We start from the raw sequence: 144179 nt of genomic DNA on the forward strand, positions 1-144179 counted from the left end.
CTCTCTCTGGGCATTGTGCCTTTTACTACTGAGGCCCATGGAGGAAATAACTGCCCCACACCTCTCTTAGCCTAGGATTTGCCAGGGTAGGATTTGTCAGCTGTTCTTCACTGCTGAAGTTCGCTTCCAGCTCATGCTACACAAAACACAGCTGGTGCTCTCCCTGAGTGGACAAGTTCTAGCTGGGCATGGTCTTGGACACCCCTGAGGAGTCTCACCCTAAATCCAGCTAAGACCAGCTGGCAGTGCCAAGCTGTTCATCCCTGTGGATAGAGAAGGCACTGGCAGCACTCAGGGCAGGGCTGGGGACTGCAGGTGCTGCTGGATCTCGGTTGCACAAAGAGCTGCTTCCCTGTGCCAGGCCAGGGGCTGGGGGTAGCTGTGCCCATTGGGAGGAGGTATGGGTGCTGGATGCCACTTCCCATCTGTGCCTGGCCAAGGAGGATGCTCAGTGCTGTTGCCTCAAAGAAGTCATTATTCCCAAGGAGGCTCAGCTAGAGGCTTGGAAAACACACTCCCATTTTGGCATGACTTGTCTCTATGCTGGGACTTCTCAGCATTATGGGGAAATGAAATGAACACAAACAACACAAACTCTGAACCTTGGCCACTGCTATCCAGTGCTATCTAAAATAAACAGAACGTGGGCATAGTGATCCCACTTGGCTTTTTTCTGCATCCTCCACTCATGGCTGGAGGGATGAATTAACCCCACTCCTGCTAAGCTGCCCTGCCGACCCTTCCAGGCAGGAGATGGGTGCATTGCTGCTGGCACTGCTGCTGGTGTCCCTGCCAGCCATGGGCACAAGGAAGGGAGCTGTCCCCTGGGGTTGGGTTCTCATGCTGCCATCACGCTGTGCAAGGTCCTACTGGCACTGACTGCACCCTGTGGGGCTGAGCTCTCTGTGCTGTCTCTGAAGAGTGGTGAAGCTGCACACTAAATCCTGCTCTGATCCTAACAGAGCTGTGCAGGATCCTCTTCTCCCTCTGTTTTTTGCTACCTGCAGGTGCTATGGCTCCTGCATGCCCCATCTCTCCTTTCAGCCCTCCCCTGTGTCACTGGCATTGTTGTTTTGTGATAAGAAGGTGGTAACAGAGCCCAACAGTCTTTTCAGGTAGGTGTGTAACTCTCACCGTGTGTCTTTGCTGCAGTCATCCCAAGGCGTGACATCTGTCTTTGCTCTGAGTGAGTTGGGTGGCAGATCCAAGCTGTCACCCTAAAACACTTCACATCTGCAGTCTTCTGAAACAAGGACAGGGCATATTGCTGTTGGATCTCCAAAACGATCTAAGTTTGTGTGCATCTGCTGTTGAGTTTCCTGATCTCTGACAGTGCAGCAAAGGGAGGAGTTGCAGCTGCTCTGCCAGAGCCTCTGGTTGTCCCAAAAATCCCAGAGGTGTGCACCCGGCGTGCACAGAGTCCCTTGGACTGAGATGTCCAGGCTGACCAGAACTATTGCTGATGCTCTCCCACAGCTGAGATCTCCCAGGCAGAAATAACACTGTGTTCTGTATCCCCCCCTTTTTTTTTGGTTTTGCCAAGGTAGCTTACTATTCTAAACAAAATGGGTTTAGGAGCTTCATCATCTATTTTTCTAATCCATTTGAGTTATTGTATTCCCACAAGTCCCGAAAATGAAAAGCTGCTGATGGCAACAGCTCTGTGCATTGACAAGAAAGAGAAATGTGTTTAGGAGCCTAGAAGATTACATAAAAAGACATGTAACCCTCACCTCAGTACCCCAAATAACAAAGTTATAATTTAGGAAAGTGTTTATTGAAGACAGCCTGGAGGGCAAAGTCCTGGAGGAAGAGGTCCATTTTGTCAGGATTTTCACAAAAGACTGGACAAATGACTAGAGAAGGTATTAAGAGTGCCAGTCTGGCATTATGTGTTGATTGATTGATTCTCACTGAATCCTTTTTAAGAAATTAATAAATAAAAAGTGTAAATAAATAATAAATACAACAGCTGTTAGATGGGCCATGCTGTCCTTCTCTGAGCTGGCTTCCAGGACAGTGAACAAGATGACCCAAGAGGGAGTTTCTATTTCTGTGCTTTTAGTGGCTGTATCAGTATTTGAGCTGAACTGAAGAAATCCATATGGAAGAAAAACTAGAGCCCTTAGCTTTTTGCCAGCTACCTCTCTGGCTGTCTGCTTCTCTGTTCCCAGAACTTCCCTGAATTTAAGGGTTTCAGGCCCAGGCTGTCTGAGGGGAGATGTGCCAGGAGCCTGGTGGTGAGGAGCTGATGAGGGGACTGAGACCTGCCCACCCAGCACATGGGGCATGGCATGGCTGTCTGGCAGTGGCCAGGGAGCCCTTGGCTGCCACACCACCAGTGAGTCACACTGCTGACAGCAAAGGGCCAGTGTGGGCAGATGTCCTGCTTCGGCAAACTGCGTGGCTGAGGTTTTAAAAAAGTGAATAGACCGTCTGTGACAAGGAGTACAGGAAAATGCTTGTGCACAATAGCTTCTTCCAATGAATATTGGAGCTTTTTAGTATTGGGCAAGCATGAGCGCTCTGTAGCACCAAACCTAAGATCAGAGTGGATTTAGCTGTCCTGTCTTAGGGCTTACGCTTCTACACATATACTGATTAACACAAATTTTCATGCTGGCTGACTGACAGCTCCTAAGCAATCATGTTGTAGGCTTGCTATTTTTTCCAATATTCCTTTGCCCATGCTGAGGATGTCCAACCAGTAGTATGGGAGCACATCTGGACTCTGACTGTGATTGCTTTCTTGCAATTGGCCAATTCTTATGGGCTAGAAAAACAAACTCTGTAATGATTTAGGCCTTGGTGTTTGTCAGGTTTTTTTACAATGAGGGTTGTGAGGAACTGGAACAGGTTGTCCTGAGAAGGGGTGGATGCCCCACCCCTGGAAACATTCCAGGGCTCTGAAAAATCTGTCCAGTGGATGGTGTCCCTGCTTATTGCAGGGGCAGTGGATGAGATGACAAGGTGTCTTCCAAACCAAACTCTTCAGTGATTCTACATCCACTTTCTCATTCATGTCTATGTTTAGCTCTGAACTTTATCAGTGGTGTGTATCCCACAATGCTTCCATAACCCAGTATTTCTAACACCAACACACACACAAATTAGCAGCTGAGTTTCTAAAACTGATCTGAACATACATGTTTTTACAAACTCAGGTTTCATTTACCTTTGGTTTTGATTCTTAAAAGATACCTTCTTGGAAGCACTTCTGAGTTCTGGGAACTTAATTTTGTTTTAATAAGAGTCCAGATTGTCTTAACTGCATGATACTTGGCACTGCTAAGAAAAACAGTAACAATCATAAGACCTTTGCCAGAGGTGTACCAGAACCTGTGGGTTATTTTTAATGTGTCTTATTCTCCAGCCCAGTTTTCAGGAGTGGCTGACTATTACTGCTTTCCAGTTAGTGGACATGAACTTCAGTCACGAGTAACTTTGTTTTCTACATCTGATATGACACACAGTACCTGGAAATTCTGTTTATTTTTTAAAGATAAGAAAAAAACTGCTTTGTCATAGCTGACTCATAGCCTCAGTATTTATCATCATGGTGCTAAGCCCCATCAGTTCATTTAATGTGCGTGAACACGTGTGTTTCTGGGTACACATCACTGCTAGCAGATTTCTCCTTCCCAACCCATGCTAATTACTCTGTCCATTAGTTTAAAGTTTGAGATGGGGAAGGCAGATACGATAATTAATCATGGACTGGAAAGCTTGTGCTGTTTGAATTATAATAGTATAATTTTATCAAGAAACAGGCTAATTTTTGGTTATACTCCATTGGAGCTGGATTCAGTGCCCACTGGAGTCAATGGATTGGTGTTGTTGACTACAGCAGCACTGAATACAGATTGTGGAGCCTGGCCCACCTCCAGCTCAGACAAAATGGCCCCATCTTTACTGCCATGAGATTTTTCTGCAGGGCTGAATCTTTCCAGGCTCTCTTTCCCACTATTTCAGCGTAATTCCCCTTTGCTGGTAAGTCACCAGCACTTCTTTAAAGGAACTGGGATGAATGACATCAAGTGGCCCACCTGGGCTTCATTGGGAGGGAGAGGGAGCAGTAGGGCTGAGGAAATAGGAAGAGGCTGAGGATTGTTACATCAATGTGTTGCAGAAGGGAGAATCACCTTTGAAGGAGAGTTAAGGTGGCTTTAAGGTCCTCTTTTGGGTTATAAAAGGCCTGGAAATGCATTATCACATTTTTATTTTCTCATCTAGAGGGATGGAATAGAGGCAGAAAGATTTGATGGGACCTGCCCCCTATGGCTGTGGCCAAGAGAGTGCTTGTATCATTCTCTTATTGATTAAGAGAGCAGGTGGTGACAGAAACCTAACCCAAAAGGTATAATTTTTCCTTATTTCTGTGTGTGTTCTCCAGGCAGCAAGTACCTTTTCTTTTGCTGATGCTATGCAAAATTTTAGTGATGCTTTATTTGTTTTTTCCTGATTTTTTGTGACTCATTTGACTCAGCTGCAGACTCTTTAATGCCCTTGTTTTTTTTATAATCCATCAATGAAGAGGTAAATAATTTATATCAGTGTGACTTTTAAAGGAATATTTCTTAATTAATTCAAGCTACCTCTATTATTTGCCTGTACCCATTGAACTGGTAGTAGCTATGGACAGACATAATGGTCCTCTCTGAGCAATTATAGTTTTATTTTCTTCTGACAAAAAACAGCCCAGTTTAATAAGTGTTTGAGCTTGGGCCTTGGTTTTGTTACAAAGAGAGGTACTCTTAATATGCCTTAGTTAGCATTTGGTGGGAGCCTAGTGAAGACAAAGCATTTTTGTAGCTGTGACTCTGGATAGTGAGCTGGGCTAGTCAGCCTGTTAATTATGGACAGTAGCATGAATGGGACTGACCCTCAAAACCACTTTGATTTTGCAGATTTGTTAGGTCCACAGATCTGCAAATAAATCTTTCAGGTCTAGACACCACATACAGGTGTGAAATAACTTTTTGTGTGCTGCTTGGCTGCAGTTACAAGGAAGTTCTGTCCAAGTGTGAGCAGAATGGAATTGATTTGGCTTTCCATTGCCCTGTGTCTTATTAAATGCATGTAGTCCTGGCATGTGGGACTTGCCATACATAGCTTAAGAGAACATTTTTTTCAGTGCCTGTGCTTACAAAGGTGTCCATTCCTTCTCGTTTCCCAAGTGCTCTTCCTCCCTTCTTCAGTGTAATCTCTCCTGCTGCTGCCTAAGGCTTTCATTATCCTAGGAATATGATCTCAGCCTGAAATCCAAACCAAGATGTAAACAAAAGAGCAAGTGGCAGAGCTGTTGGTTTGGGGTTGTTTCTGTTTTGTTTTTCTTTAGCCTGTGTTGTCTGTTTCTGGAGAAGTCACCCGTGTTTAGCATCCCGTGTTTAGCATTTCAATTGCTGAGGCGTTCCATGCCTTTGAAGGGTTATCCTGCACTTGCTTGTGGTATGCTGTTCCTAATCACCCCCGTTTGTTGCTGACACATACTTGGCTCGCGCTCTCTGTCTGTGATCTGGAGATGGGGGCAGGAGGAGGAACCATGGTGCGTTCTTAGCTGCCATGGCAGGTAGCAGCGCGGAGCCAGCGCACGACCTTGCAGGGTGAGCCAAGGCTCTGAAAGAGGGGGAGAGCGTGTTCGCCAACTGCAGCTCTCCTTTAAAGCCACTCCGGCGAATGACACCGCCGTGGGGAGGAGAGTCTGGCTGCACTTGTATGTCGCTGGCCAGCCGTGGGCACAGGGTGCCTCCTCCCAGCTCTGGAAGGGAGGTGTTCCCCTTGTGCCACGGGGACATTGCTGCCAGCATGGGCGCGGTGTCTGGGAGCCCCTGATTCCCTCTTGTTCCTCTTCTCCCGCCTATCCGTGGAGCCCAGCCTGGAAGCTGGTTGCACCAGCCCTGCCTGATACTGGAGTCGCTGCGGTGTGCTCGGGAGCTGTTTGGGAGCGAGGCAAGCCCGGGGCACTGAAATGCTTGTTGTTGCAACACCTCCTGCGTGCTGCGCCGGTTCCAGCTCTTGCACTCCCCCTCGCCTCGCTAACAAACACTACAGGAATGCGCCAAGCCAAAGGCGCTGGGTTTCTGTTTAAATTTTCACATTTATTTTGACTTGAATAAAAGAAGCTGAAGAGATGCACAATTTTCTGGGCTTCTAAATAAGACAGTGCTGGTGTATCTTCAAAAATTAGCCACAGAATTTTAGGTCTTCCTATTACTCCAGTTAGAGAGAGCTCCCTTCTCAGAGAGCAGGCACTCAGTTCCTACAACTTGTGTCTTGCTAAGACACATTAAGAAGAGCAGCAAAATCATTAGCTGCTCCCAAAAGCTTGGTCTGAGAATTTAAAATACAGTGTCCAAGAGGATATGAAGGTTTGAAAGACAACTTGTGGCTCCTAGTGTGGTTTTCTAGGCAGCACAGAAATGCAAACAATGTATGTTATGAAGCTCTCTTGAAAAAGCAAGTGCAATTCATGTTTCTGGTGAGGTTTTCCATAATTATTTCAACGTTAGCCTGATCAGTTTCATGAATTGCTACTGGGGGGTTTCTTTCTGCCTTACAACTGGCTGATCAGTGATTCAAAGTCAAGTGAAGGCTGGGATTTCAAAGTCTGAAAGACATTTTGCACTTGGCAATTTTTCAGCCATCGCCTCTAACTTGCATACTTGTCTTCTGTAACCTGGATTAATGTTTTCTTTCTTCAGTCAAATCATCATTGAAGTAATGATGTTAAATTAGTCATGATCCAGTAACTTACAGCATGGGATGCTTTGTCAGCACAAAACATTGTATGTTTTAGATTGTAGGGTAGAAGTCCACTCACTCTGTTTTTAATTTTAAAAAATAAATAGCACAAGTTGGGATGCTTTCTAAAACTAACAAAAATAGAGAAAGCAAATATGATTATTTTCAGGGTTCTAGCTCAAGGGGGGGCAAAGGTCAAAGGCCTGCAATGGATTGAAGTTATTAATTAACGACTGCTTACTGGATTTTTCCTAATTTATGGCTTCATGTATTTATAACTCTTTCAGTAAAACATCATAAACATGCCAAGTGAGTAATCATACAGTATGAATTGACAAAAAAAGGCTTGGAACACAGCAGCTGCAAATTAGCAGAGCCTCTTCTTGACTGGAGCAGGTCAGAATTTACTCAACAAATCCCTTTGTTGAAAGAATGACTTCTCAGTTTTAATAAAATAGAGGAATCCCCCTGGCTGCTGGACAGGAGTTGGCTCAGCCAGGGTGTGCTGCCCATTCCTGGAGCAGGGCACAGCTGTAGTGCTGGGCACTGAAGGGCAGCCCCACAACTGGGCCAGAAATCAGCTGCATCCTTATTAGGGACACTTTGTGTGGCTCCCTCTGTGACTGTACTCCAGGTGTGGGTGAGAGCGCCGGTGCCATGGCTATGCTGAACTGACTAGGACACACTCTAGAGGGCCAAGGAATTGCTGGGCAAGGTGGAGACTCCCAAGAGGCTTGTGATGATGGACATTTGTCTGAGCTTTTATTTAAACAGAGCTGTGCAATTTGAACAGAATATTAAACCTCAAAATTACTTTGAGAGCATCTGCTTCTCCACTAGTCAGCAGAATTTAATATTTACTCACCCTTTATAACCAGGGCATCATGAGTGTTTGCATCCCCTCTAGCAGGAGGAAATGGAGAGGAAGAGAGGCAAGTCTGAAAAGTGAGCGTGGAGTTGGGAATGTGAAGACCAAAGGACTCATTGAGGCTTTTTCTCTCCCTGGCAGCTGGTGAACTTTTTTTGTGTAGGGGGGGTACCCACAGTCCCTCTTATTCTGATTCAGCCATATTTCAATAATAAATGCAATTTCAGTGTGAGAGGCTGAAATATACCTAGAAATCAATGTTAATTAGACAGTGGCCATTTTACTTGTGGGAGGTTTGATCTTGGACCAAATCCCCAAGGGATCAGGATCCTGCAGGAGGTGGATTTCCCTATCTGTCTGATTGCCTCTCTGCCTCCCATCATCATGGCTATTTGGAGTTACTAATAACCTCATAACTTGCCTGTAAGGCATTGTCTTTGCCTTATGGATTAGAAGCTGAAGTGCTGTACAGACGAATGACTTGCCCAAGGTCACGCAGGAAATCTCTGTGTGAGCCAAGAACTTCAAAACCAGCATTTCTGAATCATGGCTTTAACATATCTGTACCAGCTTTAGCTTGGTTAAGGCTGGGTCCCTGTGCAGAAGGAAAGAGCAGAAAAAACCCCAAAACACAGAACACACCAAACCCCATGTTCACACTCTTTAGTGAGAAACAGTGCCTGTAACTCAAGTTTTCTTTTATGCTCTGACCCTTCGTATTTCCCCCGCTGTCAGTTACTCTGAAGAGCCTTTCCCACTGTGTTTACTTGGTCAATGAGTGAGCCTTCAGGGTCACAAAGCCTTGTTGCCTGCTGCCTTTTGGATTTTTCTTTGTTTTCTTTTCCTTTTGGTGGTGTTGGAGGGCAGGCAAGGGAGGGCCCTCAGAGGCAGGCAGCCAAGGGTGTGAGCAGTGCCAGGTTACATAATGGCTTTGCTGACATGGATTCTCGTAACTGCTGCCTATTCCTGCCCTGCCAGGAACAGCCCGTCAGGTGGCAAGTTTTGAAAGTCTAATCAGTCCAGACCAATAACCTGTTCACCCATACAGGGCTGCAGGAGAAACCCTGCTCATATGTGTGTCTTTTCTGAGGGAACTTATTAATTAAATATAATAATATTTAATTATCTTGGTAATAGGTGGCTGGGAGCTACAGGAGTCTGATGAAGCTCATGTGAGAGGCTAGGGAGGTTGGTGTGATGACAGTGCAGGAGGGAGGGCACAGGTTGAGCTCAGGGGGGATGCAGGGGAGCTGCTCCCAGGAGTGCCTGACCCCAGGGGCAGGATGCTGGTGATGCAGGTAAGCAGTGCCTCACTCTGCTCACATCTGCTCAGCAAAAGGGTATGATTCCCTTTCACTTTTTTGTCTATTTTTTGTCTACCTCCTCTTTTGTTTATTCCAGGTCTGTTGGAGATGGTCTGCAGGGGTGGAGTTGCAGGCATTTTGAAATGCCCAAGCAAATCCTCTGTATTGGTTCAAGCTTTAAAGCCATCTGAACAGGTTGGATGCACCACTTTCTGATGTCCACAGGGTTGGAAACTGTCTTATTTTCAGTAATTGCTTTAAACAGGATACTATCCTAAATTTTCTTCATTAAGCAGTCTAGCTCTTTAACTAACTGATGAAGCAAACCCTGATATCTCACTTCTGCATTTTTCCTGCCCACTTTGAGTTCATTAATTTATCCATGCCTCCTCCTTGTCACAATGTCAGAGAAGCAGCTCAAAGCCTAGTGCTCTGAAGGTGACTGTTCAAAGGAACAGCTTGATGGACACTGAAGTTTGGATATATTTTGAAGTCTTCTACCAAAAAAAGACATGAGGTTCTGAAAGCCAAAATATCATTATGAAAATATTTTGGAGAAAGCAAAGTTTGTTCATGGAATTTTTAAAAAATTATCATAGTTGTTGTGATTTCTAGTGGTCTATATCTGTGATAGAGTTGCAAATTATTTCTCTGACTGGGATTCTTTCACAGGCTTTAGCACTGAGCATGTCTGTGCACTTTTTCACATCATTCATTGGTTTTAAGAAATTTATGCTTTCATCATTTTGGCTATTAAATGTGGCCACTTCCATCAGGGTGATGTGAAGAGCAGGTGAATTGTTTGGAAATGCTCTTGACTCAAGCTTTGCTGGGGCACAGGCCTTTGCACAGAATCCGAAGGTGGGCTGGAAGGAACCAGAGGACAGAGGTGGAGGTGGGACTCAGAGCCCCTTCCTCTGCTGGGGCAGACCTCAGCTGCTGTGTCACTGAGGAAGAAAGAGGAGGATTCATCTGGGCCTTTTGTGTTGACTCAAAGGAGCTTTGCATTGCTTAACTGCCTTATTTGAGGCAATACTTCACCTAGTGGGGAATGTCTCTGACATGACACCATGATTTGGAACATCTGTTTTGCCTTTGTGGGCTGCATGGGGGGAGGGGAATTCTTTCCCCAGACTTGCCCTGAACCAGGACAAATACATATTAGTTTAGAGAAAGTGTATTTATGGATGTGAAGGGAGTAGGACTGGAAGGTCTTTGGAAGAATTTGCTGTTTGGCTCACTACATGTATGGCTGATGCACATAGCACACTTTGGTTTCACTATGACTTAAAAAAATTTCCATCTTTGACCAAGAAGTGACCAACATCAGTTTTGTTTTTTTTTCCTGACCAAGTCAGCACTTCCACTTCCTCCTTTGGTTTCCTCAAGGAGCAAATGCCATAGAATCATAAAATGTCTTGGGTTAAAAAGGGCCTTAAAGATCATCTCGTTCCAACCCCCTCTGCTATATGCAGGGACACCTTCCACTAGACAGGTTGCTCAAAGCCTCACCCAGCCTGGCCCTGAACACTTCCAGGGTTGGGGCATCCATAATTTCTCTGGACAACCAGTTTCAGGCATCCATAATTTCTCTGGGCAAATCAGTTCTCAGCACCCTCACAGTAAAGAATTTATCGAAACTCTGTCTTTCAATTTAAAATTGTTACTCTCCATCCTATCACTACACTACCTGATAAAGAGTCCTTTCCAGTCTTTTCTTTAGGCCCCCTTTGGGTCCTGGAAGGTTGCTATAAAGTCTTCCTGGAACATTCTCTTCCCTATAAGCTAAATAACCCCAATTCTCTCATATGGGAGATATTCCAGCCCTTGCATCCTCTCTGTGACTCTCCTCTGGGCCTGTCTTATGTTGGAAACCCCAGAGCTGGATGCAGCACTGCGGGGGGGGGGGGGGGGGGGTGGGGAGGGGGTGGGTCTCATGAGAGTGGAATAGAGGGGCAGAGCCACCTACTTCATCCTGTTGACCACACTTTTCATGAAGCCCAGGACATGGTTGACTTTCTAGGTTGCAAGGCTGCATTTGCAGGTCATGCCTGAAATTATGTTCACCTGGTGCTGTGCAGCTGGCTGTGTGCTGGTGGGGCTCTGGGGAATTTGCTGTCCCAACAGGCACCAACTGCCTCCTTAACAAAAAGTTCACCATTGATGGTCTGGAGACACTCCAAATTAAATATTGTAGGCTTACCTGTGACCATCCCCTTTGGAAAGAGGTCATAATTAATGAATTACTGTGTCATATATCTAACGCAGGACAGAGCCTGCCTAGTTACAGGTCTGATGATGCTGTGTGTGCAGAGATGCCTTGGTTGGCTTTGCAGGAGCTGGTGGTGGCCCTGGAGGCTCTGCTGTTTCAGCAAGGCACTGTGGGGGCTGGTTCTACACTCTGGATGGCTTTCAGATCCCAGCCAGGCAGGAGCCACATGGATGCCTGAGACTCTCTTGGCTCAGGGGTCTCTTTTGGCTGCTCCAAACCAAGTAGAGACAGAGCTGTTTCTAGAAACAAGAAATGCTTTGTACCCACATAAAATGTTTACAGTGTCATCCTTCTTTCTTCACCTGGACTACTCTACTTCTGCTGACTGTGAACAAGTCCTTCTGGCTGCTTCAGTCTGAGACTGTCCAGCTTGTCTGCTGCATGGCTGGTGGATAGGAGGGTGTACGAGCAAGTGGTGTGCCTGTATGATGCTGTAGTAGTATCTGGCCCCAGGGTGTCTTGTTCTTCTTGGGGGCTCCTGGGCCAGCAACTCTGGCTACATGGCCATACCAGCAAGCACATGGTGGACATATAAATTATAGAAACAAATTCTATCTGAGCTTGAAATAACTATGTCATGCTTCAGGGTACCCAAGTCATAATTTGAATCTGATTGGATTTGCTGCCAGTCACGAGAATTGATTCTGGCAGGAATAATCAATACTGCCTCTTAATTCTCTTGAACGGTGTCAACACATTCGTGCCTAAGAGACACATTCCTTGTGTTAACACATGGCAATCAAAATAGTTCAGTGCTGGATGAACATACTGAGGGACTAAATACACAAATCTGTGTGCTTGCTTAACCATGAAGAGAATATGATCTGATTTTAGTTCTGGAGTGAAAACATACCCTTCTCAGTGGCAGATGATCTTGTCAGTCCAGGTAGCTCTAGACAGAGCAGATGTATGGTGTGTGTGCTTGTGTTACCTAGCACATGGTGGCAGGGAGGAACTGTGCTGGTACCATGTGGCCTGGATATATCTGGGAGAGATGGAGCCCTTTTAAACATGGAGCCTCATGTAGCCATACTGTTTAAACCTGCCTTGTCCATGTGTTGTGTGCATGTTGGTCATAAGGAGCTCACTTGAAGATCAGGATTGGAGACTCTTCTGGGCAAGTATGTCCAGCAGTGCCATGGTGAGCACACCTGAAGAGCTGCACCAGTTTGTCTGGACGCTGTCCTCTCTCCAGGAGTGGCCAGGTAAACAGGTACTGTGGTGAAAGGAAGAGCAAGGCAGGTGTGCTCCCTTCGTGAGGGGGTGTTCACAGTAACTTCCTGAAAGTCACCCAAGAATTTCTGTCATGCACTTGGTCAGGGTTTTCACAGTATTATGTGATCATGTGGTTTTACAGTCTTCTCTGCCTTCATGGGGAATTCCCCATGAATCAAGGTCTTAAACAGCAAATAACCTCTATGAACAATACAGTGTTTCCCACTTCTCCCTCACTTTGTGTCCCCGACCCTCAGAGCTGGGTGGGCAGTGACAGGAGCCTTAGCTCCTGGCTCTGATGCAGGCTGGCCAGGGGCTGCACAAGTGGTTCAGTCAAGCCGAACATTGCAGATGATGCAGTGCCTTCAGGTGGTCTTTGGGACAGACAAAGAGGAAACCTCTGCTCTTAGATGTTGCTGCTGCTCTGCACCATAGATCTGGGACCGCTCTGTGCTAAGTGATGCACAAACAAATGTCCCCTCTCCTGGCATGCTGTAAGCTAAAGGAATTCTGCCATGAACTCAGGTAGGAATCCAAACAGACACATCTACATTCTCTGGCTGTGCTAGCAAAGATTTCCCAAGTCACTTAAGAAAGCAAAGTAGTTTCCAGAGACTCTGCAAAGCTGCTCTGGCAGATATTTTATTAGGCATCTTTGCCAGGAAACTGAAGCAATGCCATGATATGGTAAGGACACTTAACTCTCTTCCAGTACCAACATAGTGTGAACAAATAGCCAACTGACACAGAACTGTATGAAAAGATACACATCAAATACATACTTATGTGTAACGGATGACAGATACTTGTCATAACCTTAAGCATGGCATATATGTTGCTATCTGGACCAGAATAATTGTTAGAAAAACTCTTCAACTGCATTCTGCATATTCTCCATTTCAATGCTGTTGAAAGCCATATTGTAACCAAGACATGAATATTTTAAATTATGTAGCTTTACAGATAAGAAAAATATCTCAGTAGTAAAATGAAATTCTTATTTTCCCCGTCTTCTTGAAGTAAGAGTGGACCCCTTAGTACTGATCAGCATTTTGTCAGCTTATAAGTTTTAGATAGCATTCAATGAAGACTTGAAATTCTACTAGAAATTCCTTTTTTAAAGGAACAGATTGGTAAATTAAAAGAAAAACAGAGGCGTAGAGCTTTATCTGCTTCAACAATTGATGTTAATAAGTGGGAACAAAAAGTCACCTGAAATTTCTTATGCTACTTAATTTGCATTTCTGTGATTTTTAGAATAACCAAATATGCATCCTGTAAGGTGTAACTGAATTCAGTTCATGCAAAGAACGTATTACAATTTTTTTGTTTTGCGACTTTCAAATTTACTGTCTTTCTGACAGAAGCATATAACTTTTCACATTAAGATAGGCTCTCTTCATTGTCTGAATAAAAGGCAGATGCTGACACTGGTGTATTATGATATTTATACTGATGCATCTTTTGATGCAAAACCATTTTCTTTCCCTGCTTAACAGGCAGCTTCCTTTATGTGGTACTGAGAGCTAGACAATGAACCCCAAGTGATTGTAATACTCTCCAGACACTTCAATTATGTCACTTTTTTAGATTTCTGATGTGGAACAGGATCATCCAGCCTGCTTAAGCAGCCATCCTCCTCCCTTTCACATTTAAAAAGTTTTCTTGAAAGGTGAAGTTGTTTCAAATGCTCTAAATGTTGAACCAAAAATGTCTGGGTAAACCAAATAGCAGAGAAGCCTTATTTATCAGGAAGTGAATGAAGTTGTGATGGATTCTTGTGCCATGAACAAACTGGTTGTCTTCCCATCATCCTGGAAAGTGCCCCAGTTTCATAGCATATACCTCTGGGGCAGAAAAAATTCAGCATGTGAAAGCTGAATGTGTTGAAAGTTCATTTGTGTTTTTAACTTTAAAAAAAATGTTTGTGGAAGAGCTGTTGTGCATACTCTGATATAAAGGAATGACGAGCAGTGGCCAAGAATACAAAGGTCCTTTGGCTTTATTGCCTGGCGCTGGCATAATTGTGTACTGAGGCTCTCCAGGACAGCTGGGATCTGCCTCCAGGGCAGATGCCACTCATTTATTGGAAAGTACACCTGCCTGTTTCAGAACTGTGGAAATTAGACATGCTAGCTTGTTTTTTTTTGAGAAATGGTGGGGCTGCAGGGAAATGAGGAGGCTTTTCAAAACATTGTGTAAAGTTGAAATCAATGGGTAGTCTGGCACTGTGGCACCCAGAGCCTCCAAACACTGTGATTCAGTCCCAGCTGCAAGCTGGCACCTATGGGGTGGTGGTCAGGACATGGACATCACTCTTGTTCTCATCAGTCTGGCTGGAAGAGATGGGAGCAGCTGTGCTGGTATGCCTCACCAGTACTGCTGGGATATCTAGGGGTGGGTCCTGACACTAAGCAGTACCCAGGCTTGGCTCTCTCCTGCCTCATGTCACTTAACCCAGCTCTTCCACCTCATTGTATTCTCAACTTGTGGAGTAGACTCTGCACAAAGAGCTTTATCTGAATTCATATTGATCATCTTCTAATATGGGCTTATCCCACCGTGTAGAAAGAATAGGGGTTTTTAATTGAAGAAGTAGAAAAGAATGTGGTGGTTGCATTTTCAAAGCTATCGGAAATGTAGATGTGGTACTGGACAAAGTGTGTTGCAACTGGTCATTGTTGGTGGCAACACTGAATAAGATCCAGGTGGGTTAAAGCTCTGTTTTTTCCATCAAAGCAGGTGTTTTTTGCCCTTGTATGGTGGGCTAACAGTCTGGGAGTGCTGGAGGTTGCTGCTGGCCAGCTCTCTTTAGCAGCTTCCTTCTTGAAAGCATCGCTTTTGTTAAGGCACTGGGGAATATAATGAGGAAATGAAACAGGTAAATATATCTTTACTCATCCTCCTGTTGCTGTGAAGGGAATTTGAATGCAGCTTTGAAATCTGCATTGACACAATTCCACAGAGTCTGAAGGGATCTAACAGGGATCAACTTCTGTTGTGCTAGGATGTGAGTCTTGAGATCAGCGTGGCTGTGAGCCATTGGAAATATTTTACTTGGTACGAGGAGAGATGAATACCAGGGTTGTATGGCAGGTCTAGCTGAAAAACTACTCCAGTTAATTTCTGCTGAGGATTTTCAAAGGGAAATATTTATCCTTGTGCCAAATGTCTGTACCTGATATGTCTGACCTTGGGTGTTGTGTATTTCTCCTCTAAAATGTGAGCTTTGAAATGGTGCTGTTCTAATTTGCTAGGTTTTTTTTTTCTTTTTCCTGAGAAGAGCAGGTGTGGGTGTACTTCTGCTCTGTTTCAGTGCACCACAGTGAGACGTGAAGGCAAGCAAAGCAAGGCCCTGTTGAGGAGTGTGAGAGGGGAGACAAGTGTGGTTCTGCCTGGAGCTCAAGTTATAGCTTCCAAGCCCGGAGTGGCTTTATTTAGGTAGGTCAAGGTGTGTGAATTTGGCCTGCCAATCAGCGCATCTCAAATGCATTAAAAAATTTAAGATAGACCTCCTCCACCTAGAAATTGTTCTTATAAAAGTGTGGACATATACACAGAGGAATAAAAAGCTTTGTGGGGAAAGTCTGTCTCTGCTGGATATCACTGTAAAAACAGAAGTGCCCAGTCTCTTTAATTTTTATTAAAAAAAAAGAAGCCTCTATTTAACAGTGTAACAATGTTTTCAGAATTCTTTAGGTTGTGGTCTCAGAGCAGAGGGACCAAATTATTGAAACATTTAGCTTTGCTAGAAAGAAGAGAGTGTGGCCAATGGGCTACTGCAGACCTTATCTCTCACTACAGCAACCTGAAAGGAGGCTGTAGTGAGGTGGAGGTTTGCCTCTTCTCCCAAGTCACCAATGATAGGATGACAGAGAATGGCCTAAATTTGCACCAGGGGATGTTTACATTGGATATTAGGAAACATTTCTTGATGAAGAGGGTTGTCAACCACTGGAACAGGCTGCCCAGGGAAGTGGTTGAGTCATCATTCCTGGAGGTATTTAAAAAATGTGTAGATGGGGCATTTAGGGACATGGTTTAGTGGTGGACTTGGCAGTGCTGGGCTAATGGTTGGACTTGATGATGTTTAAAGGTCTTTTCCAGCCGAAATTATTCTAGTTCTGTGCTCTTTCTGAAGGTCTTCAACATTTAAAGAAACATGATGAAAATGTGTGTACGTTACAAAGCTGAAAGCAAGATCTCACAGAAGGGAGCAAGGATATACTTTGGATGTTCCCTCAAGACAATTTTGAATTGAGAAGCAGTGGTGGGAAGGAGGATTGGATGGAAGATGTTTTGGGGGAAAAAAACCATCCTCATTTTTTTTTTCCTGTAATCCAGATCAAAATTTGTAATGACCTGAATGCTCAATCAGACTTATGCTAAAAGCAAACTCAAGTAGTGAGGTGGAAATGCATCATTCTGCAGGGTTTCCTTGTACGTAAAAGCAGAAAGTTTGAGATGGTGCTTGGCATGCAAAGCAGAAAGCAGAAACAAGCTGTGAAGGGGGTGAGAGTCATGAGATGGCTGAGCATAGGTTTGCTGAAACTCTGTAGTACTGAAAGAATAAAAAGTGGAGGGCTTCACGCTCTACATGGGGTGATCCAAACAGGATGTAAAGAGTCTTGATGAAAAGGTTGCAGCAAAATGAGACATGAAAGGGTGGATGTGTGTACACTAAAGAAAACTTAAAAAAATATGGTTAGAATGAAAAAGAAATGAATCCACATACTTTGATTAGGAATGGGATTTTCTGCCATTTCCCAAACAATGCTAGCATCATGTGGCCACTTTACTTAGCTTGCCTTGTACTAAAATATTTCTGAAAAATCGTTTCTTTCTGATTGGGATTCCTAAAAAATAAAGCTCATGAATAGACACAATTAAATGCTCATGGACTCCTGGGGATGTGTGGTCCTTAGTCCTGTGCAGGGCTAAGAGCTGGACTCGATGATCCTTCCAACTCAGAATATTCTGTGATTCTGTGACTGCTAAACTCAGCTGCTTGCCTTGCCTGGATGTCCTGCGACACTATCTCCATTTTCTAGAAGACATGAGGAGTCTTCAATTGGTCATTTGGGGTCTTTTAGTTTCTAACCACTGATCATGTTTTTAAAGTGATCAGTCAGCCTCTTTTAACACACAGAGCAGTTTTTATTTGTGCTTGACTTTTGAATCTAAATGAGAGGAAGATTTCCCAAGCCTGTGCATGGCAGGCTGTGGTGGGAGTGTTTTCCCACTGTGGGGAGGTTGTAAGGAGAGGGATCAATGTTAAAGGACAGTAGGTTTGCAGGGAGGGAAAGAAACTGAAACAGCAATACTTCTCAAACAGGAAGAATGTGGGGTATAAGACGAGAAGTGAAGCTCGTTTTTGAAAGACCAGGAGCAGGAGAGATGATGCAGGGTCCAGGGCATATCCACACAAGAAAAAAGGAGTGAGAACAAGGAGGAAAGAGAGCTGCAGTGATGCTTTTCATGTATTCTCTGCAAAACAGCAACATCCTGTTTAAGGAACTTAGAGGAGTCTTCTCTGACTGCTGGGAGAGAAAAACTGTGTATGTAATTCCAAGTTGAGCTGATTAGTTTAAAAAATCAGGCTATATGGGAGTATTTTGAAGAACGGAAACCTGAGTAGAATAGTGTCTAATACTACTTGAAGTGGAATCTTCTTACACTGCCCAGGTTCAAAAAACTTTGCAGAAGTGCTCCTGGAACTCAAGTAAACAATGCTTGGGTAGAGTAGCTTTAATCAATGATACTAGCAGCTTATTAACAGGCATCTCAAGTAACCTGGCAGGAACAGAATCTGTTTGGAGGAGTTCCTCTTTGAAGTTCTGTACATTCAGATAAAATGGAAAACTTGGCAAAAAACATAAACAGTTGGAAAAGTATTTCTCCCAATTGTGTTTCAGATTGTGTAAGAGATGATGCATCAATAGTAAATTTATTATAACACAGAGCAAATGAATAATTGCACACAAGTACAAATGTACGGGGTAGTGGTGCATGCTTGTATATATTTCTGTATTTATAAACACTTGTGCACAGAGACATTCTTATGAAGTTTTTTTTAAAAAACCTCATGCAGGTAAAAAAAGAAATGGAAGTATAAAATGTAAAATGAATGATAGAGCTGTTCAACCTTTTAAAACGAAACAAATCTCGGTCATAAATAAGTGCATTGTGTCTGGATGCCCGATAACAGCAAGTGGAAAGTCAGTTACTAGGAAACATGTGCCTCACTCCAAAGTACGCAGTGCTTGCTCTGTAAATGCAGACATTTGTTTAAGTAAATTGACTATAATTATGGTGCTGTCTTAGTGGCTTTTGTGAACTTTTTACTATGTGTTTAGGTGACATGAACCCTTTAATCTGAATTGATTGAGATTTAATGTTTAATTTTCTTCAGATTTGTTGCTGGTTGTTAAGATATCTAGCTTGGATTCTGACAAAACTTCAGCTGGGAGTAGGATACAAAATTCCATAATTCATGATAATAGAGTTACTTGGACATCTGCCTTGCATAGTATAAAACAGATAGTTAAATGTTTTTGCATCTAGGTGGCAATTCAAAGCAGATCACTACATTTCTTCTCCTTTATGACTTGGAATATAACTGCAGTTTCCTGGGAAAGCTTTCTTTATCTAGGGTAGACCCAGGAAAATCAGACTGATTGAATTCAGTACTGCAGATCCATGAATGCAGGCTCTGCCTTTCTATGGTAGATACTTTTCTGCAGCTTCTATCCAAAAGGGAAGACACTTTTATTTCTTTGGCTATATATGTGGTTAAATATAAGAAGTAATATATGCACATACCTATTCTGTGTGAGGTTTGCTAGACCATTTGTTCATAAAGACTGCTCTTTCAGCTCTTATTCTTAGAAGTTTTGATAAAAAGACAGTAAAGATGTGTGCTGTTTTATGTGCTCTTTCAGTGCAATTTTAATCAGGAGACTGCATTGTTAAAAGTTGTTGGGCTGGATACAAATTGAACTCACCAGTATGTAGACGTTTTACTGTCAGGAGTATGACTTACTGGAAGCTATTAAATACATTTTCCTGAGTGTTTTGAAAGGGTGTAAATGGCTGAAAAAGGAAAATTAGAAAATAAGTGTGGCTGGGGAGAAGAGAACAGGCTCTTCTGCTTAAATGTGGAGCTAGGGAAAAGGTGAGCTTTTTGGTAGATTATGCTTTCTCTAACTGTAGCTTTGCCTTCTCAGTTCTCCTGGTTTGAGGAATTAGAAATTAATTCCTTAATGTTTTAGAGGCTTTTGCATAGCTCTATGGGTGAAAGTGGGATGTGTCATTTACAATGACCTTAATAATTTTGGGCCACAGTATTCCTGATGTCTGTGTAGCTTTACCAGAGCCATAGAGAGCAACCCCTGGCATATGGAAGTGAGGTGCATCTTTGCAAGGCAAACAGGCTTACACCTCTTTCTGACACAGAATGAAACTTCCTTTGCTTTTGAAAGAAAAATAATGAGCTGGTTGAAGGTTTTTCTAAACTATTACTTCCCTATTTCACTCTGGTTCCTCAGTGGGGGTAGAGCAAGTAACAGCTTAAGATACCATCAAACATGCTAGCAAGGCATACTTTATCTCCAGAATATTGTCTACGAGTACGCCTTCCAGGAAGGATGACATATCACATGCACTGTAAAAGCATGTGCCAGAAATGGACAGTATTAAAATGTTTGTTGTTGTTGATATCAAATCTAAATCTATTTTCTGGGAAAGAAGAAAACATGCTATATATTTTAAATTTTTTTTTCCTTTTCAAGGGGAGGAAGGAGGATACCTTCTTAACTAATTCAGATCATGGTTTCCTAACTAGTTTGTTAAAGATTTAAAGCCTCAGGGGGTATGCCTCCAAGTGTCTTTGGTGACAGAACTCAATAGGGAGGTTTCAGCCTTAATTTTTGAATGAGAAACATCACAAAAAGTAGAGTACAGACTGAGTAATGAGCTCAAATGCCCCACAGAAAATTTGACTGAACTGGAAATGATGTCAGATTCCCCCATGAACGAAACTACTCTCTCCTTAAACTTCTAATGAGGTCAGCACCCTAGCAATGGTAGGGAAAAAAAAGCAAACCAAAAAATCCCCAAGCCCCAGAGAAATCAGGATTTGTAAGACTGCATTGCTGCAGGAATTGTGGGTTTTACTTTTTGGGGAAGAGTGGATGGAAGTGGTAGAAATTCAAGATCAAAAATTCTTTAAGGATAACTTTGTGTCTACATTCAGGCTGAATGTAGACTTTCCTGGGTTGTATCTGTGGCTCAGTGACTCAGTGAGAGTGCAGGGAGGAAAGTGGTGCTTAGTTAAGTTCATGAGAATTTAACAGCCCTAATTCAATACGTGTGAGGATCAGCAGGAAAGAGAACTGCACTTGACTCAGGTTGGCACTATGCTGGCAGAATGCTGCCTGCTCAGAAGGAGACAATGAATGATACTCCCTCAGCTCTGGAATGTGGGAAAGAAAGGAGTGTTGAGGGAACTGTGGGACCTTAAGCAGCCATTTAGACAGGCTCAAGGTTTTAGATCTCATATGGAATGTAGAGACTGGCAGAAACATGATGCCTGTCTATTTGTTGCACTGTTCTGGAGCAGAAGAGCAAACAGGTGTTAGGGCTTGGGCCAGCTGCTTTCTGGTAGCCCTTCTGGTTGCCTTGCTACAGGTGAGACCTTGCCTGGCCTCACCAGGTGGATTTGGTCTGTGGGACTGGAGGCTGATGGAAAAGCTTGCAGGGCTGCTCTGTAAAAGGCAAAATATGTACCAACCTGAGGGAAAGAGTGTGGGAACTATGCCTCAGTGGTGAGGCTTGGGAATAAAAACAGGTAATTCCACAAAGGGTAGCAGGTGTCTTATGGATCCTGGCTGTGGACTGAGTTAGTGCTGTTGGAAAGTAATTGGAGGGAGAGTTTAGTATCAAAAAAAAAAAAAAAACCCACCCTGGGTTTTCTGGTAGAGGCACATAGGATTTTTTCTGCTGAATACATCCTTTCTCTTTTCCCTTCTCTAGCTGTGGTTCTACCTCATTCCCACCTTGCAATATATTTAATATTTTTAAGCTCTTCTTTTGTGTCCTTGCTATGGCATGTGCTCTTTTGAACAAGTCACTGTGAGCTTTGTAGGCAGTGTTGCTTGTTCCCCATACAATTGCTCTGCTGCAGTGAGGTTTGTGAAACTGAATTTGTTTGCTGTTGCTGTTCTCTTTCCCCAAATATTTATCATAAAATATATCAAGGCTGTAATCAGATTTTTAAATTTAAGAGGTGGAGTGGGTAATGGAACATGTGAAACATGGAGCTCTTTTAACATTCCTGAATGAAATCTGGATATTTTGTGTCTCTAATGATTTTCCTTGGTATGCTTGAGCTGTCTGTAATTTACAATCAATTCAACCCTTCCAACATTTTTAATGAGAAAAATACCCCTAATCTATAGCAATAGCTTCAATATAGTGTATCTTACCCTGGTAATAAAAACATTCTACAATATTTTAATCTAGTATTATGGAATACTCTCGGGTATTTTTTTAAATGAACATAAAGGCTGAATGCTGGAAGATGCTCCATGAAAACAAATTGTATTGTTAATCAAACCAAAACACAGAATTCCTCACATAGTGATTTTAAAATGCCCAAGACAGTCTTTAATTGAAATGTTACAGAAAATAACGGACTGAGAAACTGTGTACTTGGTGTTTAATTAACTTTACAGTGTATGTTCAGAAGCTTGTTAGATGGATCAAAATGTAACTATAGGGTGTAAGAGTGTATTGGCAACATAAGTTCATTTATGTGTCATCCAATAATAAATTTCAACTTAGATTAATAAGCACCTTCTTGATTAAACAGTCTTCCCTTGTTGCATGCTGAAATGGCTGATGCTAAGTGCCATTTCCATTCATTGTCTCCCATTAACTCCAGCACTTGCTCTTCCTTATAAGCATTATCTGTCACACAAAGAAACCAGTTTTTAACAATGATTTTTCTCTCTCAGCACCTGTCATGGAGTTGATTTTTTTTTTTTTTTTTTTTTGCATTCTCTTATCTAAATCCAGGCTGTATTTTAGCCTTCTGTGGCTGTGAAATGGGTGCAGGAGATTTAAAGAACTCGCTGGAGATAGGCACCAGAATGGCCTTGTCCACTTTGTGGTTTTGCTCTACATCCATTTCAAAAAAGTTACAGGAGGACATCCAGACTTTGTCAAAAGGTCCAGCTTGTGGTCTTGCAGTAGTGATGGATAGTGGATGACTGGAGAGGAATACAAGGACAGGAAAAACCTATGATGATGCACTCCTGTTGTGTCCAAATCACATTGCTGTGACTTTGTTCAAGCTGTCAATCCCCACACTACTGAAAGCTACTTCCATAATTGTCCTCTTGGGTTAGCAGATGTGCTCTCCCCTTCTGACGTCACAGCAGCTCCAACTCCGCAGAGGCTCAGCTCTGCCCTGACACTGCTGTTTTGGTGTTGTCCTCACCACTTTAGCACTGGCTATGTCTAGTGTGGTGGGGGCACAGGCTAAGTCAAATATAAGTAGTTTCTTTGCACCTGACAAAAGACTCTTCCCTCTTTTTTAACTTTATAGCAAGTTGCGTGGGATGGATTGTAGTACAGTTCTGGCACCCCTCTAACACCAAAGTAATATAGCATGGCCTGGCTTAGACGGGACCTTAAAGTTCATCTCATTCCAACCTCCCTGCCATGGGCAGGGAAACCTTCCACTGCACCAGGTTTTCAAACCTCCATCCAACCTGCCATTGAACATTTCTAGGGATGGAGGGTCCACAGCTTCTCTGAGTAACCCGTTCCAGTGCCTCAGCACCCTCATTGAAAAGAATTTCTTCCTCAACTCTAATCTAAACCTACTGCGTTTCAGTTTAAAGCCACTGTCCTGTCACTGCATGCCCTTGCAAGAAGTTCCTCTCCAGGTGTCTTGTGGGTCCCCTCAGGTACTGAAAGGCTATGATTAGGTCACCTGAGAGCACATGCTGGGCTTTAGCATAGGACTAGGGGTGGCAGTTTTCAACAAAAGAGGATTGATTTGGAATAGATGTAAGGAAGAAGTTTTTAAAATGAGGGTGATAAACCACTGGAATGGGTTGCTCAGAGAGGTGGTAGATGGCATTCCTGGAAACATCAAAGGTCAGGTTGGACAGGGCTCTGAGCACCCTCATCTAGTTGAAAAAGTCCCTGTTTCTTACTTCAGGTGGGTTGGATTAGATAGTCTTTAAAGACCATTTTCAACTCAAACTATTCTATGATACACCCAAAAAAGCAAGGGAGGATGGTGAGCAGTAATCTTACTCCTATTCAAGTACCATTTAATATCTGAAGCAAATGTTTAGGACCACTTCCCTGATGCTTAATTCTAGCAGGGCCCCTCTCTAAAAGAAAGTGTATTACCTACACTCACCTACAGAATTCAGGTCAGGGCTGTTCCCAGAATCCTTGCTATGGGCAGTGGGCTGCCGCGGGGGATAACAAACCTGTGGGGTTTGCTGGGCTAGGGGAAGGGAGGTGCCCTCAGGACACAGAGTAGGTCAGCACCTGGGGTGGGATGATAACAGTGAGGGCAAGCAAAGGTTTTCCTCTTGCTCAGATCTCAGCCACCTGACCCAGGTACATATCAGTGTTATCTTGCAATATCCAGAGCTGCCTCTGCTTTGTATCTTCTACTAGTCATTAAGCCCTGCTTTTAATGGGAAGGGTCCTGTCTCTGTTGGTACAAGGGTACCAAGTGAGCTGAGTGTGGCCCCTAGTGGTCTGTTAATATCAGATACTGAGAGCCAGGGCTTTCTGGGCTGCTGATCTGCTGGGGCATTGGTGCTTTGTGTTAGTTAGGGTCTGCAAATCTGTGAAAGAAAACGACCACCAGAGCTGGGATAAAGAGGTTGCTTGCTATCATGCACCTGCTCAGGTGAGGTCCAGCAACACTGAGGGTATCAATACTGCACCAAAACAGCTGCCACTATGAGATGTGCTAACTTCTCAAGCTGGTGCCAAAACTGGATCTCACTGCCATAGCACTGGTACTTTTGTTAAATATACAGTAGAAGCTTTCAGTAACCTAAAAGCTACAATAGATGAGAATGTTTAGACAAGGACAAAGTAACTATTAAATCACGGAGGTTGTAATTTATTAATGTTTACTTCTCTAATTTGCTGAGGTCTGTTATAAGGTCTTTGGCCCTCTAAAGTTTCTTAGCAGCAGACATCTGGTTTGGGTGTCAGAGGATGTAGTCTCAAAATCTCCAGTCCATCTCACTTGGTCTGTACCATGTTCTACTGTCCTCCACAAGAGAACTGCAGAAGCAAAACTGGTCACTCTGGGTGTATAAGGAATGAAAGGAAGCCCTAGCCCAACAGGATGCATTCCCTGAAGGACAGATTTAAAAGATAAGCAATAACCATGCTACCAATCAGCTTATTTGTTTATCTGCTATCTTTCATTTTAATCCCAAGCAGTATAAGCATCTAGCAGATAAGGCAAATCAAGTGGCATTTCTGTTTTGCTTTTAGTTTCTGGGGGCTTTGTGCTTGGGGAATATGTTTCCCACCTTTCATAGCATCCTGCAACAGATGTGTTCACACCTGTGCTTGCCCACAACTTTGATGTCTTGACATTGAAGAAAGTTACTCCTAGTGCCTGTTGAGTACAAAACTTTCTTTGCAGTAAGAAATTTTCACAATTCTGTACTTCTTTCTGATCTATGGGCCTGACTCACAAATATGAGCAAACTGTAAAATTGTGCTGGTGAAAAGTGAGCCTTCCCTGGACATCTGTCATGCCCCTGACTCAGATGTTATTTCCCTCTGAGGTATCTGGCCCTGCTTCAGCTGTGACTCAACTGTTTGTGGCACTGAACAGCACAAATAACAGCCTGGCCTACTGAGGAAAGCTGAAACTGGCACTGATTGTATATTAGTATGCTGCAGCTAGGCTGCTACTTTGTGAGAAACTGAGTCATGCCTGCAGTTGGCCAGAAAAGTCTGAGGTCATTGGGAGTCAGGCATGCTGCAACTCACGCTCCTCCTTTCTCCAACCAGAGCCCTGTGTCATTTCAGTTCCTCAGCAGCTAGGGAGAGCCTTCCTTACCCTGCAAGAGACAGAAACCTGGGAAACAAAAAGGAGCTTAATTCCCCTTCCATCTGCTGCAACTTAACCTGCTTGCAGTGGTCTCTGTCCTGTGATTTGTGCTGAGCTCTGTAAGCATCATGAAGGTACATTTGAGTTTTTGGAAGTGTGTAACACAGAACCCACAACAGTGTTTCTAAAAACTGGCTCGAGTATCTATCAAGGCTTTCTAACAGTGTCAGTTGACTTTTTTTCTTCATATAAAAAAGGTTTGATTTTTTTTTAATCACTTTTTTGTACTTGTCTAATAGGGATGTTCTCACTGGTGAGGTTAGGCACCCTTGGAGAAAGGTGATGTGAGGATGCTCTGAAAAAGTATATCTTTTGCCTTTTTTGTTTCCTCTTCCTGTTTGAGCACACAGTAAAGGCTTCAGCTGCTTTCTCTTTAGACAGAATCTGCCTCATCTCTGCTTTTTAAAGCCGTGCCAAGAAAAAGAACTTTTTGGGGTTTGCCTGAAAAATACAGTAGAAACCATCTTAATGTTACCATCTGCAGACTGTTATTTTTCTTTGCAATGAGACTGGGAAATGGTGATGTCTCAGATAACACTGAAAAGATATGGCTGGCAAAAGCTGGCTTGAGTGAAATTGCTAAACTGTATTTTAGCCACAAAAATCTTCCCTAACTGATTCCTACAGAACTTGTGAGGTTGACTGTGAAGAATCATGTTTTTTTCATACGTGTAAACAGCATTTGGAATAAAAAAAGTATTAAAATGGCTGACTAACTAGTATCAGTAACTGGAAAAACTGCCTCCCTGTCTAGCCTTCCTGAGGGAGCTGCTTTTCCTGGTGAATGGGCTGTGCTCTCACCACCTTCTGTGGGCAAATGCACGCTCAGGAGAGGCAGGGTGGAGTCCGCTTTATCCTGCATGTGCAGGATAACATGGATCAGTCTGGGGCTGGGAAAAGGATCTGTGCAAGGGAAAGGATAGGGAAATAGGATACAAGACAGGAAAGCAGACCTTTGTTTGAGCAGTGTTTTCTAGTCCGTCTGTTCCTCACAGGCATAAACTTAATATGCAACTTGTTTTATAGCAAGAAGCTATAGTACCTTTGAAGTCCCTTAACTGAAGAAAGTTTTGTTACATTTGCCTTTTCTCTGCTAGCTCAGATCTTGGTTATTCTCATCTGGTATTCTAATTTTTCTATGAGTGGATGCTTGAGGGAAAGGCAAAGAAATAAAACAAACACCTTAAAATGTAGCACAAGTATATAAAGTGTGGAGAGCTATGTGTGAGAAATGCTTCCTTGTCTGCAAAGGTGATCTGCCTGTGCAGTGAAGCATGAAATTTGGTTATCATCTTATTCCAAACTTTATTGTAGGCTGTGGAGCTGAAAGCATTATTAATGTAAATCAAATGATTCAGCCTTTCCTAGGTAACATAGTACTCTTTAATTTTCAGAGGCAGAGAGTCCTGTAGATTGGTTCTGTGCATCCAAGCTGGCAATTGTTTTTTGCCCCACAACTTGCTTTCACAGTAGTTAAGGGATAAGGGACCCACAGCAGGTCTCATGTTCTGACCCAGTGCATATAAAACTGAATTCTTTCAAAGACAGTGTTTTTTGGTGTTTTTTTCTTTTTTTTTTTCCTCCTTTTTTTTTTTTTTCCTTTTTTTTCTTTTGTTGTTGTTGTGTGCTGGTCTCTTTAAAAACAAAATCCCTTGCGTGTCTGGTATGAAGCATCCCTTTTATAGTGGCAGATCAGATACACATGGTGTGACTGTCAGAATATTTGTCAAATGCCTCAAGTCCAGGCTAGTCTGTACCCTGGGTTGGCTCTGCTGAGTGCCAGGGGGAATGATCAGGATCAGAGCTGCAGCCGAGCCAGGCCCTGCAGATGGCAGCAGAAGAACACTGAAGGCAGAGCCCTGTCTGCTCGGTGCAGCACCATCCCCAGCTCTGCCTCAGATGGAAAACTTCAGGTATTCTCCATTGAATACTTCTGCGAGGTTGAAAAGTGAGGGCACTGAATTCAGATATTCAAACCATGTGCAAAGGTGTCGGAGTTCAATGCTTTGCTGACAAAAAATAACACTTTGGAAGAAAGTGAACTGTAAAGAGACAAAAATCCTTAAACACAAAGTGCATACTAGTAATGTATTATAAAGTGATGTCCTCTCAGCGTGTCCTGTTATTGTCCTGAGTAAATACTGACAAAGGTAGCTGTTGTTTCCCATCACGGGGTTCCTAACTGTGGTTATGATGAATGCTCTTGTTCCCAGACTGACCTCAGGGATGCCTTTGGCCATACAGACTCGGAGAGACCTACTTCCAGAGTAGCTCTAACTTAATATTTAATAATTTCTTCCTTGAGGCATGAGATCAGAAGCCCTCAGAAAAAGTAGTGAAGTAACATCATGAATGGCTCTTTGACTGTTGAGTAGCAGGGGCTGCTGCAGCTGAAGGTGAATTGCAAAAGGTGTAGGACTCTCAAAATACCTTGTCCTCATCGCTGTTCTCCCGTATGTGTTACAAGGTGGGAGACAGGCTTCAGCTCTGAATTTCCATCACTTCCAGGGTGAAGCTTATTCTGGGAAATCTTCAGCCAGCTGCTGAAGCTAGTTATGAGACTGTTTTGCATGGTTAGCTTATGTGCCAGGATCTAGCTCTGGGTGTCTGTTATGATTATTTATTATTGTAGGTGAATGTAATCATTCTAGCAGGCTGAAGAGACCATTTACTGTATATAATAACAGCTGATTTTATTTGTTGGTATGTTTTATTGTTATTAAAAGCCCTCCCAGCAATGGATCTAGTGTTCTGGTATCAATCAAAATAAGACTGCTATGAGAAAAGGTTATTGCCCATGCAACACAGCTCTTCTTCAGCAGTATTTTTATTATGTATTTTTATACACATGCAGGTGGTAGTACATAACCTCTGGAAAATGTGCAATTAAAAAGAGTACTTGCACTCTTTTCAGAAATCATGCTAATATGCCAATTTTGTCTGCAGTCATGTTTCTGGTAGTGGTTTCTTACAATCACCATAATAATTGAAAAAAAGGGCAGTGTTCTATATAATGGGGTTTATTGGGCATATTGAGCAGTAATATACGGCTCAGTGAACCTGTGTGTAGCCAAATAATTCTAAGGTGTGGATGTAGTACTTGCTGGCTTGAAAACGAGCTAAAAAAGGAGCCTGCTTTAAGCATAAGGGTCAGCAGGATGGGTGCTTTGCTTCATGTTTATCACCTGCCCTGTTGACCTCTAAAGCACCAGACAGGCAGCTGGAGGGTGTATTTCCGCCCCATATATTTGCTTTAAATAACAAAAATCTTCATCTGTCTCCTGATAGTTCTCAGCACTGTCAAGTCAAAATAGTCAAGCACTTCTAGCCAAATGAAATGTGGTGACTCTCAGTAGTGCCATTGTGTTGCTGGTTGCCTGATCCAAATTGGTTTGATACCTAAAGCTGTCACAGTACCAGTGTGTAGGAGCAAATAGAGTGGATCCCAATACAAAAGTTCACCCTGTGGTATGAGAAATGTAGAGTTGAATCATGTAGGTTTGGCTTGGATAGAGAGTGGACAAAAGAACTGTTTTAGAATAGTGCATGTTGCTTAAAGGATGTCGCGAGGTGTCACCTGAAGTATTTTATGGTTGATGTTGGTCTGTGTTGCTTAAAATACTTGTGATTTTAGAGAATGACACCTGCAGTGGTGACAGCACTTCTTGGTCCAAGAAATATCTGGATTCGAAATTTAGTTCTGATAAAGGATTCCAAAATTTTGTGTTAGAGTAGCAGATCAGCAGAAAGGACAGAAGGTAGGCCCCACTGTACATTAGCTGGAAGTTAGACACTTCTCTTGGAAATTGATCTAGTCACAAGGATCCATACATCCAGAGATGCTTGGCTGTGTTTTGTGCTCAGTAGCTGTTCCAAGCACTGGACCACCCTAGGCTATGTAGGCTATGCAAGTGAAATCACACTGAAACCATTGCTTTGTCACAAAAATCTTAAGATTTTAATTCTTTGAGCTCAGCTTTTTGCCTCTGTGAAAAGTGGCCATCAGCTGGTGAGGAGAGGGAAGTGGCTGACTTGCCGTGGATTGAATGGAGTATTAAGGGAGTGACCTTTGCAAGACTGTTTTTGGAAATATTTCTGAAGTAATGTTCCCATCTTTATTCCTCTCATTTTAGACCTTGGCCTTGAAATACGCTCCTTGAATGCTCTCAGAAGCTTAGTTTTCATGTTGCAGGTCATGGAAACTGGGGTCTGCCCGTGTGGTCAGTTATGATTTTTCATTATTGTGGGTGAATGTAATCATTATAGCAGTGACAGCTGTGTGCCTGTGTTGCTCGTGTGCTGCAGTACCTCGACTTGAGCTACGTCTCATCCAAAATCCATTTTCTGTGTTACCTTGGCTTGGGACAACAAGCTGATATGGCACCTTCCAGAGATGTCAGTGTGCCACAATATGTAACAATGATGATATCTGTCCCTGTAGCCTGGCATACAATGCAAGAACTCTGTCTTAGGTGGGATTTTGTTTGTGAGGTGTGTCTGTAAGTTCAGGCACTGCTGACTGGAAAAAACAATACTGGCAATTTCTAGCAAAGTACAGAGGTTGGCACTGAAGCAAGGAGCATTGGAGTTATTGGTAATAAAGTTTTTAACATTGGCGTTACTGGCGATAAAGTTTTTAAAACAGTGGGACTTCCCTGAGTATTCACTATTTCCAGAAGACCTCAGGGTGACTCCTTTGTTCTACCTCTCTCTGCACAGCATCTTTGTACAGGACCATTGTAGGAGTGGAGTTTACAAAAGGTGGAGAAGGACCTTGAAATCACATGGGTCATCTTGTGAAGACAAAATGAACTCTCTGAGCCAGAGAAGTGTGTTTTAGATGAAGACAGCAATACAACAGGTACAGAGATGAATGGAAATGAAATTCACAGCATTTACAGTAGTTTGCCACCAAAATGGGAGAACAAAGCGAGCCTGGAAAGTGTGTTCTGGAGCCTGTACTGCTGAGAAGTTACAGAAGATAGTCACTGAGTGTACTGGTGCTGGATGTTAAATTTCCTGGGCTCAAAAGAACTGCAGGTAGCTAGGAAATGAAAAATAGCTTGAGAAACCAGGAAAATCACGTGTGATAGAAATAGCATAGAATAGAAGGGAAGAAGAAAACTATAACTCAGCAGAACAAGTATGAGATACTTTGCTTAAGCAGGAACAATGAATTGCACAGAAGCAGGATGGGGGAGTAACTCAGTGGGTATAACTCAGGGAAGGGAGTAAATCTGGTCTCCCCTACAAAAGAAGAAGTGGGAATGGTAATTTATCACAAGTAGCATATGCATCAGTAGTGTTATGACACTAAGAAAAGAGGCATATATGTTACTAAAGTCTGTAGTAGACAGGATTACAGTCAATCAGATGTGCTGAGCAGATATACTGCTTCACATTGCTGTCCTGGCACTGCTGGAGTTCTGTGAGCTATTTTGTGTGGAGGGTTCAGGAAAGATGTGATCTCCTGGGGAGGCCCCAGCAGAGAGCACCATCAGAGAGCTCAGCCATCTGGCAAACATAACCTGTGACAGGTTGGAGCAAACTGATGGTTGGCTCAGAAAATGCCATTCCTCTGTAGAGTGCTGTAGAGAAGGGCAATGATGTGTTCCCTGTCTCTGTGGTGGGTACAATGAGACCTGATGGACCTGAATTGCTGCCTTTAGTTTAGGCAAAATGTTAGGGGAAATCTGCGGTGATTAAGACGGAAAGGATGGGAAGAGGGACTCAGAGAGCACACTCAGCAACTGGAGGTATTCAAGAACAGGGTAAGCAGCTGTCAAGAGTGACACCAGAAACCCACGATCTCCCTGTTATTTGGGTGCCTCTATAATTTTTTATTGGAGGTCTGTCTCCATCTTGCATCATTTTTAAGACTTGGATATCCCCCCCGTTTGGAAATACACCTCCACACTGTGCAATCCATCCCTTTCCCACACAGCTGCCTTCTGCTGCTCGCTGCCCTTTCTCAGCCGCCGAGCTTACGAGTGCCGCTCTTGGGGGCCTCCTTGCTTGCTGTCGGACCCGGCGAGGTTTGGCCGCTCTTCCTGCCCCGCTGAGCCCCTGGCGGGGTGCGGGGGCCGCTCCCGGGAGCGGGACGGGCGCCAGGGGCCGCTGCCGGACCGGGAACGCGGGCAGGGAGCCGCGGCGCCGCCGAGCCCCGGGGCGGGGCCGGCCGGGCCGGGCCGGGAGCGCCGGGAAGAGGCATCGGGGGCCGGTGTGAGGGTCACGGGTAGGAAACCCGGGCTGCTGCCCGGCAGGGAAGCGCCGGAAGAAGCTTCCCGAGTCAAGGATGTGGTGGGCTTCGTGTTGACAGGCGTGTTCAGTCAGTAAGTGAAGTGTGAAAAATGCAGATAAAATGATTGGCTCTTCGCAAATATTAAACGGAATACTGTATGTGTTATGGAGGGTTATTTTGTAATACTGTATTAATCCTTTTTAAGTAGTGTGTTAAATATAGTTTTAGGTTATAACAAAGTTAAAATAGAAACTGCGATGTAAGATATTTTTTTTACTAGCTCAAGAAAGGGATAAGATAATCAAGAAACTCTTCACACAGAGATAACAGCGACAGGGCACATAAAGAGTTACTGGCTCCTTATCGGAAAAGACAAACATTTTTCAACCTTCTCTCCGCCTTTATGGAACCACCAGGATTAAGGGGAAGAAGTTGACAAAAACCAGAAAAGTTCTTAATTTGCAAGGAAATTTATGCATCATGTACGAGATATATGAATATGAAACAGGCTATTGCTTTTAAGGGTTATTCCTTTGTTTGCAAGGCATGTTTTTGGCAGCTTTGTGCCCAAAAACATCTGGACGTCCGGAATTCTTTGCTTTTTATTGTCTCGCATTGTCCTAATCCTAATTGTCCAAATTCTTATTACTCTAATTTTATTACTATTTTTATAACTACTTTATTACTAATAAACTTTTAAAATTTTAAGAAACAAGTGATTGGTGTTTTTCACAAGAAGGTTTGCTGATTTCTATCAGTTATTGTTCACTTTCCGAGCCTTGGAAAGCAGGAGCATGATCCCCTGGTCGTCCTTCACAGCCCTACTATTTTTTTTTTTTTCTTTTCTTGAAGATCCAAAGTTCAGTATGAATGCTAGTCCCATTTTTCCAAATAGCTGTCCAGCCCTCTGAGTATTACATAGCTGTCACTTTAGGTACTTGAGCACCTTTTCACACCTTCATGTTTTAGACTTTTTCTGTTCTCTTTAGAAATTTGAAGCATCCCTTAGGTGAATTTGAGAACTTAGTCATTGACAGAGTAAACTTGCCCTGTTTACTGGCCACCTCTGCTCTGAATTCTTAATACTGAGTGCTTGAGTAGCTTAGCATGTGACAATCTCAAATGCTATGTGACACGGTTAACTCTTATTGCTCAATATTATGAGACAATGCGATTTTGTATGAGCCCCTTCAAGTCCTATCACCTTCTCAGGGGCTGGGAGCAAATCCTCAAGATTTATGCTGTTTTGCTTTGTTAGGTGGTAGGAGGAATGTTTGGGATGTACTCCAGGTCTCTGAGAGCAGGATTCTGCATGGTTGAAAGACCTTTTGGTTTGACTACAAACTGGTCCCACACTGCAAAGATATCTGCAAACTGTGTCATCCCTCTTGTTCCCTGCAAATGAAAGGAAGCATTTTGCTATTAATTCACTTTCAACTATACTTAATATGAATAATAACGATCTCATTAAGGGCTGGCAAACCGGTCTATTTTAGAAACTTTTTTTAACAAGGGATGATTTGAATTTCCATAGATTAAATTAGGTGCTAGCCTTGAGTAAGTACAAATTTGTAGATAATTAAAATCAGGATTAGTGGGAAAAGAGGTGAAAAATGGGGGTCAGATGCAAACCATCATGGGTCAGGCACCGTCAGTTTTGCTCTTGCATTTTTGTGCTGTTCAAAAAAAGGTTTTTGATTCTGCTGGTTAGAACAAGTTTCTAATAGTTTGGCGAACTGAGCTACTCATTTCTAAACAGGGCCTTATCTCAGTGACAGTGATAAATTCTCTCACTTAACTAAAATTTACAGACTAAAAGGTTTAAATATATACTGAGTGTCCTTCCAGCTTTATGGAAATGCTCCACAGACACCTAAAATAGGTGCAAGGAGTTCAATTTAGTTTAGGAAATATATATATATATATTTTAAATAAGGGGATCTATTCCTTAATAATGGATAAATTCCTTAATTTGAGATTTCCTTATGGATGGTGCTTTAAGTATTAATGTCTGTTTCTTGTGCTCATTGCCTATCTTATCTTTTGGTAGCCATTTTGTATGTGTGATAAAAAGGGGATTCAACTTAACTTGCTTTGAAATGGAACTGTTATTCTTGGAGTAAAGTGCTTGAGGTAACATGCAAAATTCATGCAGCTTCATTGTTCAAGGAATGAGATAATTTATGAGAAGTACAGGATTTAGAAGTCGTTTCAACCTCAGGCAGATTGCAGTGGTCCCCAGCTTGAGACCTCTTTGTGATGTAGTTAAGGGTAAATGCTGGAAAATGTAAGTTTGCACACTTCTGATTTGAGCAATGAAGAGCTTTATTTCTCACTGCTGATTGAGCACCATTCATACAAGTCTGTACCTTATTAATGCACCATTATAATGCTACTGTCAACCTATAGGTATTGAAATTTTTAACAGATCTAATCCTTTTTATGGATCTTTTTTTGTTACATCAAAAATGATGCGACTTGTAAGTTCTTCAGTGGGAGTTATTTAGTACCATGCAGAAGAGAAGTCTGGTGTAGGGGACCCTCCTGTAGTTTAATCTAGGGGGTTTGGAGGAGTCATCAGAGCCTAGAGAAACTTATCTTGTGCTTTGAGTAACAGAACTTCTAAGCGTTGCTAAAATTGAGCCTAATGTATCACTCTCCACTGCTGGAGCAATGATAACATAACCTGGAAGTAGCCTTTTAGCAGAAAAAAGTAAAGATGGGTCACAAAATTTCCCAGAAGATACAATAGAGGGAGAGGTCTGATGACAAGCAACTTGGTTGTGTTCTCTGGGTAGAAGTGAGGAATGCCTTCATTCCTTAGGGAGTACTATGGACTAACACGGGATTCAGCCTTTAGGGTCAGCTGAGGTACACGGCTTTGGGACCTCGACTCTAGACCAACTTGATATTCTTTGAATTCTCTGTAATTACAGAGTCCACACACCACCAGTGACTCTTCTGGTAACAAGAGATCAGTGAATTCAAGAGCCATCTTCAATTTTAATTTTTACTGTTTCCCTTTGTGTTAGGTATCCCAGAAGTGCAGAAAGGGGTTTGTTGTAAAGGCATGGTCATGTTCCTCTGAAGACCTCAGGAATATAGCTGGAATTTGGCTGTTTGTTGAAGTTTCTTTTGTTATTTTTAGAACTAGGACATCCATCTGCTGAGATACTGAGACTTTATCCTGTAGCTTGAAGGGAGTAGGGGGCACATAAGTTCCAACAGAGGGTTCATGAACCCCTACAGGAGTGAACCCTACAGGAGTGCTGTCTTCCTTTGTGATATCCACAATTTTTATGGCAAAAAGCTCATTTCCATTCTGTTGGAAGAGCCAAACCTTTGCTTTAGTTGTTACTTAAACCCAACTAATGAATCAACCAAAAAAAACCAACCAAGCTGCTGCACCCCTGTTATTGTCCCCTCAGTCTCCCTAATAACTAAAACCCTAAAAACCAAAATGCATTTTGCCACTGTGGTAACATGCAAGTTGAAGATCATTGGAGTGGAGAGGGGGAAAAACCCCATCACCCGCAGAGCTTCTAGCAATTCATTTATTTCCTTGTAGGAGAAAGTGAAAAGCTTCCCACAAGATATAGGTGTGGTAAGGAAAACTCAGTGCTCCACTGCATGTTTCCTAGAAGTATCAGTGACCTGGTTCCTACCTCCGACAATACTTCAAGATTTAAGTGGGAATCTTCCCCTACTGTCCTTCAGTTCCCAGTCCATTAGTGTAATGTCTACTGTAGCTGCCAAGTTTCTGCCCCTCATCATTACTTGGCTGTTCAAAAGGAGGGAACTGTGGAGAATTACTGGGTCGCACTTACGGAGATGTGAGCTAAAATCCACTCCTTGTCCAAAAATCAGGAGCAGAAGCTTATGAGTAGTAGTTAGCATATACTGACGGACCTGAAGCTTGTCAGAGGCCCTTGAGAGGGGCAACTGGTTAGGGTAGAGCGAGACAAGCAGTTGAAGGTGGGCAGTTGCCATTATCATAGTGCTGTGTTTGAGGGTAACTTGTTCCATGTCTTGCACCCTGAGGATGAGAAAGCTGCATAGGTAGCAGGAAAGAGTGGAAGAACTGCTCTTATGGGAATGGTGATTCAAAGAGGACAGGCTTTTTAGCATGTACACCAATTTCCTCTGCTTCCCGCTGATGCTTTGTAGAGGTATTCTGCAGAAGCAGGGTTACTTCTGGATTAGCTGTGCATTTATGCCCTTGTGGTGACTTCCATATTTACAACTTTGGTGGAAAATAAATAATTATGAATAGCCATTTTTATGTCATTAGAATTACTGGAATCATATGTGGGTATTGGCCTTTTAAGATGTAGCTGAAATGAAGCCAGGGTACAAAACCAGTAAATTAGAACACTTATTTTTCATCACTTGTCTGGAGTTTCCATGTATTGTGCTGTTTACAGCAGTGTGAGAAAATGAGAGTTAGAAACTAAATATATTTCTCTGTGATGGCACGGTTTGCAATAATTTAAGCATAGCCAAAGTTTCCTGCAAATAAAGAAGAGGTTGAGTCTTATGAATTTACTTCTTTTATTTTAAAATTGCTCCTGTGGTTGTTGTAAGTGCTTGGAAAGCAAGATTAGAACATTATTAGAAACTTGTCCCTTGGGGCACATCTTTTATAGTATTACCACTGGGAAAGAGATGGTTGGGAGGGAAGCATTTATACTGAAACAGCAAGGTCAAGAAATATTTTTCTAAGTAATACAGTACTGAATATCCAACCTAGTGGCCCTTCACTGTCACAAAGAAATCCTTTGGTAGGCAGAGTGCCAATCATTTCCAAAGTGCCCTCTCACCTCCCTTACTTGTGCACTGGCAGCATTGTTTCCTTTCTGATTTTTCTTAAGGCATTAGGCATAAGAGTCTCCAGCTGAACCTATTCAAACATGGGTGTTCTGGTAAACCTGGATGTACTTTTTGGCTTTTCAGCATTCTCTCCCTGGCCATTTATTGTCACATGGCACCTATGGAGAACTTTCTTCATCTCACTGACAGTCCATACAAAATACATTTTCTCTGTTTTCAGCAGCACTCCAGCTATGAAAGTCTCTAACAGGCTGTAGGATTGAAGAGGAAAGCAGGAAGAGTAGGCTGTGGGGGGAAAGGAGGTGGTGAGACCTGTCCTTTGGTTTCTATGATTCTTTGCTAACTGGGTTAGGTCTTGTAACTTTTTTTGGCTGTTGATGTTTCATTAAATCTGCAGAAAAGGTGACTGGGGTTCCACAGAGCTACTGTAATTTCCTACCTGTGGATATAAGGATTGGGATCTGTCTTCTCACTCCAAGTGGTTTTTGTTCTGCGTCTAAGGAAAATCTGCGGGATATGTGCTGGTTTGCAATGGACAATGTGATCCTCATTTTCTGTTTTACAGTAAAGCATTCCAGCTTTCTGAGATGAAAACCTTTCCTGACAACCTATTTTGGTTTAAATATCTTTCTACATATTGTCTTATTTTCTTTCATGAGGGTTGAAAAATCTTTTTGAAGAAAATTTTTTATTACTTTGCTTATTTAGTTTACTGAACCTTCTGCCCCCAGTCTAGGTGCTGTACAGAAATACGTATGCTCTCATCAGGTTCTTTCAGGTCTTGTATCTGTGAGGGAGTGTTTTTGCCTTTTCCTTGAAACTTCCTAATACTGAGGTGGTAGAACAGATCAACACCCCAGAAATATCAAAATAGATGTAGAGTATCTGGGATATCTCTGGGTTTTTTCCCTCTCTCTCCTCAGTGAAAATGTTTTCCAGTTTTAATTATGAGCCCTGGATGTGCATCTTGAGATTTGCAGCATCTGGAGCATGGTGCAATGATTTCTGCTCTGTGAGAGGCATGCAAATAAGCAGCAGCTTAAACTTGCTCCCTTCTGCGTGCAGGCTTTCTCCTCAGCACATACAAATATCTTTGTATATTGTGTCAGTGTAAGAGACATATTTTCAGACTCCCTTAGCTTTCAAGGCAGAGGGAGGGATTCTCTTAGGGGAAAACTGTCACCAGATGACACAAGGAAAAACGACGCACCACAGCCTTGGTCACAATGAAGAGACTAATTTATTTTCTCTGACTCCAATCTTTTATAGTTCTCAAAAGGTGCCAGTGGATTGGAGGGTGAACATGCCACCTCTCCAACGACTCTGGACAAACTACCTGTACATCAAATTTCTCCGCCTCTATGAAAGAATGCAAAACAATAGGTTGTTTACAGAAAGTTGTGTGGGAAAGTTCTCTACAAGAATGTAAACTCAGAAGGCTTTAGAAAACTCTTGAAAATCAGGGTGACAGAAAACCTTACATAACTTCAGTGGTTTGACTTCATGAATTAAATGAGTATTTTCTAATTGGATAAACTCGTGTGAGTCACACAGCTACATACGATAGGGGAGGGAAGATTGACACTGAAATGGTTTGTTTATTGCTAAAATCCATAGATAATATTCTTCAAAGTACCAAGTTTTCACTCCCACTTCCCCGTCCTGTCCATCTCTTCATATATTGCCGAGGATAGCTCTAAAAGGAACAGCTGTGCCGTCTGCCTCCAAGATTATTTCAGTCCTCACTGTTTTGGGATGAATTTCATAAAGTGTATTGCACATGCAAACATTTAATTGAACAAATGGGAAGCCTCTCCAGTTAAGAAAGCTTGCAAATGACAAGTAGTGTCCAATTTCCATTCTAATGGTTACTCTGGGGCTTTAAAATATGTGTGAATTCATCTAGCAGGGGCTGATGGTATATTGGAGGCAGATGGCTTGGTTCTGCAAAGAAGAAATGTAAGTGGCTTTTACTATAAATCTTATTTTATTTTTGGCAAAGGGTTGACACAATAAAGATGTGACTATTACTGAGAGTGCTCTTTAATAATCATATTACCTTATGTTTTCCCTCAAGAATATAGTTAACTGACTAGAAAAAATTATTCTGAATTTTTATTTTTAACTATAACAAACAGTTTAGGAACAGCTTTTCTTCCTCTAGGAAGAAGACTGAAGAGTGAGCAGGTGATTAAACAAAAGGCAAACACCAGGCCTTGCAGAACCACTGCAAACTCTGGAAAGGTGTTGGACCTTGTGAGAAATGCAGCCCAACCACGCTCAATATCCTTACCTATCTGAGGACCTTAAGACCGAGCTTAGACCTCAATTTTCCTGTAGATTCTCAGATTATTAAGGTAGTTAGAAAGTGGGGAATCAGAAAATATTTGAAATGTTTCTCTTAAAGCTGTGCTGACAAACTTTGCTATAAGCTTCAATGTCTTATACATCTTAATGCTTAGAAAAGCTCAGCTGAAGATTTCTCAGTCATTTGGCTGAGTGGGCAGAGACAAGAGTTGCTGAATGCAATGGAGATGAACATGCCTATGTCATGAGTAAAGGGGGAAGGTCTTCAGAATTTTGATAGTGCTTGTCTGAATTTGCATTCAATGAATGCATGGAACTAGGATGTCTGATGTTGGTTTAGCTGTTTCTGTGGCTTTGAGACACTTAGGATGCCTTAATGGAATAAAACATGAACAAGTATAAATTTGTCAGTAAACTTAACTGCACAGATCTTGTTAGCAGGAGCAGGAAGAGTGGACACCCCAGGTTCCAATAACAGAGAATGTCTGCATGTTTGCCACGAATTTGGTCAAAGCTGCATGGTCATCACACCTTTCTTCTCCAGGTTTACTGAGGTACATGTCTTCCCTGATATTTTCCCTCCAAAATAAACTCTCATCATTTTGTTTCATCCTTGCTCAGGATTTGGATGTATGTATGGATTTTTGTGGATTCTGATTGTAAAAATGTTACTTGGACGGTTTACTGAGCTCTCTATTTGGAAAGTTGTGAACAACAACTGAGCTCTGGAGTTAATTTTAAATCTATCATAAAAATAAAATTAAATGAGAAGAGAGAACTAAATGTGCTACCTACCCTGGGGACCAGCACTTGACATTCAATACAAAGAAGACTGGAATTAAATTCTAAAAGCTGCAGTAACTATTGATAACCCCACAACAGCTACACACAACCTCCAAATAATAATTATCCAGTATAAAGTCTGGGCTTATGTGTTTGAATTTGTATACTAATGAATACTTGCATATATCTTAAATAGTAAAATATTATTGTCAGGGCTTCTTTTATAAGAACAGACTGGATTATTGAGTCTTCAAGTGGCATTTTTTCATTGTTATTTGAGACAAGTTTTACTAGAAAAGAAGACAGACAATGAAACCTTGACAGACTCCTTAACTGGGGTAGTTTTGGCAGACACCAAACTAGTGTTCATAAGCCTTCTCAGTAGTTCTTTTTCTAACTGTAATAAGCAGGTATTGACTTTGTTGTAATCAGCATCAAGATTCATTGACCGGAGAAGTAAACAGTGGTGAGAGCAAAGCCAGGGTCAATACAATCCTTAAGGGGTGGTTAATCTCTGTGGGCTGAAAAGGAACTCAGTATTGGTAGTATTACATGATTCCAGTGTAAAAATTTTATATGCATACACAAAGGATAAGAGGAAGGATAATCCAGAAATGTAATGTAGTTATTTCAATGGACCCTGTGTGTAGCATTCAGGTAATAAAAATTGATTATTTTACTACTAATAATATTCTACATGTAATTCTTTCTTGTGGTACAGTCTGAATTTGGATCAAAAGCAAACGAAGGCTCTGAGACAGGGTGACAAGTAGATGACACTGCCCAAGTGTTTTTCCCACTGGGTGGGCATAACCCTGACAATTGCTAAATATTGTCCTCTTAATGCAGCAGACTGCTGGAGTTGCTGTCATTGCTCACTGCAGAGTTACTAAGTGCTTGCTTCTTCTCAGGCTCGAGAGCCACAGTTCTTACAGCAAGGCAAGATCTACCTTAAAGCTGGCTGGTAAACTGGTCTGTGCAGATCAGGTCTTCTGGTCAGTCTTTCTAAACAATTTCCTGACTTTTAACTGAGCCATGGTTTTGAACAGTGCATGTTTTTTTGACATCTTGCTCCCTGCTTGTCCCTCCCATGGCCTCTGTTCAGTTCTTCTCTGGTCCGTCTCTATCTCAGCTTGGGTAAAAATCTTAGAAACTAGCTTACTTGATGGCTATTCCACAGTTTTGAATATCATGCCTTTTGAAAACAATGGTGAACTTTTGGAGAACTTATTTTGGATGGGCTCTTGCAATTCATGATTTGTACAGTACAGCAGTAATACTGCACAAAAGAACCATGGGGTCAGAGGGATGCCAAATAACTGCTTATGAATGTCTGCAAAATGAGAAGTCTTGCCATTGTCCTAGGGAGGTCAGTAGTCTGAGGGGTGCTTCTGGGCTTCAGAAACAAAAGCAAAGCCATTTTGAGAGCTTCCCTGTAGCAATTTCCCTGCTGCCTGTGTTTGAAATGGGATTTCCCTTCTGATGAAGCACCCTGCCAGCCCTGCTGCTGTGGTTCATGAGTTGCACTTCTTGTGCTCCTAGACAGCTAGGTAAAGATGGCTTTTCACTAGAAAACAAAAATGGTTGTTCCTGATTTGTGATTTGTTATTCCTCTTGTATGGATATAGCAGCTTAAAGTTTCACTAATTCACTTGGGGAGTAGAAATAACTTGTGTGACTTGGGAACCTGCTCAAGCACACTGGATAACAGGCAGGGAACAGTAAAAGTGAACAAGCTCGCAGGCAAATCCTTAGGGTGAATTTCCTTCATATAAATTATTCAGTGAGCAATTTGCAAGCAGCAAAGATATTTGTAGAAAATGGATTTGATTTTGAATGACTCAATAAAGTAAAAATAAGTTTGGACCACTGGCTCACTTAAAAAAGTAAGTGGACTGACTCTTTTCTCTCAGGATAGTCTGCAAGTTTCAAAATTCACATGTGTTGGAATCTTGGATGCTGAGAATTTTAAACTTTCTGTGCTGAGAGGCACAGACCCACAAGAGAGCACTGCATTTGACCTGAGGCTGTGGAGAAGACTTCCAAAATTGATTAATAGCACTGGGATTACAGGTGTGTAGTTGGTTAGAAGTGTGTAATATCACAGGGTGGGAAACTTAGAGTTTGGGGTTTTAGAATATAGAAATAAATATGAAGCAAGATGGAGGTTTTAGGGCAGAGGCAGAGATTTTCCTAAAATGAAATCCAATATTGAGAAGTGCAAAGAAAGAGGGTGCTGCTATTTATCTAGATGTATGTTAGAAACAACTGTAGCTAGATAAAAACCCATTAAATAATTGAACATTTCCATCCAGAATTAATAGAGCTGAAAAACAGGAGCTGCACAATTGTGGTTAACTTTATTAAACCTGGGGTTTCAAACAGTTTTGTTAAAAACAGGAAGAGAAGGAATGATACTTCTGCAAAATATTGAAGGCTTTTGGTGTTGTTTTTTAATTTTGTTTTTAAAGAGAGGGGATTGCTTTTTTTCATGTAGCTCTTTGAAGTAGTTTCCTGACACTCTGTAGACATGGGATTGTATCCCAAAATGAAGAAAAAACCCCAAAAAACCCAGAAAACATGTTTTATCTACTATCATGTTAGGGTTTCTTTTGTCTGACATCTCTATTTAATAGCAATAATGATAACCTCTCACAATTTCTACAGAAATTGGGCAATTCCTCTTTCCTGAGATAGAATTAATTGTATTTTAGGCAAGGAAAAATTGAGCATAATAGTGATCTGCTAAAACACCCACTTTTAGAGAATTCCAACATTAAGGAGTAGATAGATGTATTATTGACAAGAAAATATTTAAATAGAAAATATTTAAAAGAATTTGATAGAAAATATTTTAAAAGCCTTATGTAAAAAACTTCCTAGGTAGGAAACTGTACTGCAAGTACTCATTGCTATGTGTGCATATTGTGAGTGCTATAAATTGTGAAATGTATGCCCTCTTAATCTGTCATGAGAATATTGATTTGTCAAAAATTGATTGGCAGCCCATCACAGATTCATGCATCTACTTTTTGCCACGGACTTGTAACACAGTTTTGTTTGAAAGATTCTTGCACAATCCAAGTTTCTTTTTTTCTGTAATACAAATGAGACTAAGATATGTATAACCTGGTAAAAGGGAAGAAATGCTTTTCCTAAAAGCCCAGTATTTCAGTGCAAAGTGTTCATTTGTCCCAGGAGCTACTTGCTGGAGATGTTGTTGCTGTTAGCACTGAATGGATGTTCAATTTCCAGGCTCACAGCAATGGAGCTAAAGAATGTTGCACCAGCATGACTGTGTGAGTCAGACACGTGGCACTGGACTAACAAATTCATGTGCTGAGCTCAATGTTAATCAGCTTCTACTCTGTGAATTCCTCACATTTGCTTTTAAATACTTACTATCCGTTTTTTGTAAAGAGCAGATGTGCACTTCCAACATATGGTGCAATCAGAGGAGTCCAGAGGACAGTAGAGTACACATTGCCCATATTTTATTAGGGTTTGCTGCATACTGATAGCACATAGAGCAGCTCTCTCAACTTTTCTGTCTGTTTCTTTGGAATGCCCCATCTCTTTTCTTGCAAATTACAGTTAGAAGTTGGTAACAGTTTCACATTACTTCCATTTGCCAGAAACTTTGTTCTTTTCAGTTTTCACCTATCTGTGTTCTTCGTGATACAAATTCAGCAGCTGTAGATACTTTTCTGCCTATCTCTGTTCCTTGTTTTAACTTTTGAAACTATGTAAGACCTTTTTTATTTTTTCCTGTGTGAAACTCAGAAATAATTTTATGGTGTTAAGGTCTCTTGGAAGGATAGATTTATCTCACTTCTGAGTTTCCTTAAGGGACTGAGGGCAGGCTAAGGGTATTGTAAGTCTTGTAAGAGCCCTGTTGTCTGAATTCAGCTTTGCTGTACTTTGGTGGCAGCAGTCAGTACCAAAGTGGGCAAGATGTGTTGCCCACGTTGCAGGCTGTGTTTATAGTATATTAAAACTAATTCTGGATCCTTTAGGCACATATACCTCCTGTTCTGCCTGCAGGCTAAAATGTCATCCAAGCATTTATTTTCTTTTTAGGTTATCCACATCAGAGGCTGATCAGAATTTTGCCCTTGCTAGCTTGTCTTTGTGGCTTCCTCCTGTGCCCTTCACAGTGAGAAAAGCAGTGCAAATTTGTTCTCATCCTGAGGCAACATTCACCTGGGTATGTCTCTCTTCTCCTGATCCAAGGTCTTGGAATAAGAAATCTTCATTAGGGCTTGGAGGTTGGAGAAGGTTTTCACTGCAGAACTCTCTCATTGTTCAATCAAAAAAAGTGGCCATAAGTCAAAAAAAGCTTAGTTAAAGTTGAAAAATAATCCTTGTTTATATGGAGCTTTGATTATGCCACGTATTTGCTCTTCACAGATACTGAGCACTCCAAATACTGTTGGCAAATGATGTAAATGATGTTGGCAATGCTGCCTGATCAGAAAGCTTCTGAATAATGATACTGTAAACACATGGAAACTCAGTAAAAAGATTGTTTGCGGAGTCTCACATGTGGGCATTGCCAAATGCTGGGGCTAAATGAAAATAACTGGCAGCTGCATGCAGAGCTGTTTCCTTATCATAAACATATGGACAGAGTTCCCAGAGGAGTCTAGAATAGAGTTTGTCAGGGTTTGAGATGACCTTGCTGATTTCCACTTGGGAAAGTGGATCTGGTTGGGCTTCTCTGCCCCTCTTCTACTTTGTTCCCACTTGCCTCAGAGGGTTAAGCTGAGGGGACCAGAGAATTGTGTATCATGACTTGTTGCTTTCTTGGTGGGACTGTAGGAGGTCAAAAAGATAAGACTGCCTGCAAAGCTCCTTCTGCAATGCCTGTGCACTGCTGTCTGTTCTCTGTGTGCCTCAGCACTTGGCTCTTACAAGCACTAAACAGCTGTGACAGACTGATGAGCAACCTGTGAGCAAAGGCTGGTAACTAAACTCCTGCCCTGGGGCTTCTGCTCATACAAGCTTGGAACTGGAAGAATAATAGCAGAGACTCCAGGCTCTTGTGTGTTCCCCACCCCCCAACTTATGCATTGTCTTTGAAACACTGAAAAGGGATTTCTGGAGCCTTGTCTGAAACATGATTTCCCTCCTGTCCATTACTCAGGTACTGCTATTATATGTGTATCAATTTTCATCTTTCTTTCTTTTTTGTAAACCCCCTTTTATCATTGGGCATTTCTGCCTGTCTCTTCTTATAGGTGTGTGGTGGGAACCAACTAGCCTTTTGTTTTCTGCAGATGGAAGGAATATGACACCTATGTACTTTTCTGGTATGTTACCAAAATTAACATATTTCCTTCTCTGCCTCTTCCCCAGCGTTAGAAGAGTGATGGGTGTTATTTGCCTTGGTTCTTTAAATCTGTGTCAGGAGGCATCAGGGAGAAGTATATAACTGCATGTTCTGCAATGGCACAAAGCTGAGAGAAAAGCTGCAAGGGTAATGTTCTTTCCTTAATCTAATAATGTTCCTTGTTCAGTATTAGTAGAAAATTACTCTTTCTGCATTCCTTCATGTTGCTCTGTAATAAACAACAGCATAATACTGAAAATATGAAGTAATTTAGTAAGTTCAGGTTTTGTTGCAGATAATGGATAACTATGCACAGGAGTATAATAAGTCTTGAATGACAGTTTTATTTGATTACCAAGCCTGAATGCAATGTTCCATGGCACTGCTTTTCTGTAACACCCTGTCATGCTGTAGGAAGTCTGATTGCCCTCAGATCTGGTTCAGCAGTTCTCATTCTGTGGCCTCCTGTCTCATCAAATCTGACAGACTATGCCCCAGCAGTGCTTGAGTGGAACCTCTGGAGAAGATTTATGTGGGATAGTGGGAAGTCCTTGTGGCTCAAACCTATCATCCCCACCTAGTCCAAACTGAAACAAAGTCTCTGAGATAGTGCTAAGGAAGTTAAGGTTTGATGCAGTTTCCATTTTCATGTGTGGTGTACTGCTCAGACTTGTGCCAAATATTGAGCCATTAAAATAGGTTCTGTAGTTTCACTTTTTTTCTTTTTTATTAAATTAAAGTTTTTTTCAGGTATCATTGCGTTGTCCCTTGGCTCCATTGTAATGATCAGTGAAATTGTTTCTAATGGAGTAGAAAGATGGCAAAGTACTTTGCTGTTTCTTTTAGAAAGTCACAATTATTTAATAATTATTTCTCAGACACTGATAGGCAGGTGGAATGTGATCCTTCTCTTGTGCCCATTTTTTCCATTCAGCCTCAAAGCCACCGTGCTACTTTGGCAGGGTGGCTTTGAGCAAAACAAGAAGACATTTGCCAGCTTTCCAATGAAGCACTGACACTGTCCTTTAATCCTGCCCTGAGAGAAGTCATGGTATTTTGCTTTTGCTAAATAGGAGGTGGCCAAATGTTGTGACATTTTGTGATGTGTGGGAGCTGGGAATGAGATTTTGTCCTTAGGCACTGAAATTAGTTAACTGTTACATCTGTTTTGCAGTCAATACAGTTCAGTCCAGGTTTACTGAACACCCTATGGGTGTGGAAGGGGTTGCACTTCAGGTAGTTGGCTCTTTGTGGAGATTGCCAATTTTAACAAAGATCGTGTTGCACATGGTTACTTTCTTGGGTTTCTTCACAATTTGCTGGTTTCAATTTTTAGATTTTTTTGGTAAAAGTTGTTTTTTTGTTTTGTTTTTTTTTGGGGGGGGGGTTGTGTTTTTTTTTTTTCTTTTGGTTTTTTTTTTTTTTTTATTTCTACATTTACACATATTTTAAGGACGCATAAAGTTAAATGGGTTTCCAGTTATGTTTTTGATTTTTTTTTTCTTGTACCTCTCTGACAGAGATCCTGGGACAGGAGGAACTATTTCTCAATTATAAGATAAATTGCTGGAATGCTCTGTGCTAAAGATTGAAGCTGTATAAAACTACTTTGCTGGGACACCACAAGGACATAGAACTTGCTCTTTGCTAGTTCCAGAGAGAAAGATTTGAGGCTGGAGAGGTCATTTGCATATGCTCTTAACACCACTGTCAACTCATAAGACTGCAGTAAAAACAGCATTGCATTAGGATCATGTTTTTCAAAATGTGCTGTAAATGGTCAAAATAGAGACTTCTCTGTATCCCAACCAGTGGATATAATTTATTTTGACTTTCAAAAGCCTTTTGTTATTCATAGAAGATGGCTGAGAATTTTTGGGTAAAGTGTGAGAGAAGGGGGCCCTTTGAGAGAAGGAACAAAGGCTGAGAATAAATAGCTAATTCTCAGTGTGGAGGGAGGTTAATAGTGGGGCAGACCAGCTAAGATCTTGAAAGGAGTACTGGGAGATCAGAGAAGCTGTTTTAGAGAGTCCATCACCTACTCTTTAACATCTCATTCACCACTGAAGCTAACTTACACTTCTAAGGAAACTTCTTTTGTCTCCCTAATTAGTCTGAATGTTAAAAAGCAGCTGGAACTTCTGCAGCTAAACTGAGGCCAAGTAGAGGAATATTGAAGTTTCAGGGTCCTATGAAGGCAGTAAAAATACTATGTGATGAGGACACTTGTTAGGCAGAGCTCCTGCCTTCTCTCAACGCTTGTAAAGAGAATGCAAGTTTGTAGGATTTGATTCATGTTTTATAATTCTAGAAAAGGCACTTAGTAGGGAAAACCGACGAAACCTTTTGTTTCTCTTTGAAGAAGGTGTTCCTATACTGTTAGGCCCAGTAACATCTCTTTGACAGACACCAGCTGTTATATTGTGTGTTTTACTGGTTGATTTATTTAGATCACATCAGTGCATTGAGCAGCCAGTGAGGGGACCAGTAATATGCAGCCTGTGGATACAGAATGCAGATGATAATTTTGCTTTAAGGAGCTGTAAGTCAACATGAAAAAAGGATGAGCATCACCTTTTTTTATCTACTTCTGTGTATTTCTCTAATGAGGGTCATTTTTGCAGAATGCTGTGTTTGGATTATGCATGTCATGTGTTTGAGGAGAGGAGATAAGGACTGGAATGAAGTAAGGAATAGAACCTGTTTTACTTCTGGTCCCTTTAGATTTGAATAATACTTATTAAGTTTTTGGCCCCAATTCACTTGGCAGGATGAGCTCTCTATACTAAGGCTATGTGCTATATATACCTCAATGTCCTTATTTGCAACGAGCTATTCATGTACTACAGTTGAGTAAATAATACACAATCAGTGATTCATCCTGCAAATATAATCTTGTTTTTCTCCTTTGGAAAATCCATGAGCAGCAGTACAGTCATCTTGGCACCAAGATCAGTTTAAGTGCAACAGTTGTTTTTTGCAAATAAGTGCCTTAAATTCTTTTTTTCAACTGTATCTGCTAGCATGAATCAGTGGCATAAACATATTGAAAAGTGAATGTAAAAGAGGTCCATGTGGTCAAAGGAAGTCTTCTGTGTATTTTGAGACTTAAATATATATATATATGTATGAAAATTTTGTATGTAGTATTCACTCAGATCTTAACTCATTGCTCTTTTACTCAGGGGAGTTGCTGAAGTTATCACGTCTGCGAGCTTGAAATACATGCTCTTTACTGACCACAGTTTAGGTTTTTTTCAATAGATTCTATAGTGAAAGGAACCTGAATATGAAGAACTTGGCCTTCAAAATAGCTGCTTGAAAATGTGGTGATTTTTGGTAATATGCTGCCTAAATTAAAACATGCTTTGGGAATGGCATTTTTTTTTTAATCTAACCTGTGTATTTTTGGTCAGAAACTGTATCCAGAATGCAGCCAATTAGAGATTGCCCCGATGATGTAATGGCCACTGGTTGCCTGAGGAGAAAGTAGGTGGAGGTGACAGACCACTGCAGGTCTCCACTCTATTCCCTGCATTTCATCACGGCTTTTAATCAACTTGCTCTCCCCACCTTTTCTCTCAGAACATCAAACTGATTTTGGAAAAAAAAAAGTGTTAAGCCAGAAAGAGAAATCCATTCTTTGTTCTTGAAAAGGTGACAGTGAGTACAGACATGATCCCCTGTGCAAGTGCAGGTAGAATTTCTCTAACACGGCCAGATTTGTCTATAGTTAATAATGTGATGGGGGCAGGTCATGGCTAAACTGTGTCCAAGTCACTTCAAGGGATTAAATTGTGCCCACTGAAACAAAGTGCAGAGCTTGCCCAGAGGAGGCAGGATATAGCCCTGAGTGATGGAGGAGTTGGTATTACATGTGAGAATGTCAGGCAGAAAGCCACTGGACCATTAAGTGTTAATTTTTTTTCCAACTGGATTTAATGAGTTAAGTCCTGTGTCTAGGACCTAATGGACTCCTTTTCCTCCTTTGGGTGTTGGGTGTATGAGGTGGATGTGTAATAGGTACAAACAGCACTCACACAGAGGTAAAGACAGCAAGCTTTTATTTATTTGGGTCCATCCTTAAGCAATGGATGAAAGTATCCATAAGCATGGAAAGAAAAATTAGGATATTCAACAAACACTGTCCTTTCAATTAAGCAACCTTTCAATTAGGCTGACTTTGAGCTTAATTGTTAAATTTCCTTATGACTCTGACTTCAAGTCACCTTCTGTTACTTTCCCTTGATTCTGTTGCATGTAGATGCAGTATTTTGTGCTAGAATGGCCGAAGAGTCTGCTAAGACCATCTGATTTGTATTAGAGAGTTGACACACGTCAGAATACTAAATTGTGTCTTTGGTGCCAGTAATCTACACAACCCAACAGGCTGTGGCTGCATTAAATTGCTATGATTTTTGACAGAAGAGACCTTGTTTGCATAAATCCCTTGAATACCGATGGGAGTGTGATTACAGCTGTAACAAAGGGAGAGGTTGAATACAAATTTGGAAGGGCCAGAGTGTTTAGTATCTCTTATTGTTTTCATCAGAATTCTAAATCTTATTCATTCTGGTGACTCTGATCTTTATATCAATGCACAAAAAGAGAAGAATAGAGGAGCAGAAAGACTCTTCCCTTTTGCCTGAAACACTGATTTTGTTATCGTGTTACCAGTGAGGGTCCATTTGGGATATTATTCAAGCACAGAGATCAGTGCTAGCCTTTTGTAAGAGCCCTTAAATGTTTGGAATATGTTTGCCCTTGAGGGAGATAACCTACTGCAAAAGAGTTAGATTCAAAAGAGGAGATAAAGAAGGTGGGATTTTGCTTTGCACATTGATGCTTCCTGGCAGAGCAGTTCTGCCTTAAGCTTAAAGCTACCTGCTTTCTTTTGTAGCCTTCTATACTTAATAGCTGGGTTCTGTTTTCTATGTCAAGTTTTGTTCATGAAACAAATTGGCAATTAGCCACCAGCTGAGGCAACAAAGCGTATTTGTTTGGGATTAAATGTGGTGATCGGGATGTGTCTTGCTATTTGGTTTCTTTTGAGATCAAAAATACCAGACATGTGGGCTTTTTAACCAAATAACTGAAACAGACTGCATATTACACTGTGAATACCCATTCAGTTTTATTTTCTACGTCCCTTATTGACTCTTGTTGCTTCAGGGGTGGTGGGGTGCCTTCCAGACAGACCTAGGCAAACCTGAGATGTGGGCCCACAAGAGCTTCATGAGGTTCAACAAGACCAAGAGCCAGGTGCTACACCTGGGTTGGGGCAATCTCAGACATGAGCACAGACTGGTTGGGGAATTGAGAGCAGCCCTGTGGAGAAGGACTAGGGTCTTTTAATGGATAAAATTCTGGCCATGAGCCAACACTCTGTGCTCACAGCCTAGAAAGTGAACCACATCCTGGGCAGTATCAAAGGCAGCACGGCCAGCAGTTGTAGGAAGGTGATGTTCCCCTCTACTCTGTCATTGTGAGGACCTCACCTGGAGAACTGCATCCAGCTCTGGGGTCCTCAGCACAAGAAAGATTGGAGTGAGCCCAGAGGAGGGCTGGATGGTCAGAGGGGTGGAGCACCTCTCCTGTGAAGAGAGACAGAGTTGGGATTGCTCAATCTGGAGAAGAGGTGGTTCCAAGGAGATATCATTGTGGCCTTCCAGTACCTAGAGGGGGCTCCATAAAAAATAGGGAGAACAACTTTTTACATGTGCATATAGTGAGAAGACAAGGGGAAATGGTTTTAAACTAAAAGAGGGGAAATTTAGACTAGATGTTAGAAAGAAGTTCTTTAATCTGATGGTCATGAGGCACTGGCAGAAGTTGCCCAAAGAACTGTTCCATGTACCATATAGGTACAGGATTTAGACGCCCTTTTCTAGTTCTGATCATTGTTTGCATAAAGTTGTTTAAGAACTGTCCTGACTACCTGGAATGTTCCATATGCAAAATTACTCTCCATATAGGCAGTGTAATGGTGTACTTAATCATGAGTACATAAACCTACTGGCATAGATTTTTCCCATGGACTTCCGCAAATGGACTGGGTCAATTTCTGTCTTTTTTCCCTGCTTATCTTCCTTCTCCACCTTTCCAAGCTAGAAGAGCTGCCAACAAAGAACATTTCTTCTTAAAGGAATAAGATCTGAGTAATTAAAATAACCTTTTTAAGGATTGCCATGGGTCATTAAATAGCGCTGTAGAGAAAACTGAAATATAAATAGCATTATTGGTTTTGTGCTTTTATCAATACATACTGCCTCAGAAGTGAGCACTTTAGGTCATCAGTTTTGACAGTCCCAAAGAAACAGTTGTTAAGCCAATGCTCCTAATCAATAATGTGGGGTTTTTAAGTATACATCTTTATTTTAGTTACCTTTTTTTGTGCCAAGTGTATGGACTGCCATAGGTAGAAGCTCATATACTGCAAAGGAGATACAAATACTATTGATATTATCCAGTTCCTCTAGTGAATGTACTGCTCTGTACTTTCATATTTTCTCCAGCACCATAAATGCTACCAGGGGGTCATAAGCACAGGAACAAGAATACTTGCAATGCCAATTGCCAGTCTAACAGCAGGGTGCAGTTGTGTTATGTTGTCCAGTGGTTTTTTTGTCACAGCACTGACAAAGATGGATACTTCAGCAGTGCTCCTGCGGGCTCCAGCTGATGCAGAGGCGCCTAAATGAGTATGGGCAATGTAAAGGACTGGAGTGTGGGTGCGTGTGATCCATGTGTGTAGGAGTGACAGAAGGCCATAGGAGTGGAGGGAGCTGAGGAGAACAGCCCTGCATTTACCTACCTTGCCAGCTCCTTAGTACCAAAATCCTGTTGTCCTTGGGTGCCCTTGCAGCTGTGGAAGAAGCTGGTCTGCAGCACTGTGCTGTGACCACTCTTTGTGGTTGCACAGGTTACATGACTGCAGTTTGACACGACAGCAGTTGCCCTCACTGGTTGCAGGAAGATGACAGATTGCTGTCCAAATATTCCACTGTATTAACCCAAGACTACTGTTAGAGTTATTCTGTGTGATAATTCAAATCAGAGTAATCTTTGAAACTATTCTTGTTCTTCTTTTTTGCTTTCCAAATAGAATTATATTTGTAACAAAGGAAGTGTTGGTATCCCCTGTTATATTTAAAAAAAGAAGTTAAAAAGATTAGGAATATTGAAGTACTCAATGTCTTGCTGCTCAATTAGTGCTGTCTTTTCTCAGATTATTTCAGAATTAAGATGATGCTGTTTCTAAATTACTTTCAACTTTACTAGAGTTAGTAAAACTGGAGTTTTAGACATATTTAAGCTGGATATCAGCTATTTGCAAGTTCCTAGTTTTGACGTTCTTGCTATACAGTGACATGGCTAAAATGGAAATATCTGGGGTTTATTCTGATTCCCAGTAGACCACTTATGCCCCTAACATGCTATCACCTATTTCATACCTTGGCTCTTATCTGGGGCTCTCTAAGCAATTAGTCAGGAACCACTTAAAGGAAGTCAGTGAAAACTTGCCACACTCCTTTATCATATGTTGGCTTGAGTAGCACTCATTTGTGAAGGGAATTCTCCTCTTCTTCACATTTTATTTGCTTTAATAGGAATTAGAACCATGAATATCATGTGAAGCCTAGATCCTAACACAAATAAATGAAGGCCCCATGGCCAGCATTCATTCCTCTCTCATCTTCTTCCATCTTCATAGTATGCAGCATAACACCTTCCACAAACCTGATTAATACTCAAATTTTGAAAGCTGAATCTTGCAGATTTTCAGCTCTATGCTCAACAAAAACAAAACAAACAAAATATATTTATTAAAAAAATCAAACCAAATGAAGCATCTTGAAATTCTAAAGCACTGCTACCGGTAGCCAAAAGTAGCCAAATGATGGGCATCAATATTTACCTTGCTACAGACTGGTGTTGTCTGTAGGCAGAATGTAATTAGTGATTAATGAATTTTTCTTGTGTGCAGAGACTCGGATTGCCTGAATATATGGAGGTTAATCATGGGAGATATTGAAATAAATAAACAAAAAAAAATAGTGTACAATCATCACCACTGTTTCAGAAAATGAATGGGACAAATGAATGTGCTAGATTTTTTCAAATTCTAGGTTGTTGATTATTACATTTAATGGCATACTTGTTTCACCTTGTTACTGCATTTTATGGAGCAGTACTTTTAATAGGGAGTAAGTATATAGCAAACATTCTGTAACTTGAATTAGTTTTGATTTGAAATGTTGCTTGTATAAGCCCCTGTTGATAGGCATGAAAGCAGATATTTATTTTCCATTTGTTTGATGAAATCAATGGACTTGAGGAATGTGGTTCAGGCCAAAACTTGACCATTGTGTCCAAGCCAAGTGTGAAGCATGAATATGGCTTGAAAATCAGCAGTGGAGAGAAAACATGACTGGGGGTTTGCCTTGCAGGGTCCCTGCTGCATTAGTGTTTCTCACTTATTTGATTTTTGTTTTCCGTGTGAGAGCTTGCAGAGGGGCACATCTTGCCAACTTCTTGACAGGGCTTTTGCCTGCTCCCTCTGTGGACTGAAGATATGCATCTGACCCAATTCCCATTAGCTAATGGGAAAAAAGAAATGCTGTCTGTGGGTTTCAGCTCTGATAATTCAGGTTCTGAGTGCCTGTCTGAATTCAGTAGTTACCTTCCCAGTTCTGGATCTCTGGGACTAGGGTCTTTCCACGGAAGCCATCATCTGCTTTGGCTCGTACTCAACTTACACTGAATTGCGTGAGACCAGCAGGGAGAGTGGGAGAGCTATGAAAACCTACTTACACAGGAGGTAATATTTCCTTCTTCCTTTCCTTGTGGAAGGAAATATTGTCCTCTCCTTGCAAGCATCTTGAAAAGCCTTGGGAAGGACCTTGCAAATGTTGGCTTTGTCTTCTGTGATGAGGAGCAGGAAAAAGGAGGGGAAGGAAGCTGTCCTTTGCTCTGACTGTTGGAGGGGAAACACAGCTCATAAATAATGAAACACTGTGCACTTACATGAGGTGTGACATAAACACCTTTCTCTGCCTATCTTGCAGGTGAACAGCTTTGTGGATTTTTGTTTTACTAAGGAAAAATGGGGGGAAAGACCTGTAGAGATGCCGAGACTATAGAACAGCCTTCACACCTTGTGGCAAATAGTTATGGCTATAGACACTTCAGGTTTCACAAAGGCTGTGTCATTCCTTGCTGACAAGTGGCACAGCTATCGTTTCTCTGCTTGGGCAGGGCTGTCTCATCAATCAGTGCCTGTGCTGCTTGCCCAGGCTGGGAAAAACATATTGTAATAATGACAATAATAATAGCAATCAAAATAAAAGGGCTGCTAGAGGAGCATGATGGGCCCTCCTGTTGAGAATGCATTGTAAACATATTGACAAATGGAAATGTACTTCAGTCCATTTAGTGCTCTGTTTCCTTGAATACATTTTGATGATATAGGACTGCCATGTATTGTGTGGAGTGGAGAGTTGCTTCATGTTTTGTTCCATTTACGTGTGCTGTAATTATGAAGTGGAAATGGAATTTCAAGTTGTCTCTCACCTGGGGTATGAATCTTCTTCTCAGTGCAGCTGAATGCATACATGCTTGTTTTCACAGCACCAACAAACAATTACATTAACAGAGTGTTAAGGCTGTGAAATAAGTGTGGAGAGTAAGAGATAAGGAGTGAATCTCCAGCCCAGTGGTGTGCGCTTTAAAGGAATATCAGGCTACTGAACCACACTCATCTGCTACTCAGCAGAAGTTTAATACGTGGGGGTATGTTTCTGTACTTATTTCATTACTTGAATTACTATTACATTCCCTGGTATTTAAAGTCCTATGTCAGCTGGTACTGGTGGGCTGGTGCTTCTCTGGATATATTCTATGCTTTTTTATTCATGGAAATGACAGAAAGCAAATACCGTTATGAAACGACAGGGATGTGTCAGCAGTGGCTGCCATGCATAAGAAACACTTGTAAATTTATTCATATGAGCTTGTACTTGATATGTATTTCCACTGTATAGTTATATACAGCTAATCAATTTATGTAATTGACTATTGTCAATCATATATTTGTGTGTAAAAAATACATGCTCTTTACCGACCACAGTTTAGGTTTTTTTTCAATAGATTCTATAGTGAAAGGAACCTGAATATGAAGAACTTGGCCTTCAAAATAGCTGCTTGAAAATGTGGTGATTTTTATCCAAGAAATTTAAATTTAAAGTAACCTTTAAAGTACTGTTCTAGTTAATGCAACTCTCAGAATTCTGTCTGGAGTTGTTGCTGTTCACTACACATGTGGTATTGTGTGTACAACTCCAGTGGTATTTGGAAGATCCTGATTTAAAAAAATTGAATTAAGTATTTGCCTTCTCTTGTGAAGCTACTAGTGCAAATTGCTGTATTTCTATCATATGGAAGTCTTTCAAGTACAGTTTCACAAATGGAAAAATAGTATAGCATTGTAAATTAGGCATGTTTTGACAACTGCTTTTGGGTTTACAGAATTAATTTTGAGGCTTGGCAGGGTTTTTCTTTGCATTTTGCATGTTTATTCTTTTCATGTGTTCTGCCTGCTTGAGAGCACAGTTGTTCCTAGAAGTTAATGAAATTTAAACAAGAACAAATGTAGTAAGATTTTTATAGTTAATTTTCCCAATTCTACTTTTAGATAAAGTGTATCAAAATTCAGGATATTTTTTAATACTATACTTAAGTTATCCTAGCTTCAAATATCTTTGTATTTCATAATGAATATTTTAATCAGGTTTTTCATCTTGTCTTTTTAGTCTCTAGGAACATGAATTTTGCTTTCCTTTTGTAATTATTTCCTTTTTTGTGTGTATGTCTGGACTCTTATCTCTTCCATAGAGCTGAAGCACTTAATAGCTGGTGCCTGAAAAAGATTTGGAATAAGTGAGTGCTGCTAGATCCAGCAGACAATGTTCTATTGCTGTAAGCACCAATCAGTTTTATGATCACTTTGTCAGCTGTTGAAAATATGATGCTGTGGTTTGCAGAGTAAATTTAAATAAGGCTATACAATAAAAATTCACCTAAATTGCTTCTGAATTAAGCAGAATTCTCAGATTCTAGGGGCAGAAGCAGAAAATGTGGGGAGATATTCCTGCTTAAGCCTCTCCCTTTCACAAAGGAAAGCTGTTCCATGCAGAAGTTGTACTTATTTCTGAAGTCTGATCTTTGTTAGACTAACTTTTGCCTGAAATAAATAAAAATCTCTCCTTTACATATCATGTCTCCATCTTGATTGATGCCAACTGATTTTATTTACTTTGTTTTTTTTTTTGGGGGGGGGCAGTGTCATGTTCAGTCCGTTCAAAACAGAGAGATTTCCTCTGATCAAATAGGTTGTATTCTACCGTTTGTAACTTTGGCCACACTCAGCTTCTCTGCTGGTTTGGAACTTAAAACCAGAGACATAATTGACCACTAATGAGATATGACTAAGAGTTATGTGCCTTATGCCACTAATAATGTATGACTAAGCATTGCGTGTTTGTTAGTGTTCATCTAATTACAAATTTGATATTTATCATTGGAGTATTTGATGAATGTTGTACCGTTTGGGATAGCAGTTGAAGGAGACTTGTTCTGAAAGCTGATTGTGAAAGATGGTATGAAAGTAAGGACATTTGTTTCTGTACTTGTGCCATTTATATAAGGTAAATAAATTCCTAAAGGGAATGCATAGATCAAACCTGCTTTTGGCCGTTGATCTAAAACTCTGACTACCATTTAATTTTTTTCTGCCAGCACTAAGATTACAAAACAAAATAAAAGAAACCCAACAACTTTTCAAGCAGGATTTAGAACCTGAAATACAAAGAGCAGGGGAGGCGTTCTGTCGTGCAAAAGCTCAGATTAGAACATTAAAGGGATTCCTCTGGTCTTCAATACAGATTTGAAGTTAGGAGTCAGATTTATGCTGTTCTGAATTGCAGCCTAGAGAGGAAACATACAGATGTTTCTGACTGTGATGGAGATACTAGTAACTGAATTCATGCTATGCAGCATGATACAGAGGACTCAGAACTTTGGTTTTGACATTTATAAAATATGATGATGGTCATTTTTCTGCCTGCTATTACCTTGATGGTTCTACACTTTGGGTAATTGCCAGGTTTGGAACAATACCAGTTTTCATATGAGATATTTTTGCTTGTGGTGTTTTCCCTCTACTCTGCCTTTGCTTCATTGGTGTTTGTTTTTCCTGGAGGTGTTTAGTGACAACTTCAGCAAAGAAATTTCTCAGCAAGAACACTTGACATGGTACAATGTCCCTGTTTAACTGGTTCCCGTGAGTGCATTTCCAGGGCCCTGGCATAGGTACTTCGCAGCTGAAAATAAATGGATGATGGAGTATTCATCTGGAGGCTGGTAACTGGGGTAATTAGACAGTGTAACAAGGAGTCCATGATATTGATGTGTTTATATCCTTCTGGTGCATATAAGACAAGTAAGAATATTTGATTATTCAATAATTTGACTTAAGAAATCAAAATAAATTAAGAGTAGCTGATTACTATGATGGACTTCTGGATGATTGATAAAACCAAACACTATTCACAATCTCAGAGGTGCATCTTTATGTATTTTATTGATGAGAGAAATAAGCATCTTAAATCTGGGAGCAGGCCAGCAGCTGTGCTGGCTCAGTCCATGGGATGATGCATCTCCCATGCATGACCAGCCAGCCGTGCAACATGGCCATGTGAGGTCTACTGCCTTTCAGGGAGGCATGGGTGGCAGCTGCAGTGAAATGCAGCAGGAAACCAGGCTCATTTCCTTAGATGTTACTGAAAAGAAAGGTCCAAATCTGGTTGATGGGTGGAAAATCACCCTGTTCCACCTGTGACAGCCCAGCTCCACCTCTGTGGCTGTGAGCATGGTGGCATCACTGTCTGGCTCACAGGAGAGGCTGGGAGAGAGCTCTGTGTGGTCCTGCCTGTGGCCCCCAGAGGGGTTTTGGATCTGGTTCCTTTTTTGTTTTGTCCAGGGCCACTGATGAATCCCATGACCCAGGTCTGCCTCTTGTCCCCAGACCCTGGGACTTGGTGCTGAGGGCCACCAGGGCTGCTGGCTGCCTTGCTCTGGTGAGCAGCTGGCCCTTTGCTGCTGCCTGACACTGGGTGACTCGGGTGCCCAAAAATACTGTGTGTCTTTGGCAGTGCTTTCCTGAGGAATCAGGTCCTGGAAACCAGTGTTTGATTTGCCTGCTTTTTTATCTAAGGTGTTAGCTCTACAGGGGAGATGTTAGTATTTCTAGTAGCTTGTGACAGGAAATATCTCCTTGATTTCTTGCTTGCACAGCATAATGAAACAATGCTGTGATGGCCCAAGACCTTTAGTAGTATAATAACTGTGGTTTTCTGCACAGTGGGGTCTTAAACATGGTACATATGCCATTTCTTTTGACAGACAGAAAAAGCTGAGTTCTCAACTACTGAATGCTTCTTTACATACTGGGTAATGTGCTGGTGGTAAGAAAGATTTTTAGCGAGAGGTTAATGAAATATAATGAATGTGGATACCAGCCAGGCCAGCCAGAAAGGTATTTGCAACAGTTCTACATGTAAAACAACATGAAGCATATGCAATGCTTTCCTTTGTGATGGGAGGAGAGAAGGTGACAGCCACTAAGCAAAAGCTTGGCTGTAGAGGCAGTGGAAACAGTGGTTTGTCTTGGGGTCATCATGCTGCAGGACTGTTTCAGAGGTGCTGGAGCAAAGCTGGGAATGGCTTGGATTTGTTCTGCTGTATGAAAGCATGGAGAAATGATGATCCTGAAAAATGTTTAAACTAGTGGAAACTTTTTATTTTTCCTTTTTCTATGACAATTTTAAAATTTAAAATTAAATTAAAAAAAATTGTTGCAAATTATATTTTAAAATTAGGGAGGAATTGCACAAATTTTATTCATATTACCCACATTACTGCAACATCTCACCCTTCAGTGAAGGCTCCTGTATGCATCTCCTGAGTGGAGAAGAGAAGAATGGCTACGTTAATGTGTTGCAGTAAAATGGGAAACTAAATTGACGGAGGTCAGTGGTACAAGCTTTTGTGTATCAGGGAAGTGTAGAAACCACGCGAGTTCTGCGAACAGCTCAACTTGATTCCCTTCAGGACGTTCTTCAGAGTTTGTGGATTCCTTTGTGTTTTGTTCTCATGTGGAAGAAGGGAGATGCTTGTGCAGTGACCAAAGCTAATGTGCTAAATGGAAAGTCTTGGGAAAGGTGAATTTGAGGATAGTAGGCACAATATTGTTTAACTGCCTATACCACATTACCTTCCTGCTTCCCTCTTTTCAGAGTACTGGATTGTATTGCTAGCTTGCCTGTACCAGTGCTGCTTGTAGATTACACACTTTTTTTTTTTTTTTTTGCCTTCTATGCTTGCTTCCAAACACTTATCCTTCTGTCCTGATCTACACAAGACATATAGGCACTTCCAGCTTACTGTGCTCCTACTCAGTGTTTAAAAGGCCTTAGTCTGGATCTAAGCTGAGGTAATTTTTCTCCCAGATAAATAACTTAAAGGTACAGGTAATGAAATAATCATGTATATATAAGACACCCTAATTTAGTAGAGCCACTAAATCTACTTCATCAACTATTTACTAGTATATTAAGAATGCACATGCATAAAAATAGGCTGAAGTCTCAGCTAAGACTCTGCCCGTATTTTTCCTAATACAAGTATTTAGATAAAAAACTTAAGTGGCTTGAAGTGTTAGGTTGGCTGATAACCTTTTTCTTAACAGTATGGGAAAATTATGTGACCTAATTGTTACTCCTATAGGTGCATTTTAGCTCCCATACTTCTTCATAAATTTACCATGCTAACTTAAGTCAATAAATGAACTCAGATGAAACTTATTAAAATCTAATTCTGTCCACATAATTAATTTAATGACATTTTATATCCCTAGAACAAGCATCTCTAAGAACCTGCCCACAAGGTCATCTGTCCTTGCAAAGTTATGGATTATAAATCTGGCCCAAGTATTTATGCTGATAGTAATTTTTGTTCTTCTCTTGCTCAGAGTTCATAGTATTTTTTTTAATAATGGCATTATGGAACTTATTTTAGCCCAGTATGAGCATTTGAGTTATTTACAAGCTGAGATCCCTTGTCTGGTATTATTAGTGTAGTTTTTTGAAATAAAGTAATGAAATGCTACAGTTTACTGTGTGCATAGAAACAATGTGAGTATAAGTAGAAGTAAGTGAATTCTGGAAGTAATTACTTTCAAACATTGGTATGCACACCCAGTGCACTGATCTGTGTTAATGTGATTATCTCTAGGCAGTGTCTAAGTACTCCAGCTCCCTTCTGTGGAATCTCTAAGTTTTCCTCATTGTGCAAGTAGATGAGGCCACTCTTGTCATTACACTCTGTGTCTTGTTCCAGAGATGGGGGCTCTGCCTCGTTGTCTCGTGGCTTGCTGAGTGTATTCATGCTCTGCTTGTACTCCTTTAGGATGTGAAAGTGCAGTTTTAGCTGGCTGTGTCAGTGCTGCCTGGTTCTTTGTTCACATGTTGCTGCCTTCTTCTGCACTGATTTGTGTCTGTGCTCTTTGCAAGATCCTTTGTGGCTTTAGATGTTACAGTTCCTTCCTCATTCATTACTGATAATGTTGCCTTCTCCTCATAATCAGTGATGTGTCCTGCTTAAAACTTAAAAGATTATCTTCCTTATTTTGCTTCCTCTCATGCCAGGTAAGGAATCCTAGCAAATATCTCTAAATGCACCTGTTCCCCTCTCTATTAAGGCTCTGTTATGTTAAGGCCTGAACACAGCTTGGCTGAACTGCTCATGGTCTAAACCATTTCTCTTTCATTCCCAGAAAAGATGCTTCAATGTAACAGGAAAGAGCATGGAAAGGCTGGGAGCAGGGGCTGGGTTTATGGCCGGGGATGGGATTTATCTGGCCTGTTTGCCCTGCTGCTCCAAGACAAGGGCCCAAGGACCATAACTCCTCATGCTGCTGCATGGGGTCTCATGGCTTTAATGGCTGTCCTGTCTGTAAGCCACATGCTCTCGTGTACTGCAAATATAATTACTAAGCTTTTGGGACAGATGCTATCATCTGGGTGTTTAGGCAGTCTCTGGCACAAATGTAGGATTATTACAGTAGAAACAGTGTATAATTGTCAATGGATTTTATAGAGAGTGCTTTATCTAGTTAAAGTTCTTTAACCAGAGCTTTAGCTGAAAGAAAATAGAAATACAAAGCTGAAAGAGAATTGAAAATGTTATTTATTTAAGAAAAATGAATTTTAGTATGGGCTTTTTTTTAACTAGTGCATTATGTTGTATGTTCTTTCTATATATTATTTTTATTCCCAGTTATAATGTTTGGAATTAAACTAGACAGTAAACTCTCCAAAGCACAATTATTTTCCCAAATGTATTTGTCTTGCAAGTAGCAGGCTTTCATCTTAAGAGAGCAGCTTCTTGCATAGAATAATAAAAAGCAATAGTAGTTACTTTTGTTTGGAAGTAAAGCTGAAAATTATGTGGACTGTACAGAAAAAGTGTAAAAACAGTAGGCTTTTTTATGATCTCCCTTCCCATGTGCTAGCTTAAGCTATAAGCTACAAGTATAGTTGTGGTCTGTGGATATACTGCTTTAAAACAGATACAAGATCACATCCTGATGCATCTATTCAAATATTTTTATAATCATTAGTTTTTACAGTTGTAGATTATTTTAGTAAGAGTTTTAATCTACTTTACTCAGATTCCATTTTTTACTATTGATAATGTTGCCACGAGCTTACATGTATTTTGACATCACAAATGTGACTCTGTCTCTTATGTGATTGTCTCCGAGGTTGTACATGGGTCCTGATGAGGGAAAAAGAATTTTTTATGTGTAAAAAGATTTATTACATATGTGGAGTTTGTGTGTTTGTGTTGGACAGATTCTTAAAGTGAGATCTTCATTTTCTGCAGCTCTGCGACCTGATATGAGCTTTCTAGTTTTCTCCAGTATTTCTTTTAAGTTAATCACAAGTCTGCAGCTCTTCATTGCTACAAGGATGCTCCTGAAGCTGTGATTTGTATTTTTTTCAGGAATAGCATTACTAAAGTTCTTGCTTCTTCTCTGTTTTGTGACCCATTGTTATTCATATGTTCTTTTCTCTGTTCTAATTTTAAAACCGTCTGTGTTCCAATTTGGCTGAAGTGTTCAATGTATTCCTTTTTATGTCACTTAAAAGTTTTTATATTTCTAAGTGGCTTGATTTCAGAAAGAGGTCTGATGGAGTCAGCTGGCTGAGAAATGGATTTCTGCATTTCACAAGAGAACTTCCCTACACTTACTTACAAAAAATTATTTCTTTATTTCTCCAGCACCCCAATTTGAAATGGAAATGAAGTTCCAAATGTTCTGTGGAATCCAGTTTCTGAAAAATATATTTCATATGTATAAAGCTAAAAAACCTCCAAACCCAAACTCTGATGCTGTTTTAATAATTTATTTAACATTTTACTTGAGATATTTTCAACCACCAACATTTGCTAATATTTGCTAATATTTTGGTCCCTTTAATCTGATTTTGTTTTCACTGCTCAAAAAAGTGTAGAGGAAAAGAATAAGTACCTCTACAAACAATAAAGTACAGGAGACTCTCAGCCACAGTGTGAGAGTACATAGAAAAAGAAATAAAGCATCTGTTGAACATTGCTTTACCTAAAAAGCCATGTTTTGGTAAGAATTGTTGTCCTGGTGTAGCTGGTAACAAACCTGAGAGCCTGTGCCTATCCCTGTGTCGTTTCAGCCATTGCTGCTCGGCATTCAGAAGCCTGACAACACTTGTGCAGGTTGTGTAGGCACAACACAGTGTGTTTTGTCCATGTAAATGTGCTGGGTATTTACCTGATTTGTGGATAGCTTTTAAAAATGCTTGGGGTTCCCTGCTGCTGTGGCCTGGCTCCCATGGGTAGAGCTGTATGCTTGAAGCGTGCTGAAGTTGAACAGGCTCATCTTGCAGGATAAACTTTCAAACCATGTTTGGTGTGGTTAGTGTGGGTCCTGGAGCTGAGAAAAAGGAGGGCTGTCTCTCACAACAGTATTGCTTTATCACAGAAAGATAAAAATCTCCTTTTACACCCCCAAATGTCTTTCTTGGCTGTAGCCATGCAGTGTGTCCTCAGTATAGCAAGCTTTTTGTGCTGCCACACATAACTATGGGCTGTAAATTCCTCTGATCTGTTACTGCTGCATTTAACAGTACTTTTAAATCAAATGACTTCTGAGTGGTTATCTTGATTAAAGCACTTGAATGAATAAACAATTCAGTGGACTTAATAGTAAGGAAAGAAATAGATCAAGTGGAGCTGTAATTCTTGGGAAAATATATTTTCCTCAACTTTTGATTTTATGGATTCTTTAAAAATATATTTAATCACAATGTTTTCACAATGTTTTTTGTTTTTTTTTTTTAATATTTTTTGCAGTGTCTTTTTTAGTGTACTAAAATATACTTTGATCTGTTGCTATGGTATTTAATAGGCAATTCTGATATTTAGCCTACAGTATCTTTCCATAATGTACAGACTAATGAAGATTTGCAAGCATTCATTTCTTCTATGTTTTCTCTAGAAAATGTGTATGAAATTTAGAGCTTAAACTTTGTAGCTCTTTGTGCTGGTTTTGCATGGAGAAAGATGAAAATTAAGATGTGTAATGCTGAATCACCAGTATGTTTTAATTTTCAGTCCTGAGAAGTTGTCTTGCAGACCCTTGTACAACAGCAAAGAGGGGACAAAATCACAGGCTGGGTAGGTTGGAAAGGGCCAGAGTGGGTCCATCTGGTCTGACTGCCCTGCTCAAGCAGGGTCATCCCAGAGCACATGGCACAGCGCTGTGTCTAGACAGGTCTGAAATATCCCTAGTAAGGGAGACTCCACAACCTCTCTGAACAACCTGTTCAGTGCTTGGTCACCTGCACAGTAAAGAAGTTCAGAGTATTTCAGAGAAGAGCAGTTCAAAGTGGGGATTAGTTTAACCAATTCAGATGGATCTGCTAAGGTCTGGTGATGGCATGTTCAGCTATGAACAAAGGAAGGAAGCATCAACTTCGAGTTCTCTCAATGAAGAATGTGGGGTACCTTGTTTCTTGCCTTGGGAGATAAACTGTGCTATTAAAAATACATGTTCAAGCAATCAAAGAGAGAGAGTAACAGGTTCCTTCCCTTCTACCCCCCACAGAAATATCTGATCTTATTTGACTAAGATAAGGGACATAATCCTCATTCTCCACTGATATGAACAATTTAGGGAATGTCTAACTTGTTCAGAGATGTGACAAAATGGAAAAGATAAAGGATACATCCAAAACTTGGAGCACTCCTCCCCCTTATAATTCTGTGCCTTTTGCTAGAGCAAAAACAATTTTGAAGTACTAGTGAACTTTGGAGTACAACACCAAATTTAAACAGAAAACAACAACTCAGCAACCTATTCACTTTCCCCAAACTATACAATTTTTTAATTACTCTACTCTCCAGCAGAAGATAAATAGCTCCTGAAGATAAGCAACATTTTTTATTGAATTTTGCCCTGACAAACAAATAGCTCCCTTGGAGTCCAACCAGGTTCTGGGATGAAGATAACTCTGTACAAGAGAAAATTGTGCCTGCTACACAATGAAGAGGTGATGTAATAGACAATTAATACCCAGTCAGTTTAAATTGCTGAAAAGAGCAGGGTGCAATCAAATAAAAGGAAAGCACTAGAAAGTAAAACAAGTGAGAGGAGTTAACATGGAATTTTGTACATATAGGTCTTACTCTAAATACAAATTATAGAGGAATTAAAAGAACATAATGTGTAGAGGAGTCAGATGACAAGACTGTTCCCTCTGATTCCAGCCCTTCTCCTGAAAAAATCCAGTGAGTGTTTTTAGCATAGGGCATTTGTGTATTGATGATGTATGGGTGGGAGAAGAAAACAAGCCTGACTCATGGTAGAAAGAATGTAGATATGTATATGGATTTTGTGTGTTGCCATGAAAGAAGAAATCAAATGTCAACTTGAATGAAAAGACCGTGTTTTTTAACTTCTATTATCACTCTTGGGATGTTATTTGTAAAAAGGTTCAGTAATTGTGATAGAAAGCTGCCTCTGCAGTAGCTCCTCTCTGATCCTCTGATCTGAGGATCTCTCAGATCCTCAGGGATCTGGCTGCTTGACTAAGATGCTGAAGACTTAGGTTTAATTCCTCTCTAGTCTGAGAGTGTTATTTCAGTTTTGTTTCTCAGGACAGTGCTTTAGGCACTGATCTAGAACATATGCTGAACTGGATTATTCTCTCATTTGCTGTAATTGACATTAGAGTCTTCATTTAACTGTTTCAGTATGAGCTGAGGACAAAACTTGTTGCCACTAACCCAGGTGTAAATTTCATGCCTTGACCTATTGGAGTGGTCCCCAATGTGAAACTGGAGGAGGTACATTCAGTCTGTTCTCCTGTGCACTGGGTAAATGTCCTAATAGCTCTGGGGATAGATTGGAATGAGAACACAGTCTTGGTAAAACCACAGTGATGGCAGCACAACTGATTTTATCATCAATTTATTATGATTAGCTCTTTGCCATATCTGTGAAGATGCCCAAGAAGGGAAGCAAATGAGCAAATATTTATTCAACAGGGCATAAAAATACTTTCATTCTCATCTTTGATAATGACCATGAAATATCCATCTTGAGTGGATCCAATGTCCTTTTTAGCTGATGCAACCACTAAGCTGGGAACTGGTCCTTGCACAAGGAGAGCTGTTCTGGCACAGGTCCCTGTGGGACCTGGGGGGGAGCCTGGGGCAGAAAGGTGTTCTTGTACGGGATGCTCGTAAATGATCTGAAGATGAGTGAAAATAGATGCACCCTTGGCAAATTATGATTTGAGAGCTCATTATCTCTTTGTGAAACTCATTTTCCATCCTACTGATTAGGCTTATAAAAGCACATTTTTAATATGTCTCCTGCCCTGTTTTTAATTCCCTGGCTGACACTAAAGAAAATTCTGACCAACTCTCAGGACAATTTATACTCTTCTTTTATCTTGATGGCATATTGATCCTGCTGAATGTTCTTTCTGCAAAATAATGAACATGCATCTTAAATGCAGTTCATAGGGGTTGTGTAGTAAGCTTTTTTTCTTCCTAGGGGCAGTTTGCTGCATTTGTATTCTGAGAGCAGGTGCAACCTAGGAGGAATGGGTCAAGGCTCTTCTGTGGAAAAGTCTTTCTGATCTCTTTCACTCTTTTTTACTCCTTTATTAGAATTTCCTGACCTTTAATGAATGGTCTTATTGTTTTGAAGTTTTAATCTTGCATTAAATGATAGAAAATTGTCCTACTAACTACAACAGTGACTGTATTTGACTGGGAAAAATCTTATCGAAAATGGTCTTAGAAATCTGACCATGAATTGACTAACATGGGAAACTCTGCATTTATTCTACTAACACTGCACTTGCTTTTTTTTTTTTTTTTTTCCTTGAAAATAAGTAGCCTAAATCCCCCCTGACTCCAAAAATAAGAGACTTCCAAAAGAACCTTCTAGTGTAATGTAAATCAGGCTCTAAAGCTGAAAAACCCACTTATGCCAAAGGAGACATGGGAACTATTTGGCATGGGGAGCTTTACTGGTGTATTAAAGTACATTAAACTCTCATCCTACCTTACTTGGTGATTGCTTTCCTTCTCGGAGAAGCCCCAGGCTGTGGGTGCATACATGGTCTGCAGCAGTGCTTGGTCAGACAGCCCCTTTGCAGAAGCTGGGACTATCTGCATGCAATTTTTCACCACTGTGAGCAGGGCCTGACTCTCTGAAAAGGAAATAAAGGTCTCAGGATTTGTCCCAGGAATAATGACAACTTCAGGCATATTTCTTTGCAATGCAAGCTAAAGTACCTGTATTTTTCCAACAAATAATTATTGCCTCATTCACCCTACACTCTGGAGGCGAACAGGCTCGCAATCATATGAATGAGGTAATCTTTCAGCAACTTAACACTAAACTTGAGAACAGATGAAATAAGGAAACCACTTACAGGAAAATGACCTCTCTGTGATAGTCCTTTCTCAGAAATAGAAGATTTGCTGTTCAGCACCAGCAAGTGTGTAGGGAACCAGCTGAATGGGAGAATCTGTCCACTCCTCTAAGTACTTAATGGGACACTTATTTCCCTTTTCTAAAGAAAGGCTGGTGACATCTGCATTTAGTTGAAGAAGCTAATGGCAGAGGGAGACAAGGAAAAAGGCTATGCTGTAAAGCAAGAGGACCAGGTGAATATTCCTTTCAGGTCAAAAACACCCTTTCTTTCTCATCTGAGGGATGAGGGGGCCTCTGCAGATGAAAAAAATGCTTTAACTACTGAAAAATTAAGAATAATCTAGGACAGGAATAAAGACTGTGGGTTTGGCTGGGAGCAGGAAATGTGTTCATAAAGGAGGGTGCCTCAGTTGTTACATACAAATGTGTAGTGTTTAGGATTCATCTAATGCTACCAAAGAGTGTGCATATTTGGAAATTGTAGCCTTAAAAACAAACTTGCATCTTGTGTGTGAAAAGTGTAATTCTCTATGACTGGAGATAAGATAGCAAATGGTAACATGGTGATTTTTTTTTTGTTTTTGTTTTTTTTTTTTTTAATTTGGGACAAAATAAAATTTTTCCATATAATCCAAAAGGAAGTTGAATTCCAGATTTATTTTCACACTGAGCTGTCAAGCTTGAAATTGTCAACGTGAAAACTCATTTTCAAGACAGCCACAGGTGAGCTAAGATAATCTGTGGTGTAGATCTAGATCAGATGTAGGTTCTGGCAGTAGGGGCTTAAAAATCTAAAACTAAAAAGCAGAGTTGTGAAATAAAAAGGAATTTTCAATGAAGAAATGAGCTGGTTTTAATGCTGTTCTAAAGCATAGGGAGTACGTAATTGTTACCACTGAGTAGGCAGGTTTACATAAATCCAGAGAAGCTGACGGAGTCTTGTGTATATTTTTTATTCCAATTCCCAATTTATAACCACAGCCATTTCTAATTCACATTTACCTATGCTAATACTAAAACATGTTGATCTTTTGATGTATATTGTCGTGTGCTGGTAAAACTAACAGGGATTTGTCTATCCCAGTTTTGTGGTCTGTACCCAAATGGAACTGATGCCAGGGTTATTTACAATCTGTTCAGGTCACATTTTTGCCTTTGGTAAAACTTTACCTAAACTGGATTTGGGTTCTGTGGTGTTTCAGTGCAGATACACTTTCATGATAATTTTTCCCACTTGTGCTCCCTGTTCTGCTAACAGTTTGCATTGGAGAGATTTAAATTACAATTGCTATGGCAAGATAGAAAGTGAACAAGATGGTTTTGAGGTTAAATACTATTCAGTTAAAACTGGTGTGCACTTTCTCTAGATGCTGATAATGTAAACAGCCATGACAATTTTTAAGCCATGTGTTTGTATGAGTATATTTGATTACAACTAGGGAGGAATCTCTCATGCAGTATTGATTTTTTGCATTTTTTTTTCCTTGTGGTTACAGCACACATTGATTAGGTACAGTAAGAATCATATAAGTTGTTAATCCAGTTTAGCTTGGGTGTGAATTAAATCTGATCTTTTAGAAAATAAACTTGGGTGGTAATGTGAATTGCTTATGTCAAGGGGCTCAGTGTGGACTTAATACTGAGAAATGCCTAGAAAAGCAAGTGTGTATGGGAGGGTTTAAATGCAGATGAATACAGCTATGAGAAACACAAAACAACTGTAGAGGGAGTGGGGGGCTGTTTGGAGGCTTCCAAAATTTCACTGTCAGAAGAAATGAATGTGGATGATGACGATGATGATGTCTTGGGAGGAAATCCATGAGAATAATCTCAAATATAAGCCTATACACAGATATATGTCCCAAAAATATGCCAAACTTTGTCAGGTTATTTTATCAGAAAGATCTGCTTGTTTGTGTTTTGACAGCTGAGGTTGTTCTTTTAATTATCCTTTTTCTTTCAGACATATTTTAAACTTTTGATGTTGATATATATGCTACAAAAAGCGTATGACTAGAAAAAATTACTTACCTAATTGTACCTAAAACTTCCTCTGTTCCTAAACAATGGAGATGTGCTTTGGCTGAATTGTTCCATTAGAAGGTCATTTAAGCTGCAGAACTCATTTCATGGACACTCCAGCAATCAGTGTACACCTTCAGAGCTCATTTCCAAAAAATCCACAATCCCATTTCACAGAGCAAAGCATTTAACTTTTAAATTAGAGTGGGAATATGACTTATGACATTGAAGAATATTTTGTTTTGAAATAGCCTCTGTGCTTCAAGCTAGCAATCTAGCTGAGGTTTGTAGAATTTCATATTAACAGTGAAGTTCTGATGTGGTCTGTGTTTGGTAGAAGCATGCTTAAGATAATTCCACAGCTATCTATTAGAGGATAATAGTGATAAAACCCAGGATTTTTTTTTATTCTGGTTAATAATAAAGGATGATCTTATCTATCTTATTTTTATTAAGGTAATTGCAGGTTTGGCAAAATATGTAGTTACATTGTGGCAAAACAGCAGTAGAATTTGGCTTACACGTGGACTGGTTAAAAATCTTTGGACATAACATTTTATTTGAAATTTGTTCTTCTCTATTGAGTTTTTCTATTCTCTTGCAGTTTCTCTGTCTCCTCATTGGTATTTAGATATGTGTAGCAAGGTGTGGAGGCTTTCTGAGTTCTGGAGAAGAGGGAAAAATAAATGTTTTTCTTACGTGTTATACCTTTATATAGGAAAAGAGAAAGTTCTTTAGAAGCTAATTCATAAAATTAGTAATCAAACAGTGTCCAAATCTCCTTGAAAATTATGGTTTAGAAGAATCAGCTTGTCTGATTTCAAATAATACATAAAATATGAGTGAGATGGGCAGAAGGATTTGTGGAATGGAGACAGATTTTTAATTTGGAAATGAGCAAGACATCCCCTAATGAGGTACATTTGGAAACTTATTGTGATCTATTCATAAAAGTGTAGTCTTATATTTGTTCTGGCCACAATAACTTTTGGAAATTATACTGAAAACTTTCAAAACCATTGAATATTATACAGGGTGAATATAGTTTTCCTTATGAATACACTCTTAGATTAGAGCATCAAATATTTGGGGGCACATTCTCTCAAGGGCTAATGGTGAAATAGTCAGGTTTTTTTTGGTTTTTTTCCCTTGTCAAAGAATTCAGGGATTTTTTTTTTTAATGTAAAGAATAGAGGAATAGCACATTATATAGCAGGGGAATTACTGAATTGTCCATAGAGAACTTGAAAAAGAAAATTGGATTTTTGAGTGCGTGTGGTATATCCTTCAGGTCACTTATAAGTACAGTGTTATAGCAGTGAAGGGCTTATTTTTACTAAGAACAGGGATTTGTTGATTGATAACTTCCTGTAAACAAGAGTAGTTAATTAAACATGAAACATGTTGGGCTGTTTTTCACCCTGCCTATGGGGTTTTAATAGATTGAGGAGAAAACAGCTGCCCTTCCAGGTGGCAAAAGCTGTTTGGGGTTGGGAGCATCTAGGTAATCCATTTCCCTGGGAAGGTTAAGGTGAGAGTTGCTTGTCAGCAGTGACTTTCACAGGGGAACACGCTGTGACCTGCTGGGATGAAGGCGATGCAGCCGCGCTGGGCTGTGCTGCCCAGCCGGCTTTTAACCACTTTGCTCACACACGTGGGCAGGTGGAAGTGTGCTCACCTCAGCCAAGCTGCTCCTACAGCTTTTGGGGAGAGTTGTGTCTCCCAGAAGAGCACAGCCACAGCCCCTCTGTGGACAGCTGCTGGTGAGCAGCTCCTTGAGTAAATCTCACATAATAAGGACCTGTCCCGCAGTCTTGTGCTTTGTCTCCTTTATTTGTTGAAAAACAGTCTGCAGAAAGGGAAAGGTGGGATGCCACCTGTGAGGATTTCATTGTATACATAATCCTGCAGAGGGAGGAAACCCAGAAGTTGCAGAATCTGTGATTGCTGTCAGTGGAAACAGAAATTGCATGGGGATTTATGATGGTTTGATGCTTTCAATAATCTCATCTGAAGACCAAAAGGCAAGGGATGGCTTTTGTTATTGGACATGTCTTAAATGATAAAACAACATAAACAGAGATTCTTATTTTGGAAGCCTACTCAAGGTTAGACTGTTCTTTAAATGCACTTGTTTGTGAAACTGATATTACATAAAGAAATTTTAGTTTGGGTTTGTACGATGCTTCAGTGTTAAGAGGAAAATCTGCTTTCCTCTGTCACTGCCCTGACACTGGAGAATGATGATGAGGAGGAGGTGAGTCAGTGCATCATGTTGGTGCTGGTTCTGCCATGTCTGCTCTGTGGGGCCTGGGTTGCCATCAATGTACACAGTGTACTCTGCAGCACTTTGATGTTTAAGAGGAGCTGGCCAAAGTGAAGGAATGGCAGAGGCAGGGCTTTTCTTTTCTAAAAACTCCCCCACACCCCAATAAATCCAGGCACCTCAAAGCTGTCTCTGTGATACAAAAGCCAACAAACTACTGTTTTCCCTGGCCAGAGGTGTAACAAAAGCTTCCAGACACAGATGGTTACAATATAAACTGAAGGGAGGGGGCAGAAGGAGGAAAAAGTCTAATGCCAGAAATGGGAGTTAAACACCCCCCCCCCCCAAATTCCAGAAATAGAGGAGTAGATATTGTGAAGCAGGCTTAGTTTCTAGCAGCTTGATCTTTGCCTTTGTGTGCACTTGGCTTTGTGTGCATTGATGTCCTGTTGGTAATTATCATTCTGTTGTCACCTGTATTCATGATGACACCCCCTATATCACATTTTCATCACAGCGTGAAAAGTCACTCTTTTTGCTTTTGTTTTGTTTAGTACTATGAGTTTAGCCCAGAGCTGAAAAAAAAACAACAGACACTTCTCACAACACACAATGGTACATTGATAACCTTGCAGTTTAGTTACTGATCCTATCTCAATTTTCTTCCATCTCTCTCCTTCCTCCCACCCCTCTTTTTAAGCAGACAAGGTTTTCCCTCAACAAGCTGATGACAGAATAATTTCTCCAGGTTGATTATTTGCCTCACATGGTCCTCTGAATTTCTTCATACAAGCGGAGAGAAGCAGATCAAAAGCCTCCAAGAAAAAAACAGGCAGAGGATTGAAAAAAGCCACCATAAAGAACCTACTCAGGTTTCATTCTGATGATGAACAGGCTTGTAAAGTATTCTGAGACCTGTCAAATTTTCCCATCTGAAATCCAGACCTATTTTAAAAAGAATTTTCATAATGAGTGTCTCTTTTCCTCCATCCACAGGCTCAGAGTATTTTCTGAAAAAGTTCTGCTGGGCAGAAGAGTTGAACAGTTGATCACATGCAGGAGCACGGGATAGATGGAGTACAGTTGACTCAACAACTACAGAGAATTTGGGTAAGTGCCCACTATGTCAGCCAACTAGAACTTACTAAAATATTGGTTAATATCACAGTATTCATTAATTTTAAAAGGAAGTTCTTGGTTTATCACCCGTCAGACAAATTTAACTTCACTAGGAAATCTCAGTGATAGTTTGTTGGGGAGGAAGTATGCAGGGAATGGCTGCATACTTCATGAAGGTGTTAGCATCCAACTGGGCTTGACTTTTGCAAGTTAGCTTTTACCTAAGGGTACACAGACCAGACCTGTGTTATTAATGTTAGGGGAGGAAGGTTATAAGCCCTGTGCAATGTGGAGGCTATCAGTGTATGTCAAACCCACTTGTGTTGCTTTCAGGAGGGAAACAATTGCTTGAAGGAGGCAATGTTATCCAAATTGTGTTGTCAGGCAGCCTGTTCCCACAGTCATTGCATTGATGGAGGAAAATTTTGATAAGCAGGACTTCCTATCTGGCTCCACTGCAGTTGAATGACGGGAGTTTGTTGATTGGAAATGACATTGTTTCTGGTCACAAAGCTGTCTGGACATGGTAATTGCACCACCTTTGTTTATTTTTAAAGTAATGATAACAGCGATATATTCTTCAGTGAAGATCGCAGGGATTTGAAATCAAGTCTTTGGTTAAGCTGATGAACTGATATGTCCAAATTGACATAGTTACTATAATTGCCTTGTGTACTGTGGGGGAAAACTTTAAGAGCTGCAGAAGACAGGAATGCTGGCTCTGCTTGCATATTCTTGATCAAAGAATGGTTTTACCAGTGCATGATGGTTTGTTTTCTTTCAACTAGATCTTCAGCAGTACACCTCGGGCTTGTTTTACAGATTGGCTCAAAAATTACTTCAAATCTCGTTTTAAGTTCCAAATGGCTACAACAAGGACTCGAAACATGATGAAAGAAATAGCCATAAGTGAATCTCTTCTGTTTCACAATAGAAATAGTTTTTCTTTTTTAAATATAAATTTGGGAACAGAATCTCTTTGATTTCATAGTTTATGAAATCTGTGGTATTACATACTTTCTTTGACCAAGATATTGGCAGCATTATTTACTGCTAATTTGTTTAACTTCCAAGGATTAGATAAGGTTGTACTCTACTGCAGCATTATTCTCCATCCTTACTGCTTAGTTGTTGTTTCTAAAAGCGAGGAAATTGAAGTAATCATGATGGCATAATCTCTTGGTGCTTTTTGTCAGTGATATCTTATTTTACTGGTAACTTTTCAAGCTGCAAACAGATGGCTGCAGTATAATCTACTTCCTAGTGACATCAAGCATTATTTTACTAAGATTTATATTTATATTGCTCTCTTCAAAGCATAAAAAGTGTAATTAAGTAGAATGACAGTCTTTTAGATTTTTATCTGCCCATGTGATTGCAGGGCTCTGGGGTCAGGCAATAGGATTAAGAGCATCTCATCACTAGATCAGTGTGTTTGAATCCAGACCATGGTTAGAGGTGACTGAAGGCCAGTAGAATGTGATGACACTTCAGGGGCCTCTATCAGATGATTTGACAATCTCTGTAAATTTGCTAGCTGGTGGAACCCCTATAATGACCAGTGTTCTGAGAAGGAAATCTGTAGACTGAATGTGCATGTGTGGAGAATGTATTTAAGCTTAGGAACAGTCTCAGTTCCAGGTTTTAGGGACAGCCTTTGTACGCTACCTGTGCAGGGGACATGACACGGCTTTTACTTTTGTGTTTCAGTCCAAGATGATCCTGGACTTGCCTTAGTCTCAGTGATTGTCAAATTGCAGTGTCTCCACTGAAAGTGAAAGAGAAACACGATGTAGACCAGCTGCAATAGAGCTAAATGGTCCCATTTTTCCCCTCCCTAATGGATTAATTAGACAGTATCTTAAACACTGTAGTTCTGTTCGTTACAGATACTTCTATATGTGCTTGCCAGCCTGTAAGTGAATGTGGCACAGCTGGTGTTTATCTGATGGCTCTTGTTTTGTAATCAGCTTGTTTATAGTATTTTGTAGCTGAAGCAAGATAAAGAAAATCCAGCATGATTTTTATTTTGGTTTTATGATGTGAGGCAGAAATGCAGTGACCTCAATAGGGAATCTATCAATATTTTCAGTTGGTTTATGTTCTTGGTGTTTCAGTTGAATCCACTGAGGTTGTACTAAAGGGTTTAACTATAAACCACAAAATTAAAGAAAAGCAGAGCACAACGAGCCAAATTATGTGGATTTTATTGATTAAAAGCACGTCTTGATTTGTCAGGAACATCCAAATGTGAGCTAAAAATTATCTTTTCAGACTGGTCACTGCAGTAGTCTCCAAATCTTATACTGAATTACCTTTCTTTTTTTCTCAGGTATCTTGCTGATGTCAAAGTTTTTCTGATGCAGTAGACAACATGAAGAGTGTGGAAGTGAGAGGATAATCTGTTCAAAATTGTTTAATTCAGGTCCAAGGCCTTGACAATAAATCGCTTCCTTAAGACCAGTTTTCCTCACAAATCTGCTTTCACTGGCAACATTCTGTGCTTTGTATCTGCACGAATGTTGTGTGGGAAACACTGGTTAGTTCATGCAGGTTGCAAGAATAGAATAGAAATGAATTTTTGCTGTGAGGCTCAGGAGATGTAATTTTCTGCATTTCTATATGTGGAACTTAAAACTGATTTGAGTTTTCACACTTTATTGAGGTATCTGTGTACCATGGATTTGAAAACGTAATTTCAAAGAGAGACTTACATTTATTAGCTTAACTCTCAGATACATAATTATGTACTTTTATTGTATGATATCATTAGCATGATTTGAAAAATGCTAGCATTTTCTTAGGTTGTTAAAATAAGTGCTTGGCAGAGAGATATAAATATACTGTTGAGGCTGCTTTTGTGGGACTGCAAAGCAAGTACTCTGGCAATATTTAAACTAAAGTTCAACTGTTCCATAACTAAGCAGAGCTATGGTGAAAATAATATGGCACAGTGTAGGGGGAAGATATCACATTTGAAGAATATTATTTCACTAGTGGATACAGGAAATGCTAGAATAAATCTGCTATTTAGCACAGAATAGAAGGTAAACACACTACACCATGTCCTCAACATTTGCAACTGAATAAATTTAAATAGGCCTAGTAAGTCAAGATATCTGGCTTATTCAACATTTAGATTTATTTATAATTTTATAATTGTATTTTCCCAGTAGTCTGTCTCCTTGGAAGAAGATATTATGCTCCTTTGTATAAATCTCCTGGAAATATTTCATAAAGGTGTAGTATTCACTTGATCACCATTCACTTCTTACATTGTAAATATACAGTTAACTTAGTTTCTTTTCAGACTACATTAAAAAAAAAGTCAGTGCATCCAAGGATTGGTTGTAAAAATAAAGACATGCACGTATACTAAGGTAAAATGTTAAAAAGTTTATTAGGAATGTTTTGAAGTGTTGGAGGGTAGTTTTTTTTTTTTTTTTAAGAGCTTATTGGCAGTATGGTGCACTAATTAAATTTCCCTAGTCATTAGGCAGGTGGAAAAACTGTCTCAGCTGGATTTTTGCCTATCTGAGGGTGTGAGATGAAGCTCCAGATGGACCTGCGCTAGTGCCTCTCTCTAAACACACCTAATTTTATAGATTCAAGAGCTGTAAGACTTCTCTTATTTACACAACATACACATTTATTTCTCACTACAGTCATAACATTCACAAAAAATACTGAGCTGTGAATTCTGGAAGCAGATGTAGGTTTTTACCCTTTTGGTGTTCAGAAGGGTTTAGAATTATTATTTCATTTCAATTGATAAGCACACTATGTATTGCTTCCATATAAGTATTTTATGATCTTGAATATGAGTTGCCCATTGTAGTGTGCGGGTGAAAATCTGAGGTCTTTCAAATTAAAAGTCTAAAAATTTTGATGCGGCTTCCTTTTGTGGAAACTTAACATCTCTTTCTCAGACCCTTTGGCTTTTTTGTTCTGTGAAAGAGATTATTGTAAAAAGACTTGAAAGTAACACAAAATTCTTTTAACTTACACTACAATTTTTAAACTTCTGAACCAAAGCAAAAGCTCTTATTTTTCAAAAACTGCAAAAATTTCTTCAGTCTCATTTTCCTTGGACAGTATGGGTACCTACTTGATTCACAAAACATCTTGGCATTTGAGACTTTGGCTATGATTTAGAATTGGTCAGGGAAAGCTCCTGTTTGGTTCTGGTAGTATTTTGATTAAGGAGGTGTTCCAAGCTTTGACCCAATATTTAATTACAAATCTAATATATTATGGAGCTAATTCAGGATTCTTTCTGAATTATTGAACTGAGGGCAAAAATATGACTAGAAAATACGTACAGGTCATTCGGAGGCCAGATAATTGATGCTGAAGGCAAGTCTCTGCCCGACCAACTAATGTGTGTTTTAAAATCATGGTCTTTCTCATTCAGTCCACAACTGCTGTGTTCCAAATAGCTACGAGAGAGATTAGTTTACTTATTTAAGACAAAAATATTTTCACATTTTCCATGTGTGAACAATCAGCTGGTTTTGTACATCCTGAGGTGCACTGATTTCTGATGTTCTTAGTTTTATTATTTCCTCATATATGTCAAATTATTACATTTGCTGTGAGCCCTTAAATACTGTAATTTTGGGAATATACAGGCTGTTCATAGGTTTAGTAGGAAACTTGAACTTCAAGGCTCATGTGTGTGCCTCTGTGTGTTTGCATTTTTCATGTACATATATGTGTGTGCATGTCTGTATATATTTATTTTTTCCATTTTGCAGGTTTCTCTAGGTGTCAGAAATGTGACGGCACTATGGGGTCTGAAATCACAGAGCACTCTAAAAAAACTACATGTGTTTCAAAGTCTCAGAACCAATGATTATCCACAAACATAGAGAAATATTGCAGTTGAAATATGTCTTAAAGTTCTTTGCACCTCAGTTACCCTTTTTTTCTATTAAAAAAACTTTTTAAAAAGGGCAATTATCACCTTTTGATAGGCTTATCTTTAAAACAGTTACTGTAAAGATCTAAGTCCTCTTTCATCTGCATCATGAGACCCAAGGATATAAAGTGGAAGGCGATAGTGAAAATTATCTGGTTAATCTATTTCAATAGGTTATACAACTGAAAAGAAAAAGTTCCACTGAAGAACTTGAGCTAGATGGATATTCTTCTGGTTTTGTTCACTGGGTTACTTTTAAGTGATGGCAAACAGTCTCGTGTGTGTTTAGAAGCACAGTGGTTCTGGAGGACCTGACAGTGGCACCATAAATGCACTTCACAACTATTCACATCTTCGGTGCACAAGCAGAAGCAGGTGTGGCAGAGAGATGAATGCAAGCCAGAAGGACAAGGAACTATTTTGTCACAAGATGACTGAGATGGACTTGTTGAACTATGTAATGATAATTTGAAAATATTTTTGTAAGCAGAAGTAATGTTCCTATTCCATTACTTGTAGATGCCTGATGAACATTGCTAGACAACATTTAGGCAGTTACTAGGTATATTAGGCATGTAAGATAACACTTATAAATGTGCCAACAGCTTATTATGTGCTCATCACATCTATAATTTTCTTTCAGAAATTTTTGTTATTACTATTAACTATTCTTTTTGAAAGATGTATCCAGTCAGAAGGAATGATGCTCACCATATTCTGCTGAACTGCTGTACCCTGTGAATTAAAAATAGAGAATAAGCAGTGGACTATAGGAAGTTCTTATAAAATACAGGAAGACTATTTGAAATAATAATGTACTTAGAAGTTGCAACTGGCTCAAAAATGTAATTCAATAAAAATGTAGGGCTGAATCAGTGAATGCTGTTGACAGTGGAAAATTTAAGATCTTTTTAGAGAGGATGGGAGAGAAGAGAAATGAGTATCAGGTCATGACAGAGGAAAGAAGAGGGAATTTAAATCACACTACAGCTTCTCAGTGGAATTAAATTCCTAAATTGACTGCAAAAGCATATGATGTTTAAATCATAAACAATACTTGGGAATTCTCTGAAGGTTTTCCGACATGGTGAAGTTTATCAAACCAGGTACGAGGTTTCGTAAAGTGATAGCAATTAAAGTGAGGACTGCCTGTTGCAACTCTGACCTTTCTGTACTCTTCAGTGATGTGCAGCACAGAACAGTAGGGCCTGGGTCTTGGTGCATCAGTGAAACATGGTATGGGTTTGTTGTTTAAGAGTTTAATGAACAGAAAGGGTCAGATTTCCCTTGCAGCATGTGTTGACATCTTTTTAATCCTGGATATCTTCTTAACAGCCAAATATGTTTGTTGTAGATCAAAGAAGCATTTTTTTTTTTGCAACCACCAAGAGCTGCATTCCGCAGAAAAGGCATACTAAGAATTGCACACTAAATGAAGAAAAAAAGGCAAATATCTTCCTTATGAATTTCACTCCAGGATTATATATCATCCCATTCCTGACACTTGCATGCTGTCTTATGATTTTGTACATGGATTTTAATTTCATATTTATATACCAGCAAGAATATCATGTTCCTGTTACTATTTTGATAAAACTTTTATACTTCTATAATTGTATTAAATGGTCAGCCATATCGGTATGGTACAAAATTTTTGGTTAGGATGCCTTATACATTTTGGGAGGCTGAAGTTCAGAAATTTCTGTTGAGCAATAGCTTGCTAGGGGCCTTTAAGACCAGGCAGGAAAAGCAAGAATGGCTGCCTTAATTGTGCCTGGGATGGGCAGATCAGTGATGTTGGCCTCTCAGGATGCTTTCTAGCCCTGCAATTCTCTTGAAAAATGAAAAATAATGCATATTCCTAGCTTATTTAACCAAAAGCAGCAGGAGTCAGCTCAATTGGTGATGTGGATCTGCATGTTGATTCATATGCAGATGAGTCAATAGCCAAAAAGCAAGTAGGACATTATTGGTTGTGTTAAAATCTGAATTGTTCTGAATACCGCTGGAGAAATAATGCTATAAATACTTAATATCTTAATTCAGATTTGTTCCTTAGCAATCATCTATCCTTCCTCCAAAATGCAGCAGTTTAAGTTATGTTTAATAATTAATATTTTAGAATTTATTATGAAGTTCTGCTTTTCGTCTAAAATAATAATTACAGCTTCATCAGTGACATCTTTCATTTAACTCTTTTCAAACAGTTTTTTTTATTAGCAGAAAACCAATGTGGATGATAGAAAATTAAACTCAGATTTAGATCTTGGTAAATTGCCCTTGATGTATCCCATTGTAATGGACATCAGAAACCAGCCCATATACAAGAGAACAGCAGTAGCCACTTTATCGATATAACTGCTGTATGTACAAGCAGAGGAAAGGCTCCAGAACACTGGAGAAACGCCAACTTTCTGAAAGAAAAGATGTTTCTTCCAAAATAACATATGCATTTTCATAGTAAACAAACAAGCAAAACATTGCTGTGCTTCATCTGAGAGTGATGGACAAGGTGAAGAGATCATGAAAATACAGAGGTTTCATAGCAACCCAGTTGGAAATTTTATTTTCTTTCTTATGTTTCCACAATTCTTCATCAACATTAGCTGCAAGTGCTGTCAATCTCCACAGGAATCTAATGGAAAAAGTGTTAAGTGTCAAAGAGTGCTTTTGTTTGGAATTTAGTATCCACCTGAAACAAAAAGGAGGTTGCATTGTTGCTGTAACTCACTTGTTGAGAAAATTGTGAAGAGCTAGGTGGGAGAGCTGCTTTTGGATGTGATAATAGCAAAAGTTACATCTGACTTCCCAAATGTGCATGCTTAGCTGGAAGCTGGTGTTTCCAATTCTGCATTTTATTCCGTGTACTTCCGAGCAGAATTACACAGGAAACATTGGCTGTACACTTGGACATACCTTTGACTTTTTAGAATGTGGGTCAGTGTTTTCTTGGAGTTATGTTCATTGACAAAGCATGTGGGAGTGTCTTCTAAGGGTCTTTCTTTCAACGTAGAGCATTAAGTGAGCATAGTTTGAAAATTAGTGAAAACCTTTGCATTATTGAGGAGAAGTAGCTCAGACTGCTGTGTAGCCTTGAAAGATCCAGTAAAGAGTGAAGGTTTGTCTCAAATGTTCTCTCCATGTGCTGTGGCCAGCTCTTCTCAGCAATGCAGGACAGTCCCTTGCCATGCCAGGTATGGCTGCATTTAGGTGTGCAACACCTCTGAATTTGCGCATGTTCCTTATCCACTTGGAGAGAGGTGATCTGTAGTCTTAGAGGAAGCAGTTTCCTAAGTCTTAGAATTGCTGAGTTCCTGTCTAGGCAAATAGAGAGCATTGCCACATTTGGGGTCTACATCAGCAGCTACATTCTCTAGAATGACAAAATCTTACATATATAAAACCCCCAAACAAACAAAATAAACCAAACAAAAAATTAGTGCACTTGGATCCACTGACAAAAATCTCAATATTTTGGGATGCTTTTGACAGACATGTATAAAAAGCTGGGGGGTTTTAGGTTGTGGTAAATACCACAGGTATTACACCTAGGAGCTTTTCTTGCAAAAGGAATCATTACTGAGAACATTAGAAATTCTTGTATTCTGATTGCCAGGTACAATCCAAGTAGATACAAGTATCTGTACCAGCTCTTTGTGTAAGCTCAATTTAATTGCACTTGTGCTGCAAAGAACAATTGTTTGGCAAATAGATATGAACCAATTTTTATTCTAGGATCTTGAGCCTGAGAATTGCTAACCATTTATTTCTATGGTTTTCCATTACTTGGAACAATAGTTTTATCTTAGCCAAGAAGTCTTTCTTAAGGAATTTTACACTGAAACATCAAGAAACAGTTGGAATTTAAATGTTCAAGCAATTCTAATCTATCAATATATATTAAGGTTTTTTTTCCCTTTTCTATTATCCTTGAGTGCCTTTTATTTTGCCACAAGTTATGATTGAAAGTTGTAGAAGTTAATAGAAATCACACATTACTCAGGAGCAGAGAAATAGGCCCTACTGTCTGTGACCTCTTTCCCACAGGCTTTGTGAACTTTATCTCCAGTTCCTTTGCTGGAGATCATTGCCTCCTGAGCGATAGAATGTTTGCAGTGAGCATCTTTAATGCAATGAACAGATGTGTGTAATAACCACTTAATGTTTTGCTAGGTTTTGCAATGGAACAGGTATGGTTGCTGCTCCTGCTGACAATTAAAGTGCTCCCAGTGACTGCTCAGTTCAATGGATACAACTGTGATGCTAACCTCCATAGCAGGTTTCCTGGTAAGTATTTAATAGACTTTTTTTCTAATGGCTTCTTTATTGTCTTGGTTCAAAGCAGTGCTTATTTTTAAATACAGAGCTTTAAATCTGTCTAAGGCCTGGGGGTAGGACTCAACATTAATTGAGTGTTAACTGTTTTTGTGACAATGAACTTGCCTAATGATGCACTTTGCTTTTTTCTTAATTGCACAATGGGTCAAATTCAGCCTGGTAGCAAGGCAAACAATTCCCCTCACACCAGTGGGGCTTGACCCGCTTTTGCCAGTGCTCTAAACTGTCCAAGACATTCACCAGAGCTCATATTATTGCAAATGTTCTCTATAGATTTAACACTCTCACACTTTTAAATGGGTTTTCTTTCATATTTAGATTTTATAGTTTTCTTTTCCTGGGTGAGAGAATATAATTACATCCTTTTAGTAAAATAAAGAAATATGTATCTATTTTAAGCAAAATTACCTTGATGGCAAAATTTTAGTGCCTCACTTCAACATTAAGTCTTTGCTTAGGGACAGGTGAAGCAATGAGTTTTGTCTATGGATGATGTATTTTCCTTCCTCTAAGAAAATGGGAATGAAGTAATTTTGGGGACACTGGATGTTCAAAGCGTTAATACAATGAGAAATAGAAATTAAATGTCAGTCTTGGTGGCATGGTATCAGGGTTTACTCAGGCAAAGGATCCTTTTAGTTTCTATTATATTGCTGATCCTTCCTGCTTCAGTTGTATTATAGACAGAATAAAAATAATAAAAAGAAGGCTGTGAATACTCTCGCTCTCACATCTTGTTTTACTAAGATAGTGACTGAATTGAATAGTTCAGTAATGAACACTCAGTGTAGTATTACACTGTAATACCTCTCCTGTTGTTGCTTTCTGAATAATAAAAGTTATGATTTTTTTTTCAGGAAGGGTCAGCTCTTTTATTAAATTTAAGTCAGCAGAAGGCAGAAAGTCGGTTTATTGATTCCAGTGTTACTATCACACTGCTAGGTGTTTTATTGACATAAGGACCAACAGTGGGTTTGATTCTTTTCCACTTAATCAATATAAACATGAAGAAGAGAGAAATAAGACATGCAAAGAAGATCAAATACCTTGTCTCCATTCCCGAGAAAATCACAGTTTAGCTGAGTATTTTGAAAGCTACTTTTTAATATATATATATATATATATATATATATATATATATATATATATATATTCCCATTCTATTAATAATATATATATACCATTTCTTAGCGTCAATTTTTGCAGGCTTGTTTCTGAATTGTGAGTGAATTTTGTCCACCTGCTTCTGAGCTAGCTTTTGAGTTTCTTATGAAATTGTTGTTTATTTGGTCCTCATTTGAGGCTTCTTGAGATGTTTACAACAGATAGAGGGAAGTTTATGTTCCTCTTTCTGTGTTTTAAAATTTTTCTCTGGTCATTTTTTGCACCTGCTCTGTTCCAATGTTTCTTTCCAATGTGATACCTGTAAATTGAATTCATCTCTTATTGAGGGTATTTAGGGGCCTCTTGCAGTTCTGCCTCATAAAAATGAGTCATATCAAATTCCATGTCTGCCAAATCTCATTGACTTGGGAGAAAATCTGTTTAGGTTACAGGCCAAAAGATTTTTTTTAAAGTAAATTCTAATCACCCCTCACTGGCCATATGAGCTGAGAGCAGAGTCCTGCTTTTTCTTGTTTGTCATCTAAGGCAGCAAAGACTCAAAGGCTGGGATTTAATCAACAGTCTTACTGTTGATTTTGAGAGCTAGGAAAGAAAAATAATTCTGTTTGTTAGTTGTGCATCTGAGATGGAAGTAAAAGCCAGGAACCCCTTTTGCCCCAAATTTAGCAGGTGTTATTTTCAATATATTGGGTCTGCTATTTAATGGGCTGGGGTCTGCTATTTAATGGGCTGGGGCTAGTCGAGCTGAGAGGCTACTGAAGATGGAGAGAGAGCCTCTGCAGGGAGAAGGGGCTCACTCTTTCTGTGCTGGCTTCCCCAGCTCCTGGCTCAGGCTGTGGTTTTGGGGATGCTGTCTCAGGGCCCTTGGGGTTCAAATGTAAGGGGAGAGGTGAGAGAGAGGTCAAAAAGGGTAACATTTTAAAACCGGTATCTTCCAGGCTGAGATACTACTCACAGAACCTGTTATGGACAGATTTTTTTCCTGTTCCTTATTTGTTCCACACAAGGAGTCTTTATTGCTGTCAGCTGGAATTCCAAGCATGATGTGCAGATACTGGAGAAGCCATTGGGTGTTGAAGTTATCTCCTCTTTTTCTTTAAATGTTGATAAGAAACAGAAGTTGTCTTCAACAAAGAGGACAAGTGAAGCCTTCCTAGAGGAACCATGGAGCTCATCCATTTTTCATTTGTTTGTGCTTTTATCATTCATCACTTAGGTGACTTCTTGCATAGGAATAGTTCTGCATAAATAGGATGACAATTAAACAGAACTTTTGTTTCTGCTGTTTGCAGGTTTATTTTAGAGTGCAGGTATGCAACAGTCATCAGGAATGAAGGAAAATAGCCCCATTTTTGGTACACAGAAAATGCAGTGATTTTTTTGTACCAAAGCTAGATGTGTTCTAGAGAATATATAATTAGGTTAGGTCTTGCCATCATTCAGCCAGCTTACATAGGGAAAAAACTTTAGTTCTGCATTGCAGTAAAGCATAGTTTTTAGAAGGCTTCTGGGGCATAGAACTGTAGCAGTCTGTCTCCAGTTGGGACATGCAGTTTTCATTCAGGGGGTTCTTGTCTTGAGTTCATATTGAGGACTTTGTAGGGACTGAGGAAATGTTGCAGCTTTTTCACATACACTATGCATTTTAATTCAATATCAAAGCAGGGATTTGATCAAAGAGGAGGTTCGTGAAGAGAAACTGGATTTGGACTACACAGATCTTTTCATTCCTCTTCTGATGGAATGACTTTTATCAATGGTGTTCTGTGGAAACTCTTGTCCTCTGAGGGTTTTTTGGCTGCCTGCCCTGGGGTGAGTTGTCAACCTGTGGAGGGGTAACAGAGCAGAAGTGGGCAGTGGAGCTCCCAGCATTTGCCCCCATGAGTCTGCCCATAATTCAAGATGGTCTCTGTTTCTGTAGGATCTGTGTACCTCTTGGGCTTTACTCTCTTGCTTGAGAGACATCCATGAGCACTTCTGGCTGTAGATAGCTTGTGTGATTTGAGTCAGAAAGAAACCTGGTTTGCCTGTATGGAAACTCTGTGACAGAGAGGCCATTATAGTTAAGGCTTCATCAGTTGGGTCCCAAAACCTTCAAATATCGCTCCTCTGACTCAGAAAACCAGAGGCTTTTAATGCAGGAATGCAAATACTTTTTTGTTTGTTTGTTTCTTTTAACTTATATAGGAATAATATTTACCTTCCCAAATTGTCAAGAAATGAGCTAGATATTTAACATCTAAGAGGGCATTAGATCTGTTTGGGACTGGCTGCAGATAAATTTCTGAACAAAAAAGGTTTTATTTCCAGAATGGATTAATTTGGCTGCAATACTTCCTCATGAAGTAGTGAGCAGAAGAGGTTGAGTCTGGAAAGGTTGTTTATCCTCCTGTATCTCACACACAAGGGTCTCATTTCCCATAGTGTCAAATGATAATTTTCCAACTACTAGTGGTAGCTTAATTGGTAAAGTTATTATTTTGCTTTTTGAAAAGGCTTGAAGTGAGTTATGAAATTAACTGAGCTACTTTGTTACATCCTGCAATTTGTTATGATCTGTTTGTGCATTGGTCCGAGGAAACATAAATGCACACTTTGCCATTCCCCATTTTGTGCTGGCCCCTCTACCTTGGTACACTCATTAAATGGTAGGTAATAGTCATCCTGCAGTGGAAACGAAGGCATGCTGCTTCCTGATCTTTGTGCATTACATTAGTGAGATTATGATTGTGTACAAACCAGGAGAATTTCATGCCAAATCACTTCACCTCCTGTCTTGCCTCCAGTACCTTTCTACCCAAATTTACACCCAGTGAGTAACATTTATCATGACATTAGCTCAGGACTGAGTTTGGCCTGTTATTTTCTGCACTTGATTGTTTTGGCTTGAAAGCCACCATTAAAGCTGTCTAAATTAAACTGCTTGTGCTTCTTTACCATGAGGGAAGAAGTAGTTCATTGTAATGGAAATTTCCTCTCTGCTGTGACTGCGCAGTGAAACAATTTGTTTTAGCAGGCTTAATGGTATAGTATTGACTGAAGTTGTTCTACAGTTTTTAATAGCCCTTAATCTTTAAGCACATGTAATAAATTAGTTCTATAATGGAGTAATGTCTGTGTTTAACACAATGCAGTATGTATTTTTGTAAAGTACTAGGGGGAAACACCAGAACAGCCCCCCAACCATCTACGTGCAAAGACCTTAAAGAAGAGCAATGTTAGAGCTTTAAAGCAAAACAATCTGTTGCTTGTGCCTGTGTCTGAACCTGATGCTTTTCCATTCAGAACATAAAAATCTTCAGAACTTTTGAATAAAAGGTCAAATTGGCAAAGAAAGTTTTTTTGCTGTTCAAAAATTGATCAGTTTTAACAGCTGCTTCTTTCTAAGTCTTTTGTGTTGTCATAATGCACAGAATGAAAGATTGCAAGATGCTTTGTGGTATTGATCATAGTCTTTCAAGAGCTAACTGATTTTTCATTAAAGGTCAAGTTGATGGTTCTTAAAAAAAAGCCCCAAAACCAAAACCCAGGGAAAACCAACTTTGGAGAGATCATAATAAATTACTCTACTATGCTGTTGATTGTACTTCAAAGTCTGCACTGCCTGAGACTGTGATCTCATACACAGTGGACTCCAGACAACTCAGAAAAATGTAGCCAGTTTCCATGCCAGAATGGGTTGGGAGGCAGAGCTTGGCCTTCTCTATTTCTCAAAATTGCTGGAAATTTCTGTTCCAGAGGGGGCTGCTTAATCAGACTCCAAATATTTAACCACTTGCTGTTTTCTACTCTGTTGCAGTGTTTCATTTTATGAATGTGCTACTAAAAGATTTGCTGTGGGATTAATGTATTTCTTGCTTGGTTACACTATGTTACTATATTAATTTTTGTTTTTTTTCTTCAGTGAAATGGTAGAGTCAATTCTGTTCTTCAGACTAATGCAATTCCTACCTTTATATTCTAATATTTTTCTGAAACTGAAATCTAAAAATTTATTTGATTGGAAGTCACAACACTACACTAACTGCTACAATAGTTGTATAATGATTGCTTCAAATCTTCTTACAATGTCTTTCCCTATATTTTTCTTGCAGCTGAGCGAGATATCAATGTTTTCTGTGGAGTACAGACAATTACTATGAAGATAAATTTTTGCACAGTTCTTTTTTCTGGTTATTCTGAGACAGATCTGGCACTGAATGGGAAACACGGGGATGCCCACTGCAGGGGCTTCATCAATAACAACACCTTTCCAGCAGTGGTCATTTTCATCATCAATCTGAGTACTTTGGAATCTTGTGGAAACACTTTAGTGGTAAGACCAAGAAAAAGCAAAATTATAGCTATGTATACATAGGATCAAGTGAATGCCCTTGACAGCATTCTATCTTTCATAGATAATTTTTACTTTGTCTTACCCAGTTGGAAACATATTGCATACATCAAAGAAAACCAGAGGAAGCTGGTAACTTATAATCTTGATTACTATTGAGAAAATATAGCGGGACACATATTTGTCCTCTGATTAGAAAGTATAATTTTTATTTAAGAATTTTTTCAGTGGAAGAATGAGATTTTTCCAAGGTATTTCTAAAACCCTTGCTGACCATGCCTTAGATTTTGCAGAAGTGGAGAGTTTGACAGTTCATGTCTATCACATTGAGTGATATCAAAGTACCTATGAATAGCTTAAAAAAACAAGTTTAAAAATGTATTATTTTGAAGGGTTCTAATCTCTCCAGAATTCTTATTTGTACTTGGTCCCTGTCATATCAAAGTACCTATGAATAGCTTAAAAAAACAAGTTTAAAAATGTATTATTTTGAAGGGTTCTAATCTCTCCAGAATTCTTATTTGTACTTGGTCCCTGTCAGTTTTTATAACAAACCCCCTGTTTTGTTGCTAATAATTTTGCTGAAATGTTTGCTATGCTCTGTGACCTCTTTGCCTTAGGCTGAATTTTCTTTTAAAATTTTAACAAACAACCAGTTCAGCCAATTCAAGACTCTTTTCCAGCTGTAGCACCTCTATGACTTGCAGTAGAAGAATTTTCCAGGAAGCAACTTCTTCCTGTTCCTGTGTAAACTGTGACCTTGTAAACTCCCTGAACTTGCTACTTGATCATAATTGTAAGAGCTAGATTTTTAAAATCAAAACAAAAAGGCATCCCAGTCTGATAAGTCCAAATAATTGGAGCTTCCCATGAAGTCCCCCACCAGCCTGCACTGAATACAAAGACAAAGCAGCTGCTAAAAATATAACAAAAAATATTCCCCCATCCTCCCTGTTTATTCATGCTGTGTCCCCAGATGAAGACAAAAATGGAGCAGGGAGCATTTCTTATCGTGTTCCCCACACTGGAGTTTTACAGTCCCCTGCATTTCTTGGCAGTGTTTCACAGCAAAGACCTTCAAGCTAATTTTCAATAAAAGTAAGGGAAAGACAACAGTTCAGGCAGAACTTGTGTAAAACCCATGTCTTTCTGTAATACAGCAGACTCAGCTTTTTACTTTATGGGGGGTAGGGTGATGAGGAAGTTAAAAAAGCTTTAGTTGACTGTTCTAATTTAGCCTGTACTGTTTAGGCAAAAACTCTGATCCTGGAATATTCTATTTTCAACATTTTTGTGCTATTTAGAAAATTATTAAGTATGCTATGGGCAAAATGCATGCCTGCTTCTGACTTTTAGGTGTGTTTTTGGTAGACAAAGAAATCAAAATTTCTGCTGTGTGTCCTGTGCTACTTACTGCAAAATGTTACAACTCATGTGCAGCTCAGGATGATTCTTCCATAATGAAATGTTTTTTTAAGAAACCATGTGTTTTAAAGCTACTGAGAGCATCTGTTTTGCTAACACAGTTGTATAAAAGAAATGCTGCAGTAGAAGTCCAGTGCCATGTTAATTTGCTCCGTTGTGTCTGTGCCAGCTGAGAAAGGAATTTGTGCTGTTCTCAATTGTTTTCAACAACCCCCTTATTCAGATCAGTAGCTACAGATGGAGTGGAGCTGGGCTAATACCAGCAGGGAAGTGTCCCTCAGTTTTCCTGAGGACTGTGTGTTCTTGCAGGCTCTGCACACTCTGAGCTGAGCAATACAGAATAGTACATGTCCATGGATGCAATTCAGGTTGCATTTGCATTAATTTTGTATTACTTTTCAGCTCTGTAATTTCTGACATTTCATAGTTTATATTTAAGATTTAGAAATATATAATATAAAGAAAGCCACACTGTCATGGTTTGACATGGAAGTGAATTTTTTTTCCAGGAAGTTGGGTCAAACCAATCAGTGGTCAGGTTTGGATATTGGCACCTGGAGTGACCACTGAAAGTATGGACACGCCTCTGAGAACACAGGGGGTTAACAGCAAGAACTCCCAGGGGAACTGTCTCTTTGATTCCGATTCTCAGAGAGTGCAGACTCTCCCCTGCCCAGCCATGGGCTGGGTGGGGGAGGGGAAGCCACGCGGCCTTGTCCAGGTAGGCCGAGGGGCTGAAGGTCTGGAACCCAGCCAGCTCCTGGACGGAAGGGTGAAGAGAAGCGGAGATACCTTTGTTTTGCACCTCTCCCCTCCCCCCCCCGCCAAGAGGGAAAGTGACAGAGAGCCTGACGCACCTGGAAATTTGCCGGCAGAGGAGAAGGAGAAAGGGGGGGGGATGATGCCCAGCGTGGGAGACGGGATGCTGGCCAGAGATTTCAGCCATCCAGGGAGTCTGAACTTTTAACCCTTTCCAGGAAATGAGGGCTTTGTAAAATATTACTCCTCCTTGATTTGTAGTGGAAGAGAGACAGTCCAGGACCTGAAATGTTAGAAGAAATATTTAGGTGGGAGGAGATGATGAAGTAGCTTTTGGCTGGACTTTTCTTGTTAGCCATAGACTGAACCAAAAATCTCCTGCAATAGAGACTGCATTTTAGGGGGATGCAGTGGTGACCCAAGGAGACCTGCTTCGGCTTCTAACAGCACAGGAATGGCAAGAGCAGAAGAAAGCTGAGGAGGGAATGGTGATGCCCTCTGTCTTCAGGAAGAAGATGATCTCTGTTCTTGGACCCTTGGCCCCAGGGGAAAATGGGGGGGACTGTAGTCCCAGGATGAGAAGCTGAACTGTTGTGTCTTTGGGTCCGTGGCAAAGCATCCTTAAAGGAGCCCTATGAGCAGTCTGTCCATGCACGGTGGTGAGAGCACTGTGACATGGAAAGGAGAGTGTCACACTGGCAGATTTTCTCCAGGCGGTTGCCATGTGTGACAGGGAAACACAGGAGGTGGCAACTGTGTTTCCTGGGGGGTCTGTGGTGCAAGAGAGACTTCTCTCTCCCTTGATAGTTTGAGTATTGATTATCTGAAGGGTAGTAATTTGATCAGGAATCCCGGGTGATGTTTCATGGTGGGTGTTTTGGAAATTGGGAGGAGGAGGGGTGTGTGTTTTAAAAGGTCTTCATCCTGGATTTAGTCTGTGTGTCTTGTGTAGTAGTAGTTTAATAAAGTTATTTTTCCCTTTGTTATTAAGCTTGGGCCTGCTCTGCTCTGTTCCTGATAACATCTCACAGCATTTATTTGGGAAGGTGTATTTTCATGGGGGCGCTGGCATTGCACCAGTGTCAAACCATGACACACACTCAAAGTTCAACTATTTGGCTTCAGGCTTCCTATAAAGTACCTTATTTTTGATGTGTCCATACTGAAGCTCAACAATGAGAGAATATTGTTTCTGTGAATGAAATTGTTTGTATATTGGCCTTTTTATTGGATATAGAAGCTCATTGTAAGGTAATACTTTTAACTGTAATAGAAAAGTTGCTTTACTTTTTCCTTATAAGTTGCATGAATTCATTGGGAATGTAGAGGAAACAATACCTACCAAAAATATACTTCCAAGATTCATAATTCTTTCCAAATGTTGCTCAAGTCTGTTCTAAGAACAGGGATACAGCTTGTGAATTTTAAATGCATGATTCCAGGGAGGTGAAAAACAGAACACAGGGAATATATTATTAAACAAAATAATTTTTGAAAGTTTTAGTGAAGATATTTCAGGGTACGTTATGGGCTAAATCATCAGTGCCCTTAAGTTCTTTTGTTCCACAGTTAACTTCAGCTAATAGTAATTTTCTCTCTTCCTCAATAGGTATCCTCAGCTCGAGGTATCAATGCTTATGGAAATACCTCAGAGGTACAGATAGGTAATGTTTCAGGCTACATTGATACACCAGACCCACCAACGATTATCAGCTATTTGCCTGGGCTTCTGTACAAATTTAGCTGTAGCTACCCACTGGAGTACTTGGTTAACAATACTCAGCTCGCTTCGTAAGTGTGCTTTTTCATTTCTATGTGTTTCATCCCCATGCTTGTGTAAGCATGTATATGTGAATGCCATAACAGCATTGTCCACGTAGCAATTTTTCACTGTTTAAGAGTAAAGGGAAAAGAAAAAGCACCAAAAGAAGAAGTGTTGCAAGGAAAAAGAAAATTCTGTAGCATTATTATGTGAGATAATAAGCATTATTATGTAAGATTCATTAAGACCTGCTGTTATGAAGAGGCCCTTAGCTAATGTAAAACTTCCCTTAAAATTCCCTTAAAATTCTTCTCAAAAATTATTGCGGCAAAGAAAATAATCTTCATGAAATAGTTTGTAAGCTTGTAAATATAGAATGCAAGAGAAAATATTTCGATGAGTAAACCCTGTGCATCATGTGAAGTGAGATCCTTTTTGTCACTTTGCCTCTCTGCTAATTATTTTTCTGATTCGTGTTTCATGTAGCATCCATTATTTTCTGCATAGTTAAGATTGTCAGTATTTCCACTATAAATTCCTGTTTCTGAAGTTTTTAATTCAAATGCATAAATTAACTCCTTGTGATATGACTCATTGAGGTTTTTAATGATAAAGTCCACTGAAGTATGCAAAAACAAAAATAATGTATCTTTCTACATTATGGTTTTTGGTTTCTGGTTCTGTTGTAGGTCATCAGCTGCTATTTCTGTAAGAGAGAACAATGGTACATTTATCAGCACTTTGAATTTGTTGCTTTACAATGTAAGTATAAAATACAGTATGACCAGGACTAAATTAACACCTGTCCTATGTGGATACAAACTGTTTTAGCAGATGAAAGTATAGATTCCTCTTCATAATTTGCTGTTTCCTTCCCACTCCTCCCATGAGCCAATCCTTTCTTCCAGGCATCTTCCATCTCTGAATTCCTTTTTCCTTTTTGTTGGCATGTATCTGCTGTCTTGTGTTTATATGGCTGGTCTTTGAAGACAGACACAGTCTTGTTGTCCTGTATTTATACAGTTCCTCAATTTACAGCTCTGGCTTTCAGCTGGTAGTGCCATGTGACTAATCAATTGTAGCCATAACAATCATACTCCAGAGTGCATATTTTGTTTGCATTTATTATGTTTCTTTGTGCGTGTATAGGTGCTTTGTGATTAAACAGAGAGTACTCTGTAGAATTCTGTAAAATTATTCCAAACCTATTCCCACAGCAATGAACGAGCACTTTGGCTGTGGCATTTTTATGTTCAAGCCTCATCAGAGTGTTTTGATCATCTGTGATTGTTGTGAAGGATGCATCAGTTCCAAATCTATAGCCTGATGCATATATTGCCTTACAGTGTGGACTTTAAAGATTTTAAGGGTTAATAATTATAACAGTTTTCATCCAATGCTTCTTCCTTATGTTTTAGATAATTTGAATATGCATTACTGTAAAAGCTTTTACCATGTAAATGGGTTGGTGACACTGAAACATGAAAAATGCAAGGACCTCTACTTATCATTAGTCCCTGAAATTATATTTTTGTGTTGATTAAAATTTTTACTCATACATTTTAAATACCTGATTTAAATATCAATTTTTCAATCTATCAAGCATCATTTTTGTAAATTATGAATCCAATTTTTTTTGCATTGTTATTCATGCCATTGTGTTGCTGAGTTATAATTCATGCAACTGATTTAAAAGTCAATGCTTTATGCTTTGAACATAATGAGCTATAAATACTGCAACAGGACATTTTTCAATGGCATTCTCTAAAAAAAATCATGTTTGCTCATTTTATAGGTTTATAAAAACCTATAATCTGTTAAAATGATGATTATAGTTCTCTCATTTTTAAATAAACCCGTGATCAAAAAGATGGGGCAGAATGAAAATAGACAAATTTCTCATCAAGCCAAGTATTGACCATTGCATGTTGACTGCCTTTCAGGGCCCAGTTCAGCAAACAGTCAGGAATAAATGCTGTTGATGCTCATATTGAGTACATTTTTTCCTCAGATATCCTCAAAAGCCAAAATGTGCTTTCATCTTGCCCACCCCTGTAAGCTTGCAAGTTGACCATGACCAGTGCTGTCTTTTCATCCTGGCAGCAGTCACATTACTTGCCCTAGTGAGTTGCACTGTCATGAATAATGCTGCCAAGGCTGGCAGATTCCAGTGGTGGATATGCCCTTCTGCTTCACTTCCCAGGGCTGGATAAATATATGGGCAGCTTGTGCGCTGCCTGCATTTCTCCCTGTTCGGAGTGCCTCTGGACACCTGCTGTCTTGTGGGCTCACTTGATCCCTGTTAGCAGTCCAGGTTTTGGGAGGAGCCTCAAGGCTCATGTCCACCCTTGCTATTAGTTGAGAGCATGTGTACAGATTTGTTTCTTGGCTGAAAGCTGTCTTCTTCAAATTTAGCTGTACTGTTATTTCTTAATGTTGACTCTTCATCTTCTAAGCTTACCTCTGTGTTCTGTCCCAAAGTGTTGTTTAGATTTACTTTGTGATGCTAGTACATGTCGTTGTTAGGAAAGATAAAAGCTGTTATGGTAGACTCGGAGTTTAATAGCAAAATGTTTAATGGGCTTTCACAGAGCCTAAGTGGCTATGTGCTTTTATGCCTTTTTGCAAATGTCTCTCTAAATGAATAAAAACTACTCTTAAAGAATAAAACAGCAACTATGGAGTGTGATAGTGAGGGTCTTGCACTTTTTAATCAGTTGCAAAATGTGACAGAGCTAAGTGTTATAGAAATGTATAATTAATTTGAAAGAAGGCAAACCTACCTGAAGGCCTCTGTTACTGCATAGATTAGATATTGAGTATGGTGTTAATTTTGGCATTTGAAAAAAATCACTTGGTGTCTGGTGTAAACCTTCTTGTTTCTGTCAGCTGCTGCTTGGCATGGTCTCACTTGCCACAATGAATCTGATTGAAATCCTATCTACCAGTTTTTTTCATATGTATTGAGTGTTTTGAACTTTAACAAGAGGTCGGTCTCAACATGCTGAGTCACTGTGCTATCTGCATTAGCACTGTGTTTGACATAGGTGACTTTACCAGGTTGTGCATTTTGACATTCTCAATTAATATCTGTTGCACAGATGTTTCATTGTTTTGTTGCTAAAGTGACATTAATGGTTTAGATTTTGAGCAAAAAGCTATATTTAAGTAGTAGGGGAATATATATGGGGATTTCCCAACTTTTATGTTGAATACAGCTTTCTTGAAACAGGTCTTTTGAAATAATAGATTTTAACTGAAAATATTTGTTACTTCTAGTTTTCAACTAGTCAGCTTCCACAGAAACTACACTTTGCATAACAGAATGTCTTTGTTCTCCCAGACTATAGCTTAAAATATATAACATCTCATGGATAGCATTGCTATCTCCACTAATTCAAATAACCTTAGCAACTTTTCCTGAGAAAGAGTGCAGTGTGACAACCCAGTGAAGCTCCTCTGTTAGAAAACGAGAGTAGCTCCTTTGTGTGCCTGTAAGTTCTGGGAGACTTACTGAAGTGTCAATGAATAATAATATGCTTTCCTTAATCACTGATCCAACCACCTTATTAAATCATATATTCTCACAAATTGTTGCATGGGGCAAAGCCAGTCTTTACAGACAAATTTGTAGGCAATTTCTCTGGCATTGCTTCTTGCTTCTTCCTTTACAGAGGACAAAGTAAATCATTCTATACAGAAGGGTCAGAAAAATTGCTGAGAGCTCAGTCTGGATGCAGATGGGTTGTAAGAGTGGAATTTCTGTTACAATTGAGGCAATATTTGTTTTACAGGATTCAACATACAGCCAGCAACTCCTTATTCCAAGTACAGGTTTACCTTTGAAAACCAAAATATATGCAGCTGTAAGAGCAACGAACCTTGATGGCAGGTACCATAGAGGGTGTTATATCCTGTCTTGCTTGTTTTTCAGCTCTTGTTACTTATCTGATTTAGAAGCACCTGTCTTTCCTCATAGCTTTTTGTATTTAAAAATAATGGTTGGTGTTCAATAATCACTGCTCTCAGCTGGAGGGTGTCAGGTCCTTGGCAGGGAATGCATATTTTGCTGTAGTTCTCGTTATGAAAGTTTTCCTGAATTATACTTTAATTCCTAGATTGCTTTTATTTAACAAAAGGTCTCTGTTGGACCAAGTGAGAAAATCTAGGGCTTTTAAAAGTGGGCTGGTTTTGATTTCTAGTCCTATGTAGCCATGATTTCTGAGAAGAGATGTGCAGTGTGTGTAGTGGTTGACTTACATGAAACCAAATGATTTGATTTATAAGGTTCTGCTGCTATGTTGTGCTGTTTAATCTTCTAAGTAGTTGAAGAAATGACTGGGATGTGACCTGTTTAATACAGTAACAGTTTCACTGTAACATCCTGCACTACCTGTTTGTATTCTTTTTTGTATTGTCCTTTCATCTCACCTCACTCACACCCCCCCACCCCCATGCTTGCATTGCCAGTCCCCTCATCTATCCCTTTACTCCCCGTGCAGGTGGAATGTGTTGATGGACTACTGTTACACCACACCATCTGGCAATCCTAGTGATGATCTTCGATATGATCTTTTCTTCAGGTAGGTGCTGTGCAAATCCAGTATTTTGTTGTTCCTTCTTTAAAAAAATAAATTATAAATCTCTTCAATAGTGATGTCTTAAACTGCCTGGAGAGTTTAAGCATTTAAGTAGGCAGGACCAAGGGCTAGGCTTATAGATAAAATGTCAGAGCTTCTTTTTGTGTGAACATAAACATAGAAGCAAGTGCCAAGTCATAAGAATTATGAAGGCAGAAAAGCATATATCCAAAGTAGTTCTACTAGAGAGAAAAGAAACACTTAAAGTGTTATAAATAAAGGCTAAACTAGCCTTTATTTTACCAAAGGTGAATGTATTGAATGACAGTGATATAAAACATCAGAGACTTCAGTCCAGGAAAGTAGTTAAGCAAATGATTAAATATAAATAGCTCCTCCTACTTCTACTCCCAGTAATAACATTTATTTGAATTGGAACTTTGGAAAACATCTTGACAGTATCTCAGATTAAATTTTATCTGTGACACCTAATGGAGAGGTACTGTCTTCATTTGGAGTTACCTGTCTATACTGGTTAGCATACCTGACTGCTTTGTGCTTCAGATCTCAAGTTTCCTTGACCACTGGAATTAAATGGTACCTTGGTTTAGCTGTGGTACTGCAAAACAAAACAGTGTTTTTGTAGGTATGTGTTTCAGCACAGGAACCTGCAGCCTAACAAGCAGATTGTGTCTGCAGATATTTGCACTGTGTTCTTTTCCAAGGAATTGAAGTGTTGATCTTGCTGCTTAAGCTATCATATTCCCAGCTAAGAGCTTCAAAATACTAACAAAGCTACTCATCCCAGTTTCACTCTTCTCTACAAAAACTAGTTGTGACAAGGACCCGCAGACAACGATAATTGAAAACGGCAAGAGTCAAATGGGCCGGTTTTCCTTTGAGGTGTTTCGCTTTGTGAAGCACAAGAACCAGAAGATGTCCACGGTCTTCCTTCACTGTGTAACAAAGCTATGCAGAGCAGATGACTGTCCCTTTCTTGTGCCAGTAAGTTGTAATTATTTGGATATAAAATAGGCATCCTGGAGTTCTGCATACAAGTGTTATGGAAGTTTGGATGGCACAGAATGAAAGCGACTTGTAGAGACTGAAGTAAGAATGTTTTTTGTGTCTGAAAGAATGTGAAACTACTGATGAAGAATATGGAAATGAATACTGACATCTGGAGATAATATAATATTAGTCCTGCAAAACACAGGTTATTGAATATATGAGAAATTACCTCTTTGCCTTATGGTCTTTAATTTTTAAATGTAACAACTCTGAGATGGCTTTCAGGTTGATGTTCTTAGTATAATAGTCAGGTATCCATCATCACAGTGGATGAAGAGAAATATCTTAGAATATAGTTTATGGAAAAGTTAAAGCTATAGAAAGTGCTGTTATAACTAACGAGGAAAATTTGTGGAAGTTTCTCACAGTGAAAAAAAATACCATGCCCCTTGGAGTATATCATCTCCTCTGTCATGTGAAAACTACTCTTGTGCTGAAGTTCATGATGTTATGTCTACTTAAAATTAACTAATTTTAGGAGTATCAGGAACAACAAATAAATTTTGAAAATGGAAACATTTAAATAAACATATAAACACAACATTCTGTGGTGTCTTTGGAACACTGCATTGTTTCCTACTGAATGTCTTCCCCTTTAGAATTTTAAAGTGTGGTCAGTTCAGTATATTCCTGGAATTTTGTATGTTATTTTATATTTTTATGTTACGCATTTACATAATTCATTTTGCATTCAATTCATGTTCTGAGGTTTTTGAAGTTCTTTCACAAGAAGCTAAAACTAATGAAATGCTCTTGTTTGGAGCACGCTTGAGCGCCATAGATTAAGGTAGATGGTAGGTTACAAATGTTAAAGGCAGATTCTAGATGAGAGTGTTGGGGCTTGTTTTAGTGTATCATTGCTATTTAGAACTCCATAGAAAATGTGGAAACTCTCACTCGAGAAGCTTGCAAGAATAGGGATTGTCAAGCAAAACAGATTTGTTGGGGAAAACTGTCTCTAAATATAGCTTTGGGAAATTAACTACTGAAAATTTAATATACTATAAGATGGATCTTGTACACAGCAGCAATGTAGTTTTGTAAACAAAGTGAGGCAAAATAAAATGGGAAGCCAGGAATTTATAAGATGCACTTCTATGCAATATTACAGATGTTTTTATTGCAAAGTGATTTAATGCATACTAAGAAATAAAATCAAAGTTGTAGTATTGCTTACCAAAGAGTTCATGTTACATCAAGAAGCACAAAAAGGCCACAGTTCTGTTCCACTCTGAGTCTGTGATTGTTTTGATTGACCACTCAGATCTGCAGTAACAGAGAAAGAAGAGACACTGGTGGAAGGACGACTTGGCGCCCTCAGAGCACATCTGGCAATGCTGTAATCTCTGCTGGCCCCATCATTACAAGGAGTGGTAGGAATAAACAATTTTTATATACGGTCTGCAGGAATTTCAGAAACCTAGAGAAATGTTTTGCAGTTTAATGTAAATTTGTAGTAACTTTTTGCTAAGTATTTTTTTACTACTGCTGAATATTTTTATGACATTTTTTACTGCTTTGTTTGGTAGAAATTTTGAGCTAGTATTTTTGTTTGACTCTCACATGCTTCCTCCTCTAATAAAATCACTGTGGGATACTTTTACACATATAAGGCCATTATAAAAGTCCAGACTCAGTGGGCTGACTTCTTTTTTTGTCAGATTTCACTGGAGATAATAGAATTTAAGATACCGTGTTCGGTGTTGCAATTTAATTTGGATGGATAATGAATATTCACTATCACTTTCTATTCACCATTTCTCCAGCTTCCCTCTGGGTTTTTATCTACATGTTGCTTAAAATTAATGCTCACTATTCTTAGATTCAGCTATAAGAAAGAAATGGGACAAAATCACTGTAAATTTTAAATAGTGGACCAAAATTCAATGCTTTAAATTGAGGGTGAAATTCCATGATTTTCATTTTTATTGCCAATTGTTTTAGGAAAAAAATAAAAGGCAGCTCTAAATGTAACCTGCAGTCTCTGAAAAAAATTATATGACTGCTGTTTAAGTTTTCCAAATTATAAATATTTAACAGTAGTTGCAGTTAACTGATTTCAGCAGTCTTAGATTTAGGATGATGAGAGTAGGACTGAACCTGGTCTAGGAAATCTAATTAAAACTTGAGAATAAAATCCTTCTTTAAATGCCAAGTAGTTGTACCTGTATACAAAGAGAGCAACTGACCTTCCAGAATGGGGAACACAAGACCATGTCTAGAACAAATAGGCTCTGTTATGAGCAGCATATCTGCAATGAAAATGAGTAATTTTTTTTTGCATTATACATGATCCCATTTGATTTGCTGCCTTCTGATTAGCCAAGAAAAAGTGAGAAGAACTAACTTCAAAGTTGCATACATGAGTACACATGGGAAATGAATGATGGATTTGCTCAGCCAAACAAGGCGTGCTGGAGTAATGCTGCCTTAGGCAAGGAATGGAAACTAGATACCACTTCTTATACAAGCAGCCCCTGGTAGGTAATATAGCTCATGATTCAAATGCTGCGGATGCTATTTTTATAATTAAAAAAAAAAAAAGATCCTCATCAATTATCTTTAAGTATTGCATAGCTTCAAGCAAAGAGATCTGATGGATGTTTAATGGCACCAAAGAAAGTATAAACAATTTTATAATTTCGTAACAACTGTTGTGGTTGTTTAAATGAAATCATGAATAAGGCTGAAAAAGGAAAATAATTTTTTAGGTGTATTCTAAAGGTGGGTGGGTAAAGCTTTTTTGGTTTCTCCATCTTCATTGTATGCTTTTGGACTCATGCTGACAGAGGATGGTTTAATGGGAAGTACTTGAAATAAAATGGGATTCAATTCTAAACTCTGCCACAGATTTCATGATTGGCATTGGGCAAGTCCCTCAATCTCACTTGCATTTCCCTTTTTCTTCTGGATCAGAAAGAGGGAATTAGTCTTGCTGTTAATTCCCCTTGTGAAAATAAACTCATAAGAACCAGGAGGTTTATGAATACTATCGTTAACAAACTGAAAGGGGGAAGATCATGTGAGAACTTGACCAAAACAATCTGGATGATGAATAATTTTGGATAAATTTGGAAAATTTTGGATAGTTTTTTTAAAATGTAGTTACATTTTGGTTGAGGAATACCAGGGTGTAGCTCTGGCTTGCACTGATGTGATGGTGCATGGAAGTGCTCTACACTGTTTTCAAGGCCAACTTGGTCCAGCTTTAGCACAGGTACAGATTTGTCCAGAGCCCATCAAACCTGCTCCACCTGACTCACCACGGTCCATATACCAGTAGTAGGACTGCACAGATGTGCCCTTCCCTCATTTAGGGTGGAGCTGCAGCTGTCCCAGGGCTGACCTGTGCACATCAGCACCTGCAGAGGCTCCTCAAAGTAGCCAGGTTCCCCCATGACCTGTCACCAGCTGTTCTGGCAGTGGAGCTGCTGATCCAGCTGCCTTGGTAGGAGCTGAATAGTGCTACTGCAAAAGAGCGATAATTTATGATCACTAACATATTTTTTCTTTTAAAACTCAAGTTTTTACTATAGAGCTATTTTATAATATGTTTAAATTAAGGGGCCTACATATAACATGGTGCTTATGCTTGTGCTGTTACTGAAGGAGACAAGAGAAGTGGCCACCTTTTTAATTAAGAGATTCCTGATTTAAGGTGGTGTTGGTTTGTTTTTCCACAAGACATTAGAAGTTTTTAATTAATATTTTAATATCTCCTGATATTAAAAATGAAGCAATGACATATAATTAATGTTATTGTCCATATTTTAACAGAGATGCTAAAAGCTGCTAGTCAATGGTGGCAAGTAGACCTGATGTATTTTTAAAATAAAGCTGAAACTATTGGCTTTTGTGTTGCAAGAGGGGAGGAGGTAGGCAGAGGTATTTTAAAAATATGACACATGCCTTACATGCCTTTTTTTTTTTTTTTTTTTTTAATATAGATGAGACGTCAACCAACAATTCACAGCTTGGTAAGTTAATCAGTTAACTGGTAAGTTAATTCCAAGAAGCATCAGAGAGGGTTTATGAGGGAAGCAGAACTGAGGATGAACTATTTTGATTAATATCTATGCACGGGATTTTTTTTCTTTTTTTTTTTTTCTTTTTTTCTTTTTATTTATTTTTGTTGCTTAAATGAGTCAATACCAACATGCACTGACAAGAAAGCAATAGGTGAGTATGGAATTCTCAGTTTAATTTGTGCATCCAGTGCCATCTACATTGAAACTTTTAATTTCTGTGATGAAATTGAAATGAAGATCTAATGATACAGCATATGAGAGTGAAGGGTACATTATAGCCACCAGATGCAAAACCAGACTTAAGCAGTAAAATTTGCCCATGCCACACAGGGATAGAATAGGAAAATTGTTATTATGGTGCAGTCTAGCTTGGTTCACATCCCAAAGCCAGAAGGACAGAGCTTCAGCTCCTCTTCTCCTAGTGTTTAACCTCACAAAGAGCCTGTGGAGAAACTTGGATAGAACTTGTGCCCTGCTAGGGCAGTGAAGGAAATAGGCTGCAGGGGAGTTCAGCCCTTGAAGTTTTAGGGTGATTTTCCTTTGGGCAGTTGTTTCAGCCTATCTGTTACTGTTCTCTGCTGGTGACAAGGAGTGGCTGATGATCAGGTGGTACATTGGGCCATTCGACCTTGTATTTCTTCATAACAGGACTAAATGGAACAACAAATCCATTCTGTCCTCTGAACTCTAACACTATTTGTTCCTTTCTTTACTCAATTTAGCAATAGAAAAGCAGCTGCTGTTCTTGTCTGTCATGGAGAGTTCTCCCTGTAATTAATTGTGCCCTGGTGTGCTCCTACCCATGGATATAATTAAAATAATAAAGAGCAAATTCTTTAGTTGCTGCACACAGTTTGCTGTGATGATGGCTGCTACCTTTCCTTCCCATCCAACAAAAGAAGCACCCTCTCCATCCCACAGCAAAAGCCTTTCCTTTGCCTATTGCTGTCTCTGTGGAGAGCAGAGAGGTAGAGTGAGGTGGGGTTACTGCTGTAGCAGTCAGAAAGCAACGCAGTGTAGGGAAGGGGAGGGTAACAGATCAACATTTCCTGCTGATTTCTTTTCAGCTTGGGTGAGGAGAGTGGGATTAATGCTGTTGAGGACAAGTGGCTGCTTCTGGGAGGAGCAGTCTGGTTTCTCACATGAAGACTATATAATCATTTCACCTCACTCTCCACCACTGCTAATAGCAAATGCTCATTGGTACTCAAATGCTTTTTCCCCCTCCTGCTGGAAAACACAGTACTGGCGGTGGATATATGTGGCCCATTATCTCAGAACTGGTCCATGAACAGCTTGCTGAACTGCAATAAGTATTAAATATGTCACCTTTTCTACCTGAGAATTGATAAACATACTAAGATGCTCTTTCTGAAGGTGTACAACAGGTTTCCTGATTGTCTGCTATCCGGTGCCAGACATACCTGCTGATTTATATAGACTTTGAATTGAAATGTAGATAATGATAGTGGGGAAGAAATCCTTTCATTACCTTGATTAGGCCACAAATCCTTACACATTTACCTTGATAGTCCTTGGATAATGATAGTCTTGTCTTGAGTAACACAGGTCAAGGTTGGTCACTGGCAGATGAGGGATGATGCCTTAGAAGGCACATGTCTTTATTCCCCAGCATGATTGATATTGAAAGAATTAATGACTGTTTTCAAAATATACTTAGATAAGCTTTATCCAAGTAGACAGGTGCTCATTCATACAGTTATAGTTTCTTCATTGCCATTATACAGTATATTGGGTGTTAGGAGGGGAAGGCAGAAGTGTTTGGCACTCATGAGAGATAAAACTAGATCTCACCTGGGAATTTTTCTCCTCCTTGCAGCTCACCCAAATGGACCTCCTTTCCAGATGAACCCAGTCACCAGTGCACTGATTTCAGGCATTGTTGTCCTAGGAATTTCAAGCATTTTCTTTTTTGTCTGTTCTCTAACCCTTCTGCACAGAAACTGGCCCAACAGTTCGGTCTTGAGTGGCATCCGGAACCCGGTTTTCAACTGAAAGTGATGACTTGTTTGCACTTTTTGTTTGGGGTTGCTTTTCTCGTCTGTGAAGTATGATTCCATTCAAAACTAATATTAAGGCAACACTCCAGTAGTATCCAGCTTCTATTCCAGCTAGTCTATTTGTAGATTTGCTAGATGACATTGTGTAGGCAAGCAGCAGTGATGTTGGTAACAAGCCTAGAAAATGTTGAGAATCTCAATTGTGTTTGCGATCAGACTGCATGACATTTGCCCATGAATGTCCTGACAATAGAGCTCACATCTTCATCTGCTCAGTAAGGTCTAAAAGCTGAAGAGGCTGCAGATGAGAACCTTTCCAAGTATGCCACTTTAATACAAAGGCTGACATATTCAGAAAAATTCACAAGTTCATAAACACCTAGTAAGATAAGGATAACTTCTATTTTGTCACTACATTTTTCACAAAAACCACTGTCTCAGGAGGAATTTGTTTTCAGCTGTCTTGGTTAAAAATAACCTAAGAGAAGCTTGGAACAAGTGACTTTTGCTTATTTGTAATTTGGAAGTATTTTCTTAAATATACCTTCCATTAGCTTGTGGAGGTATCATGTATCAAGTATTGCCCAAACTTTCCTCACAGAAAATTATTTTTGGAGCATGATTTGCCAACTGAGTAAAACTCTCACTAATATACTAATTGTTAAGGGTATGTTTTGCCCTGTGAGTTTTTCAGTTCTCAGATAAAACTTTCATTTCCACATGAAAAGTCATCAATCAGTGCTTATTTTGTTTAGAAGATTTTCTGCAGTTAGACTTGTTCACTGCATAGATGAGGGGAAGAAGGCAACTAAAAGGATAACGGGCTACAAGAAGTACTGTACTGTTGCCTCTAGTTAATACGATGAACATCAGACTTACCTGAAATGAGTGTGAGTGGCAGGTGCCCTCAAACAGGAGCACAAAGCAGTGGCTTAGCTGTGTAGAGTAGACAAAAATGCTGGTACTAGAGAGGCCACCATAGACAGAACATATTAAGCTGGACTGGATAGACAGTCGGGATTTTGGTCACACATACAGCAGTTAAATTTCATTTTTCATGTACTGTACATATTGGCCTAGAAACACCTCATTGATATTTATCATCATCTTATGTTAACTGTGTCTGTGTCTTCACTGATGTGACACAACTGGCTAATGATCAGGGCTTTTTGGTTCTCAAGGCTAAAAACAAATACAGACTTGCTCTCAGTTTTCTCTGATCCTGCAAATACTGTATAAAGGCCTGTTGTTTGCAAATTCCACTGTGCTGTAGGGCGGTATCCCTAACAACCAATACTGTGCCTGTTTTCCTCCAGTCTTAATACCTCAGAAACACTTTTGCACTTCAGGGGTTAGGTCTGATGACATGTAAAACACGATTGTCTAATAAAATTATTTTAAATGTTTCAGAGTGGATGCTTTCTCTGTACTGTTTTCCTCCCCGTGTCCAGTTGTTACTTATGTACATGCTTCCATTTCCTCATTCTACAAAGAGGAAAACTGGACCTGTGTTTTTAAGTTGGTTTGGTAAGAGCTTTCAATATACAGGATAAATTAATATAATTATAGATTTACTGACCTTTAAAGGAGTGTGGTAAACACTGTAGATTTATATTCCAGCCTGGGGATAAATAAATTAATCTATTTTAATTTACTAATAAAGACAACCACAAAAATCCCATTAATGTAATTACTACTTAGCAAGGAGCAGATTTAGCTGAAAGTTTCCAGTGGTGGAGATAGCCATTATCATCCTTAGAAAGTTGTTTCATCAGTTAATTGCCATCTTCAGTACTTTTTAAAATGCTTACTAATGTGAATATGCCCATCTTAACTTACCAGCCATTAAAAAATGTCAGCCTTATGTCTACTAGAGAGAGGGAGAGACTCTTTTTGTAGCACAAATCCCATACAGTTTGGCTAAGACCACAGAAAAAGAAAGTGAATGGTGTTGGAAGCAAAAAAGTTGCTGGTATAATATCATACTTGTCCTGTTTGATTTCTCTGTGTTTCTGGAAGACAGTTTGTTGCTTCTCTATAAGGAAATGTATTTCATAGTAATTAACAAAGTCTTGTTGACCACATATTTTGAGGCTCAGGTAACCTATTACAAAAATGGAGTTGCTACTCAATAGTGTAATATGCAGAATGTTATTCTTCTAGTTGTTAAAATTTCTGGAGTGGTTTGTTTTTTGTGAAGAACCAGGTAAAATATTTGTGTAACTTTTCCTTATGTGGAAATTGCTAGGTACCAAAGAGTGATCTCCCTCTAGCTAAATTAGTGACAGAGTTCCAACAGCCATCTGTAGGAGTCATTACTGAACTTGCTATGGATTGTGAATATATTTGTCTCCATCATTCATTAAAAGAGATGTGTTCCTCCTTGGTAAAGAAACATGGAGAGCCACAGGTGGAAAATGATGCCTAAACCAAGGCTTATTGATTTACAGATCTGATATGGGAATGATTTATGAGTTGTAGGGGATGTGAAAAATTGAGCCAGGCTGGCAAAATATTTATAGGAAGGTGAAGACTGTCTGAATTTGTAAAAACATCCCCATCCTGGTTTGTTTGAAAGATGTATACAGGTATTAAGGAACACCTGGTATCCATAATTTGTGACCTCACAAATTTCAAGTAACAGGTTAGGCAGAAGTTGAGTGGATGTACATGAAGGTTGCACCCTACCTTTTGAAAGGCAGAATGTCAGGTGAGAGGGAATGGGGAATAGATTGAAAATATAAATTACCTGTAGTGGGCACTTGAAAATCAAGTTTCAAATGCACTGAAGCACTGAAACTAAGAAGACACTTTGTACTTTGTATGAAGGGGCTGTAGCCCAATAAAAAAATGGGAGTTTTGCAGGTGTTAAACAGAATTGCTAAAAGAATAGTGTGTCTGATAGTGCAAGAACTTCCTTTAGGGGTGCCTGTTATGTGTGTTTTAATGCTTTTTTTGCACAGAGGTCAGGTAAGCACAATGTACTGAAATATTCTCAAATCTGTGACTCAGATTGTGGAGCAGACTGAAAAAGAAACTGAAATTTTAAGCTCAGTTCTAAATCTAGTAGAATTTAATAAACCTATAAAAGGGTGAAAACACTTCCAGGCTTCCCCCTTGGAAGAAATAAAAGGCATATCCTACTGGAGCAGTGTATATCAGTGCTTGCGATAAATTCAGTTGATGTTTGAGAAACAGGCCTTGGCCAAGGAACTTGGAAGTAAATCGTGTTTCCTACTTCATTCAGCAGACAGTATTTCTTACTCTCGATATCTCTTAGGCTCCACAAAGGTGCCAGAAGAAGCAGACATGCCCTGATTAAGCTACTCATCTCTTCATCTGGAGGAGGCATAGGTAGGAGTATTGTGGTAAACTAGGAAATGTTCCAAGTGTTGCAAGTTGGTCCTTCCTCGGGTTACTCCCGGGTTTTATTTCAATGCCACTTGGACCTACCACCATGGCTTTCAGGAAGAAGGAGGTAGGATGGATGTGGAAGAGACATCAGAGAATAGCTCTGCACAGACTGGACCCGTGGTTGCAGTTCTGTCATGGCTCTTTGCCATATGTCTCTTTTGAAATGTTTTATTAATTTTTCTGTTTTTAGTTAACTAACTCTTTCCTTGTCTTTAAAAGAGTATGTTTGTATAATTAGGAAGCACACCCTTGAGATTAGAGAAATAGAAAATATACAGTGGAAAAATTGTTTAAGTGACTTGTTTTGTGAAGAAAGTTTGGTAATCATGTTTGGTAAACTAAGGAACATGCTGGCCAGCCAGACTTCAAATGCTACTATTGCACTTGTAACCTTTGCTTTTGGACTTCAGGGTGTAGCATAAAAAGTACTTTGTGCTAAAGCAGGATCCGCTCCTGTCTTTGCAACCAAAAATACCATTCAACCATAGCTGAAATGTTTGCTGCAATCCCCTGTGAAAAGGGGAAATCTTCATTCTTTTGAACTCATAAGATGGTGGTGGTTAGAGACATTCACTATCCTCACCTGAATAGGCATAAAATGCTCTCTTTACATCCTGAACTACTTGTGTATAGACTCTAGGTCTCTGAAGTGTGTTTATCGAATTTGCTTGTTTTGTATAATTTAAAAAAAAAATAGCTTTGCTTCAGTATGTTTTCAACCCCTTTTTCTGGACTGAAGATTGAATCAAGGGAGGCCTGGTGTTCCTGCCAGCAGTCTGCTATATTTCTCATCAAGACAGAGAGGCTGAATGACATCCATTACAGACACTTTTCTAAGTGGGTAAAGAAGAATCTGCTCTTGTGACAGTTTTCTCCTCAGTGTTGTAATCCCTTGTCTCTTGATTCAAGCTGAGCTCTTGAATCAAGCTGTATTCAGGCAATTTTATTACTTTTATTAGGTAGTAATATCTCTCTGCTCAGCAGCTGTTTTGAGGGACAGGCCTCATTTTAGCGTGTTTTTTTAAACTGATTTTTAAATTCTTTTGTTTTTACTTTATGAGGAGGAATTAGTGAACTGGACCAGTCATTACAACAACAAGCTACTTTATACAGCAGATATTCCTGATTTGTGTTTTCCCCTCTCCAGATTCTAATAGATAAAAATAATGATCCTGTTAATGCAAATGCTAATTGCAAATGACTGTTGTGGCAAAGATTCACTGTAGGGTCGGTACTGGATGACTCAGAGGATCATGCATGCACAGCAGGTGTGTAGTCTGCACAGGCTTGCATCCATTCTGGAGGCAGTGACATGTCAGGAGGTAAGCAGAGTGGGCGCTGTCTCACTTCAGAGTCAAACCCTGCTTCTGGATGTTAGGGACTGCACAACTGAGTCAATGCCATGTGATGGAGTGATGCCTTGGGGCTTCCCTTCCTCACCCCAAAACACTGAGCACTGGGTTGCATATTGCCAGCACAGCACTGCAATTAGTGTGGGCAGAACCATGAGATGGGTGGCCAGGGCAGGTGCTCCCAGTCAGCTTCCTCATCGTGTCCTGGTGCTTTCCAGGCTGCAGGTCCAACTCTGGGAGAGCTCTGCATGTGTGCTGTAACTTGGCAAAGTGTGAGCAGAGCCGTGGCAGTGCTTGTGCTTCTTGTTTGTGCTGCTGCTCCTGCAGAGTGCGGAGCAGCTTGTTCTGCTGCATGTGAGCTCCACGCAGACTTGCTTTGCTGGGAACACCAATTAAATACAGAAACAGAAGTGTGTGAGTTAGTGGGGAATCACTGAGTAAGCCCCTTTGTGGATAATTGTGTTTGTTTTCACAAATGAAGGCAGAGCAGGGAGATGGGGAGGTGTCACGACTGTGGCCTCAGGTGCAAGTGCAGCAACCCCTGCAGAATGGGATGCTGAGATGTCAGGCCACAAGGAAGAGAAGCAGCTTTATTCCATGTGTTATGTGGCAGGAATTTTTAACGTTTATGGTGTCTATGGGGCAAGCAAATATCTGTGGTTGGCCAGGTACACTCCAGGGCAGTTAGTGCATAATGTAGACTCTGTGGTATAAACTAGGAAGAACTGAGTCATCCTGGGGAAATCTGCTTTATACCGAGCTTACATCAAGATCATAGGTGTTCAGATTGAAACCTTAAGCACTGAACTGCTTTTGTTTCTTGTACAGAACACTTCTACAGCAGCAATATGTGTTTTGCTTCAGTGGCACTTGAGTGCTCTCAATTCTGTCAGCTTTTTTATCAGCGCTTGCAGAACACTGCACAGGTACAGTGCTCAGATAGGAACTTTTTGCTGGGAGCCACTATTAAATTAATTTCACTTAATAAAAGTGTTTCTGGTCTGTCAGGCCCAAAACATCAGTGTGATTTGTGCCTTCACTGCTAATGTGAAACTTAGACATGCTTTGAGTATGGTCCTGTTTCAGTTGCTACCCTAATTTTAATCCTTAGAGTGGAAATTGCCAATAGCTTATGATGGTGCTTTGTATTTTCTTAGCATTTTTCTGATCTTCAAATTCTTTAAGCCTATTAGATTCTTCATTCCCTCAGCAGGTGTTCTAGCCACTGACTATCTTGTTGGCCCTCCATCAGACTTCTTCCAGTTTACTGAAGTTTTCCTTCTAATGTGGGGATTAGAAAATGACATAGGTTATCTAGTTTGTGCAAAAAGTGATGAGAAGTGGGGGGAAATTACTTCCCTCAATCTCCTGGCCATGCTTCTGTTCATACAGTCCTGGACACTGCTGACCTGCCTTGCTGCCAGGACCCACTGCTGGCTCCCGTGCAGCCTTCTGCCCGTCAAGATCCCCCACTGCTTTTCAGCAGGGCTGCTCCCAACCAGTCAGTCCCCAGTCTGTGTCACTGCAGGGGTTACTCCCAGTCAGATACAGGACTTTGCAGTTGTACTTATTGATTTTCATAACATCCCTGCCAGCCCATTCCTCCAGTGTGGTGAGTACCTCTAAATGGCAGCCCCTCTCTCAAGAGTATTGGGTGGTGATCCTAATTTGTGGCATCTGAAGATCTGATTACAGTCTGCTCTGTCACCTTCTTCAGATCATTGATAAAGGTATTAAAGGGGACAATCTCGAGTAGACTTCCACAGTACTCCATTTGTTGCTGGTATCCAGGCAGACAGCGACTACTACCTGCTGAACTAAATAATTCCTCCATTTATCCAGCTGAAAGAGATTGTCACTGTCAGTTCAAGGTTCATGTTCTGCTGATCTTGTGTGATAGGGACAATGACAATGCTACACAGCAGAGGTTGTTATATTGTTTATTTTTAATCAGGAAATTACATCAGAAATCCAATCCTGACAGAAAGGTAATAGTACAAAGTAAAGCACTAAGGAGCTATGTTCAAGCATGGTGTATTTTCTTGGAAAGGCATTTATTTTCCTTGGAGCCTTGCTTTGCCTCCTAGGTACAGGGTGAACAGTGAACCAGGGTAGTTTCAAGCAATGTTTGAAAAGGAGTTTGCTGCTGAATTGAGCCCTATCTCCTTTACTAAAGAAGTTAAGCTTCCAGTGAATAAGGCAGGGAAATGGTCTAAAAACCAATGGTTGTATGGTGAAACCAGTTGATTCTGGTTTGCCCAGTTGGACAGAGCTTCTGGGTCAGTCTTTTGCTGGATATGGCTGGAATGACAGTTTAAATTGTAGTCATGCTCTGTACCTTAATTCTTAACCATCTCTCATCCAATGTACTCGAGCCAAAGCCTTAATCCTTGGCATCATTCCTGGTGCAGTTTTCCACCACTGTGTGTACTCTGACCCTGCCTGCTGCTTTAGGGCTTCTTGGGGCTGTAACACCTGTGCTCTCCCAAGACCATTGTTTCTGCTGCTCCCTGACTGGATGGGTGCCTGCCTTCTCTCATGCCTGCCTTGGCTGCAATTCTGCTTCTGCCCACCCAGCCCAGCTTCGACCTAAGCTGTGACCATGTGGGAGCCATGTAAGCATTATCCTCATTGTGTTTCTTGTTCTGAGTGTTAGTGTCCCTCCTCCAGGTGGTTAAGCCAAACTCTTCTTAGGTGACTGTTGCCTTTTCAATTTCCATTTACTTGGGATAGGGCACAGTAGACCTCTGGTTATAGTAACGAAAGCATACAGTGCCTAACAGTCTAGAAAATGAGTTCTTGTTTTGGTAAATGTCAAACTTACTGTTCATATGGGTAAGTCTTAAGGAAATAAATTTTGATGCTCAGTATATTGAGCATGGTCTGCTGCTGTTGTCATACTGGAAAGAAGATCTAATAGTATTAAGAGGAAGGAAAACATGTCGAGCCACAGCGACACATTTTACTAATATTTTTTCACTTGCCTCATAATTAAAAAATAAATTGAAATTTATCTGCTTCAGTAGCATTTTTGGTCTATTCCATTTTGGACTGGAGTTGTGCAAAAAATGTCACTGATACATTCTGATTTACATGAATTTGCATACAGCATGAAGGCCTTCTAGAGTTAATAAAATAAAGCAGGAATACACCTGTGGTCTCAGAGGGTATCCCTCTTAAATTCTTGCTCAGCTCTTTGTCCTTACAATTCATGCAGGTTTGCTCTGATGATACAAAGGCTATTTGCCATTCTCATTATTTTACATGTTTTGCCATGGAAGAAGACTGGAGAGAGATCTATATCCTGCTTCTTGTTTCTATTTCTCTGATTGACTGGGTTAATTCTGCTTCCAGGTGTGTTGGAACCACCTTTTAAGGTAGGTATGGAGATCTCTTGTAGTTGGCTGCCTACAGGTAGAATTTTGCTGCTGTATTGCTGTCTGGAAAGAGCTTCCCTCTGTGAGGAATACCTCTGTAATGATTACCAGGCTGTGAATATACAATAGAATAGCTAATGGTATCTGTATGTGGTTCCATCTGGTAAAAACAGTTTGGCCTCTCACAGAGTTGCCTTACAAACAGTTCCTGTTTGACTTACTGAAAGAAACACTGAAATGGGTACGCTAGGAAGAGCATTGCCAGCAGCTTGAGGGAGGTGATCCTGCCCCTTTAGCCAGCCCTAGTGAGGCACCTCTGGAGCGCTGTGTCCAGTTCTGAGCTCCTCAGGACAGGGGACACATGGAGCTCCTGGGGCAGGTCCAGTGGAGGACAACGAAAATGAATAATAGACTGGAGCATCTCTCTTACGAGGAAAATCTGAGGCAGCTGGGCCTGTCCAGCCTTGAGAGGAGGTTGCTGAGAGGGGATCCTGCCAGTAGCAACAAATATCTGAAGGAAGGGTGTCAGGAAGATGGATCTAGGCTCTTCTTGGTGATGCCAAGAAATGGGACCAGAGGCAATGAGCAGAAACTGATGCACAGAAGTTCCACCTGAACATGAGGAGGAATTTCTTTACTGGGCAGTGACTGAGCATTGGAAAATACTGGCCAGAGAGGTTGTGGAGTCTTCCTCCTTGGAAATGTTCCAGACCCATGTGGACACAATCCTGTGCCACGTGCTCTGGTATGACTCTACTTGAGCAGGGAGGTTGGACCAGATGATGCACTGTGGTCTCTTCCAACCTTACCCAGTCTGATTCTGTGACATGGATGTATTTTATAGAGATGTAAATTTTGTGGTGTAAGCTGCATGCTTCCTTTTCCTAATTTTTTTTTTTTCCATCTGTACATGGTTTCCTTTCCTTTGAAATTTTGGTTTCCTATCTCAGACTCTCTGAAATCTTTCCTTTCTTAATAGTCATTCTAGGCTATAGAGAATGCTTTACCTGCCTTTAATTGTAACTGGGTGACTTGGCTGGGCAGGGTTTCTTCCAGTGAAATATAAATGTGGGATAGTAATGTACAAAGAACACATAAACTGTGAAGGTTGTGAGGAGGGCTTATAAAACGAGTTATTTGTTACTATTTTATTAATTTAGTTATCTGAAGAGTTATGCCACTGTAAAACTGAGGAAATGGATAGATATTCCTGTGAGATAAAATAGACCTCTTGACATCATGTGTTCTGTTTGACCAACCTGATCTCCTATAACAAAATGACCTGCTGATGAGGGAAAGGGTGTGGGTGTTGTCTGTCAACACTTCAGTAAGGCATTTGACACTGTCTCCCACAGAGCTCTCATGGAGGAATTGGCTGTTCATGGCTTGGATGAGAATGCTCTTTATCAAGTAAAAACCTGGCTGGATGTTGAGGCCCAGAGAGTGGTGGTGAATGAAACTAAATCCAGTTGGCAGCTGTGATTTTGAGGTGGTAAGGAGCTGTTTGGACATGGTGGTATTGTGCAGGTTTGGTTGCTATCCAAACAAGAAGAATGGGAACATAAGTCAGCTGGGACTTATTCATTTCCTCAACAACAGGATCTGACATCTGGTGATGTTCTCAGTCCCATTCTGTTGAGACAAGCCTGTACAGTCCTCAGTTGAAGGATCATTCATTGACGCTGTAGCATCTGTCTTGAGCAAGAGATGGAAGAAAGCTGAAGTACAAAGATGTGGTTTGTGAACTATGTTATGGTACTTGGGCAAACTTCATCAGCTTTTAAGTCTGGATAAGACCAGTTGATGTGGGGCAGCTACCAGAAGATAAATACCAAAAGATAAGTAAAACACAAATCCATGCCCAGCTTAGGATGTAACTTCCTCCTGGAGCACTGGAAGGACAACTGCTGGCTTTTTGGAGCATCTTTGTCACAGCATATCCCAATGTTTAACACTGTGGGTTGGAGAATGATGGAAAAGTGGGAAGGAGGCAGGATTAAGAGGAAGAAGCAAGAGTGAAAAGAAATTTTGCAGTAAAACTGAAAATGTGTCAAGCCTCAATCACTTCCTTGAATTCAGACCAGAGTTTTAGGGACATATTGCAGCACCTTCCCTGTATGGACAAGAGCTATAGGCCCCAGACAGCAATCCTTTGAAGGTTATTTTACTGACCAAGGATTGGATGCTTAGTAAATAATTTGAAGAATCAGGCCAGTGGCAATCAAGACTGCTTAAACCTGTTGTATAAACAGTTAACTGAACTTTTTAATGGATACAGAAGTGCTGCCTTTTTAAAATGTAAGAACTTTCTTTAACTCTTTTGATACCTTCAAAAGATTAAGGATTAAGGAGTCACACTGGTAAGTTAGCAAATAGTATAGTAGATGCAGAGATATGATTAGGGCTTTTTTTCTGAACTAGCACATTTCCAAGCCAGTCAAGCCAGCATGAGGGACTGATGAGCAGCTGCTCTCAGTTTATGGTAATGTTAGTAAATTTACTGAGGAGTCAATGGGAATCACTCAGGTTAGTACACGTAATGCTGTGGTGTCTGTGATGTCCATGTCAGATCAATAAGTGCCCAGAGAAACACTGCTGATGGCACCAGCTATATCAGAGGGTTTCTTGGAATAGAGTTGGGAAAAATACTTTTGCAGTTGTCACACTTTATATTTACCAGTAAATAGAAGGCACATAGTGATAATAAAGATCAACATTTGAAAAGACAAATATATTGTATTTACTGGGAATTTATGTATCTGTATATAATGAACTAAAATTCTTGACCTTATCTCTTGCCCTCTTTTGAAAGATAGGAAGCTTCTGTCCTATGGCTTCTGATGACAGCTCAATACCTCTTTCCTATTGCTACTGGTTCATGCCACGGATGGTGGCAGAAATCAGAGCCCTGCAGCTCATATAATCTATCTTGATATTTTGTATCAGGTCTGTCAATCATTACAGTACTGTACAAGGCTATTTCACATCACCCATATGAGCTCTGAGAAAATGATTTTGTGCTGAGGAGCAATATCATGTTTTGCTTTTATAGTGCTCTATGTTGTACTGCAATATGAGAAGATTGTTTTTTCTTATTATCTGGTGCCATTATTTGCTTTTTCCATGGACAAAGGCCATACAGATGCTCTTTGCATGTGTAATAAACTCCTTGGCAGCAAGAAGGAATAAGCTGGGTTTTTCAGGAGCACTGAGTGAGCAACTAAAAAGCCAGCTGAAAATGCAAATAGGTGTTTATTCTCTTATATGAGAAACTTTTATTCTCTGTAGAAATGTGTGCTGGTTTTGCACAAAAAGAGATGAACTTAAGAAGCATTTTGCAGTTTTGAAGAGTACAACACTGTTTTGAATAAAAAACCTTATGTGTCTGTAGCAAGATACATAAGGTTTTTTAAGTCCTCATGTTAAGGCCTGTCCTTCCAAAATCAGCCCTGGAGTAAGATGCTTTCAAGGTGGGGATCCCCTGGCTCTGGGGAAAGGCAGGAAAGCCCCTGCTGGAGCTGAAGTTGTTGAGAATAGTTGTCAAATACCAGTAAGTGATAAGAAAAGAAAAAAAAAACAACTTGTTCTTCAGTGGCCTCCTAGTCAAAATGATCAGGGTTTGGCTCCCCTTTGTCTGTAGGCAGGAGGAGCAGTAAATGAATGGTACACCACAGGGAAGGTTTGTGTGGTACTGAGGCTGTTCCAGGGCAGTGAGGCCCAAGCAGTGCTCTGCACTCTCATCTGCATGGATGGATTTAAAGGCTGTACTTTCAGACTTCATGGTATCCCTATTGGCCAAGGCAAAGTCCTGTGTTTGTTCCATAGTGAAGCAGGTGGATCTTCCTAGCATCCCTCTTCTGGAACTCAGTCCTGGCCATGGATTTTCAGGTAAGACATCCCACCTGAGTGTAAGTGGGGTGCAGCACCATCATTAGCTTGGTGTTGTTTCAAGGTTGCTGCTGTGCTGTAGGTTAAAACCAAAACTGCTGGAAGCCTAGTAGATCAGGGGCTTTTTGACCATTCTGTTTCAGATTGAATTCCTGTAAATACCTTTTGCCTCTGCTTTTCTCTGATTTATTTTCTTGGAGCTCAGGGTGTGTGAAGGTATCAAAAGAGTTAAAGAAAATTCTTACATTTTAAAAAGGCAGCACTTCTGTATCCATTAAAAAGTTCAGTTAACTGTTTATAGAACAGGTTTAAGCAGTCTTGATTGCCACTGGCCTGATTTTTCAAATTATTTACTAAGCATCCAAGATCCCTCAAATTTAGAGGAAACGGGAGACGGTTCATTACCAAGCAATGAAAACATGAAAAAGGAAGAAGAGCATTCTGTGGTGCAGAGGATCAGAAACGGGACATCACGCCATGATCAATATGATCAAGTGAAGCCAACTTCATTATACAGAAACCTATATTTATAATATAATGTCCACGTCCCTCTAGCTAACACATAATTGACTAATCCTAACTGTCCACATGTCTAAGACTAAATGCTAATTGGATCACCTAATTCTACACGCGTATTGCTGTGGTTGTCTGGCCCACCCTTAGTCCTCTTTTTTTTTGCTTTCCTGAACTTTGCTGACAACTTGCTGATTCTCGCTGACTCTTCTTCTGTCTTCAAGGATCCACTGTCCCTGGTCCTTGAACTGGTTACTTTGCTACCAGGAAGCTGGATTGTGCATCTCCTGAATGTGTCCATTGTCTTGCAAAAATTCCTCAACAGCATTCCTTGTTATCCTCTCTCAAATGATTTCAGGCCAACTAGATTGCCTTTGGTGTCTTTAACCTGCAAGTCTGTAGTGTGTTGTAGAGTACCTCCAGAGCGAGCAGAAACTTAAAGCAGAACAGTGATGAAGTATCAGCTGATAAAGAAAAGTGTAACTGCCCTGACAGACAGCATCAACTCACAGAAAGCTGAGTACCCTCTATCAGGTACGGTTGCAGCAAAGAGAATCTTCTCTGGACCCATCACTGCACTACACAGAGTAAGTAACTGCTAGACCCTGAGCTCCTGAGAACATGAGCATAGAGCCTCAGGGACTTTGGGTCTCTGGTTTGGTTCGGTTTCTGATGTTAGCCCTAGCTAGAAAGGCAGTGGATGACACACACACAAGCCTATTAAATTTCACGTTTTTTCTCATATTCTTGGTGTCCTGTGTGAGAATGGCAGGAGGGAAACAGTGTGCAAAGACCTGTTAATATCATCAGATGTTCTCTATAAAGCAGGCACCAACCTCCCTCTCCACATTAGAGAAGACAGGAGTATTTTTTATTTGTGAAGCGGTGGGGGGTAGAGTAAAGCAAAATAAAAGGACTCAGCATGATAGCAATCTATGCCTAGGAATACACCTAGAAAGTATTGTACAATGAAAAAGAAAAAAACATCTTAGGGGTAGGTTATTCAAGCCAACAAAACTCCCTCAACATTAAGTGATGTATGAGAAACTCAGAAGTGTAATTTGAAGACAGGTATCTTGCCAGTTACAGTCCTTTGACTTCTTACAAAAAATTCTGTCAGCAGATACTGCCAAGTCAGTACCATTTAATGAGTTGCTATTGCTGTTGTAGGAAATTGCTTCTCTCTGGGCATTTTTTTTTCCTTTGCTGAAGATTTGCCTTTTATTAGCCAAGACCCAGCAGTGACTGATTCTTAGAAGAGTGACATTTGAATAGCTGAAGCTGCAGTGACCTACTTCTTGTAACAGTTTGATAAGAAGCTCCACAATGGGTCATGCCTCTAAACAGCTGTATCTTGCAAAAACATATTCATTTGTGGGAATTTTAATCTCATCTCTGCCCCTTTGTATCTAACTAAACATGTGAAAATATAAAGATTTTCCAATGAGTGAGTTTGCAAAACTGAGTTTGTAATGATGCAGAAAGTGAGCCCTGACTGATATTTCAAAATATGAGAAATGCTGTAAAGTCACAGCAAGTTAACTCCTCCTTGGAACAGGGCGTAGGGGTGGTGGCAGTGTGTGTGTTTGTGGCTTGGCATGCTGGTTTTGCTCACACTGCTTGCTTACCTCCATTTTCTGCCTCTGATTTGGAAAAGATCCTTAGCTGCTTGCACTGCTCTCTACATTTCCCCCCCATCTTCACACCTTTCTACCCACTCCCTAACTTTCTTCCTTTATTTCTCTCATAATCATTATGCCTTCCCTGTTTCTTTAAACCCAGAGTAAAGATGAATCTATAAACCTCTATTGATAGTTTAAAATCAGTTTCATGATTTTTAGATGAAAACTGTGTTCTAGCACTCGCTCCTCTTAAACGTGACAAAGCAGAGAAATAATGTATTAAATAGTTTATGGAGAAATCAAAAATGGAAGAGATAAGTATATAATACCTTGACTTTCCCAACTTAATTATTTTCTTTTTTTTTTTTTTTTGTTCAAATAATGCTTAATAGATCTTCCTAGAGTTAACTTTTTAGTTGGTTAATGTTGAGGTTGTTTACGTCAATAACTTACTGCTATGTAAAGTAACAAATCTGCAAAAGGTTCAGGACAATGATCTTCTGGCTGTTTTTCAAATCAATAGGAATAAATGAGGCATTTCCATTGAAATTACATTTCACTCAGGAATAATTTCATGAAAATAGGCTGCTACAATTAGAAGTAACTTAGATTAGTGATGATCCATTCCACAAAATCTTTCCCCAAAAGAGAATGGACAAAAAGTCTCTCCCCAATAAAAATACATCCTCAAAAAAGATCTTTCTCTTTCTGCTTGTTCATTTGAATACATAAAAAAAATCAATTTGATGTTAAAGCTTTTCTGTTTATAAAAAAGTTCCCCCTCAACACAATCAAGTTAATTAATAGCAAAGCTATTTTTCTGCCAAGAGGATGCATCATTAAACTGGGAATTAGACAAATGAGATCCTAATGCATTTTAATAAAAACAATATATTTCTTTCTTCACTCTAAACCCCTACAGTCTTGCATATTTTTTTGTACTTATGCCACTGGCTATGTGGAGCTCAGCTGTAATTGCTCACCTTATAACTCCTTCTGACACTTATACCCAGAGCAGATTGCATTACAAGGATGTAGATGTATTCTGATTGCATGGAATATTTTTTAGTTATTCTAGAAATGTTTTCAGGAGAAATTAAGATTGTTTTGAATGGCTTTTCAACCACTGAAAATGTGAATCTGTTATGCATTTTATGCATATTATGCACATCTTGCTATTCCACATTGTTCCATTAAAAAAATGTGCATTTTGGTAAGAAATGGCAATATGTAGGAATAGCGTTTATCTATGCAACAGTTCTGTTCCTTGGGCATACTGAGACATACTTATATCCTTTTGTGAGTAAAACTAAATGTTGTGAATTTTATTTCTTTTCCTTGCAGCTAATGTTCCAGAAAACTCGCCCATGAATGTGAAGCCAGATTCTTGTCTCATCCCTGCACTGTTGTTTTAAGCCATTTCACTGAATTCAGCATTCAGGGTCCTTTCTGCAGTAGCTCAGGACTGCTTGCTTGGCTTTGGGCCCTGAGCTGGGTTTGATGCATACCAGTGGGAGGCTGTGAAAGACAGGGAAACTGGGTGAAAAGGGGGTTCTTTCATCTTGCAAGTCATGTTTAATTTGTGAATAATGTTTAGACATGAATGCCTTGTACATAAATCTTATAAAATTTTTTAGTTTTCCCATCTTCATGAGCTATGCCTCCTAACTCTACGAACCCATGTTCATCATCTCTTTCACCTCTTTGAAATTTCCTCCCATTTGTCTTCTGTTGCTTAAGCAAATCAGTTGTTTGATATCCCTGCTGGATTTTTGGCTTCCCTGTTTCATGTGGTTTGTTTTTTCTTGTTTTCCCCTAATATGCATGGCTTCTGTGAACTCCTTGGGATTTGTTTCCTTCTGTAACTTTACTAGTGTTTCACACAGGAAATCAGAAGGTTTCAAGTAGCAAACAAGTTCACATGTTGGCAGAGTAATCACAGAATCATCAAGGTTGGAAGAGACCGTCACAATCACCAAGTCTAGCATGGGTCTTCAACACGTTAGATAAATGCTAGAGATTTCTTTTAATTCCTCTGTGTGCAGTTCTTTTTCCAGTGGGAGAAAGGATTTAAAAAGCTGTTTCTGAGTGTGAAGTGAGCAAACATTCTGCAGGGGAAGCGTTGGCATTGCTCTTTCCCATTTCTAGTTCGTGGTTTTCACCCTCAGAGTTCTTTAAACACTAGATCAAACACACTGCAGTTCCTTGGCCTGTACCTTTCCCTGCTGTGCCCACTGCAGGCAGTCCTCCAGTGGAATCCATCAGCTCCTGGCTGTCAGGGCATTTCTCCAGGCAATAGTGAGGTGTATGATTGTGGCCTGGTGTTTCTCTCCTCAGCAGTCTTGCTCTTTTCTGGTTGTTGCCCTGAGGGAAAATACTGAGATAGTGTCTTCCAAAAATGCTGCTCCTCTCCAGCCAGGAGCACTCAGCTAAACAAGCCTGGTCTGTGTGTGGAGGATGGTGCTCCTCATTACAATATGGCCAGAGTTTGGGCCATAAAGGTGAGTGGAGAGCATGCCAGTGGAGAGCATGTTGAATGTATGGATGGGTCCTGCTGTCTAGCTTGGTCATGAAGAGGAGGATAATGAATATGGTGCTGCTCTTTTAAATGCTTGCCTGAGCTTTCAATTTTAATTTTTTTTATTTTACTCTCTATGGTGAGAAAAGCAGACTGAGCAGAACTGGAAGGAAAAACAAAACTGCAGCGTAGTCCTTGTGGTCCTTCCGGTGGTACTAATGGATTTGAGTTCATCTAGATTACTGGTAGGGAAGGGAATGTATAGAGCTCAGCAAAGAGAAGTATTTGCCTTTATGCATTCGAAGGCAAACCACAAGGATCAAATGCGTGCCCAAACCACTGCCTGTCAGTGTGATGAAGACTCTGAGTAGAGCCAGCCCAGCACCCAGGCATCCTGCACATGTGCAGGCAGAAAGCAAATGCCAACTTTAAACCTTCCCCCTGAATTTGCCCCACTCATAGGGGTGGTGACGTTCAAAACCAACCTCAGACTTCTGGTGATGTTGCTGGGGAGCTGCTCACTCTTTTCTTACTCATCCATACAACAAGTGCTACAGAATTGATTACATCACTGCTAAAAAATAGGTGAGGCTTCGTGTGTATCAGTGCCCTACTAGATGTCGTTGGGCAGGCAGACTTACTCTTCTTTGTAGTTTCTGTGATTTTTTAGAATCTTCGTTACCTCACTCTCCAAAGCTGCTGGGTCGTATAAAATACAAAAACGTGGTCTGCACAATGAATTGTAGAAATCTTGTCTCTACTTACACCAAGTAGGAGGTGAAGCTCGTGACTTGCTTTGTCTGTCGTGCTTTGTCTGTCACAATAGGAACAAAAAAAAGTTTCATGATTTTGATTAAAACCAAATATAAGCATAGAAATTGCCCACTAATTACCATCAATGTTAAGAAATTTTCTCCTACGCAGTAGTTATATTTGTTTATTATGCATGTTTATCTGGCCAGTGCTTATGATCAATACCCATTAAGGAAGAGGATACAGAAAATTCAGGATCTGACCTGCAAAGCCCAGTCAGAAATACCACAGTTAAGTTCAGACTAAGAAATAGAACATGTTAGTATTGTGAGTTTTGTCATCTTGTCCTAGGTTCTCAGATACAAAATTCTCTTGAGTGTCTGAAAGGCCTTTTATTTTGTGAAATTTTGTGAAATAATGTAAGTCCATAAAATTAGTATAGTTCTTTGGATATTGTTGTAATTCATATTTCACTCGCTGTCCTCTAGTGCAGCTCTGAGTCTCACTGTGCATTCCTAGTCTTTTCCTATGGACAGTCTTGCCAGCTCTAAGGGCTCAAAGGATGAAAGAGTGAATGTCAGAGGTATTATTTTTAAATTTTATGCCTTCTGACATCTGATGTGTTTTTTCATGGCTTGAAGAAGGCATTACACCTTTAAAACACCTGACACAGTTCCCTTATGATGAAAAGGCAATAATTTTGCTGCTTTAGCTAAAAGGCTTGGCACTTAGGCACCTGAATCTGCATTTTTAATGTGAAATGGGTGTATGCTGCTTTTGTGGAACCAAAGAAGCCTCTGTCAGTGTGAAAGAGTTTCCCTCTGCATTCTGCTGGTTGCTTTGCATTAGCTGCACTGGCTCTGGGAAATGGTACCTTCACACAGGTGCCTTCAGTTCTGCTTAAGACCTCACATAGCTGCAATAGCTATGGTGAGGTATATTCATTTAATTGTTAGTGTGGTGAATCTTGATTATATTTTTCTCATTTCAGTAACCCAGCAATTTCTCTCCCTGTTGTCTCCCAGGGACACTGTCTAGGAAAATGTTCCAGAACAGATGAAATTCTGACTTTCAGTCATCAAACTAAAGAGCAGCTTTTGTGGCATCTGATTGGTGAGAGCAGAAGCAATTCTTGGTCCTGCATGAGCCTTTGGGAGAAGGCTTGGTTTGGGAAGAAGTCTTTTGTATTAAATTATAAATCCTCTGGGCTTCACCCGGGTGCCCAGCCAGTCCAGGGGAAAACCCTCGGCTGACCGGTCCGCGGGGAGGAGGTGGCGGGACCCGGATAGCTCCACCGGAAGGACGGGAGGACTCTGGAGAGGCTGTATTCCTAGAGGCTTTATTTCAGGAGAGTCACAGGAACAGGAGAAGGAGGGAAGGGACACAAGCTCTCTAAGAGGGAGCAAGCTCCAGGAGCCCCGAGGGAAGGCAGGGCTGGGTATTAAGTGCAAAGGAGTAGGCATGGTTAGGGTACAAAACAACCAATGGGCAACGGGTAAAGGGGAGGAAACAGAGTGGGGTGACATACAGAGAACCAATCGGGGTACAGAGGAGGAGTGGTATTCTAACAGGGGCCAATGGGGATAACAGAATAACTGAACTTTCTGGAACTGGGGAGAGTACCAAGCATTGACAGACAGCTCTTCTGGGGCAGAGAGCAGCAGTTGATTGGCAACATTTTCTAGACTGTTGCTGCTCCCAAGGGAGAGCAGGAACCCCTCCCACAGTCTTTGTGGGCTGTTTCTGTTTAGCCACGTGTGTAATCGGGTCAACAGTCGTTCCCAGCAGTTTGATATGTGTTTCAAACTCTCTTCCATGAGATGGATCTTCTGGGACCAGAGTCCAGTTTCTTTAAAAAGATTTTATGTGCCCAGTAGTTCACAGCCTGAGTTGCTTTAATCTATGATGTTCAGAAAAGTTTTACTGGCATCCCCTCAGACTTAAGACTCTGAGCCCTTACTGAAAGTAAATTCCTACTTCCTCTGTTGACAGCTGGCTAAAATTGCCCTTCAAGGTGGTAGAAAGGGAGATTGTCCAGAAACCATTTTAGTAGAGAGGTATAACAAATAAGTTCTGTTTAAGGACTTCTCAGTGGGACACAATTGCACGACAAAGCATCTAAACAGTTTCCAGAGCACAGTATTATACTGCAGCCTTGGAGCCCAGGCAAACCCCCCCCTTCCCGGGCACTGTGCAGCTCCTGAAATAGGTGTGCACTTCAGTTCCTTTGAAATTCCGATTTTCATCTCTGTAAATCCCTTGGCAATACTTGTAACAAAAATGCCTGTGTCAGAGAAATTTATTACTACTACTGACATGATAATACAAGGGGAAATCAGACATTGCTTAGAAATTTGAATTTTTGTTATAAAACTGCCTCTGTCAGGGCTGTGCATTACACAGTACCTGCATTTTCTCATTTAAAGTAGTATGTCATCTTCAGCTCTACTGCTGGTTTTCAGCTCCCCCCCCCCCCCCCGTTAATAATTGGCAAATGATGGGATATGATTACATGGCCATTTACAGTACTTATTAGCATTTCATTTATAACACTATCATATAAAACTGACTTAATTGCCCTCTGGGTATAAACATTTAAATTTTGTACATGGCAGCTCCATTCACTTCTCTGCCACTGAGGAATACAGTATATTACTTCTCAGAAAAGAAAACACAAATTTGTCATGGGTGGCTACATCCACTGTACGTGGAGAAGAAAGGGTTTAAAAGATGCTATGGCTCCTTGGGAGTATACATAAGGATAACAACATAATTTGCATTCAGGCATTTGCATATATGGTATAGTAATTTGGTATGGCTCTTTTGGTTTTTATCTCAAAGGAGGGAAGGATTGTCATTTTTCCAGTTAGTATCCTAAAAATCACATACCCTAATGCTGAAAAAAGCCTCTGCAAAAGCATCCATAGCTTTGTCACTGTAGAATTGTTCTCAATAGAGTACTTATTTGTGCTTTGTCAAATCTGCATTTAAATATACCAATTGTTAGCTTGGCTGTATTTTCTGTTGAAGGGTATTCCAGAAGCTAAGCAGAGGTCTGTTTGGGGACTTTTTCCTTGGTGCTTGGTCTGAAATTTCATTGCATTTCTCCTTCTGTTCTTACCTGGTCCATCGCCTGCATGCTCATTCAGCCAAGCTGGGCATATTTTTAGCCATGCATCTCCTTGCAAGGGACTTCTGAACCACTTCAGGGAGCTGTTGTTTCCCACCTCATGGTCCTTTTTAAATGCCCACTGCCAATATCTTCCATAACACTCTGCCCTTAATTCCAAAGATTATTGCCCATTTTCTTCTGAGCTCTCTTTGGATAACAGCTTGCTCAAAGCAGCCATTCATGTGCCAGATGCTGCTGTGCCAGGGCTGCCAGCCTGATCCAGAAAGCGCTGAAGCCAGAGGAAAGCCTCCGTTGATTTTGAATCAGTACCATAACGAGGAACCAGGGAATAAGATAATGGCCCATTACTTAAAGCACTGAAATGTGGGCATGCACCACAGAGCAAAGATTGAGTAGCTGAAGGGTAAAGGTCTTCCACAGCTGTAACGAAGAGGCAACAGCAATTAGCTAATTAGCTAATAAACCCAAAAAAAAAAAAAATGGCCAGAGTAATTTTTGTGGCGGGAGGAGGCTGTAGGTGTTTTGGCAGCTGGGCAGAGCTCAAGTTGGCAGTGGTGGACTAGGAGCAATGCAGCTGGCAGTGCTCCCTCTGGGGTCAGAGGAGAGCTGTGAGGGCTGCGGGGTAGAATGGGGAGCCACGGGGCTCCCTGAGGACTGGGGCATTTGGTCACTGACACAGTTTGACAACAGTTTGCTTGTGTTGGAGTTTGGTGGGAGCAAAGGAAAAGAGGTCTGCAGTGCTGGTGGGATCTCAGCAGCTTTGGGAGGATTGTGACTGTGATGAGGGGGTCAATGGGGGGGGTTTTCCCTGCTCCTGAAGCCAGCCAGTCTGCACTCCTGCCCTGAGTCTGGGGAGACAACAGCTGCGTCTGGAAAGGCAGGTGATGGGGCCAGGCCAGTGGTGGTAGCATTCATGAAAAACAAGGGGTTTTGCTTCTGTGGTGTTGGGGACAAGAGTCAGTCCTGTGAACCTCTCTTTCAGCAAAAGGCTGAGCAGATGAGAGATGGGAAAAGACTGCTTGCAGGACAGAATCATGAGTGTCCTGCCTTTTTCCTCCCCACTATGCTGCTATTTCAGGCAATGCTAATTTGTCTGTCCATGGATCTGGCATTCAGAGGAGGGGGGCTGACATATTTCTCAGGATTTTCTGGTCCCACCTCTCCTTCTGGATGTGCCTCTGCTTTTGCCACATGGTCGTATGTCTTTTCTCTTGTTTGCGCGTCACTTATTTCCAGCATCTTCCTGTTTGGGCATGATCCTACTGGCCTCCTCCATTGCCAGAAAGCCACCCTCATGCTGTCCCGTCCCAAAACTGCTGCCCCACATCCTTTTTCTCCTATCTCTCCAGTGGCCAGCCCAGCGCTGGAGCAGCGCTGGGGAAGATGAAGAGCAAAGTGATTTAAACCTGAATAAGGAGCTTCCTGGAGCTCAATCCAGTCACATAAGTTGGGGGCAGTTTCTGTAGCTGCTCAGTGCTCTGCTTTCCCACAGCCCCCCTGGGCTGGACTGAGGGTAGCAGGAGTTCCCCTGCTCTACAGCCCTGTCCATACTGTGCCTTTCAGGTGACAGCCTGATGAGCGCTTCCTCATCCCACCACCGACCACTGGAACAGAGCCTGTAGTGCATGGGAGTGGTCTCTGATTCAGGAGATGCTGCTGGGATAGCCCACTGCTCTCCCTAAGGTGTTGTTTACTGTTACCTGGAACACAGAGAGCCTCTCTGCTTGAGGTGAGACAACACACAAGTGATATCAGTGTTGTTTTTCCTCTTCCTCTGCAGTGTTTTCAGTCTCATCTGGGTTTCATGAAGAAACCAGGAAAGTTTTTTATCTTTTGTCAAAGACCAGCAATGCATATTTTCATGGCAGACTGAGCTAGCTGGCTGATATCCTTTGTATCAGCAAGATTGTTATTTCAGATTTTCTTCTCCTTCTAGCTTTTGCCCAAAAGGGCTTGATTCATTTCAGTCTCTCTCTTACTGACCTTGCAGGTTAACTTTTTTGAATGTCCATGAGAATAGAGGACCTTTAGGAATAAACCAAAAATGTTGTCATACCTGAGCACACACAGAGAGGATGTGAAGCATATTCTATTAAATGGTCTTCCATGCAGGAATGGGGAGAACAATTATTTGAGATAAGAAAGGAAAATAAATATGAAAAAGAAGAAATGTGAAATGAAAGAGGAAGGAGAAAAGAAAAAGAGACCACCCCCCTTGCCCGCAAAAAAATTATAAATGACAATTTTGACAATTGCAGTGGCCATGTTTCCATTGCTAATTCCTAAGGATGCACTGCCACCTGCCAGCCTTTGAGCAAAACGCATGGAAAGAAAAAGTGGATTTCATCCTAATTGTGCTGTTCCTTGAGAGCCTAAATTGCTAAAAATCCATTTTAGAAAGGAAACTGCAATCAAAGATTTACACATGGATTTGTACCCTTGCAGTACACATGATGCAAAGAGGCAGAATGCATTTGCAAGGTGGAGCACCCTGAGCCCAGCCCAGGCTGGCTGTGGTTGTGAATCAGGGCTGAGGGACATGCAACCAAGGCACCACAGAACCCCTCTCGCCCTGTCCTCAGCTGAAGGTATGAAACATTGTGAGGAGAAGGCACAAGGCACAGGGGTGCTGAGGAGTTGATTTATGCTCTTAGAAGAGATTAAATCTGCTGCATATTACAGGATTGGTAAATGGGAGCACAAGGGGTGCTTTGCTGAAACTTGAAGGTGACAAATAATGGAAGGAAAAGAAATATTGATTTAGGGTGGGTGCCCAGGAGTAATGGGATGAAATTTCAAAGGGAAGCATGAGTGTTGTGTATTAGGAAATGTTTCCACATACTGAGATCTATCAAGCTGTGAATATCTCAGGGGAAGCTTCTTCACCCCAGGCACTTTAAACTAGAATAGAATAAATGGTATGAAATTATTATAGAGTGAAGTCTTATAGTGGTAAAGGGATGAAATAGACAATCTAATAGGTTTTTATTTCCTCTCTGAGCTGGCTTTCCTTTGTCTTTCATTATGCAGCACAAGCTGTTCAAGCTTGCTTATCCAGCAGAACAATACTACTGCTATGCACACAGATGTGTTGTACAACACCCGGTAAAGTATGCATGGAGTACAGCTTCACCTTGAACCTGCTGCAATGCAATGTAAATTGCATTTCTGATCTCTCAGCCTCTTAGTCCTGGCTCAGATTTAGCTTTTCTTTAGCACTGTGCAGGGTCCATTACCATGAAGAAACTCATACATGTTTTGTTCAATATATTTCTCAGATAAAAATTCTTGTGTAATTTGAAGCAGTACATCACCTTAAGACCTGATTGAGTCAAAAACAATTTAGCAAGGACAATCCAGTTACCTCCTCCTATAGTGACTCTGTCTTCTCTTGGTAGGGTTGTGTCAGATATAAAAATTTAGAAATGCCTCTGGAAATTAAACAAACCTCCCATTTCCCTTTTAAACTTTGAATGTTCTTTGGGTTGGGATTGAAATAAAAGTAGCTGTCTTGTGTTCATGACTGAATGAACATTCTTAAAAGACACCTTGTGAGAAATGGCAAACAACTAAAGAAGTGGTTACTTGTGAGAGTTTGTCTTTTTGCATACAAAGGTGAAAATTAGTGAAAATGATGGAAATACACAGTTGGAAAAACATGTTGAGAGCAGAATCAAACCATGTTTTTTATCACCTCGTTAAGTGAGTTCACTCCAAAAATATTGGCTACCAAGATTTTTTTTTTCTTCTGTGTATTTATTCTGAAATATAATTTTAAAAGAATCTCTCTAACTTTTGTCATAAAGGCACCAGAGCAGTTGACTGTGGCCTTACAAGCTTCATGCATTAGCTGCCATCCTAACACTGTGAGTTCAACTTTTCTCTTCCCTAGTGAAACTGACTGTATTTTTTTCCTTTTTCTTTGCTCTGGGAATAATTTTAAAACAAATTCTAGTTACAGATACTAAGGTAAGTCTTGGTTTAAGGACGCAGTTACCATATGGTTGAAACTAGGCATATACTGAGCCCTATTTACCTTAAATGAATATTAAGAACATGTGCTTGTTTCTAAAAAGCAGTTCTTGTCTGTCACTGAGCTTTGGGAACTGAGTTTATGGATTTATTCTTGGGAAATGTGAAATTTAATATTTAATAAATGTAAGAAGAAAAATAGTTGCTATTACCTGTAGAGTGATGGCCAAAGCTACCTCACTCTGAAGACCAAAGCTGTCTGACTGCAAGTGGTAGCACCTGAACTGCTACTTTATCACTGATGACAACAGCATAATATTCAGAGCCTCAACTCTTGGTCCTCTGGCTGAACCAGAGGTTGTCATGTGATGTTATTTTCCACCAGAAGGTCTCTTGAGTCTGTTTTTTCTCAAACACAGCTTGGAGATCTCACGTATGTTGTGGAGTCCCAGCTACAGGTAGATTAAAAGCCAGCTGTGAAAGTCAGAAGAGCACCAGTCCCCAGCGTTCAGTGTGTGGAAGCTCACACTTCTCCTTGCAGTTCAGACATGATCAGTGATCAAACCAGAGGGCAGCTGTGGGGTAGGACAATGCCAGTATAGTCTTCTGAACCACTAGGTCACCAAGCACAGTGTCATGGCAGAACACATAAAAATTTAAGCTGGGCCTAAGCAGTAATTCCTTGTTTTAGGAACTGATTTGACATTGAGGCAGCCAGGAAATGAGGTGGTCCTTGCTGCAAAACCAATGTCTATCAGCCTTCTTTCAGGACAGGGGAACTGCGTGATGACTGCTTTGGCAGAGAAAGGCAAAGTTAGTGCCTTGTGGACAAGGGATAAAGGTGCTGGAAAGTGTGTGGGAAGGGGCAGTTAGGTGAAAAGGAAAGCAGCTGTAGGAGTTGGATGACATACTAGAAGAAAAAACAAATCATATGGACTGTATTGTGTTCATTGTTTTGCCTTCTGGATGGAGTATGCTGTGAGTGGGGACACAGGGATAATTGAATGCTTGCTTACAGAGTATTAGGACTTCTGGCTTGGTTATGCCAGTGAGAACTTATGCAGGAGGTTCTTTGATTTGTATTCTCTGCAGGAGCGGAATAAAAATGAATAACCACCTCGTTAATCCCTTTTAAAATTATGTGTGGATGGGCTAAAAAAACTTCTGTGGTTCTATTTCCTAATAAACAAGGAAATCATTACAAAAAGTTTATCAGCTTTACTTTGGTTAATCACCTCTATTGTTTCACTTCTATTGTGTAGTCTGCAAGAAAAAAATAAACTAAATGAGCCTTTATGAAAGTCCTTTTTAACAACACTTTTGTTTAGAGTTTACCTACCAGCTCTGTAAAACTCTTTACATTTCCAGGTTTCCAGATGGATCTTACAACATCTATTGTGCTTGCCTAAATGTAGAGTAAAAAGGAAACCCTAGTTCTATTAGATCTACCCTCTGGGACTAATTATGCTCATTTGACTAGAGTAGCAGTTAGATCTGAATTACAGTAATGAATAAGTTAGATCTTAATTAAAGTCATGTTTGGGTGCAAAAGGCAATGTCATACATGCAAAGAAGCTGCTTTGTAATATGCAGAAATTAGTGCTAATAATAATTAGTGTATGAGATTTGGATTCCAATTTATTCTTCATATTTCTCTCTCTGGCACTTTACCCATTTAATAGTGCATCCTGCTCCTGTTTCCATGTTTGAGTACTCAAAGTAATAGAAGGTAAAATATTGCTAAGCCAAAAAATAAAATGACTCACTCAATTCACATCAATATTTAAGGAGCTTTGTAATTGTCAGAGCCTTACCAGGTGTTTGACAATGTCTTGCTTCTATTTGGAATATGTTGAAAAATTAACAATATTATGGTGCACTGTAACATCTTTCTTCTGAAGACTTTCAGAGTTTCCCAGAGGACAGCTTAATCTCATTTTTTTTTCCTGTTATGATCTGTTCTCATCTCTCATAAAATTGCCAGTAACACATAGACTAAACTGTAGGAGGGTAGGTTTAGATTAGATATCAGAAAATAATTCTTTATTGCAAGTGGGCGGGGAGAGAATTTGCACAGAGTAGTTGTGGATGCCCCATCCCTGGAAGTGTTCCAGGCCACCTTGGATGGGGCTTTGAGCAAGGAAGGAAAGGGGTCCTTGTCATGGCAAGGGGTTGGAGCCAGATGAGCTTCGAGGTCTCTTCCAACACAAACTGTTCTGTGGTGTCTGTAAAGAGCACACTTCAAAACACTGCTGTATTTGGGCACCCATCAACCCTTGCTTTGCTTTGGATGATGGTTAAAGCTTCTTAGGGGAATATCTACTCCACATGGGAGATAAAGACAACTCAAAAGAATGGGGAACTTGTGTAAGGCCAGTTAACTACACTGGGCTCAAAGATCAACATGGGAATGCCCCCTAGACCAAGGGATGCCTATGTGGATAACCAAAACACTGCAGTGAAACAATGGCTGTGGCTGGTAAGTGACTGTGTCTTTGTGATACGTTCCTTTTGCTGATCTAGGCCTTCTAAAGAGAATTGTCACCTGCTTAGTATGAGCAGGTAACCTAAGCCAGTGTGAAAGCTTGGCAGACTTCTTTCCTATGGCATGTTTTCTGCCAAATGCTGCATCTGAATATGTGAGGTGACAAAGGATCTTCTATAATTTTTGTGACCATTCTGGGATACGTTTTTATTTCTGAAGAAAACTTTGAGAAAGTCCAAGTACTTTCTTTTGATATTCTCTAAGGAACATGTTGTTTCTTGAAAGAAGATGCTATCTTTTAATCCCAGCACCTTCTTTTTTGACATTTTGATATATTTATTTAGAAAAATAAGGAGGAGTTGAAGTGATAGAAAACTTAAAATAGAATAAGCCTTTTTGACACCATCCTGAGAGAATTATTATTGCCTTGTGATAATTTTTCCCCATTGGATGCACTATATATACACACACATATGTATCTGTATATCTATAAATATACATATATATATATGTTGAGAACAATTCAGGCAAGCATGATACTCTTGTGTTTGTTTCACTGCTCTGGTGATTTCTGGCTCTGGCTTTCCACTGAATAGCACTGAAAAGCCTGGGTTTGGCCCTCACAGTGTCCAGTGGGTGTGGATCTCTGGAGATCATCTTGGAAGATGGATCTGGTGCACAAAGTTGCACTTGGATGTAGGTCAGATCATTGTGCATATTTAATTCTGTAGCCATGGCATCACTGCTAACATTGTGCCTGTGGACACTGCAATTCTCTCTCTGTACTGCTCACTCCACTTGTAATGGTAATTTGAAACTACTCAATAGCCAAAATACTAAGGAAAAGGATGTCTAAGGCAATCTGGTTTAGGAGGAATTGTTTGCACTACAGGTATGTAATGACACACAAATAGGGAAAATCTGGATGGGTTTGAATTGCAGCAAGGGAAATTTAGGCTAAACATTATGACAAGGTTTCCAGCAGTTCAGCACCGGAATTGTCTATAGACCTTATCACATTCAGCTTCATAAAGATTTTAGGAACAACTAAACAAAGAATGGTTTTGGTTAACTTGGTCTGTAGTTGGCTTAGAAGATCGATTGGAGGGTTTCCTGAGGTCTTGATGCTTAGTTAAATTGTTCAAGGAAATTACCCACAAGATATCAAGGCTAGATCTTTACAGAGACTTGCATTTAAGATGTAAAATATCTTAAGGAAATAGAAGAAATTTTAGGACTTGATCAAATGGATTGTAATGAAAAATAAAAGTATATAAAGAAATACTTAAAGGTATAATTTAGACCTTTCTTTGTATCATTTATTGATATTTCAGAGATTAGGATCACTTGGTAAAATGGAGGATGGTACTGTGAATTTATATGATTTTTTCTTTTTTGCTCCTTTTTTTTTTTACTTATGAAACTCACTCTTTTGGACGCTATTACTGAAATTTTGAATTTGACTTCGAGGATTCCACTCAAGTGAATATCTATAGTTGTCGTAGCTGGGATGAAGTAAGTTATTAAAGATTTGAGCCCTTCTGCTTCAAGACATTTGCTAGTCTTAAGCACCTTGGTTTTAGAAGAAACATCCTCTATTGGAACCTTACTGCATGACTGTCTATGGGGATTTGAAGCACCTGCTGTTGGTACCTGTCAGAGACAAGATAGGAGCAAACAGACTTACTGTGTGATTCAGCCCAGCAATTAATTTCCTTTGTAGAAATCCAGTAAAGCACAGAGCAGAGCAAAGCCCTGCCACTTCTCCTTTGTCTTAGTCACTGCTTCTTTTCTTCTAGGAGAAAAGTAATTATTGCAACTGGAGAATGTGAATTACAAATACAGTTAACATTCCTGTGAGTCTGAGAACAATTCAAAGATATAAAAATCTCCAAAATGTAGACATTAATTACAGGGTATGGGTACTCTAAGATGCAAAAGAAGTCCTGAGTGTTTTTCATGGATGCATTGTGCCACAAGGGAAATGCAGCTGACCCTCTTCCTTGGTCTTGCATGTGATGATGTTTACATGAATTACTCAAATTTATTTCAAATTATCTTTTTTTTTTGCATTTATTTGTGGATTACCAACAGTCAGTGTCAGTGATATATCTACTTTTATTTAACTAGATATATCCATGCCTGTTTCAAGGTGCTTTTTTTCCTGTTGGCAAAGGCAGAATCACTGTAACTCCCATTCATGTGAATAAACCCAAAACAAAACTCAGGGGCTGATATAATTAGAACACATTTATGCTCGTTTTCCAGTCTTGATCTGCTGAACAGCAATTACTTTGAAAGATAGTTCCTGTGCCTTTTTAAAATTTCTTTTTCTTTTCCAGTGTTCCTTTTATTCAGTCATGGGCTTGCAGTGGAAAGATGGATGAAGTGGAGAGGTACACTCTTTGCATATTTCTCAGCGCAATGAAAAAGAATACAGTGTGCCATATACAATAATCTGCAAGTATACAAAGATAGATGAAAAGAGTAAGGGCCTTGGATGGAAAAAAATATTGATGAAAGAAGACTAGAAATAATGGGCATGTACTTCCCCAAGGAGATTTGAGATTGGATGTTAGATAACCTCATATGTAATACAAACTAATGCTTCTTTAACAAAACATGGGCTTCTATAACTGTCAGTCCTTAAAACAGGTTAGATGAGCTGTTTGGGAAATGCTTAGGAGTTCTTCACCCTGCTCTGTGCAGAGTAATGGACAAGGTTGCCTCTCCATATCTCCTTTAGTTTTCATTAGTTGATGTACACCTTTGTTTTGTTGTGTTTCAGCCATATAGGCACAATACTCTTCAAAATGTAATTGTACAGCTACAACAGTGATGAAAGTAGTCTGTGCCACCAAGATACAGTTGCTCCTGTGGAAATGCCAGTTGCTACCAAGCACTGTCAAACAGCAGAAGTGATGATTCTTAACTAATTACAACAGGGCTCACACACAAACGAGTCTACCACATGCTATCTGCTCCATTGATGAAGGCATAAATGCTTTGCACTGGGACAGAGCTTTCATCTGAGGATCTCAAAGTATGTTACAAAGTGGAAATATAAAGTGACATAATCTTAATTGCACAGTTAGATGAGCAGGATTGCCACCTTCCTTAATTGCATGCTGATAGCATAGCCTGGCATCTTCCTGAGGAAGGATTAGGAGCATGAACAAAGGTGCTTTTGCTTAACTCTTCTGGGGATACTTAGAGGTAAAATTGTTCTGTTGAGCCACAGGCCATATACAAGTGTGTGTGTGTAAGCACAAGTTTATTTCACCAACAGAAGTTCTTTACATAGTGGTTGTGATGTGATTTTGCTCTTGTGAGGTATCTTCTTTACAGAAGAACACATGCACCCAACACAGTGCTATTCTGGTATGTCTGCACCACTAGCAGTGTCACTGAACTGACATGTTTGCATTAGAGCAGGGTAGTTTATGTCCTTGAGAAGGAGTTTAACACAGAGGCAGCAGTACCTGGAGACACTTAGGTGAACAGTCCTACGAAAAGCACCACCATTACTGAACTAGTGCATTTCCTCTCCTTTGGCACAGAAGCAAAGGACTGATGATGCTGGGAATGGAGTCACAGGCCCTCTCCTTTGCAGCATGCTTTCTACCAACACAGGCGCAGTGTGCTTGTCAACACACACATGTGCACCTCCTCCCTGCTGCAAATATTCATATAAATAATTCCCTAGCCTTTTTGCTGTACATTTAGGATCCTAATCAGGAGAGAAGTTACCATTTTACCTGGTAGTGAGTAAACATGTAACAGAGACGTCATGACGGAATGTGTGTCAGTGATGAACTTGTATCTGCTCCAGTTCCTTTTCAATATCTCTCTAAGTCAAAATGCATGAAAGATATCAGAGTACAGCATGGAAGCTACATAAATCTGGTTATGGACCCTAATAATGCCCTCCAAGACTTCCTTTCAGCAAGTCATTTCTCTTCCTGCTCTCATTTTTTAAATCCACTCTGCAGGTGAGATAAGAGGATTCTTTTTGCCCTTAAATTATGGCAGTTACAAGTAATCCTTGCTGTCTCTGTACATATGGGGCTTTTTTTTTTTTTTTTTTTTTTTTTTTTTTTTGTCTTTATTATTTGTTTTTCCCAAGGAAAACAGCTATTTCATGCTCATGGAAAAAAAACAGAGATAAGCTGCACCAGAACAATATATATGAGTTAACCTGAGGCAAAGCACAGCTGAACAGCAGCAATACAAACTTCTCCTCAGCTCTGGTGCCAAATGTCTCCAATGATAAACCTTTGCAGGCCATTAACTGGAAATGAATTGTCCTTTATCAAGTTTCCTTTTTTTATTAAAATCAGTAAATATAACTGAACATCTGATAGTAAATAATCTCCCTCCATCTGCCTACAGATAAAGGAAGGATCTGAGGGGCAGCAAGTACTTGCTCTCAGAAGAAACAATTCTGAGATGGTTTAAGGCAGCAGCTGCACTTGTGATCAGACAGGTCAGTGACATTAATATAGTTTCAATGCATATTTAAAGACTCTCTGACCTATATACAAGTATTTCCAGGACATGCACATTCTTATTCTAGCTGGCATCTTTTATGTGACTTGAGTGGCCCACACCTTTCTTGGTAGACAAAGGTGTTATCTCCCCTGTTTCTTGACTATGGGGAGGATTTGGAAGCTGCTTGGATGAGTTATTTTTTGGTGAATTTTAACTGGGAAACACCTGTTAAATTGTATAGAAGCTAGGCAAAAAAAGGTACATTCATCAAATACAAGAATCTTTATTTTAAAAGAGAATGTCTTAGGAGAGAGATGTCGTTCAGAGAAGGGCAATAATAGTGGCAGGGTGTGCTCTTATTTCACCAGAGTAGGCAGAGACACTTGTGGACACAGGAGAGAGGTCGACTCACACTTGCCTGGTTTAGATTAGAGGCTACAGGGCAGTCTGGAAGAAACATCCCTGTTGCAGCTGTGCTGCTTTGTATGGATACTAGAGAAATAAGAGCAGTAATTAGGTTCTTCACCAGGACAACTTTGTCAGAGCCTGTACCTTGCATTAAAAAGAGAAAAGCTGCTGAGACATCTTCAGCAAGTTCAATTACTAAGCTATGTGGGCAGGGCCCTAGACCTGTTTTCTCAGATGATCTGTGCCACTCAAGCCTTTGTCTTATTAAACAGGCAGGAAAACTGTTGTTAAAAATTTGGAAAGAGGGAAAGTTTTTAAACCTAAGAGATTTATTTTCCTTCCTCAGGAGAATAGTATTTTGACTGTGGTGGGAGAATTTGGGTTTGTCTTGAACTTGTAGGGTATTGGGGAGGATAAAGGATCTTGCCAACACTCTAATCAGCAGTGTCGTAAGTGACCACCCTCCTCCAAGTGTCTGGGGATGTATGAGTTTCAGATTAATAGGAACTTCTCTTCAAAGTGTCTCTGAACAATGTCATTGTCCATGTTTCCCCAGAGTCACTGTCCCTTACTGGAGCAGGGACAGTGTGGCTCTGCTATGGGATTGCTAGAGATTTCAAATTTGAACAGGGACTTTTGAAGCTGGCATGTTGTCCCAAAAGGCAACATCTGCATGTTGAGAATATGTCTAAGAAAAAGTGGCATGGACATTTTGGTTGCCTTTCAGGACTTGCAGGTAGGAGGATTTTTGAGTTGACCTGGCAGTTGTTTTGCTAATCACGAAAACAAGAGATGGCCAAGAGTAAGGAAGTGCAGAAGGCCTGACCTCTGTTTTATGACAGAGCTAAGAGCGAGAAGAGGTGGTCACAGACTCACTTATTCATAAGAAAACAAGCATATGATGGGAGAACTTAAAAAATAATAAAGGGAAGATGACAGATAACTTTAAGGGTATGCAGAAAAAGATTAAGAGAAGACAAGCAGTTTCTTACCTTTTGTTGCTTGACTCCTAATACTCCACTGAGCATTACTTATTTGTGTGAAGCGGAATGACACAGAGTCCTCAGGTAGGTGCAAAGGAGAGCTGCTTTATTGCAAAAACCAGGCTTTTTAAGTAGCTAGGCCTTTCTCAGTTCCATAGCTTTAAATCATAACAAACACAATTCAACCAACCAGCATATGCCATGATGTGAACATGTGATTGTTCTAGAACTTGTTTTTCTACCTCTGATTCAGCTGTGTCACTTTCCCATAGTCCTTTCCTACTCAGCCAGAGTAACTGGCCTCAGCCGTGGTTTTACAAGGCCTTCCTTTTGTAAGATTTTACTTGTATGCAACACTTATTGTTTATTTATAGGGCTATTGATAAAGACATGGCTGAAAACGACAAGACACTGGTTTCATCCCCTAGAAGGAAGGATTAAATCATTACTATCATTCACATTTCAAGCAAAAGAGAAATTATTCTTCTGATGCCCACTCAAGGGAAGCTGGCAGTCAGAAGGACAGGGGATTGTGTTCCCCTGTTACTCTGAAATGTGTAATGAGATTGCACTGCAAAATAGCCATGGAAATGTTAATTCTAAAGTATGTGGTGTGCTGTGGAAAGAGCAAGTGGGAAATGAAAAATGAGCAACACTGATCAAATATCAGCAATTGCTGTGATTGCCAAGGGCTTAGGCAGATCTCTACTCCTTAGGGAAGTTCTCCCTAAGAATCACATGAGAGACTATGTTGGGCAAAAATAATACTGCAGAAATTTGTGAAGTGTTCATTAAGTACAGTAAGAGCAGGAACTTTCTAAGTGAATGAGTGTCACTTTGATGGATAGATTACAGTAGGTTATACTCAATAAATCCTCATGATCTCTGTGTGCATTGTCATTCAAAAGGAATTACTATTCCGAACTAAATAGTCACTGAAAGTCTAAAAGGTCTGCATGCGATGCACTGTCATGTCCTGAGCGACTGGGCTGTATAACACAAGTGGGGGTGGAGATAAGAGAATTGGCATGCTCTTGGACCCTCACAGGGATGGGGCAGAGGGAAGTGCCCTCCCTGTATTTGGAGTCCAGATGCAGCTGGATGGCTGTGAGTCATATCTTACCTCTAGGGCTTAAGATCTAGACACTCTTCTAGACAATATACAGTCATTTCAGTATATGTCAAGGGAAGAGAGAAAAAAATAGAGATAACTGACATGCTTTGTAAAAATGGATTGAAAATGCTGTGGGATTAAAGCAGAGCCCAGTTCAAATTTGTAAAATTCCCTTGACTTTCACCATATTAAAGCTTGGGAACAATTACAAGACCTTGAAGAACTGCTGGGGAGTTCTTTAGCAGGTGAGAAAGGCTAGGAAAATAACAAGGCAAACATGTAAGTGGAACAGAACTTCTTTAGATGGGTGATGTCTGAGAACAAAGCTAACTTTATTCAGCTTTTGACCAAGTTATTGAGAGTCATATAGGATCTCATTTAAACTTCATCATTAGATTCCATACCTCATCTATGTCCATGGACATGACTAACATAGAAATAGGCTTACTCATTTTCTAATTGCATTCATTGGACCATGGGTAGAAAGCAAGCATGAAGGATGTGGGTGCAGTATTCCAGGGCCAGAACAGGGCATTTGTTGATCATGTCATTGTATAATGTTACATCACATAAAGGCATACAGTATTGAAAAATATAGCCACATAGTTTCCTGGAATCAGTACTAATTAAAAAGCAAATTGGAATGGGAAGCAGCTGAAGAATATCCAACTATTTCTATTATCATAATTTTTTACAGGAAAGGACAGATGAGTAAATGCTGTGTTTGAATTGGAGAACATTAACTGTGCAGCTTCAAGGCTGCTGAGAAAATGAAATTTGCCTTTTTCTTTTTTTAAACAAAAATGTGTTTATTCATCTTTCTGCTATTTAGTACACAATAGCCTTAATAAATACAATACAACAATAGGGCTGCTGAATCAGGTCCAAATAAACCCTAAAATGTCCAGGTGCTATAATGAAAATATCAGAGTTTGACATTTTAGTTCCCTAAATTGTCCTCCTTGCTCCCTTTTCCAGCATCTACAAATAGTGCACCTGAAAAATGCCCACATTTATAATGTCATCAGCACAAGGTGGGGAAGGAGAACTCTTGGCTGTGGAGAGGCTGGGTTGTTTCCAATGTGGTACATCCTGCCTCCAATGACCACGTTGGACCACAAGAGGTTTGTGGAGGAGTGCAGTGGAAGCCCTGGGTTACAAGCAATGTGCCGACACTGTGGAATGTGCTACTCTAAAATGAGTGCTTTTCTGACATCACCCCCTGCTTCAATTGATGCTGAAACTGTGTGGAAAAGTATTATCCACCTGTTAATATTTCCTACCCTTGCTGAGGTGAGTAGTGATGGAGAGTATGCATCACAATGGCTGTTTAACCCGGATCTTTGTCTGTGGCTCTGCAGAACTAGATATGTTGTCTTCCTTGATCTGCTTCAATTTATTTTTAGGTTGTGACTGTGGGAAAGCTAGTGGTTTGCTGGAGTCAATTTTCACAAAAAGCCAGTGACAGAGTAAGAATTTCTGCCAATCTTCTTAACTTGCACTGAAAGCCTACAGTTTCTCAGGCTGCAAGAGCACAACATTGAGAAAAAAAAAATGGCAGCCATCAAAGCATGCTCAGAACAGAAATATTCTGTTAGCTTTTGTGACTCCTTTTTTCACACAGAAATGCCCAGATTTAGAAGACATGACTTGGGCAATCTAACCCCCTTCTTTCCCCCTCAGTCTCTTGTCCCAGTCACTGACTTAGTGAAGAGTGTTTTTCTTTTGGTGGGTCTCTTGGCATGGTTCTTCCCCTGGTAGTGCTGCTTGTTGCTCCTTATTCCTGAAGAGGTGTAGAACTGACTGATCATCACAGTTGGGCTTCATGAAGAAGGTCCTCCTTCTAGATTTAACTTGCAGATGGAACACATTGGAAGAGGAATGTACTTTTGATGGCTTTATCCTAAAAGAAAGTGAGGAAATATCTAGATTTCTTTACTGAAAATTTATTTTATTCATAGCTATCTTCATAAGTACAGGATTGTGCTGGCCCTATCACCATGGAATTTTTTTTCCAGGAAAGCAAGTTTCTCAAAGGTTCAAGAGCACTTTCTTGCCTTACTAGAATTTGTGAAGCTGTGAACTGTAAGCAAAGGATGGTGCTGCTGTGCCCCTTACATGCTCTGTGTTTAGGTACTTGTTACAGGAATGGCATGGATTACATGCTGAGGGTCAGGAAACAGGAGCCTCTGTATGAGAAGTTACAGCTCTTCAGTAGGATGTGACAGAGAGGGGTCAGGCTTTGCCTTCTCTTACAGAATCATTACTGTGTTCCCTGTGGGTTGACAAGCATTCTGGTGTTGGGAATTGCCCTTGGCTAGCAATGAGGCTGGAATGACTCTAATGCTACAGGGATTTAGACCTCTAGTAGCAGCACATGGCACAGGGCTCTGTGCTGTGAGGGTTCCTGCATATAGTGCACATGCTGGCCTTGGAAAAGCTCACTTGGTAACTCAGGACCTGCTTATCAAGATTCTATGACTTCTACAAGAATTTGCCTGCAGTGTGCACAGGCTTCATGGTCAAAACATAAAAAATTGGCTGCTGTTTTACTTTATTCCAATTGTTTTTGTTGCTCTGGAAATGAGATGCTTAGAGATAAATAAGCTGGCCGTTAACAGTGTTTTTTATTTGGTTTTAATGGTTTGTACTAATTAACTGGGTCCTGTCTAGTTTCACTTGAGTGGGAGTGACATGAGCACAAAGATTACAGGTTGGCATTTACATTAGTCTTTTTCATTAAACAGGAAAAGATTCCATTTAGCAAGAGAAATATCCAGAGGGAACAAAACTATTTCTGTGCTTGAAGAGAACAGGGCTTCAATACAGTAGTCTAATTAAGATGGTTATCTGCTGGTAAACAAACATAGCTGACTCCTGTACAGTGGACAGGGGAATTTAAAGAGAAAAATTATTGAATGAGTCTGGAAAAAGAGTTAGAGCTCAACAATGCAACGAATAAATGCATATGCTTTCTCTGTCTCATTCTTTCACATTGAACAGATCTGATGGTGTTGGGGAAACATTTTTTTTATAATTTGTGGTTTTCCTTTTTTTTTCCCCCAACAGACTTTTCTGTGTAAGACTTTGCAGGGATCGATTGGTAACACGTGTCAACCAATTCAGCTCCTTTGTTTAATTCCTTATTCTTCAATTCTGTCTGCGTCTGAAAACACAATGTTGGTGCCACTTTGGTTGAAATTCCCCTGCAAATCCCTGCTGTATGAGTTAAGGCTTGTGCAGATGGTGGTAGTGCTGATGAAAATGACACTAAAGAGTTGCTTTCTCTTTTCTAAAGCCAAGCAATAGCATTTTAAATAGAAAATAGGCAGCTATTATGATTTTGGTGGCTTTTATCACTGCTCTGTAAAAAGGTATAAAAGCTCTTTGGCTGTCTCTTCCACTTTCCTAATTTGAAAAAATAAGAAATAAAACATCCCCAGAAACTGGTGATATACTAGTTGCTTCTCCTCAACATCTTTTAGAAATCATAACTTTATGAAGGGACAGATGCTCTAGTTTTGATGCAAAACTCTATTTGTCCCAGAGGCACTCAAGAGTCTGAGTGCTGGGGAGGCTTCACTGAGGGCTGCCCAAGACTGAAAGAGCAGTGACCAGGCAGCCCTGAAGATGGGCTGGACAAGAATGTTGCAGAGGGCACCTACTGGAGCCAGCCTGGTACCCTGCACTGGGAATCTGTCCCTGGTGGCTTCATTTTGTTTTGGTAAGTTCATTACCTGCTCTGTTGTAAATGAACGAAACGCTGCTGCTGTCTTTTCCTCATTTTTGGAATAAACTGAAGATATATCTGCATCATTCATGTAGAAGTATCCAAGCTACATCCAAACAAGGTGAAGCAGACTACAAAGAAAGAGAGCAGTAGGGTAAAAAGCAATCAACCTCTGTTTAGTCAGATCTTCCTCTACACATAATTTTGTTATTGACTTGTAAGTTATGGAATAAATCATCTGGGAAGCTGTGGGAAATACCTCTAGTCCGTGAACACTGGTAAGACAGGGAATTGGGTTAGGCACAAGTCATGAACTGGGTAACAAGAACCACCCTCCCTTTCTACTACTCTGGTTTCTGTGTGTGTCTCATCATGATAACTCAGACATGAAGAGTCTTCAATGAGAAGCATCAGATAAAGCTGAATGGTGTTTCTCAGAAAGTCTTGACAGCTTGGTGCAAACATCCAGCCAAGGCATGGGAATGCCATGTTGTTCAACTGACGACTCACAGGCCATAAATAATAGTTAGTCAAAGAGCTAGAAGAAGTGACTAGCCCACAGACAGAATCCATATGATGAAATATGTTTGCATTAATTTTTGCTGAAGGGCCTGGAATAATGAGGAGATTAGTAAAAATCAAAGTCCTTTTTGGATAATATATCAACAGGAACAAAACAAGGTAAATTATGAACTGTAAAGGGTTCTCCTAGCTGTAGTCATTGGCTTGTGGCACTCAATCAATGCCTACTAATTTAGATCTTTAATGGTATTCTTTTAAATTACATTTTTTTTTTTAATCTGGCAGAATGGACAAGTTCAAAGAGACCAGATGGTTAAAGAAACACTATGAAATAGGTGGACAAAGGGATCTAGTTGGTGTATGAATAGTGCTATTTGATTGTGCCTTTTGGTGTATCTGGTATCTCTTTTCTGCAGAAGCTTTCTGACAATATCCAGTGAGCATAAGGGATGGCCATGAGGACAAGAACTGCCCATAATTTTGACTAGACTGGCAGATCAGACTATGAGCAAGAGATACAGACAGAAACTTCATCACATCTCACAGAGAAGCCTGAAGTGTCAAAAGTTTAAAAACAGCTGTTTAAAAACCTGTCTGAGAATTGGCAGTGGGGAAGGAATAGGGAATTTCCAGCTAAAAAGGGCTTAAAATATGTGATTTTGAGCACACTTGTTAAATGTGTTTTTCTGCAAAGCAGCCATCCTGGTGGATTGGAGAAAGTCAACATGCAAAACTGTGTCTCAGTATGTATGAGAATACATACTGAGCAATAACTGTCCTGATTTTTTCTCAGAGCCTCCTCTAGCAGCTTTTCTCCCTCTCTGGCGCTTCAGCTCAGGCTTTACATGTCTCTGATGCATGTGCCAAGCAATCTGCCAGCCTCATGTTGACTCTCCCTCCACTCATCACGAGCACTGACCTCCAGCACTTGCATTAACGAAACTTCTCCTGCAGCTAAGATCATTAGATTGCTTTAAGCATGAAGTGGCTCAAAAACATTGCAGAGCACAGAATGATTCGTAAGCATGTTACAGGAGCAAAGAATATGCACTTTGAGTTCCTAAGGGCCAGAATTTTTGAAGGGCTTACAAACCTGCTCTTGTTAAGGATTCTTTCAGCATTTTCTCAGCAGTGATGAAGTAATTTCTGAAGTACTGCAATCTGCTACATGAAGGCGATGAGTGATTTTCTAATGTTACTTGAATATCTTGTGTGAATCTCTTTCTTTGCTTTCTTGGCTTTGCCATACAGAAAATTTGTTGAAGTTTCTTTTCTCCTCTTCTCATTTCATGGCTCCCCAGTCTGACTTCTCCTTCCTAAATCAAGCTGTACCAAACACAAAACCTCCTGCTGGAATATGCTAGGCATGGCATAGATTTCAGGTAAGAAATACATGCCTTTATACAGATGATGCAACACTGCTTTCAAGTCAAGTATGAAGGATTTCTTGCAAACAATATCTTCACGCATTTTAATGTTTTGGTACCTTATAACAATTTGAAATTGACCTGAATATATCCTAGCCCTTTTTCCATCAAATGGCAAACATACAGTGCTGCAGGCCTTGAAACCTCCTGCTTTTCTTTGAAGTATGGAGAGGGCTGAAAAGCCCATTTTTCTTTAGCTGCCAGGTGTGCAATCCCTGCCTCTCAGTCCATCTCCTGAGCAGAGCTGCACCAGTAGTTCACTCTCTCTCTAGCAGCACAAGTGGGTGAAGCACAGCAACCTGATGGCAGTGGGTGAGAGCACAGACAGTTTAATGTGGTTGTCTGGCATTAGCAGTTGATCAGAACGGCATGCTGGTAATTTCTTGGTAACACCACTTCAACTAGAGAAGGGATAGAATAAAAAAACTGCCTCTGAAAAATAATCAGGACTTTCTTCAGTCTTGGTTTAAGCAATAACATGCAACTCCGTCATTCCTAAGCCTTATTGTAAATGCTGAGAAAAGACATATTTAGGAGCGAGCAATCACTTTTGTGCTTAGGAAAAAGGCATATTGTAAACACTGTTTATATTTTGTGTTCTCTTAGAACTTCCCCTTTTATCCATTGCCAGTTGAGCTTCCCACTCCAACCCTTTATTCATAGTGAAGTGCCACCACAATATTCTGATTTGTCTTTGCTGTTAGCCACGTGGCAGTGGCTAACAGCTCAGGTAATGTGCTGTGGCATGGTGACCTTTAGTGACCACAGTTCTGCTCTAAAGCAAACCCCACAAGACTGGTGCAATCAGTGCATTCTGCTCCTGGAGGCCAGGTCTATCCAGAAGGATATTTCCTGTAATGTTTTGCAGATGGTGTAGGTGTCTCTTTGGGGAAATAATCATACTTCCTCAAGCTTCCAGGGGAGTGATACATACATAAAAGGAAAAGAGATTACTAGACACATACAGGGCCTCCTTTTAATATCTCACTAAGCATATTTGTGCACTTTCATGTCCGCTGTGCTCGAGGCTGTATTGTTCTGGCACTCTGATGAAAAGCAGTTTCTTTGATTCATCCTAGCTTTCTTCTCAATAATACCTGAGTAACACTAATTTGTAGTGGAACAAATCAGTATGAATCCAGGAGCAAGTCCTAAATGGCTTCAGCATCTGCTTTCTTAAGAGAAGCCTTATGAAAATATAAGTATCGAACTTGCCTCTTAATTCAGTGTTGGTTACTCTGACAGAATTCAGCTGCTTTGGGAACTGGTACTGTGAGTCTGAAAGCTGTTGAGATATGCATTGGCCTCCTTCACTGACCTTCTACTAACTCCTCACACCAGCAGCAGGCATGCATTTATTGTCCATCTTAGTTTGAAAGGAAAACACAGATGGTGCAGAATAATGCTGTCCAGCCCTGTGACCTTTCTCATGGCACTGCATTGTCTTCTTTGGAAAGAGAGAAAAACAGTGAGCCGTGACAGACAGTGACATTTACACGTGTCAACTTGCAAAAGTAAATATATTTATATGT

The 144179-nt window shown here is 40.1% G+C and overlaps 1 protein-coding gene across 5 annotated transcripts; it reads left to right on the forward strand.

Annotated features, from left to right (window-relative positions):
• The first annotated feature begins 8672 nt into the window (after positions 1–8672).
• ZPLD1 (zona pellucida like domain containing 1) lies at positions 8673–112511 on the forward strand. 5 transcript variants are annotated; one of them, XM_053936496.1, is made up of 13 exons: positions 8673–8907; positions 9011–9108; positions 72460–72573; positions 81677–81790; positions 87061–87281; positions 91093–91274; positions 91935–92007; positions 95040–95137; positions 95748–95828; positions 96659–96830; positions 98161–98269; positions 100844–100873; positions 102765–104351. In XM_053936496.1, the coding sequence occupies exons 4-13, from the start codon at positions 81685–81687 to the stop codon at positions 102938–102940; spliced, it is 1248 nt and encodes a 415-aa protein (XP_053792471.1). In that variant the 5' UTR covers positions 8673–8907; positions 9011–9108; positions 72460–72573; positions 81677–81684; the 3' UTR covers positions 102941–104351. The 5 variants fall into 5 exon arrangements, with proteins under 5 accessions (XP_053792471.1, XP_053792475.1, XP_053792470.1 ...); XM_053936500.1 differs by lacking the exons at positions 8673–8907; positions 9011–9108; positions 102765–104351 and adding exons at positions 31787–31903; positions 112444–112511; XM_053936495.1 differs by lacking the exons at positions 8673–8907; positions 9011–9108 and adding an exon at positions 31787–31903.
• Positions 112512–144179: the final 31668 nt, after the last annotated feature.

Source organism: Vidua chalybeata, chromosome 2 (genome assembly GCF_026979565.1).
Source record: "Vidua chalybeata isolate OUT-0048 chromosome 2, bVidCha1 merged haplotype, whole genome shotgun sequence".
In the NCBI taxonomy this organism is placed as follows: domain Eukaryota; kingdom Metazoa; phylum Chordata; class Aves; order Passeriformes; family Viduidae; genus Vidua; species Vidua chalybeata.

Excerpts from the sequence above, each read along its gene's own strand:
- ZPLD1 (XM_053936496.1), top strand. The coding sequence starts at position 81,685 with ATGGAACAGGTATGGTTGCTGCTCCTGCTGACAATTAAAGTGCTCCCA. Across the intron at positions 98,270-100,843 it reads CCCCATCATTACAAGGAGTG|ATGAGACGTCAACCAACAAT; the intron begins GTAGGAATAAAC and ends TTTTTAATATAG. Across the intron at positions 100,874-102,764 it reads AACCAACAATTCACAGCTTG|CTCACCCAAATGGACCTCCT; the intron begins GTAAGTTAATCA and ends TCCTCCTTGCAG.